The 142,005-nt window shown below is 41.5% G+C and overlaps 7 protein-coding genes across 15 annotated transcripts in view; 3 read left to right on the forward strand and 4 right to left on the reverse strand.

The window, feature by feature from the left end:
- Nt5dc3 (5'-nucleotidase domain containing 3) overlaps positions 1–6,931 on the reverse strand; it is a 93,955-nt gene extending 87,024 nt beyond the window's left edge. For 2 of the 4 annotated variants that reach the window (XM_090328521.1, XM_090328519.1), the window contains exons 1-2: positions 6,845–6,931; positions 1–876 (exon numbers count right to left, since the gene is read on the reverse strand). The exon at positions 1–876 is cut by the window's left edge and continues 131 nt beyond it. In XM_090328521.1, coding sequence (XP_090184647.1) covers positions 1–665 — 665 coding nt within the window. In that variant the 5' untranslated portion in view covers positions 666–876; positions 6,845–6,931. Of the gene's footprint in view, positions 1,124–6,516; positions 6,798–6,844 lie in introns of those variants that run through there. The other 2 variants (XM_090328520.1, XM_090328525.1) reach the window with 2 other exon arrangements.
- Positions 6,932–7,418: 487 nt separating this feature from the next.
- Positions 7,419–21,635, forward strand: Hsp90b1 (heat shock protein 90 beta family member 1). Its single transcript, XM_090328526.1, has 18 exons — positions 7,419–7,593; positions 8,526–8,628; positions 9,344–9,485; positions 10,018–10,134; positions 11,406–11,737; positions 13,055–13,166; positions 13,349–13,468; positions 14,621–14,737; positions 16,172–16,309; positions 16,396–16,473; positions 16,580–16,645; positions 17,040–17,309; positions 17,521–17,766; positions 18,512–18,648; positions 20,234–20,312; positions 20,402–20,557; positions 20,804–20,926; positions 21,353–21,635. Exons 1-18 carry the CDS (start codon positions 7,545–7,547, stop codon positions 21,380–21,382), a joined length of 2,415 nt encoding a protein of 804 aa, XP_090184652.1. The 5' UTR covers positions 7,419–7,544; the 3' UTR covers positions 21,383–21,635.
- A 3,206-nt stretch (positions 21,636–24,841) lies between these two features.
- Uqcc6 (ubiquinol-cytochrome c reductase complex assembly factor 6) lies at positions 24,842–30,589 on the reverse strand. The gene is made up of 3 exons (XM_090328531.1): positions 30,513–30,589; positions 30,167–30,284; positions 24,842–26,479 (listed from the first exon to the last, which is right to left on the reverse strand). The coding sequence occupies exons 2-3, from the start codon at positions 30,272–30,274 to the stop codon at positions 26,384–26,386; spliced, it is 204 nt and encodes a 67-aa protein (XP_090184657.1). The 5' UTR covers positions 30,275–30,284; positions 30,513–30,589; the 3' UTR covers positions 24,842–26,383.
- A 1,558-nt stretch (positions 30,590–32,147) lies between these two features.
- On the forward strand, positions 32,148–46,207 carry Tdg (thymine DNA glycosylase). Its single transcript, XM_090328527.1, has 10 exons — positions 32,148–32,419; positions 34,485–34,627; positions 38,408–38,667; positions 39,564–39,633; positions 41,344–41,479; positions 41,694–41,776; positions 41,856–41,950; positions 43,558–43,729; positions 44,050–44,172; positions 44,560–46,207. Exons 1-10 carry the CDS (start codon positions 32,397–32,399, stop codon positions 44,703–44,705), a joined length of 1,251 nt encoding a protein of 416 aa, XP_090184653.1. The 5' UTR covers positions 32,148–32,396; the 3' UTR covers positions 44,706–46,207.
- A 101-nt stretch (positions 46,208–46,308) lies between these two features.
- Positions 46,309–79,271, reverse strand: Glt8d2 (glycosyltransferase 8 domain containing 2). 3 transcript variants are annotated; one of them, XM_090328529.1, is made up of 11 exons: positions 79,109–79,271; positions 69,461–69,611; positions 65,640–65,685; positions 63,860–63,952; positions 61,039–61,210; positions 60,111–60,228; positions 58,619–58,703; positions 57,688–57,800; positions 53,897–54,063; positions 52,364–52,476; positions 46,309–48,081 (listed from the first exon to the last, which is right to left on the reverse strand). In XM_090328529.1, exons 3-11 carry the CDS (start codon positions 65,656–65,658, stop codon positions 47,912–47,914), a joined length of 1,050 nt encoding a protein of 349 aa, XP_090184655.1. In that variant the 5' UTR covers positions 65,659–65,685; positions 69,461–69,611; positions 79,109–79,271; the 3' UTR covers positions 46,309–47,911. The 3 variants fall into 3 exon arrangements, with proteins under 3 accessions (XP_090184655.1, XP_090184654.1, XP_090184656.1); XM_090328528.1 differs by having other exon boundaries at positions 69,461–69,810; XM_090328530.1 differs by lacking the exon at positions 69,461–69,611.
- Positions 79,272–79,406: 135 nt separating this feature from the next.
- On the forward strand, positions 79,407–111,727 carry Hcfc2 (host cell factor C2). Of its 2 annotated transcripts, none has more exons than XM_090328532.1 (15): positions 79,407–79,584; positions 81,332–81,480; positions 82,699–82,859; positions 85,264–85,472; positions 86,865–86,949; positions 88,890–88,999; positions 89,105–89,293; positions 92,877–93,044; positions 95,198–95,250; positions 97,417–97,588; positions 101,720–101,923; positions 102,897–102,970; positions 104,687–104,824; positions 107,036–107,221; positions 108,865–111,727. In XM_090328532.1, exons 1-15 carry the CDS (start codon positions 79,422–79,424, stop codon positions 109,177–109,179), a joined length of 2,376 nt encoding a protein of 791 aa, XP_090184658.1. In that variant the 5' UTR covers positions 79,407–79,421; the 3' UTR covers positions 109,180–111,727. The 2 variants fall into 2 exon arrangements, with proteins under 2 accessions (XP_090184658.1, XP_090184659.1); XM_090328533.1 differs by lacking the exon at positions 79,407–79,584 and adding an exon at positions 80,358–80,558.
- A 12,282-nt stretch (positions 111,728–124,009) lies between these two features.
- Nfyb (nuclear transcription factor Y subunit beta) lies at positions 124,010–140,562 on the reverse strand. Of its 3 annotated transcripts, none has more exons than XM_090328534.1 (8): positions 140,436–140,562; positions 137,647–137,718; positions 131,233–131,326; positions 129,081–129,211; positions 128,033–128,230; positions 125,747–125,828; positions 124,939–125,018; positions 124,010–124,777 (listed from the first exon to the last, which is right to left on the reverse strand). In XM_090328534.1, exons 2-8 carry the CDS (start codon positions 137,650–137,652, stop codon positions 124,745–124,747), a joined length of 624 nt encoding a protein of 207 aa, XP_090184660.1. In that variant the 5' UTR covers positions 137,653–137,718; positions 140,436–140,562; the 3' UTR covers positions 124,010–124,744. The 3 variants fall into 3 exon arrangements, with proteins under 3 accessions (XP_090184660.1, XP_090184661.1, XP_090184663.1); XM_090328535.1 differs by lacking the exon at positions 140,436–140,562 and adding an exon at positions 139,734–139,837; XM_090328537.1 differs by lacking the exon at positions 140,436–140,562 and adding an exon at positions 139,254–139,563.
- Between the last annotated feature and the right edge of the window lie 1,443 nt (positions 140,563–142,005).

The following is a 142,005-nucleotide window of genomic DNA, read 5'->3' on the forward strand; positions in this document are numbered from 1 at the left end:
GCCTTCAGCTTTCCAATCTTCAATTTTTCCTCTTCATCTACCAGAGGAACTGAAGCCAGTCTCTCTTCCTCCTCCTCTTCCTCCTCCTCCTCTTCTTCCTCCACCTCTTCAAAAGACCTCAGCAGTGTGGTCCCAGTCCGGAAGTAAAAATACTGAAACTGAGATTCCCTCCGGAAGGCTGCTTGGATAATTTCAAACTCTATAAGACTACAGTTGGGAGTCTCCAGAACCCATGGATAACCATTTTTTGCAGCTACATAAAGATTCTGTTCTTCTCCAGATAAACTTGCTAAGTCTGTTGCTTTGGAGAACAGGAAAGGTGTATACTCAGAGAGGAATTCTCCGTATGTCTGCCCCAGTAGGCAAATGAAAAAGGGAAAGCAGTTGTTTACATAGTCAAGACAGAGCTTCAGGTGCTGGGAGTGAAGACAAGAATACTGTCGGAACAGGTTATCTGGGAAAGGTTTCATGGACTTCACAGCTGACCACCTCAGGTCCACAGCTTTGAAGTATGTGCCCCGGGAATTGCAGAGTTCATTGAGCTGAGGGAAGACATGGTTTGCCAAAAAGTCTCTCTCTTCTTGAAAATCATTCATTGTTGAGCAGATATACGGACAAATGGGTTTATGATACTTTAAACCCAATCGGGAGTCATATCTCTCCATATTCTCATTTACCTTCTGGTTCACTTTCCTTGGCACAAAGAAGATAACACACTTCAGATAGAATGAGTTCCACAAACCTCCACTGCTTCCAAGTCTTCCTGACAATTATTTGCTCTGAATAGACAGAAATACTCCACCGAAATTATTTTTCTTACATTGTCATTTGAGCATTAGAGATGCCAGCCACTTCAGATCACAGTTGAAGAGCAATCTAGTTTTAAGTGAAAATTGAAAAAGGAAAAACATACTCATTTTGGGATTATGGGCATTCTATGTATCCGGTGTTTGGCTTTTGCTGAAGAACTAAGAACCACAAAATTAGTGGGTACTGGACACAAGTCTTTCCTTCTTCTCCCATCCTCCCAGTCCACAATCGCAGGTCTTGCGGCCCATGGCTCCTTCTACTCCCATAAAAATGTAGGAATCAGGCATGCTGATTTGAGATACAGGAAAAGGAAGGGGGTGGATCTAGAAAAGGATCTGTATATATAGGACAATAAGCCAAAGAAGACTCAAGAGTGTGACCAGAAGCAAGAATGACAGCAGTTCTAAAGTTGAGTGCACAAAAAACAAATTCAAGTAATTAGACTGTCCAAGACCAAGAAGACAGCTGGCAGCTGAAAGGAAGTCAAGGTTCTAAGCACCTGATGGATTACAGTAATTTTTTTAAGTCAAATTGTGCAGGTTCACACAACCTTCCATTCTCCTACATGGGCTAGAATTGAATTCTGATGAGCTCATGGGAAAGTATATACCCTCCAACACTGACACAGCTATGCTTGCAAGAGCTGTTAAAAAACTAAAAACCAACTATGAAAACTACCTAGTTGATGAGAGTTCTTTTTCCTTGACAAATTATTTCCACAGCCAATGTTTTTGTTTTTGTTTTTGTTTTTTGGCCAGTCCTGGGCTTGAGTTCAGGGCCTGAGCATTGTCCTTGGACTTTCTCAAGGCTAGAGCTCTGCCACTTGAGCCTCGGCACCACTTCCAGCTTTTTTTCTATGTATGTGGTACCGAGGAATTGAACCTGAGTCTTCGTGCATGCAAGGCAAGCACTCTACCACTAGGCCAAACTCCCGGCCCCCCCAATGTTATTTTTAAGTTCTGTTTATTGCTTTCATTGGTAGGCAAACATGTTACAAGCATAGAGTACTTTTCTTAATAAGATCTCCTGATAATATAACACAATATTTTTAAAAATAATACAGTACTTTAAGTGTTAATCATTTTGGCCAGATGCTTGTAGTTCAAGCCTGTAATCCTAGCTGTTCAAGAGGCTGAGATACGAAGGTCATGATTTGAAGCCTGCATGGGGAGAAAAGTGCATTCATGAAACTATTATTTCCAATTAACCAGCAAAAAGCCAATAGTGAAGATGTGGTGGAAGTGGTAGAACACCAGCCCTGAGCAGAAAAAACAAGTGAAAGCTTGAGGCTCTGAGATCAAACCCTAGTACTAGCATTTTAAAAAAGGCAGGGGGAGGGAGGGAGTTTGGCTTAGTGGCAGAATACTTGCCTAGCATGCATGAAGACCTGGGTTCAATTCCTCAGTCCCATATACATAGAAAAAGCTAGAAATGGCACTGTGGCTCAAGTAGTGGATCTCTAGCCTTGAGAAAGTCCAAGGATAGTGCTCAGGCCCTGAGTTCAAGGCCCAGGATTGGCAAAAAAAAAAAAAAAAAAAAAAGAGGGAAAGGGGTGGTGGTCCAGGAGTATGGCCTAGTGGTAGAGTGCTTGCCTCGCATGTATAAAGCCCTGGGTTTGATTCCTTGGTACCACATACACAGAAAAGGCCAGAAGTTATGCTGTGGCTCAAGTAGTACAGTGCTAGCCTTGAGAAAGCTCAAGGACAGTGACCAGGCCCTGAGTTTAAGTTCCAGGATTGCAAAAAAACAAAAACAAAAACAAAACAAAAGCCATTGACCCTTTTGGATTGAATACTGTCCTACTAAACAGGTAAAGGAACAAGAGACTGAGAAAAGAATTGCCGTTCAAGGCCAGTCAAGGCACCAAAGTCCTCAAGACAGATGGCCACACCCATGCAAATATCATCCCTAGTGGGCACGGTGAGGCTCACCTGTAACCCTTGCACCTGGTAAGCCGAGACAGGAGGATACTGATGAATTCAAGGTAGCTTAAGCTGCATAATAAGTTCTAGGTCAGCTTTCATAACAGTTTTCATTTAAATACTAGAAGCCTCAGCACTCAATGTTTGCCACTCTTATTAGTATATATATGAATGTTAACATTACCTCTACTGCAAATGTTTGACTTGGTACTTGGTGATAAAGCAGCCTCAGACTATCAAGTTATGTAATCAAAGACACAAGAACATCTATAAACTGGTCAGAAGTTCCACTGCCTTTTTCAGGAATCCCTTCAATCTTTTCCTTTTTGGAAATTCAGTTTCACTTGTGTTCTGCTAAGATCCAAAGTCATGTGGTATTTAATCGATCTGCTTTTCTATAGCAGACTCTAGGGAGATGTTCATTTTTAATTATTAGAACATAAAATATAACTTATAAGAGGTGGATTTACTTTATGTCCCCTTGGAACATGTAAGATCCACAGTACTTGTGGGGCTCTGGTGACTTACACCTGTAACCCTAACTACTCAAGAGACTGAGGAGCACTGAGTACCGAGGATCACTGTCCAAGCCAGCTCAGGCAGGGAAGTTGGTGAGACCCTCGTCTCCAATTAACCAACGAAAATCTGGAAGTGAAGCTCTTGCTCCAGTGGTTGAGCACTACCCTGGAGCAAAAAAGCTCTGAGAAAGCATCCAGGCCTGGAGTTTAAGCTCTAGGACTCACACACACCCAGACACCACCCAGACACGCAGACACATATACATACACCGAGATACACAGCACTCACAGATTTTAGAAGATATGATGCATTATTCTTTGTAACATGTTATATTCCTTAAGACAAGGCACAGTCATTTCTCAAGCAAATGTGATATGTGTTGGGACAAGAAAACTTTGACCAGAAAACTGGTCAAAAAGAGAATATAATGTAAACTACAGTTGTGACTATGTACAATATTTGGAAATATATCTATAGCACCATTGCTCCAAATCAGGTTGTAGCCTAGAAACACTGGGTATCATCCAAACTGATTAGAAAACAACCTAACAGTTAAGATGAGAAAATAAATTCTAGTTATTTAATGTCTTAGCTTAAATGTGACTTCTCTGTGTAACTCTATGTCTATCGTCATGTTTCACTATATAAGTCCACTTGAAGTAGCCCAGTCCTCCTGCCAGAATTGGAAAGGCTGGTTAAGATGCCTGGGCAACTATTTAAAGATACCAGATAATTACTCAGGCAACAGAATATGAAAAGACAAAGCCTTAGAGAGTTATAGAAAAGTGAATACTACATTCTATCTTTGTTGCTTTTCCCCTCAAAGTATTCCCTGCTTCTTTTTCTCCTTCTCCTTCTCCTTCTTTTTCCTTTGAACTCAGGGTATGGCTTGCTACACTTAAGCCTTACTTCCAGCCCAAGTACTTGCTTTATTCTTTGTATGCCAGTCCTGGGGCTCGAACTCAGGGAATTCAGGACCTATGCCTGATCCTTGAGCTTTTTTTATTTTTATTTTTATTTTTATTTTTTTCCCTCAAGGCTAGTGCTCTACCACTTGAGTTACAGCTCTACTTTAGCTTGTTCTGGTAGACAATTGGAGATAGTTTCATGGGCTTTCCTGCCTGGGTAGGCTTCACACCTCATTTCTCAGATCTCAGCCTCCGAAGTAGTTAGAATTACAATTGTGAGCCACAGGTGCTCAGCTATTTGCTGATTCTTAAGCTGCCTAGAGCCCAGTATTTTTAGAAAGGGCTGATAAGCTACTCAAAGCTCAAAACCTCCTAGTGCCAGTGCTAGACAGATAAAAATTGGAGTTTGTGGCCTACGAAGTCCAGTGCCTTTAACTACCACTAATCTCAAAACCAAGAGCATTCTCATCAGCCCCAAAAATGTTCACTGGTAATCCTCTGCAGAGTCTTTGAGATCCTCACTTCAGTTTAAATCTGCACTTGCACTTAAGATGCAATCCACTGTTGATATTTCTCAGGTTCTCTATGCACAGACCCATCTATATTGCTCATGTCTGTATTTCCAGCTGTTGCAGGAGACCTGACACATACCAGGTCCACAACATGGGTTAAATTAGTAAAGGAATGAATGGATGAACTAACCAAGTAACCTTGGTACTTGTCAGTACTTCCTGATCCCACCTGCATTCTTCCCTTGGACTCCCACTGCTGGATGATAGCTGCCTAAAACAAGTTACCATTGCCTCTAACTGCATTCCTTCACCTATCTTGGTGTTGCTTTGAAGTTTAACAGAAGGGAGGGTGCTATCTAGTGGCATTAGATATGCTCAAAGAGGAAATGAAACAGTAAAAATGGCCATTTTGAATAATGTCAGTGGAAATACAGTGTGAGAGAAAACTAAAATCAGGAAGAGAATCTGGGAAAAGTCAGAAGAGGTTAACAGCAACAACAAAAGAAACTAATAAAAGACTAGCCAAATTCCTACTTTTCTGCAGGGTGCCCAGGCAGAGATCTTGTCTATTATTATCATTATTGTTGTTATTTTATAAATTTTATTTTATTGCCAAGGTGATGTATAACAGAGATCTTATAAGGGCCAGCTGGTCTTGTGTTTGTCATACCTCAATAGTTCCCATCATCTACTGAAACTTCTAGCCACAAGCAGCCACTCTATTACTCTATTTTGGAAGGCTGATTCATTCTCAGTTCTCTCCAGGTGCAGCACAAACGAATCACCACCTGCCAGTTAAGATGGCTTTTGCAGCTTAGTGCTGATATCTCATTCCTGTAATGCTAGTTACTCAAGAGCATGAGATCTGAGGATTGAAGATGGAAACCAGATCTGGCAGGAATAGCCATGAGACTCTTAATCTCCAGTTAACAACCAAAAGCCAGAAAGGGGACTGTGACTCAGGTGGTAGAGCACCAGCTTTGAGTGAAAAATCTAAAGGTCAGTGCTCAAGCCCTGAGTCCAAGCCCCAGGACCAACACACACACACACACACACACACACACACACACACATTAGAGAACAAGGTGAAGGTCAAATGCACAAATGGGAAGAAATACCTTTTTCTAAAAGCAAGAAACAAGAGGTAACACATACAAAACTGTAACTGAAATCTCTGAACTTAACACCCCGAGATCAACTGTGAAGAATAGCAAAACTAAATGTACGCATAGAAGCACAAAACCTGCTTAAGTTACTCTTTGCTTACTAATAACACATGTAGATAAATCGGGCAGATGTAAATTAGGCACTACACCACAGTATGTAAACGCTAACCACAAAATCAAGATAGGCAAACCCTACCTACAGGAAGTTGTAAAGGACGGTGACACGGTCCCTGAAAAGCTTGTCTTCAGGAATTTGGATAACTATCTGAAATCATTTCCCTAGAAGAGACATTATCGTGTGTGTGTGTGTGTGTGTTAAAGACACAGGCAAGAGCGAAAGAGCGGGCGTTCATAAAACCTAGGGCCAGGGCTATGACTGGCCAGGACGCCAATATTTCCAAAGGCTCTTGCCCAAGAAAGCCACCAGCCTTGTTGTGGGCTTTCTGGAGGCGGGCGGGGCATGACTACGAAGTGACAAAGCCGCAAGGCTGACCCGGCCCGCAGTCCGCAGGGTGTGCTTTGAGGGTTGGCGGGGGTGCCTCTCCTTTCCCCACGACCCCCTTCGGGCCCCCCCCGGAGGGCCTGGGGGCGCCGGGCCGCCCTCGTGGTGGTCCGTCGGGGAGCTGTTCGCCAGTTTCCTCGCGGTGGGCACCGCCACCGCCCCCTCGGCGCCGCAAACCTGGGAGGCGCAGGGATTCCCGCCGCGGAACGCGCTCGGCGCCCCAAGCCCAGGCTCCAGGCGCCCTAAGTGACGCACAAGAAGCCGGATTCGGAAAGCTCCGGGAGACCATGGCCCAGGAGTGCGGCTTGGCGTACGCTTCCCAATGCCCGTGCACAGTGGAGAGCCTTGTAGTTAGCCTCCACGAGCAATCAGAACCCCGTGCAAACCCTACATCACGCAGCGTGGAGTTCCCGCGGAGACTCGTAGAGGAACAAGAAAAAGCCAAACTACGCAACTGGTCCAGAGGCCAAAGACTACAATTCCCAGTATTCAATAGGGCGCGTACCGAGTGGCATGCCGGGAACTGTAGTTGTTCGCCACACAAAAGCACTCTGGGTTCCGGAGGACTTTTGACTTCTCATGTTTCTCTTTTCCCAAAAGTACCGCCAACATAACGCGAATGTAGCTCTCGGGGTTGTCCTAGACGTAGGCAGAAAAAAATGACATATAAAATAAATTTTTTTAACCGCGTTGCCATGGCTACCGTTTCCCCTGGTCACGGAATCAACCGCGCTCTAGGACCCGGAAGTAGTTCCGCCATGACCTCTGCTAAAGGGTGGATGTGTGGTGCGTTTACGTTCATTGGACGGTCTCCCTTAGAGGCCAAGGCTTTCCAGGAGAATGGGTGGCCCCGAGTGCGAGGGGCCCGCGGAGACATCTGATTGGCGAAGAGCCGCTACATTTGACCAATCGGAAGGAGCCACGCTTCGGGCATCGGGTACCGCACCTGGACAGTTCCGATTGGCGGGCTCCGGTCCCCCCCACGCGTCTCCATTGGGTGCACAGGGTGCGTGGTGCGGCCCCATTGGTGGGTTCGTGTTTCCCGTCCCCCGCCCTCGAGAAGTGGGGGTGAAAAGCGGACCGACCTGATCGGGAGGTGTAGTGGGCGGACCGCGCGGCTTGAGGTGTGAGGATCCGATCCTGGGTGGGGGGGCGGAGGAGGCTCCTGCGATCCTAAAGGACTTGAGACTCTCCGGCCGCGCGCCATGAGGGCCCTGTGGGTGCTGGGCCTCTGCTGCGTCCTGCTGACCTTCGGTGAGTGAGCCTGGAGGAGAGAACATCCCCCCACCACCCCTGCCTCCAACGCGGCCGCTTCTCGAAGGTTCTGGGGGCGTTGCTGAGCGTGAGCCGTGGGCCGTGGAGGGGGGGGAGGGTCGTACCAGGGCCTGCGGTGGGTCCCGAAGACCATCGCCTTTCCTCGAAAGAAGCTTAGGAGGTTCCACTGACTCCCTCCTTCCTCTGGAAAGAAAAAGAGGAGCGAGTCCCGTGCGGCTCTGAACGGCAGATCGCCCCGAGGTCCCAGCCGACGGGGTGGGGCCTCCCTGGAGCCCTCGCTCCCAGGGGAGCCTGGAGAGCCCCCACACACGCACCCGGGGGACTTCCCGTCGTCGCTGCCACCTCTGGCCGCCCGAGCCGGAGGACCCCCGCCCCGCCGCCTTCGCCTCCCCGCGAGCGCGTTTCCGTTCTTGCATGCGGGTGGGGGGGGGGCGGGTTGTACCCGGGGTGACGGCAGATTTGGCCGCGTCTGGGTTTGGGGAACGGATTATGAACCTTTTCTCAGGCCCGTGTGGGCCTCGTTTCAGTTCCTTTCGCTAGAAGTTGCCCAAATTGTGTTTGTATTCTGATAACGAAGGCCCACGTATTGGCTGGGTCAGTTCGGACGCCCTGCCTTCCTGACATGGCTGTGCGCAACACGTGTGGGTGTCGATGGGGCTCCAGTGACAGTTTGCTAAGTGTTATTTATAAAGGATGAGGGTGGGGGAGGGCAGTGTTGAGGCGTGATGGCTGCACTCCCCCTCCCCCCACCTTTCAGAATCTCCTTGGGACCCCCCCCAGCATCCAAACTAATTGCTGATTTGGGCTCAGTGTGTGTCTTTACCGATTGAATTTTGCAACCGCCACCTTTGCCCCGTTTGGTCATTTTCTGGCTGTTTTAAAGAGTTTTCCGGTGTTAAATGCTCCTCCAGGGTCTGTCCGAGCTGACGATGAAGTCGATGTGGATGGAACAGTGGAGGAGGACCTGGGTAAAAGCAGAGAAGGCTCAAGGACAGACGATGAAGTGGTACAGAGGTCTGTGTCCATTTGAAAAATACAGAGGAATGGGGCTGCATACAATAGCTGCTTCTTTTATAGTTGGGTCTCCCAGGGTTCAGATTAAGTATATCTGCCATGTAAATACAACTTTAAGATTGAACACAGAGAATGTAAGGGGTAACAAGGTGATAGGTTCTCTACTCAAAAAGTATCTTTTGATTCTTAGCCTTAAGAATGACCAAAAAAATTGAGTGAGGACTATGTATTAGCTCAGTGGTAAAGCACATGAGGCCTAGAGGGGGAATAAAAGGGATGAAACCTATGGAAAACGATTTTGATAATTGTATTGCCTAATATTAGTGCTGCAATCTTTCAAAAACTAGTTTTGTGTGAAAGAATTTTTGCTACTGGAGCAGTATTTTAAATTTTGACCTCATAAGACATAGGGACAGTTTGGGGGTCCTTATCATGAAGCATGCTTGAGAACAACTTTGCTCCCTACTAGAAGAAAGTTGTTTTTTTTTTTTGTTTTTGGGTTTTGTTTTGATAATTGTAAGAGCCTACCATTTCCAACTCAGTTTCAAAGGTAGCAACTGTGATAAATGACAATAAGCCGATATATCAGTGATACCTTACATTTTAACCTTTATCACTGCAGATAATATCCAGAGGCCACTGGAGTACTCATTACATACAGATCCTGTAGTTTTTAAGGGAACTAAGAATTTGCTTTTCTAACTGATTTCTTTAGAGAGGAAGAAGCCATTCAGTTGGATGGATTAAATGCATCACAAATTAGAGAACTTAGAGAAAAATCTGAAAAGTTTGCCTTCCAAGCTGAAGTTAACAGGATGATGAAACTTATCATCAATTCACTGTATAAAAATAAAGAGGTAAGCAATAAGTGGTAGGTAGGATATTTTGTTTCAGTATTGTGGAATTTTTTTTTTTTCTTTCCATAGTAACTCAAGTCAGTAAAAGCTCATGGTAATTCTAATAGTTAACATACATGAGAATTCATTAGTATCTATGTATGGGGGGAGACTTCTATTCCTTTCACTTTCAAATATGCTAAATAAATAGTTGAGAATCTTGCTCTCTTATGTTGCACACATAAAGATGACTGGTAACAGCCACCAGTGTTAGCATCCAATGCAAGCATCCCTGAGAGTTGTTACAGCCCTTGGTGCAAGGAACTACACTTCTAATAGAGCTGTTCTTGCAACATGAAAAGGTTCATTCAAAGACAGCTTTTTTGTATGGTGGGTCACACCTGTAATCCAGCTATTTCGAAGGGATGGAGAGGAGGTTCAAAGTCCAAGGCTGGGAGATAAAGAGTGGCTTTTAAAGTGAGTTTGGCCTGATATTCAACATGATACAGTTTCTTGACTAGTCTTAAATATATTCTGTCTGGATTTCATTTAGATTTTCCTGAGAGAATTGATTTCTAATGCTTCTGATGCTTTGGATAAGATAAGGCTAATATCACTAACTGATGAAAATGCACTTTCTGGAAACGAAGAACTAACTGTGAAAATTAAGGTAAACTTCTCTTAAAAGAAATGGGAGCCAGGCATAGTGGCTCATGCCTGTAATCCTAGCTACTCAGGAGGCTGAGATCTGAGGATCAAGGTTCGAAGCCAGCCAAGTTTATGAGACTGTTTATCTCAGTTAACCACTAGAAAACCAAAAGAAGTGCTGTGACTTAAGGGATAGGGTGGTAGCCTTGAGCTGAAGAGCTCAGGGATAGTGCCCAAGCCTAGAGTTCAAGCCCCAAGACCAGGAAAAAAAAGAGAGAGAGAGAGAGATGGGGAATCCGTATTAGGCAAGATAGGATAAGCTGTGCTTCAGTGACAAGTAGCCCAGTAGTCACAGTGGCTTAATGCCTCAGAAGTCAGCAGACTGGCCTTTAGGTCAAGTCTTTGCCTGATTTTATAAAGTTTTTGGGTTTGGTTTGATTTGTTTTATTTTTTTGCCAGTCTTGGGCCTTGATCTCAGGGCCTGAGCATTGTCCTTGGGCTTTCTCAAGGCTAGAGCTCTGCCACTTGAGCCTCAGCACCACTTCCAGCTTTTTTTCTATGTATGTGGTACCGAGGAATGGAACCCGGGTCTTTGTGCATGCTAGGTAAGCACTCTACCACTAGGCCAAACTCCCAGCCCTGATTTTGTAAGATTTAAAACAGCTATACCCATTTGTGTGTTTATGTCTCCAAAGGAAATAATAATTGTGATTGTGACTTCATGGCTTATAAAGCCTAAAATGTTTTATTATTGGGCTCCTCAGGAAAAGTTGTCCAGGGCCTGGCATAAGTCATCATGCCACTGGCTTCCTATGGCCATCTGAAGTATCTCTCTGTTGCTGTGGTACAGAGGGTCACACTAATTAAAGGCTCAGCCTGTTTATACATCACTTCCACTTTCCATTCATTGGCTGGAACCAATCACAAAGCTTCAGTCCTACCATATTCCTAGATAGCTAGGGCTATTTGCTGAAGAAAGAACACACAACAGATTTCAAAGTTTCCTGTAAAACCCCCCCCCCAAAAAAAAAAGCAAAACAAAGTTTTATTTTTCTCAACTATGTTCTGAAGCGTTTATTCAGGGATGTAACTTGGTAGAGTGCTTTCCTAGCAATTACAATGCCCACCATTACTTGTTTTAAAGAAGTTCTTATGCCATAAGATGCCGTACATGGATGGGGATGTATCTTTTTGCAATTTTTATGCCGGAATGGATGTGGCCTGAGGTGGTGGTTTTTCTGCATAGGATAACATTAAGTGATTATGACTCTTTGGTTTTTGTCTTGCTTTTAGTGTGACAAGGAGAAAAATCTGCTGCATGTCACAGACACTGGAGTAGGAATGACCAGAGAGGAGTTGGTTAAAAACCTTGGTACCATAGCCAAATCTGGGACAAGCGAGTTTCTGAACAAAATGACTGAGGCCCAAGACAGTGGCCAGTCAACTTCTGAACTGATTGGCCAGTTTGGTGTTGGCTTCTATTCTGCCTTCCTTGTAGCAGATAAAGTTATTGTCACATCAAAACACAACAATGACACCCAGCACATCTGGGAATCAGACTCCAATGAATTTTCTGTAATTGCTGACCCAAGAGGAAACACCCTTGGACGGGGAACAACAATAACGTGAGTATTACTGATTGCCAACAAGCATTAGTGGTTACAAGTCAGTCACTGGTGGCTCATGCCTATAATCCTAGCTACTCAGGAGGCTGGGATCTGAGGATTGTGGTTCATGGCCAGCCCAGGCAGGAAAGACTGTGAGAGTCCCATCTCCAGTTAACAACCAGGAAAAAAAAAAAAACTGAGAGTAGCCCTGTGGCTCAAGTGGTAGAGAGGGCTAGCCTTGAGCTGAACAGTCCCAAGTCCAGAGTTCAAGCCCCACAACTGACAGAGAGAGGGGAGAGAGAGAGAGAGGGAGAATATTAATGGTCACAGGAGAATCTTGATTCTCAAGTTGTGGCCTTGTGATCAAATGGCTAGACTCTGATTTCCTTACCCACAAAATGAAGATACTGAGCTGGGCCCAGGTTCCACATGCCTGTAATCCTAACATCTCAGGAGACGGATCTGAAGATCTGATCCTTGGATCTCAGCCGCCTCCACAATGCTGGGATTATAGACATGCACCATGGCATTCAGCCAGCAATGGATGAAACTATGATTCTACCAATTCTTTTACTTGTATAGCTACATACTATATACTTGGGAGTGTATTATAACTTGGAGATTTTCAGAAGGGGCAGGTGGAAAGTAAGCATTTTGTAACCATGGAAGTGTTCTGTATATGTGCTGTTTAGTGGCAGCCACATGTGGTTGTAGGAATGTGGACTGTGACTGCAGTTATAGCTTTATCTTCAATCACATGTGCCTGGTGAGTTACATAGTGGTTGAATGATTCCAGACTAGCAGGATGTGAGCTAAGACACTATTGATTCCATTTTTTGCCAGTCGATCTCACTTTGAGAAATGAAAACCCAGTGTATTCAGGAGATTTGAAATATTTCCATTTTTGCTTAAAACTAATGATATTTTCCACTTGAGGAGTGGCAAAGAAGATCTTTTGTCCATTGTGGGGCTTGAACTCAGGGCCTGGGCACTGTCCCTGGGCTTTTTTGCTCAGTACCTAGCTAGTAGAGAAGATTTCTTTGCTGTCCACACATGTGGACAACTTGGCTTCTTTGCTCCTGGTTGATACTCTGCCACCTGAGCCACATCTCCATTTCTGGCTTTTTGCTGGTTAACTGGAGATAAGAGTCTCTTGGATTTGTCTGCCTGGGTTGACTTTGAACTGTAGTCCTCAAATCTCAGCCTTCTGAATGACTAAGGAAAATTCTGTGAGTATGGGCACATCTTGGATTTCATAGACCAGCTGACTATTATCATTATTAAGGTATTTAGACAAATGTATAACCATATCTTAATAGCTTGTTTTTCTTGCAGCCTTGTCTTAAAAGAAGAAGCTTCAGATTACCTTGAACTGGATACAATTAAAAATCTTGTGAAAAAATACTCACAGTTCATAAACTTCCCAATTTATGTATGGAGCAGCAAGGTAAATCTACATTTGTAAAATTTAAGTGTGTCACCTTGTCACACAGTCACATGTTTAGCACTAAGGATACAGGTTAGATATGGCATTCAGTTGAGACTCTGGGGTTTGAGCTGTTTTTATTCTCTGTAGACAGAATCAGAATTGCTAAGCAAATTAACCATAATTATACTGTGCTTCAACAGACAGAAACTGTTGAAGAGCCCATGGAAGAGGAAGAAGCAGCAAAGGAAGACAAAGAGGAAGCTGATGATGAAGCTGCAGTGGAGGAAGAAGAAGAGGAGAAGAAGCCAAAAACTAAAAAAGTAAGGGGTCTCCAGGAGCCACATTTCAAGAGAGCAGCAGTGAATGTTCTAGTTCTGTCAACCTGGCTTTTGGGTTGTCTGTGTACAGTGTGTTCTCTGGAGTGCTAAAGTAGCCGATAGCAATCTTTGTGAGTACCATCTACCTCCACAGGAATTGTAGGATGTGTGGCCATTCCACACTCAGCTTGAAATCCTCAAAGCTTTTGGCACTCACCCTTGTCTTTTTTGTTGCTTTTCTGCTGGATCTGGAGCTTGGGTATTCATTGTCCCTGAGCTTTTGTGCTCATGGCTAGTGCACTACCACTTGAATGACCCACAGCTCCCATTCCAGCTTGTTGGTGATTGAGATAAGAGTTTCACAGACTTTCCTGGCCAGGCTGCCTTCAAACCTTAATTTTCACACAGGTCTCAGCTCTCTGAGTAGCAAGGATTACCAAGAGTAAGCTACCAGCACCCAGCCACTTTTGTCTTTTAAAAGGAGAGAAAATGGCTTTAAAAAAAAAAAATATATATATATATATATATCTAACAATCAAAGTTTGAAACTAGCCCAGAAGACAAATCCAAGACTCTCTTATCTCTCCTTAACCACCAAAAAGCTAGAAGTGTGGCTCAAATGGAAGAGTATTAGCCTTCAAGCCCTAGCACCGGCACCAAAAACAAAAAAAATTGAATTTTATATGCAATAGGAATGTATAATTTCAAAATACATTTTCTTTGTGGGGCATGGTGTAATTCTGGCTCTTAGGAGGCCTAAACAGAAGGATCTCAAGTTAAGGCTACCTTATACTACCATTTTCCTTTTAACTCTGCTTAGGAATTGATTGAATCCAGCACCTCCCGAATGCTAAACAGTCCTCTACTATACATGGACCTAAGTCCTCAGCCCTCCAAAGGATAATTTAAAAGGAGTTTTTATCTAGTTAATTAGCCTTTATCAGTTTTAATGCTGACTAATTGCCCTTCTATACTAAATATTGGCCATGAATATTGAGAGGAAGACTTTGCTTTTAAACCCAATAACTAGGAACCGTACTAGACAATGTAAATAAATCCCTGGGAATTTTATATGCTCTCTTGAAATAAACAAATTAGAATTACTTCTAGGTTGACAAATGGTAACAGACTTAACAAAATGTTGTTTAACTCCAGGTTGAAAAAACTGTGTGGGATTGGGAACTTATGAATGACATCAAACCAATATGGCAGAGACCATCTAAAGAAGTTGAAGAAGATGAGTACAAAGCTTTCTACAAATCATTTTCAAAGGTAAATACTATGTTAGAATTCTCTAGCTTCAGTTATTGATGAGTAGACAAAATTCTTTTAGTTCAACTATGGTGACTTTTTCACAAAAACAAGATTTAAGAAACACCTAAGAAACACTTCTATAAGCATATCAAGTCAGAATATTCTATTGATTAATCATAATTGAAATCACATTTATATTTCACTTGCATTTTTGAGATTACTATCTCACTAGGGACAATTTTCGAGAGAAATTAGCTTCTAGAAAAATGTTGTTGGCTGGGTGAATAACCTAGTGGTAGAGTGCTTGCCTCGCATACATGAAGCCCTGGGTTCAGTTCCTTAGTACCACATACACAGAAGTAGCCATAAGTTTCACTGTGGCTCCAGTGGCAAAGCACTAGCCTTGAGCAAAAAGTGTCCAAGGACAGTGCCAGAGCCCTGAGTTCAAGCCCCAGGACTGGCAAAAAAAAAAAAAGTTGATGGTTTCACTGAGGCTGAATTGCTAGCTTTTAATTTGATAATGAAATATTAGAAAATCTGAAAATGTTTTAATACATTTTTATCACTCAAATTGCCTTTATAATCCTGAATGTTATACTTTTTTTTTTGCCAGTCCTGGGGATTTGAACTAGGGCCTGAGCACTGTCCTTGGGCTTTCTCAAGGCTAGAGCCCTACCACTTGAGCCACAGCACCACTTCCAGCTTTTTCTATGTATGTGGTACCAAGGAATTGAATCTGGATCTTTGTGCATGCTAGGCAAGCACCCTGCAAGTAGGCCAATCTCCTGCCCGAGTTATATATATATAGTTTTTTTTTTTAAAGAGACAATTGAAATCAATTTTGAGTATGCTTTATTTAACCCAATCTGAAATAATGTTACTCAACCCAATCTGAAATGTTACATCAGTAGCTAAATAACTTTTGCAAGTTGAGTCATTTTGTATCCTTTTTTCTCTTAGTTTATACTATTTCTTCAAAATATATTTTGCACATAGCAACATTGGTGAGGCCAGACTACTTATTCCCTTCAGTTCACCATAGCTGCAGTAGGATTCTGATGCTGCATTCCTCTGTTACCTAGGCTGCAAAACAGAGGTCAGCAGTACGCTAATGAGCTGCTGTGCTCAGTCAATTGTTGTTGCTTTTCCTTTCCTGCACTTTGTGAGGGACTTTTTTTTTTCCTGCCAGTCCCAGGGCTTGAACTCAGGATCTGAGCTCTGTCTTTGGGCTTTCCTTAAGGCTAGTGCTCTACCACTTGAGCCACAGCACCACTGCTCACTTTTTTCTATGTATGTGGTACTGAGGAATTGAACCCGGGTCTTCGTGCATGCTAGGCAAGCATTCTACCACTAGGCCAAACTCCCGGCCCGGGACTTTCTTTTTAAGGAAATGCAGCACCTAGTAAATTGGTTAGTCTTCACATTGCTTTTTCATGTGCCTTTTCAATGCAGGAAAGCGATGACCCCATGGCTTATATCCACTTCACTGCTGAAGGGGAAGTGACCTTCAAGTCAATTTTATTTGTGCCTACGTCTGCTCCACGTGGTCTATTTGATGAATATGGATCTAAGAAGAGCGATTACATCAAAGTGAGTTTTAAAGTGGTGTAATTTGAATTTAAAGAAGAACATGTGAGCATGCATGAAGTAACTAACTGTTATTGTGCTCTTGTTAGCTGTACGTGCGCCGTGTGTTCATCACTGATGACTTCCATGACATGATGCCCAAGTACCTAAACTTTGTCAAGGGTGTTGTGAGTATCCTAAGATTGGAGCAGGGGCCTGTGATCGATGGGGTCCTTTTTTCTTTGCCTTGGCTTTCTTTGTTTTTATTGCTCACTGAACGTTTGCCACGTGCAGGTGGACTCAGATGATCTCCCCCTGAACGTTTCCCGAGAAACTCTGCAGCAGCATAAACTACTCAAGGTGAGGGTCACAAGGGAGGAGACAGGCTCTGTGGAGAGGCTTGCAAAAGAGCCTTGACTGTGGGAAGTTGAAAGACCCCTTCCCCTGGTCGACAGTTACCATTTATTTTGTCCTAAGAATCTTTCAAACTTTTCCTTAAGTCTTTCTCCCCCAGTACCTTCGTAATTAGAAGACTCTCTTTAGAAGTGTGTGAAAATTATGTATTTTGTACTCACACTGTAATTTTAGCTCTGTGGGCCATGGGGTGCCCCGTGATTCCCTGCCCCTTGAAAGGCAGTAATGGTGATGCCCTCCCTGCCTGCCAGGTAGCTAGTTCTATCCACTGCTACCCTGGTCCCTTGTATTCCCAGAGGTTTCGGGTGGATTCTTAGTGTTATTCTTTGCTTTTCTTTAGGTAATTAGGAAGAAGCTTGTCCGTAAGACTCTGGACATGATCAAGAAGATTGCTGATGAGAAATATAATGATACTTTTTGGAAAGAGTTTGGTACCAACATCAAGCTTGGTGTGATTGAAGACCACTCAAATAGAACCCGTCTTGCTAAACTTCTTAGATTCCAGTCTTCTCATCATGCAACTGATATTACTAGTCTAGACCAGTATGTGGAAAGAATGAAGGAAAAACAAGACAAAATCTATTTCATGGCTGGGTCCAGCAGAAAAGAGGTAAGTTGAGATCCATCTGTCTAGTGGGTAGCTGGGGCTTTTGAAAGGGAAAAGAGAAAAAGCAGACTATTGTTAACGTCAGCTGCTGACCAGCAAGTCGTCTCCTAATTCTTTCAAGTGGGGTTGTTCATGCTCTACACAGAAAGCTGGGGCATGGGGAGTAGGAAAGGCCAGGCTTGGAAGACTTAGGTTATTTCTCTTGGTTCTCTAGGCTGAGTCTTCTCCATTTGTTGAGCGACTCCTGAAAAAGGGCTATGAAGTTATTTACCTCACAGAACCTGTGGATGAGTACTGCATTCAGGCCCTTCCTGAGTTTGATGGGAAGAGGTTTCAGAACGTTGCCAAGGAAGGAGTGAAGTTTGATGAAAGTGAGAAAACAAAGGAGAGTCGTGAAGCAACTGAGAAGGAATTTGAACCTTTGCTCAACTGGATGAAAGATAAAGCTCTTAAGGACAAGGTATTTTTCTGGGAATCATAAATTATGGAATTTTTAAGCCCTGCCTTTAGAATGTGTGGTTTTCAAACAAATTAATCTGCAACTGGTGATGACCATTGAAAATGTTGTAAAGAGGCGTGGCACACGCCCATCGTAGTAGTCAGGAGCCTGAGGCGGGTGGTCTCAAGTTTAAGGCCTACCTAGGCACTTGTCAAGACCCAGCCTCGTAAAGGAAAAGGTGGCTAGGTGTGGAGCTCCACGGAAAGCACTTGCATAGCATCTTGAGGCCCTGGATTGAATTCTCAGTGGTAATGACATTTGGGGAGGAAATTTTTAAAAGTTGCTCTTGCCAGGCACTGGTGGTTCATACCTGAAATCCTAAGTACTCAGGAGACTGAGACCTGAGGATTGTAGTTCAGAGCCATATTAGGCAAGAAAGTCCCTGAAACTTTTATCTCCAATTAATCACAGAAAAAGCCAGAAGTAGCTCTGTGGCTCACAGAGCGCTATCATTGGGCAAAAGAGCTTCAAATATTTACTTTCTAATGGAATGCAAGCTGTTTCTATGACCTATCTTTATTTTTGAGACAGTGTCTTTAGTTAGCTCATGACGCCTCCACCTTGCTATCTTCCTGCCTCTGACTCCTTTCAGGGATTGCAGGGCCTGTTACAGGTTTAAATGAATGGTAAAGTCTTAGGAAGTTCAAATATGATTACTAAATGAACCTTACTTGTCGACACTTAACATTTGCTTTTCCATCCTAAGATTGAGAAGGCTGTGATTTCACAGCGCCTGACAGAGTCTCCCTGTGCTCTTGTGGCGAGCCAGTACGGATGGTCTGGCAACATGGAGAGGATCATGAAGGCACAGGCATACCAAACCGGCAAGGACATCTCAACAAAGTAAGCAGCTGGGAAAAGTCGTGCCCAGATGTCGCCCTTGTCCAACCTGCCTTTAGCCTGCCTTGTCAGAGAATGCTTGCTTCTGTACAAAAACAGATGTGCTGGGCACAGGAGGCTGAAATCACAGTTCAAACCCAGCCCAGGCAGGAAAATCCTGAGTCTTATCTCTAGTTAACCACCAGAACACTGGAAGTGGTGCTGTGGCTTAAATTAGTAGAGCACTAGTCTTTAGCAAGGGAAGCTCAAGTATAGCACCCAAGCCCTAAGTTCAAGCCCCATGACTGACAAAACAAAAACAAAGACAGATATTTTATGTGTCTACTGAATACTTGATAGAAAGCAGTTTATAGACATTCCTCCTACATTAGATTGGAAATGGTGTTACACATACTATCTATACTTTTGCACTATAAAAATAGTGTCACATAGCCAAGTTCATGTGACTCGTATCTATAATCAGTTTAAGAGGCTAAGATCTGAGTATCACGGTTCAAAGCCAGCTTGGGCAGAAAAATTCAGCCAAGTCCTAAAGTTGGGAGGTCTGGCTCAGCTGGTAGCATGGTAATGAGCCAAGTAAAAAAAGATGAGCTATAGCACAAAGCCTGGGCTTCAAGTCCTAGGACTGGCACCAAAAAAGAATGGTACCATATATATATATATATATATATATATATATATATATATATATATATATATATATACACACAAGTACACTGTTCTATGCTAATCTTCCATCCACTTAAAACAATATAATAGCTATTCAGAACATGTCTCAGTTTCAGCAGCCATTTAATTAGCAGGGTTCAAGCAAAGGTTCAGGCACTCACTGTCTATTCACTGCTGGTTACCAGTGGGCATGGCATCTATTGTGACTTTCAGTCAGGATGACTAGAATCAGTTGGGATGAATTAAGCCTGACATAGTTAATGGATATACCAGCCTCTGAGCTTTAGAGGCTACAGGAGAGAATGTGGTCATAGCTAATAATAAAATGCTAATGATTAGCATTTTCATGGGCAACATCTCTCACCCAGAGCAGTAAAAGTAAAGTAAGGGAATGGGCAAAGGAATGCGTAGGGGAATGGGACAGTCATCAGTAAAATCCCTTCAGTTCCCCTTTTTACCTAACCATGCCCAGCCCCCTTTAAAGGACAGTAATTACTAAGCCTGATTTTTTTTCTTGTAATTAATAGAGGGGTTACATTATATTCACCAGATAGAGGATGCATTACTTCATAAACATTGATTCCCTTTCTCCTGTCTTGGTCCCCATTTCCCTCCCCTTAACCCCGCCCTTCATCTTGTTTTCCCCCCTTCCCTATCCTGTTTCAAATAACCAAATAAACATATATACAATATATCAGATAACAAGGTAAGATACTATAATAATATGAGATGACCAAGGGACATCAAAAGAGATGAGAGATAACATAGTACATTAAGGACAATAATCACTTATTATATGGTTTTTGTTTCTATAGACAGCCTGATTTTTGCAGAAGTTAACTGTTATCTATAGTTAAGAGTAGAGGAAATGTAGGGCCCTAAAGTGTGTGTTTTATTGCCCATTTTTGTCCGTTAACAGTTACTATGCCAGTCAGAAGAAAACATTTGAAATAAATCCCAGGCATCCATTGATCAGAGATATGCTTCGACGAATTAAGGTAACACAGAGACCACACACTGGCCTTGTCTTTTGAACGGGAGTATTTCCTATTACCGGATAATGAGTGAAACTTTGCTTCTACCACAGGAAGATGAAGATGACAAAACAGTCTTGGATCTTGCTGTGGTTTTGTTTGAAACGGCAACTCTCCGGTCAGGGTATCTTCTACCAGACACTAAAGCCTATGGAGATAGGATAGAAAGGATGCTTCGCCTCAGTTTGAACATTGACCCTGAAGCCAAGGTTTGTCCTCCACTCTCCCATATAGGTCTTCTTTAAGATTTCAGTATATTTGTCACTTGAGTTTACCTAATTTCTAGTCTTGGAAAAAGCATTGAATGTCTTATTCCCCATTTTGTCAAGCACGTTAGAACGTGCCCTTGTAGATCCTCTTCCCTTTTGCCTGCCTCCTTTGTCCTCTTGACTGTATCTCAACTAGAAATGGGGGTAAACTGAAGGCATTAATGGGCTTGTGGATGTGGCCTCTAGGTGGAAGAAGAGCCAGAAGAAGAACCAGAAGACACAGCAGAAGATGTGGAGCAGGACTCGGAGCAGGATGAAGAAGAAGAGATGGATGCAGGAACGGACGAAGAAGAACAAGAAACAGCAGAGGTAGGAGGGAGCAAGAGTGGGGCCCACACCTATATTTTTAAAAAGTTAGGCTTGTGTGACTTAGTAGAAGGCAGACTAGACTAGTACTTCTTACAGAAATAGTCAGGAATAGGAATTTCAAATCAGTTTTCAAAAGCTTAAACAGACCATGTTTTCTCTGATCTTTGCTTGAAATATTTTACACATATTGGTACATTTCTTTTTGTCTACTATAGCAGCACTAGCTGCTGTAAATTCTGATTACACACGTTTGAGGAGCCATTGCACGGCGTTTTGGGTTCTGTCTTACTCTGCAGATAGGCAATGTCTGTAATACTGGAAATGGCTGATCCCACTGAAATGGGGTTTTGTTTTTTAATGTGTTACTCTTCTGTAAGTTTGGGGTTTCTAATTGTGTTTAATATATTTCTGTTTTTGTTTTCACAGAAATCAACAGCTGAAAAAGATGAACTGTAAATGATACCACGGACCCTGTGTGGAGAGGGAATGTGAAATGTTTAAGTCATTTCTTTTGAGAGAGACTTGTTCTGGATCCCCACCCCCCACCCCAAGCCTTCCTCACCCCCTGCACTGTAAAATGTTGGAAGAAGTGGGTTTTTTAGTTGAATTTTTTTTAACATTCCTCATGAATGTAAATTTGTACTATTTAACTGACTATTCTTGGTGTAAAATCTTGTCATGTGTATAAAAATAAAAAAGATCCCAAATACCTGTGTTTTACCTGTGTCTTTATAGTATGTAGCGTCTGTGTATGTGTACTGATACTGTGGCTTGAACTTGGTTTTATGCACTTGCTTAAGTTCTTCAATATACCACTAGAGCCACACCTCCACTTCTAGCTTTTAGCTGGTTAACTGGAGAAAAATCTTGTGAACTCCTACCTAAGCTGGTTTTAGAACCAAGATACTTAAATTTCAATCAGCTAGGATACTAGATTTCAAGCTCTGGTGGCTCAAGTGATAGATCCCTAGGGTAGAACACTTGTCTAGCCTATATAGTCTTAGGTTTGATCCCCAGTGCCAGAAAGCCTAAAGTCTTTCCTGCTTCTATGAACAGTAGCTCAGTCTTGGACAAACCTGCTTCCTTCCACTATAAATTTCCATTGTCAACTAACATTGCTAGAAACTCAAGCTAAAGCTATCAGGTTGTATGAAATTAATGACTTCAACTTGCTCTTCGGTCTTAAAATTACAAAATCAAAATTGCCACCATTACCAGCTAAAAAGTATCACTCCCTCAGCTTGGTAAAAATCCTACAAAATCTGCTTAACTTGACCTAATGTAATTACCAAACAGACTGCCACTGGCCTATTTTTGACTTTTAAAAATTAGAAACAGCTTTACTAAGGAACAATCCTTAATAAACCAATAGGAAAAGTTTAATTACCAGCTAAAATACTCAAGGATATTTAAAAGGTAAAGGACTTGGTTATAGGGGAAAGGACAAGGGCAAGCACATGCTACCAGTGTAAGCACAGACATGGGACTGGTGTGGAGGGGGAGCTGAGCTGCAATGCAAGTCTAAAGAGTGATCCTAACCCTCAGGTGGAGGGTCTACAACTAAGTAGGTCCATCAGAGAACGCCTTCCTGCTATGCTGTGGGGGGAATAACCACACCTCGCCCATTTCTGGCCCACTTCTGTCGGGCACTGACATATATATATATGGCTTTGACAAAGTGCTTAGTAGCTGAGGCAATCATTGCACAAGCTGACAAAGCTACTGCTGGCTGTGCTCCTCCCACTGGGGTGAATCTTTCCTTGGGAAATCTAGCACATTTCCACACCCACCAGTGTATTCTCACAAGAGAGGGTAACTTAAAAGAGGGAAGAAAGCTCGTGATAAAACTCTAAGAACCAGCATTTCCTGAAATAAATATGGCAGAAGGACCAAGCAAGTAGCAGAGTATCAGTCTAGTAAATGCAAAACCCTGAGTCTGAGCCACTGCACTGGGGGAAAAAAAGGCATCTGGGCCAGGAGCTTGGCCTAGTGGTAGAGTGCTTGCCTAGCATGCCCAAAGACCCAGGTTCAATTCCTTGGTACCACATACAGAAAAAAAAAAAGGAAATGGTGGAGTGCTAGCTTTGAGGAAAGCCCGAGGACAGTGCTCAGGCCCTGAGATCAAGCCCAAGACTAGCAAAAAAAAAAAAAAAAAAAAAAAGTGGCATCTATATTACAAGCTTCATTTCCTAAAAAAATTTTTTTCACAACTGGCTATTTGGTGGTTTATGCCTGCAAATCTAGCTACTCAAGAAGCTGAGCTCTGAGGATTATTGTTCAATTCCAGCACGGCCAGAAAAGTCTCTGTAACTCTTATTAACCAACAAAAAAGCCAAAGATGTGGTTCAAGTGGCTGAACACCATCCTTAAGCAAAAAAGCCAAGTGAGGGCTTAAGGCCCTGAGCTCAAGCCCCAGTACACACACACACACACACACAAACTGAAACACTTTTTCAAGAAAAAGAAGAAATTCAATTGTCATTATTACCTTAATATAAAACTTAATATAAAACTTATCCAGGGCCGGGAGTTTGGCCTAGTGGTAGAGTGTTTGCTTAGCATGCACAAAGACCAGGGTTTGATTCCTCGGTACCACATACATAGTAAAAGCTGGAAGTGGTGCTGTGGCTCAAGTGGCAGGATTCTAACCTTGAGAAAACCCTGAACTCAAGCCCACGACTGGCCAAAAAAAAAAAGTTTGAGTCTTATCTCCAATTAACCACCAGAAAACTGGAAGTGGCACTGGGTCAAGGGGTAGGGTAGTAGCTTTGAGCTGAAAAGCTCAGGGACAGCGCCCAGGCCCAGAGTTCAAGTCCCACAACAGACAAAAAAATTAAAAATAGCAGTCTCAACTGAAAAATCTTCACCCTCAGGCTGTTGGTAGAATGTGCTAAGGTACAAAATGACAGAATAAAAAAAAAAAAAATGGGGGGGCAGTCTTTGGGCTTGAATTTAGGGCCTAGGCTGTGTCCCAGAGCCTCTCTACTCAAGACTGGCACTCTACCACTTAAGCCACAGCCCCACTTCCAGCTTTTTCTGTGTATGAACCCAAGGGTTCAAGCATGCCAGGCAAGCGCTCTACCATTAAGCCACATTCTCAGCCCCATAATCAAATCTTTTAAGACTTCAATACTAATAGCCAAGACCCATATCTGACAGTAACTTGCCACTGGCAAAGAATTCTTGGTCTAGACAATTTTAGTTTTGGCAGTCGTGGGGCTTGAACTCTGGGCCAGGATGCTGTCTCTGAGCTCTTCAGCTCAGTGCTACTGCCCTACCCCTGGGCCTGGCCTTTGAGCTCTTCAGATCAGGGCTATAACCCTACCCATTGAGGCACAGCCCTACTTTCAATTTTCTAGTGGTTAATTGGAGATAAGAGTCTCATGGTCTTTAGTGCCTAGGCTGGCTTTGAGCCGAGATCTTTAGATCTCAGCCTCCTGAGTAGCTAGGATTATAGGCATGAGCCACCACACCTGGCCTTCGACATTATCTTTAAAGATGCAGAATTATTTTGTTCTCTTTTCTTCCTTTTACTCTTTTCCTGCTGCCTTTTGTTTGGGGATTTTCTTGGTTTGCTTTTTTCTACAACTTGAGCCACAATACCACTACCAGCTTTTTTGGTGGTTGACAAGATGAGTCCCTCAGACTTTCCTGCCCAGGCTGTCTTCAAACCATGATCCTCAGATCTCAGCCTCCTAAGTAGCTAGGATTATAGGTGTGACTCACCAATGCCCAGTGCTTCAGTTTTCAGATACAGGGTCTGGGCTTCATAGCACAGGTTGGCCTAGATGTCTTGATCTTCCTGCCTCTACCTCCTGAGTGCTAAAATTATAGGTGGGTGTCAGGATGCCCAACTGGTTAAAATGTTTGTTAGGTTCCTAATGTGGTTATAACAAAGTAACACAACTAGATGACTTTAAACAACAGAAATTTATTCTCACAGTTCTGGATGCCAGGTATTTGACTCTTGGTAGAATCCTTTCCTGTGCTTTCCTCCTCCGGCTTCTGGTGGGATCTTCTGCTCCTGAGGTCCCTCAGCTTGCAGCTTCATTCCTTGTCTCTCACTCCACTGTCACAGTGTTCCTGCTGGGTCTGTCTTCTCATGTCATCTCCTCTTCTTCTAGGCCTACCCTAATGACTTCGTTAATCTGGTTATTGTAAAGATGATTTCCAAATAAGGTCACATTCACAAACATTGAACCTATAACAATACTCATTCAAATTTTTAGGTTGTTTTTACATGTATTTTGTTTTCTATTTTACTGTTTTGTGCAGGGACTTGAACTCAAGGCCTTTAGCTTTATTGCTCAAACCTTATGTTCTACCACTTCAGCCACACTTCCATTTCCAGTTTTAGTGGTTAATTTGGAGGTAAGAGTCTCACTAACTTTCCTGCCTGGGCTGGCTTTGAACAGTAATCTTCAGATCTGTTTCCTGATTAGCCTCCTCAGCCACCAGTGGCTGAAAAATTAAAGCCGGGTGCAGTGGCCTGTAATCCTCTCAGGAGGCTGAGTTGTAAGGATCACAGTTCAAAGCCAACCCAGGCACTAAAGAACTAAAGAACATGAGATTTATCTCCAATTAACCATTAGAAAATGGGAAATGGGGCTGAGGCTCAAGGTGTAGGGCGGTAGCCTTGAGTTGAAAAGCTCAGGGACAGTGCCCAGGCCCAGGGTTCAGGGTTCAAGCCCCATGACCCACAAAAAAAAACAAAAACAAAAACTGGCTTTTCAAATCTGCAGTTTCTCCAATTTTGCAGCCATTTTGATAGCTCACATCATAGTATTATATTATGGACACAACTCCAAGACAACATTTGACTTAATGAAGTTAAATACAAGTACTTCCAATATTTAGAGAAATATTAACTTGGGTTCCATATACATTCATTGTCAATATTGATTTTACCTTGTTTAAGTTAATAATTCCCATCTGCCATTATACTCGATCTAATTTAGAGAAAAGCCCAAACTAAAATGGCAGGAAACATGGCAAATCCTCTTTCTTACATGATATACAATACCAACTATCTTTCCACACGCAAGAGGCTGAAAATAGGCAGTTTGGCATTTTAGTCAAACCATAATGAAAAGTTCACCTTATCAGTGAATATCAACAAAGCACCAATTCTGCTATTAGCATAGTATTAGGTGCTTAACCACAAGTAGTTTAACAAAATAATGTTTAATACATATTTAAAACTTTTCATTCACAGCTTTTTTTTTTTCTTTTGCCAGTCCCGGGGCTTGAACACAGGGCCTGAGCACTGTCCTTTGACTTTCTCAAGGCTAGCACTCTAGCCCTTGAGCCACATCACCATTTCCAGCTTTTCCTATGTATGTGGTACTGAGGAATTGAACCCAGAGCTTCATGCCGCTAGGCAAGCACTTTACCACTATTGTCAAACTCCCAGCCCCTCATTGACAGAATTCTTGGTATCACTATGTTCCGAAGTTTTTACTGCTCTGCAACCAGAGGTTTGTGTTGTCTCTCTTTCAGTCCCAAAAGCTCTGTTTTGAGATCTCCAGGCTTGGGTGGAATTTCAGGTACTGTCTACAAAAACAAAACAAAACACAGATAAACAGTGCTTTCTTAACCCATACTTCAGTGCGTTCCGAAGGATTTTTAAAGTTAAAAAAAATAAACTCCCCTACTTGTTACTCAAAAACGACAACAACAAACTATGAGAACTTCTGGTTGATCTAAATCCCTTTCTAGCCTTGTGTGTGTGACTCTGCCGCCCTGGCAATGCCCTGGATCCCCAGAACACAAAGAGGGAAGTCTGCACTGACTGTCAGGTGGTCTTACCAACTTTCCACATCTGAAAACTCATTCCTGAGCTAGCTGCTGACTCCCTACCAGGCACCTAGCACAGAATACAGCTATTTAAAATCTATTCACTTATTTAAAAAAAAGACTGGCACAGTGCCTATAATCCTAGCTACTCAGGAGGCTGAGATCTAAGGATCAAAGTTTCAAAGCCAGGCTGAGACAAAGGAACCTGAGATTCTTATCTCCAATTAACCTCTAGAAAATATAAGTGGGGCTTGGCTCAAGGGTAGGGCAGTAGCCTTGAGCTGAAGAGCTCAGGGACAGCACCCCATGACTCACTAAAAAGAAAAAAAAAAGTGCCTCCTATGTGCCATGCACAAAACAATGAGAAAAAAGATACAAAATGTGGGGTCTGGACAAAATTAGCCAAGAAAAACAAAAGGTGTTTTGTTTTGTTGATAATCACTTGAGACATTCTTCATTTAACATGTCCAATTTAGAGCTGGGTGTGACTCTGGTAGTCTTGGCCCAGTATGTGTTTTGTTGGTTCTGTAATTCTAAACACCACAAATGGTTTTTAGTATAGTATATTCAGAGTTGTGAGTCTGCCATAATAAATTTCAGAACATTTTCACCTCCCTCAAAAGAAATTCCATACGTATTAATAGTGACTCCTCCTCTGGTTCCATAGGAATCCTGTTTTGTCAATACAGATCTGCCCATTCTGTCCATTTCATAAAAAGGTATTATACAACATGGTCCTTTGTGACCAGGTCCTTTCATATAGCACACTACTTTCAAGGTTCATCTCATGTTGTAACAAGTTCTTCCTTTGATTGCTAATATTCCATAGTATAGATTTACCACCTTTTACATATGCATTCAACAAGCCAGTGGACATCTGGGCTGTTTCCACCTCTTGACTCTTCTAAGTAATGCAGCTATGAACATGTACAAGGTCCAAAAGTTGGTGTGTAGATGTGTATCTTCATGATTGCTGGGTATAAACCTACAGCTACTGACACTATGCAAGGCCTTGCCAGCTATTTCCCAAAGCACTGCACCATCTTGCTTTCCCATCAGCAGAGACAAAGTTTCAGTTTCTCCATGTCCCTGGCAATACACATCCAAGACTCTTACAGCCACCATAGCAGGTACACTGTGAACTTTTTGGGTGGCATTTCACTGATGGTTAATGAAGCTGATCATCTTTTCACACATTTATTGGTCAAGCTGAGTTTTGAATAGACACAACAGAAAAGGAAGTCATGCAAGTAGGAAGGAGTGTTTCAGGCCAATAGAATCCCAAATGCAGAGAACATGGGGCATGAGTGTAACTGAATGTTTCACAGTTGTCAGTTACACTAATACAAATTGTTCAAGGGGGTTAGGAAACAAGGGCAGAGGGCATAAAGTCACCAGTGGCTTTTACACTGAAATGGGAAGACACTGGACATGAGTATGATATGAACTGATAACTCAAGTGTGAAAAGATGACAGTGGTAGCTTTGCTGAGAAGAGACTGCAGGAAAGCAGAGGAAGGCAACATGTCAGAAGGTGACTGGAATCAGAGAGGAAAGACTGTGCACTGAATTGAGTACTACAAAGAAGGTGAGAAGTAGTGAGCTATTTACATGCTTTCTTTCCTTCCTTCCCTCCTTTCTAATCTTGAAGCTTGAACTCTGTTTAGGTGATCTCCCTGAGCCTCTCTATGCTCAAGACTAGCACTCTACCACTTGAGCCATAGTGTTACTTCCAGCTTTTTCTGAGTAATTATTGGATATAAGAGCCTCATGGAGCTTGGCACTGGTGACTGACACCTGTATTCCTAGCTCCTCAGGAGGCTGAGACCTGAGGATTGAAGCTCAAAGCCAGCCCAGGCAGAAAATCCCTGTCAGACTCATACCTTCAATTTAACCATTGAAAAAAACAGAAGTGGGGCTGTGACTAAAGTGGTAGATCGTTAGCCTTGAGTACAAAGACATTTCAGGGACAAGGACCCAAGCCCTGAGTTCAAGTCCCATAACCAACAAAAAAATAAAAAAAAGTTTCATGGACTTTCCTGCCTGGGCCGACTTTGAACTGGGATCCTCAGATTTCAGCCTCCTGAAATCTGGGACTATAGAGGTAAGTCACTGGCACCTGGGTACATGTGTTTTTTTCTCCAGAATAATGCAAGGGAATCTGTTGATATCAGCAGGCAGCAGTAAGAAAGGAATTATGACTCCTGAGTTTCCACATAAGTAAAATTCCCTCCTGTGCTATTCTGATGAGCCATGCTAGACAATGAGAACAAAGTCTTCTTTTTTTAATTTGCTTTTCTCTTTCTTTCCTTCCTTCCTTCCTTCCGTGTGTGTGCTGGTACTAGGGTTTGAATTCAAGGCCTTGCACTCTTGTTCATTCAAAGCTAGCACTCTACTGCTTGAACCACATTTAGCTTTTTGCAGATAAAAGTATCAGAGAGGAGCCTAGAGTTTGGGTTAGTGGTAGAGTGCTTCCCTAGCATGCACAAAGACCCAGGTTCAATTCCTCAGTACCACATACACAGAAAAAAGCTCTACCAATGGTAGAGCTGGAGCCTTGAGAAAGTCCAAGGACAGTGCTCAGGCCCTGAGCTCAAGCCCAGACTGACAAATAAATAAATAAATGAATAAATAAATAAATAAATAAAATAAGAATGTCTCTCCCTCTGAATGCCCACATTCACACACTCTAAGTGATGAGATTCAAGTGAAGCCAGACTAATACTTTCCTATCCCGAGTTTGCATTTGATGGAGGCAAACGTAAGACAAAAATACCTTCAAATTGTGACACATGCTCTATGAAAATAAAGGACTTATGAGGAGTTAAGAATCATTTGTGCTACTTACCAGTAGCCTATGCCTGTAATCCTAGCCACTTAAGAGGCTGATATCTAAGGATTACAGTTCAAAACCAATCTGGGCTCTTATCTCCAATTAAGTACCAAAAAGCTTTCAAGTGGAAAGTGACACTCTGATTTAAAGTAGTAGAGTGCCAGCCTTGAAGAGAAGAAGCTAAGAGACAACACTCAAGCCCTGAGTTCAAACTCTGGATCAAGAACAACACATATAAAAAATTATGGGGTGCTAGCTGACCGAAAGACTCTCGTAGCTGGAGGCGATATCTGGGCAAAGATTTTAAGTTTAAAAGTCCGAAAGGAAGCCAAGATGTGGGAAAACACCCATACCAGAGAACACGAATGGCTGAGGTAGGATCAAGTTTGATGCGTTGGGAGATGCTGCAGGGAAGCAGCGTGGGGCAAGAGGGAGGCCGGTGGAGAAACGAGGGAGGGAGACAAGCCAGAGGTGGGCAGTGGCCACGCTGTGGAGGACTGAAGAGAGCAGGGGAGGCCGACACCGGGGGTCTGAGGGCAGGCAGGCTCGAGCCTGCGGTCCGCGGGGCACCCCGTGCCCACCCGGGCGAGCCGAGGGCCGTCGCGCACTCACCAGGTCGGGCCGGTAGTACCTGTGCACCACTTGGGCACCCGTGCACATGGCCAGGAGGCTGGCCGCCACCATTTTCAGGTAACTGGGCCAGGACACGCCTGCGGGCATGGTCGGAGGGCTGGCGGGGAGGGAAGAGGGGCCGGGTTAGAAGGTTCTAGGCTCACAACCCGCCGCACAGCTAGAGGAGCTCGGAGTGCTCTCCTGCCCCCCGCGCAAGGGTCGGCCTTCTCGGTTACCACGGGAGGTCACTGAGACGACGGGCGCTCGGCAGGGGCCGGGGTGCAACCTTCCGGCCTTGGTAAGTCAGGAAGGGGCGCTCCGCCAGCGGAATCGCGGCAGGCCGCACCCCGCTACCCCACTCAGGACGCGAGGGCGCCCGGCACTCGACCTCCACAAGCACACACGCTGGGGAGCCGCTCTCTCCCAGTTCCGGCGGAAGTGCGCTCCGCAGCGGGGGCGGAACCAGAGTAGGCCGGACGGAAAAGGCTGGGCGGGGGGAGACAGGCACCCCGCCGGCGGGGGATAAGCGATGCACTAAGCGCGGCGGCGGCGCGTTCACGCGAGCCGGGCGGCAGTGGGTGTCGTGGTGCGGCGTTTATGGTCACTCGGTGCCCCCCTCCCACCTTCTCGGTTCCTTGTCTGTTCCCGTGCTGCTGTCGTTGGGCTTCCCTGGAGGATGTGGTTTCCGGGTCTTATTACTGCGACATTTGTCTGTCTGCACGACTTTCACGCGTTCAGCACTTTCAGGAAGGGGTGGGACTCGAACTCTGCCGGTGTGCGTCCGGCGTTTGGGGTAGTTAAGGGCAAAGAGTCCGACTGCCCAGGCGAGCTTTGAACCGCGACCGTCAGATCTCGGCCTCCGGAGTAGCGCGAGCCCCCGGCACCGGCTCGAGACAGTTTTGTGAAGCTGGAGCGGCTCCTCTCAGGCCGGGCTCACCCGCGGGCGGAGCGACGCCGACGGGATGGAGGCCAGTGGGGCTGGGCGAGCCTGTGCGGCTTCACCCTTTCGGGGTCAGTGTCGGGAATCCCAACAACTCTTCCGACGTGCGAGACTGAGCTGTGGCCTGGGTCTAAAATATAGAACCCTACCTAGCAGGGAACCTCCTTGCTGGTCCAGGGCAAACCCCTCAGTGAAAATGTATTAGGAAGCTGCTCCTCACAAACACTTTCAGAGACCCAGCACGCTACGTGCACGTAGAAGGGAAGGGTGGCCATTTGTTTATTCACTCAGTATTCACTTATATGACGAGTTGTGGGTAGCACATACAAATGTACATTCACACGAGTTTTGCAACATTTTTAAATATTAAAAAAATGTAACGGGTACTTGCAAACTTTTGCTACATACCACGGTCCCCATACTTTTGGGGGACAAGTTGACTGAAAAGGGCAAAAATGTGTCACTTCTGCCCCCATTCTGCGCCAGTCTACCCTTGACTTCCCGGAAGTACAGAACTGGTCAATAACATCTGCGTGATCAGGAACCAAAACTACCCCTACAGGACAAAGCATCTACCGAGGGAGCACAATTCACAATTAATACAATGACGATGAGGCTTACACCCTGCAGAAGGGATCCTCTTGGAAACCAGACTGCAGAAAGTCCACAATTCCAGAATCAAAGCCGGCCAAGTTTTACATCTCACAAAGCAGTTTCACAGTCATCCACCCTCCTTTTACAGATTGGGGCAGTGACCTCGACTTCCCGGTCCTCTCACTCCAAAGTCGCCCCCCTCCCCCAATCACAGTAACAACGAATTCGGGGATCAGATCTGGAGTGTCAACGACGTGATCCAGCCGCCCACCTACTCAGACGCCATTCTTCCCCCGGAGTCAGCGCCCGGCCGGGAAACCCGCGCAGAGAAAAGCTGACGTCCGCAGAGCGCGCCGCCCCCGCCCCTCGAGGTTCCGCGGCTCCCGACAGGCTTAGCGGCGGGACTGGGAGAGCGGCGAGACGGGATTGGACGGGCCGGCGTCACGTGGCGATAACCAAGCGAAGGACCGGGCTCGGAGGGGCCGACGGCGCCGCGCGGAAGGGGTTCCTGCGGGGGGGGTGGGGGTGAGGTGAAAGCGCGGGGTGGAGCCGAGGCCAGCTGCCGTGGGTTCCGGCGACCATCGGGTCCCAGAGTCTGCTGTGGAGAGTCGCCGCGCGCCCACCGCCGTACCGCAGGGATCAGCCACCACCAGTCTGCCGGGTCGGAGGAGGAGCCCGCGCCAGCGTCCGCTGGGCATGGAAGCGCCGGACGCGGGCAGGTAACGCGGGGACGGCGCCGCCCCACGCCCCCCCCCCTCCTCCTCCTGGCCGAGGCCGGCGGTGGGTGGGGGACGGGAGGGCGGGCGCGCGCACGCGGGGTCGGTCAGCGCCGCGGCCCAGTACAAAGGCCGGCCGCGCGTGCGCACTGCAGGCCGGAACCGCCTCTCCCTGCGGCCGCACCTAGGCCTTCAGCATACCTCGCCATCCACCCCCAGCTAGCTGTAAAATACATGAGTGAGCTGCAGTCTCCGGGAAATGCTGTCTTCCGGATGCCATTCTTGTCTTCGATCGTGCTAAGAAATATTAAAAAAAAAAAAAAAAGGTCGACCTCCTGCTCGTGATCAGCTCCAGCTTTCCTGTTCAACTTTTATCTCTTACGATGGCTTCCTCCCCAGTTTCATGAAAGCAGCGTTAAGGGCCGGAGAGTAGATACTGTTGCTCTACCTAGGATACTTCTTGAACTCGGCAGAAAAATTGTCTTTGCGTTAGGACTAGGAGAGACTCTTACCTACTTTTAATTACATACATCCTGTCCTGGATACATTATAACTGAAAAGAAAGGCCAGCAGGTCTTGTAAGTGATACTTGATGAGCCTGTTGACACATGGACCTCTTAATTCTTCCAAAAATAGTGTGTGACCTGCCTGGACATTAATCATAAGCAAATTTTATATCCGTCACTTGGCTACTGAATAATTTAAGGAAGCAAGACCTATGCTCTGTTGGGGGGGGCGGGGGGGGAGGATACTGATAGATTCCTAAAGTAGTCTATTATTATAGCAAGTTTACCATATACCAGTGAATTTGGGGCTGTGCTTCCTATTGTACAGAAGAGTTACAGAGGTTGTCCATCCAGCTATTAAGTGGTAGAGTGGCAGTCTGAATACAGTCTGGCTTCACTGTGTGGCTCCCGAGCTACTTCTCTTGGTGAGCAGGATGAAGATGGGAGAAGTTTGCAATGGTGATAAACTCACTATGGGTCAATAAGCTTACAGCAGAATGTTAAGATGTTGCCAGGGTGTTAAAGTGTTGAGTTCTGAAGTTTGTCCCCAAAATGAGAAAGCTGATAGCCCTGCACAGTTTCAGGCAGATGAGGCCATATCTGGGGTATTTGGTTTTGAACAGCAAACAGTGGGCAAATTCTGAAGAAACTTGAAATCAGTGCTACATGAGGAAAGTTACATGAACTCAGAATTTTGAACTGCTTTAAATCTTTGTGCTGACAGTTTTTGTTTGTTTGTTTGTTTGTTTGTTTTGCCAGTCCTGGGCTTGATCTCAGGGCCTGAGCACTGTCCTTGGACTTTTCTCAAGGCTAGTGCTCTACCACTTGAGCCACATCACCACTTCCAGCTTTTCTCTGTATGTGGTACCTAGGAAACGAACCAGGGTTTTCGTGCATGCTAAGCAAGCACTCTACCACTAGGCTAAACTCCCAGCCCGTGACAGTTTTTTATAGCTTGTACACAGGTGAATATACACTGCCACATAGCAGTGTCAGGTTCACAGTTATAATAGTTCTGATCCTAGGCCAATTGAGCTGCTAGAGCTAAGCATTCAGATTATTTTGTATTTAACTAAAGATGATCAAGTGTCTTTAGCCATAGCGCCACTTCTAGCTTTTCTGGCAAGTTTATTGGAGATGAGAATCTCATAGACTTTCCTGCCTGGGCTGGCCTTGAACATGATCCTCCAATTTCAGCCTCCTGAGTAGCTAGGATTACAGGCATGAGCCACTGGCACCAGCCAATGTTGCAGTATTCTGAAGTGGCTGTTACTGTATGTAATTTGGGCTGGGCAGTGGTGGCTCACGCCTGTAATCCTACCTAATCAAGAGGTGAGGAGAGGATCGAGGTTCAAAGCCAGCCAAGGCTGTGAAAGTCCCTAAGACTCTTATCTCTACTTAACCATTAGAAAACTGGAAGTGGTGCTATGGCTCTAAATACTACAATCTGCCTGCAAAATATTTGGATCTTGAAGGTTTTTACTTTTTACTTTATAGCTGATCATTTCCATTGACATTGGGGTAATCACATCATTATAATTTGTATTATATTGTTTTTTCAGCTATTCCTTTGAGCAAGCTCAAGCTTTTTATTCATTTCCATTTCAACAAATGATGGCTGAAGCTCCTAGCATGGCAGTCATGACTGAGCAGCAATTGCCAGTAGAAGTTCCTGCATCAGCTCCTGCCCAGGAACCTGCACCAGGTACAGTTTACAGAATTAGATCTTGGATCACCCAGTTTAGTGAAGAGAAGGTATAGTGATAGATTTTAGTGGTAAAAATGTAATTCATGATTACTGTAGAAGGGATGACATTAATCAAGATGCATTGTACTCATACCTGACTTAAGGAATCATAATCTCTTTGTATAACTCCTTAATAATAAAAGTTTTACAAAAAACTAAAACCAGGGGGGCCGGGAGTTTGGCCTAGTGGTGGAGTGCTTGCCTAGCATGCAGGAAGACCCGGATTCGATTCCTCGGTACCACATACATAGAAAAAGCCGGAAGTGGTGCTGAGGCTCAAGTGGTAGAGTACTAGCCTTGAGAAAGTCCAAGGACAGTGCTCAAGCCTTGAGCCCAAGACCAGGACTGGCAAAAAAATAAATAAAATAAAACCAGATGCTGGTGCTTCATACCTGTAGTCCTACCTATTCAACAGTGTGAGATCTGAGGATGATGGTTCAATACCAGCCTGGGCAGGAAAGTCCATAAGACTCCAGTTAACCACCAAAAAGCCAGAAGTGGAGTTGAAACTCAGTGGTACAAAACTAGCTTTGAGCAAAAAAAATTAAGGGACAATGCCCTGATTCCAAACCCTAGGACTATCCAAAGTAAATAAATTAATTATATATACAGGTACATACGTGTGTGTGCGTGCGTGCGCGCACCCGTGTGTGTGTGTGTGTGTGTGTGTATAAAACAAAAACTCAAACCATGCTGGGTGCAGTGGCTCATGCCTGCAATCCTACTCAAGAAACTGATATCTGAGGATTGCAGTTCAAAGCCATCTGGGGCACTAAAGTCCATGAGACTCTTACCTCCAATTAACCACCAGAAAACCGGAAGTGGGGTTGTGGCTCCAGTGGTAGGGTGGTAGCCTTGAGCTGAAGAGCTTAGGGGCGGCACCCAGGCCCAGAGTTCAAGTCCTACAACCGACCAAAAACAAACAAAAACAAAAAAAAAACCTCAAACCTGTCGAGTAGACAATGGTTCATTGTATTGTTCTCTGGAAGTATTTATCTCATAAAAATTACAATCCACTTATAAGTAGTTAATATGTCTTTGGGCTTTCTTGAAGCTAGAGCTCTACCACTTGAGTCACAGTTCCAGTTTTTTCTGTGTACGTGGTACCGAGGAATCAACCCCAGGGCTTTATGCATGCTAGGCAAGCACTCTGCCACCAGGCCAAACTCCCGTCCTATATTTTGCTTTTGAATGTAGTAATGTAGTTAGTGAATAAACCTGTTAGACCTCAGCCCAATAGATGGTACAGGGAGCTCAGAATAAATGCACTGAGACATGACTGAGTTGGCACCTAACTGCTCAGGCTGCTTCCTAAAAAGAAAAATAACACCAGAGCTCTGGAACTCCAGTGGTGAGGAGACTTTACCTTATGAACAACAGAGTATAGAAGGCAGTTGACTGAAGGAGCAGCATGTGCCAAGGCATAGACTTAAAGGAACACTAAGTGGGTCAGCCCCCTTGGTTCATGCCTGTAGTCCTAGCTATTAGAGAGGTTCAGACAGTTAGGAATGCTGTTCAAGCCTTTTATTTCCAGCCTAGTCAAAAAAGTCATCAAGACTCCATTTCTAGTAACCAGCAAAAAGCTGGGCTGGAGAAGTAGCTCAATTTTTAGAGTGCTGGGGTTTTTTTTCTTTTTTTCTTTTCATCTTGTTGTGGTGGTGGTGGTGGGTTGTGGATTGTGAGTTGTGCAGCTTGAACTCTTCCCTGAGTCCCTGAGCTCTTCAACTCAAGGCTAGCACTCTGCCACTTGAGCCATAGTACCACTTCTGGTTTTTTGATGGTTAATTGGAGATAAGTCTCATGGACTTTCATGTCTGAGCTGGCCTTGAACTACAAACCACAGATCTCAGCCTCCTGAGTAGCTAGGATTACAGGCGTGAGCCACCAGCACCTAGCTAGAGTGCTGCTCTTGAGCAAGCAAAGCAAGTGAGCACAGAGCCTCTGAGTTCAAATCTTGATATAGCAAAGAAAAAAACAGTGATTCTGTATTATCACTGTCTCAAGTGAACAAAGAAATTAAAGAAGTGGTAATTGAGGCTATTTTTGCTTTTGTTTTGTTTTTTTTTTTAATTTTTGAAGTGCACATTCTATCACCAAGGAAACAAACTGTTCAGACAGTAAGCAAAGGAATAGATAAGCATTTTAAAAAAATGAGTCTGGAAATTCTGCAGAGCATGGATGGGGTGGGAAATAGGCAGGATTTGAGTGAAGGGGCAGGTTAGAGATGAAATAATTTAGAGATAAATGAGAAAGACAAGGTTAGAAAGACTACACAATTGCCTGGCCATGGGTTTTCAAAGTGGTTGGGAATGAGGAGTTTGGAAGTCATTTCATTCTTTGTCAATTTTGTTTATTATGAAGAAGTTTGTTTATATCATAGTATTGGAGGCTTAAGGTCATGACACAGCATCATCTAAACTCAGGTAAAAGCATCATGATAGATGGCATTCCCAGGCAGAAGTGCATTTGTGAAGGAGAATATGTTCCCAGACAGGAAGCCAGAGAGAGACTAAGTCCCACAGTCCCTTCAAAGGGCATATTTCAAACTATCCCCACCACTAGAAACCAGGGAACAATTAACTCTCAGAGGACAAACCCATATCATATCTATAGCATGGCAATCTCCCAGATTTCTGGAATAGGCACTTATTTGAAAGAGATTGTGGCTCCCCAAGAATAAAGAATTAGAAGTCATATAAATTTGATGAGGGTAGGGAAAAGCGGGGGTGCTAGCAATAATTTCCTCTCGTGTAGCAGAATTTGTATGAGAATATGCTCGATTTTGATCTAGGTTGCCAGGCATCTGCCTAGCTCCATTATACTGAGCTGTCTGGTCCTGTTTCAACTGTGTTTCTGAGCAGGGTGCTGTGGAACATCCCCAGCTGCAAACTAATGATGATGGATCCCCTGGCATAGGAAATAAAGAGGCAGTATGAAACAGAAGAAAAGCCTATCTCGATTCTGCCAGGCTGAAAATGCCAGATAGGAGTAGGATGAGGCAGGGAACCTAAGAAATTTGGGAAGAAGTTAAAGACGGGTAAAAAGACCAAGGCTTCTTTATGGGTAACTAGGTCAGTGGTTCTCAACCTTGGAGACATTTTCAAGAAAGACTGTTTTGTAGGTTTTGGGGTTTTTTGGTTGCTGTTTTGCTGTACTTCACTTTCCTAGTACTTTCCTTGAACTTAGGGCCTCATGTTCTCAGCTGGCTTGTTCACATCTGATACTCTGGTTAATTGGAGATAGAGTTTTGAACTTTTCTTGCTGGGCTAACTTCAGACCTTAGCCCTGCAGATCTCAGCCTCCTGAGTAGATAGGATTATAGGTCTGAACAAACAGTGCCCAGCTTATGTGTAGCTTTCTACTACTGGAAAATTGAGAAAATGGGCCTTTCCATCTTATATTTCTTTCTTCATTGTTTCATTTATTTTTTTATTTAGAATTTCTATAAAATGAAAAGATGAGTAGAGATAGATAGATGAGTACACACAGATGCTTTGTGTTGCTAGGGAGACAAAGATGCCAAGATAATTTGAAAAGTCACTGATGCATGGGTGGGTAGGGTCTACATGAACCAACTCTTAGGGATTACATTGTAGTGAACACTGACATAGGAAATGTGAGGACCTAATTTTAGGATGATAGATTAAATGAGTGTTCTTAGATTTTTAAGGAAAAGCTGATCTTTTCTTAAATGTTAAAATGTTCTGCATCTACATTCCGGAAATCATTGTGTTTCAGAGGCTCCAAAAGGAAGGAAGAGAAAAGCTCGAACAACAGAACCAAAAAAATCAGTAGAACCTAAAAAACCTGTGGAACCCAAAAAATCCGCTGAGTCAAAAAAATCGGGCAAGTCAAAAAAATCAAAAGAAAAGCAAGAAAAAATCACAGACACATTTAAAGTGAAAAGAAAAGTAGACCGGTTCAATGGTGTTTCTGAAGCTGAACTTTTGACCAAGACCCTTCCTGATATTTTAACTTTCAATCTGGACATTGTGATTGTAAGAATTTTTGTCCTTATTTGATTTAATAAAAAGCATTGGTAGATTAGCTACACTTAATAGTTGTTCTTACAAATAGAATTTTACTGGACAGACCATTCCAAAGAATCCTTCATTGGTAAACAATGTCACTCATAAAGAGGGTGTTATGTGGGATTATTTAAGAAGGTGGGTCCAAGATTGTCCTGTCCATGTCACCAGATATAGCCTTGGTCAAGCCTTTACCTTCCTTCCTCACTGGTGAAACAAGTGATAATATCTCCTACAAGGCTGCAAATAAATGAAATAAGTTCTCATGAATCATTAGATTATGCAGATACTTATGGGAACTCCAAAAATGATAGTACTGGATTTTGTCGGTAACTAATAAAAATTAGCAGGCAGACAACTGCTTGGTACCATGGAGTAAGTCACTTGTGGGCCCAGGTTAAGGTTGCACATTGAAGGCAGCCCACATCACAGAAGGTGGGGGACCTGGCGTGATGAGTCAAGCAGGATTTTGGAAACAACAGCAATATAAAATCTCCATGTAAAATACTTTGTTAGGATGAAGTAGTGATTGATAAGCAGTATTGCTTATGACTCTAGATTAAATTTGAACTTTAATAAATGTAGTCTTACCCACACAGAAAGGCTATGTTTTTCTCAGTTAGCATAATAGTTATCTTAAAAAATGGTTTTTATTCTGGTATTTTCATACCAGTCCTATTCACCACCTAAATCCTTTCTTCCCTCCACTCTGTGTCCCTTTCCCCTTCCTGAATCACCCACCTCCTGCTTTGTTGTCATTGTTTTAATCTAGATTCTGAATATGAGAGAAAGCATGTGATAATGTTTTTGTGAATCTGTAAGGTCTCCTTTTTAAGACTAAAAGATATAATTACTTTGTTTCACAGATTGGCATAAACCCAGGACTAATGGCTGCTTACAAAGGACATCATTATCCTGGGCCAGGAAACCATTTCTGTGAGTAGATAAATCTACTTTTAAGATTAGTTTACTTTTAGAGTAAATACACATTCATGTTTTATGTTTATTCTGTGTGTACGTGAACAGCAAGGGTCTGAAACCACATGTTACAGTTAACAATTACAGTGCTAATGGAGGGTTTGAGGTCATGAAAAGAGGTTGTAACTGTACTTTGTGCAACTGGGTATCAAATCCAGGGCTTTAAGCATGCCCTCTGCCAGTGAGCTATGCCCCTAACCCATACTTGTTCAGTTTGAACTGTTTCAATGATTTTTCCTACTTTCTCAAAATAATGTTTAAAAATTCTTACCTACCGGATATAGTAGCCACAAACAAGAAGTTATTTCCACAGAGAGATGAAATATATTGATCATTGAAGATCACACTGCAAAGGCATACTATTCAGCCCTCTACAGACATTTCATATCTAGCAGAAAATAATCATGAATCTCTCATACTTTTAGAGTGAGCTTTCAAACCAAAACTAACGTCTATTATATTGCTCTCTTTATATGTCATTTTACCTGTAAGTCTTCTTTAACACTATGTATTAGAACAAGGCATGCAGTATAGGGCCTCTCTAAATTATAATTGATGCTCTAAGTGTAATAATTAGAACATTTAGGGAAAATGATTGGAACTAAGAATATATTGTCTCCTTTTTTTTCCCTTCTTTTGGTGCTGGTTTTGTGGCTTGAATTCAAGCCTGGGCACTGTCCCTGAGTCTTTTTTTCCCTCACAGCTAATACTCTACCGCTTGAACCACAGCTCTACTTCCAGCTTTTTAGTGATTAATTGGAAAAAAGAGTCTCATGGATTTTTCCACAGAGCCTAACTATGTCCCCGTTATTTTAAAGAAATTTCTCAGGAAGTTCAGACTTTTTATTTTCTTTAGTGCCTTGAGTGTAACCTATTGTTCTATGTCTATTCCAAGAGCAAATGGTGACATCTCCAATAACTGAAATAAATTGTAGCCAGTAATCTTAGCTGCTCAAGAACTGAGATGAAGGTCAAGGTTCAAAGCTAGTCTGGGCAGAAAAGTCCATAAAACTCGTAGTTAACCAACAAAAAGCAAGATGTGGAGCTGTGGCTCAAGTGGTAGAGTTCTAGCCTTGCAGGAAAAAGCTAAAGGACATTGCCCAGGCCCTGAGTTCAAACCCTAGTATTGGCACAAGAAAAAGAAATGCAATATTTTAAAGATTTCCTATACTGAGTAGTTATGTATTCTCAACAGTCATTTACCTAAGGCCCATGTAAAAAGGAGGTACTAGTATCTATGAAAATTACATGTAAAGGAGCTCAGTGGTAGTGGTTTATGCCTTTAATACCTTTAGTTATTCAGGAGGCTGAGATTGAAGGATCACTGTTCAAACCCAGCACAGGCAAAAACATTTGTGAGACTCATGTCCAATTACCTACCAAAAACCTAGAAGTGAAGCTGTGGCTCAAGTTGTAAAATACTAACCTCAAGCAAAAAAAAAGCTTAGGGACAGCACCCATGCTCTGAGTCCAAGCCCTAGGACTGACCCACACCACCCCGCCCCCCGAAAAAATCCTGTAAAAGGATTTACAGTAATTGCTCAACATGGTATATGTTAAACTTTTCAAATACACTAAATGGTTTTTCTTCCCCATGAACTCTCAGGAATAGAATGTAGACCCCCTTAGCCATTATTTGCAGAAATAAACTGAACACTTCTTTCCCAGGGAAGTGCCTATTTATGTCCGGGCTAAGTGAGGTTCAGCTGAATCACATGGATGACCACACGCTGCCCGGGAAGTATGGTATTGGGTTTACCAACATGGTGGAAAGGACAACACCAGGCAGCAAAGATCTCTCCAGGTAATTGTACAACGTTTAGTTCTGTGGTTGGAACTTGGGCCATACGAGCACCCCATGTTATCTGGGAACATCAGATGGCTTGAGCTAAACCAATGGCTTAACGCTTGTATTAAACTCAAAACACATGTGGGCATCATGGGAAATTGTCTGAATTTAGCATATTATAACTACTGCTGTACTTGTTTGTTTTTTTTTTCTTTTTAATTCAATTTAGTAAAGAATTTCGTGAAGGAGGACGTATTCTAGTACAGAAATTACAGAAATATCAACCACGAATAGCAGTGTTTAATGGAAAATGTAAGAATTTCTTTATATTTTTATCTTTATCCTGTGCTAACATTAAGGGCATTATAAACATGTTTGTATTTCATTTTAGGTATTTATGAAATTTTTAGTAAAGAAGTTTTTGGAGTGAAAGTTAAGAACTTGGAATTTGGGCTTCAACCCCATAAGATCCCAGACACGGAGACTGTAAGTCCTTAAAGTTGCATTTGTAAGTCAGCTAGCAGGAATTATTTTCTAGTTCAGAATCCTTTTTCATTTACCCCATTGTAATTTATGCTATATAAAGAGGCCATATTGTATTTGGTTAAATAATGCCTTGATATCAATGTTATAATCAATGTTATAAATGGTAATGGATAACCAGTGAATTAAGATACTGCTAACTAGCATTGTATTTGAAGGGGATTTGTGTACCTATATACACACATGCTGATAGTGACCATGTGAGTCATGCGTCTAAACTCCTGGCTTTTTGCTAGTTAGACATAAGAATCTCATACTTTGCTGCCTAGGCTGACTTTGAAACATAATCAGATCTCAGCCTCCTGAGTAGCTGGGATTACAGGTAGGAGCCACTAGCACTCAGCTAACTTTATTTTTGCTGGTCCTTCTCAGGGCCTGGGTACTGTCCTTGGATGCTTTTTTTGCTCAAGGCTAGTGCTCTTCCACTTGGGTCACATCTCCACTTCTGGCTTTTTCTGTATATGTGGTACAGAAGAATCAAACCTAGGGCTTCATGCATGCTAGGCAAGCAGTCTACCACTAGGCCACGCTCCTGGCCCCTGTACCTGCATTCTTTTGTTCAAGGCCACCACTCTTCCACTTTGAACCATATTCCACTTCTTGTTTTCTTGTAGTTAGTTGGAGATAAGAGTCTCATGGACTTTCCTGCCTGGACTGGCTTTAAACCAAAATTCTCACTGGTATGAGCCACCAGTGCCCAGCTTTACTCTTGAGATGTTTCCTAGCCTTAACTTTGGTATTTCTTTAAATTGAGGCCCATAGTCGTCAACTTGTAGAACTGTACAAGTGAGTTCCTAGCTCTGCATAGATTACTATATGTTACAGAAAATCAAGTCTATGTGAATTTCCAGAGGAGGCTCAGGTATAGCTCTTAGGTATATGTGGAATATATGTGGAATAATAAATGGTCCTGAACCTTTTTTTTTTCTTTTCAGTAGTGGGTTTGAATTCAGGACTTCACATTTGCTAGGTTGTTGGTGTGTCAACAATGCCTTTGTGCTAGTTTTTTTTTTTTTTTTTTTTTTTTACCAGTCCTGGGCTTGAACTCAGGGCCTGAGCATTGTCCTTGGACTTTCTCAAGGCTAGAGCTCTACCACTTGAGCCTCAGCACCCGTGCTGGCTTTTTTCTACGTATGTGGTACTGAGGAATTGAACCCAGGTCTTTGTGCATGCTAAGCAAGCACTCTACCACTAGGCAAAACTCCCAGCCCCTGTGCTAGTTATTTTGAAGATTAAATCTAGCCAACTTTTCTGCCTAGGCTGGCCTAACCTCAATCCCCTTGATCTTAGCCTACTGAGTAACTAGGATACAGGCATGGGCCAGCAATGCTCAACTAGGAATCATACCTTGGTTGGTAGTTTTAACTCTTATAATGATCTGTGAATACAGTTATGATTCAACTTCAAATAAATACAATATTTTTGATGTTTGGATTGGTTATGTAGGTATTTATATGTGATTATGTATCATATTCCAATTTAAGATGATTGTTTCTAAACTCTTACATACATTGTAAGATTTCTGAGGCTACGCTGCTTTATGATTCCAGCTGTGCTACGTGATGCCATCATCCAGTGCACGATGTGCTCAGTTTCCCCGAGCCCAGGACAAAGTCCATTACTACATTAAGCTGAAAGACTTGAGAGATCAGTTGAAAGGCATTGAACGAAACACAGACGTTCAGGAGGTGCAGTACACATTTGACCTACAGCTTGCCCAAGGTATGTTACGGTGCCCTCCTTTAATCCGTGCTTACTCTATGCTCTAGGCAGATTGCTTTGTTCAACTCACCTTTTACCAGGGCTTTTCTGTTTATCCCAGCACTCTCAGAACACGAGGGACTGAGAAGCATTATGCCACCTAGAGTTGAGTGTAACATGTTTTTACAGTTCTTAGGGGAGTTAATTTACTGTATGCTAGTTTTTAAAATTGCTTTTTAAAATGTCTAAGTTTATAATTACTTTGAAGAATTGTTTATGAAGTTTTTTTTTCAAAATTGTTGGATGAAACCAGTTATAAATCTTTCTTCCCCTCCTCACAGAGGATGCAAAGAAGATGGCAGTGAAAGAAGAAAAGTATGACCCAGGCTATGAAGCTGCATATGGTGGCGCCTACAGTGAGAACCCGGGCATCAGTGAGCCCTGCAGCTTCTCAGATGGGCTAAGTATGTGTTTCCATATATACTTTTCAAAGAGTTTCTGTCAGGATTAGAGGAGAGGACTGTGGGAGAAAGAGATTGAAAATGGTGATATGAAATTATATAGTCGTTTATTAGGAATTTTGATTATTTGATTTTTACACAAACTTTCACTGCTCATTTTCTTAAAAAACGGACTGAAAGTAGCCCTGGTTGCATTTTCCTCCTGAAATACCAAATGAGGATTTATCAGTCCTTCATCTGAAAATAGATTCAATAGTTCTAATTGTATTCAGAAGCTTGCTCAGGATTAAAATAATTTGCCTTTATTGCACTTCAATTTTTAAAAAAAAACTCCCAATTTGATGATTGAACATTTGAAGATGACATAACTAACATTTTTTTCTTTGGTAGCAGCCAATGGGACGCAGCTACCAGGAGAATCTGTTTTTCCGGACATTCCCAATGGGCAGTGGATGACCCAGCCATTTACAGAACAGATCCCTTCCTTCAGCAGCCACTGTGGGACTCAGGAGCAGGAAGAAGGAAGTTGCACTTAAGGATGGAGCCTCTCAGCTCAGCCTCAATGCCGCAGTTTTATTGCGGCTCTCAAGACACAGAACCTCAGTTTGCTGAACTGAAGTCTTTTGTTAGTACTTTACTCTAGTGGTGTAGTTACAGTATAGTACAGTACAGTACAGACAGTTGTGTGGTAGATTCAACTGTGTGAACCTCAGTAGTTTGGGAAGAAAAGGTAGGATTTTCTATATGAGTTTTTGTATTTGACTTAACCACCATTCCAGGTTTTTTTAATATGTATGTATAATCCATTTTATGAAGAAACTTGATTTTCTTTTGGGAGTCACTTTGATCTGTAAATGCAACAGTCAATATTTATAGTTGATTATTAACTGTGCAAAGGCCTAGATGTGTCCTTTTTTCCTTTGACTGCCTAAGCAGGCCAGGCTAACATTAAGCAGCACTGCTGGGAAGGAGGCAAACCTGGGTCTCCATGCAGGAAGCTTACTATGGCATCTCCTGTAGCAGGTCTGGGGACTGAGGGTAAACTCAGGGCATCCTGGTTGTAGTCACACAGACCTCTTTGCTTTCCCAGTAGAGGGAGGAGTGAGATTGCTAAGTAGCAGAAACACAGCATGTGACCTTGCTGAGTGTCCCTACCTCACAGGACACGGAGCCCTGTCCCTGGCCACCTCACAGCTATTCCTCCCAAAGTCACAGACAGCTGCTGGCCGGGAAACTCCAGACAGTGTCACTAGTACATGTTTTATGTGAAAGGCATAAATGTGATAGGGAAGGTACTGAATCTCTTTGTCAGTATTTTTCTCATTTTACCCTCCTTGGCTTTAAGGAGACCATGGACAGTGGTGATATGGACAGTGGTAAAAGAGGAACTTAAAGGCTGAGCAACAAGATGCTGGAGTGCTCCATAATCTTATTTAAACTGGTGCTCTGTGTACATGCAATGTACTAAAACAAGGCAGATTTTCTTGTTAGGTGAAACAAGCCAACAACTCAAAATCCTTTCTGTGTATCCTTGCTAAATGAACCTTAAGGAAAGGTTGGTTAAAATTCTGTACCTTTATTTTCTAAAGCATTTTCTGTGGTGCTATAAATAGTCCAGATCTTTGGCCTGGCAGATATTAAAGCTGGGTTTACAGAAATACCATGCACAGCCACTCCTAGTCACTCTTAAATGTCAGATCCTAATTAGACCAGTGTATATCCAGAGAGCATGTTGGTTTGGCAGAATGAAATGTATGTGAGGTTTTTATGTCCTCTGCAGAAGATTCTAGAGCCTGTTCTTATATTTATAATGAGAGACTAATTGTTGTGAACCTTAACGGGTCTTTTAGCTGTTGTGATAATGGATTTTATTTGCCCTTAAGCCTAAGTCAAGCTATGTACAGGACATTCATGTTATTTAAATGGTGCACTGTATTGCTGTTTACATGGACATTTTGTGCAAGTGCTTTGAAGTGCCTTGCATCAGGGATTAGGAGCAATTATTTTTTCATCAGACTATGGAAAGCATGTAATTTAGGTATTGTTTTAGTATATAACTATTGTAGCTTTACAATGGGTTTTCTTTTTAGACTGGGGAAAATACCCTTTAAATTATGATAAACGCTTCTGGAAAATGGGTGTGAGGATTTTTCAAGCATATAATTATGATGCTTTTCATCAAACATGACAAAAGAAGAATAAATGTTGATATATCCTATACATTGCAGTATGAGGTTTTTCATTAATATGGAAAGATTATTCATTTGCAAGACTGATAATTGTTGGGTTTCCCTTTTTTTTGTTTTGTTTTGTTTTTCACTTTTACAATAGTTAAGCTTGAGATGATTGAAATGAAAGCTTTTTTATTTTTCCTTTCCTCTTTCCCCCCACCCCCAAGGGAGCACCTATTTGAATTGAAGGGCTCAAACTTGCTAGGCAGGTGTTCTGCCCCTTGAACCACACCTCTAGCTCAGGTACAGACGCTTTTTATTTAGATCTGAGACTGGGACTCGAACTTGGTACCCGACACTTTTGCTCATTGGCTGGTACTCTATCAACTGAACCATGCCTCCAACCCTTGGGCTTTTTAATACTAAGATTTAATGAACTGTTTCTCTTTTATTTTTACATTTTGCCAGTCCTAGGGCTTGAACTCAGGGACTGAGCACTGTCATTGGGCTTTCTCAAGGCTAGAGAGAGCTCTACCACTTGAGCCACAACACCACTTCCGGCTTTTTCTATGTATATGATACTGAGGAATCGAACCTGGGCCAGAGTCCCAACCCCTGTTTCTCTTTTAAACCTGAGGTACTTGACTTTTTACTATATACCATGCAGAAAAATGTTCATGAGGAAAAATCATTAAAAATCTATATTTTATTTTTACAGGAGTCCATGTTTTCATTTTAATTAAAACAAAACAGTTGGTGCTGGCTCACACCTGTAATCCTAGCTACTCAGGAGGCTGAGATGTGAGAATCGAGGTTCAAAGCCAGCGCAGGCATTAAAGTCCAGGAGACTGTTATCTTTAATTAACCACTAGAGAACCCAGAAGTGGCACTGTGGCTCAAGGGGTAGGGCAGTAGCCTTCAGCTGAAGAGCTCAGGCACAATGCCCAGGCCCTGGGGTAGGGTGGTAGCTTTGAGCTGAAGAGCTCAGGGATAGTGCCCAGGCTCAGAGTACAAGCCCCACAACCAAACCCCCTGCCACCCCCCCAAAAAAAGTTGGTAATTTACTAAAAATTACCTGCATATATAAAAAATACTTAGAAGCTTTAAAAAAAGAACTTGTGGGTATAATGGTCATTAGTGTTAATAAGCAAATTAGTTGCTGGTATCTAGATGGATTTATTTCCACCATAATTTTGATTTTCATAGCTTCCACTTATGTTGAGTATGGGATTACTCATCTGCCACCCTGTATCCCAGCCCTCAGAGACTAAGGCAGGAAAACTAAGTTAAAAGCCAGCCTAACTGGGACACCTACCTTGGCTCTGTCTCTGTGTGTCTGTTGTCTGTGCACCTCTCTCTCCCTCACACACACACAAACAGCCATGACTAGCACTTGTACTTTAAGTAATAAATGAATGCCAACCTGGTTTAAGGTACAACTTTACACCATTTTTGTTCTCTTACATTATGGGTTATAGGTATCAAAGGAATTGTTCCTAAGGAACAATGTTATAGTAGGCTACAAAAGAATTATATTTTTATGCCAGGAATATTTTAAATGTTGGGCTATATCAGCTATTGTGATGGAGTTTAAATACCCCTGAAGGATCCGGAACAAACCAGCTTTCCCATAAGTCGTTGTGGACACTAGGAAAGTCCCAAGGCTTGTGTCTTCCATTCCAGTGGAGTAACTTTGCTTCCTGCAGAAAGTGCTCTGAGTATCTGGTATCTGGATTCCAGCCTTCATGTGTGCAGAGGAAAATAATAAGATTGTCAGAGAATACAGATTTTATGTTAAAATGATTTACAAAGTTCACGGTGAAAGTAAACCTAAGAATACTCAGTGACAGTATTGTCATTGCTCAGAATAATTTTAAGTACTTACTAAAGCACATTAAGATCATGTAAGTACTGCAGTGGTTCGTGCCTGTAATCCTTACTACTTAGGAGGCTAAGATCTATGGATCACAGTTCAAAGCCAGACCAGACAGGAAAGTGCAAGAGATGAAGACTAATTAACCACCAGTGGTTGCTAGCCTTCAAAAAAAGCTGCGGGAGGCTGGGAGTTTGGCCTAGTGATAGAGCGCTTGCCTAGCATGCACGAAGACCCCGGTTCAATTCCTCAGTACCACATACATAGAAAAAAGCCGGAAGTGGTGCTGTGGCTCAAGTGGTAGAGCTCTAGCCTTGAGAAAGTCCAAGGACAGTGCTCAGGCCCTGAGCTCAAGCCCAGGACTGGCAAAAAAAAAAGCTGAGGGATAGTACTCAGCTCCTGAGTTCAACCTCTGGACTGACCTCTGTGATGTTAACATTTCTATGATATTTGCCAGATAGAGGGTGCATTAATTCACATACATTGATACCCTTTCACATGTCTTGGTCCCCATTATCCTCCCCCCCCACTCCACCCCCCACTTCTGGCTTTTTGCTAGGCATGTGGTACCAAGAAATCGAACCCAGGTCTTCGTGCATGCTAAGCAAGCACTCTACCACTAGGCCAAACTCCCGGCCCTCAGAGAATTCAATATACTTTTTTTTTTCTTCTTTGTCGGTCTGGGACTGACGACTGTCCTTGGGCTTTCTCAAGGCTATTGGTCTGCCACTTGAGTCATACAGCACCATTGAGAAAAGATTTTTAAAATTCTTTTTTTTTTTTTTTTGCCAGTCCTGGGCTTGAGCTCAGGGCCTGAGCACTGTCCTTGGACTTTCTCAAGGCTAGAGCTCTACCACTTGAGCTACAGCACCACTTCTGGCTTTTCTATGTATGTGGTACTGAGGAACTGAACCTGGGTCTTCATGCATGCTAGGCAAGCACTTTAACCACTAGGCCAAACTCCTGGCCTTTTTCTTTTCGTTTTTTAAATTTTTGTCTGTAGTGGGGATTGAACTCTGGGCCTAGGCGCTGTCCCTGAACTCTTCAGTTCAAGGCTACCACACTACCCCTCTACCCCTTGAGCCACAGCACCACTTTTTTGGTAGTTAATTGGAAATAATAGGAGATAAAGAGTCTGATGGACTTTTTAGTGCCCAGGCTGGCTTTGAACCATGATCCCCAGATCTCAGCCTCCTGAGTAGCTAGGATTACAAGCGTGAGCCACCTCACCCAGCTAATATATATCTTTTTTAATTTATAGTTTTCTTCAAATAGTTGTACAAAGAGGTTTCAATTTATCATGTCTGTTTATGTGTAAACAAATTACTCCTTCCATCATTCTCCATCTTTTCCAGCCTGACCCTTCCCCTTAAGTGTCCATATATATATACATATATATACATATAACATATACACACACACACGCATATACATATACACATTGAAGCTCCCACTTCCTTCAGATAAGACATGTTTCAGCTTCCTGGTACTGAATTTGTTAAACTGTTCGTTGTTCAAAGAAGTTATACCATAGAAAGCCGCTCCATATACCATACTTTAGTCAATCTGGTCGTGTATGTATGTATATGACACTGTTTTCTCCAAGCCTTAATTCACTAAGGACGATTTCAGGTCAATCCATTTTTCTGCAAATGAGATAATATTTCTGGTACATGAATAAAATTCCAGTGTATTTATATACCACATCTTGATTCATTTGTCAGCTGTAGAGCATCTGGGCTGTTTTCTAGAACTGGGCTATTGGGAACAATGCTGCAGTGATTATGAACCAGGGGGTGCCTTTATTGTATCCTGACTTTCAGGCTTTCAGATAAATGCCCACAAGTGGTATCGCTTGATCCTTGGGTAGTTCTCTTTTTAATTTTGGGAGGAATCTCCATAATGCTTCCCATAGTGGTTGCACAAATACATTCCCACCAACAATGTAATAGAGTGTCTTCTTCCATCTTCACCAGCATTGGTTTTTGGTTGTTGGGTATTGTTTTTGTTCATTGGTTTTTGTTTTTGTATTCCTGATGATGGCCATTTGGAACAGAAGTGACATAGAATCTCAATACTACTGTGATTTGCAGTGCCTGAATGGCCAGGAATGTTGAGCATTTCTTCATGCATTCATTGGCCATTTGTACTTCTGAGAAGTTTTTGTTTAGCTCCTTTGTGCATTTGTTACTAGAGTATTGATTCATTTGGGATTTTAGTGTTTTTGTGCTCCTTGGGTATTTTCAGTGATTTGACCCTTGTTAGATGTGTAGCCAGCAAAAGATTTTTTCTGTAGGCTGTCTTTTAGCTTTGTGATCATATCCTTCACTGTGTGGAGCTTTCTAGATTGATGGAATCTCATTTGCCAGTTCTAATTGTTGAACTCCTATAGTTCTACTCATGAAGTTCTGTACCCCTGCTCCTTCTTGTGGTAGTTTCAAGGCTTCAGGTCTTCCATTTGAGGTATTTGATCCATTTGGAGTTGATATTAGTGACAGGGATCCAGTTTCACTCTTGTATGTGAATATCTCATTTTCCTAGACCATTTATTAAAGAGTTATCTTTTTTCCAACATAGTCTTTTGGCACCTTTGTCAAAAACCATATGTAGCTTTGTCAAAAACCATATGTAGTGGGGCTGGGAGTTTGCCCTAGTGCTAGAGTGCTTGCCTAGCATGCATGAAGACTAGGTTCAATTCCTCAGTACCACATACATAGAAAAGCTGATGTGGTGGCTCAAATGGGGGGGCTTTCCTGGGGCAGTGCCCAGGCCTTGAGTTCAGTCCCCAGGACTGGCAAAAAAAAAATCATATGTAGGTATATGAACTCATTTCTGAGAATTCTAGTGTGTCTCCTTAGTCTTCAGGTCTGTTTTTATGCTGGTACCAACCTTTTTGTAACTATGGCACTGCAATATACTTCAAAATCTGGAATTGTGATATTTCAATCTTTGCTTTTTGTGGTCAGGAATGCATTGGCTATTTGGGGCGTTTCGTGTTTCCAAATAAAATTTTGGATTTCTCTCTGAAGATGCTAAGATTTTGGTAGATGTTACATCGAATTTGTTGATCATCTTTGGCAGTATGACAATTTGTTTTTTCAGTTGTGGGACTTGAACTCTGGGCGTTGTTCCTGAGCACTTCAGCTCAAGGCTACTGCCCTACCCCTTGAGCCACTGCACCACTTTCCAGCCTGACAATTTTCATGATATTCTGCCAATCCATGAACATGGGAGATCTTTCTACTTCCTGGTGTCATCATCAATTTCTTTCTTCACGGATTTATAGTTTTTATTATCGAGTTCTTTACCTTCGTAGTTAGGTTTATTCCTCTATTTTTTGCTTGTTTCTTTGAGACCACTATAAATGACATTGTTCTAGATTCCCTCTCCATCTGTTCATTGTTAGTTTATAGAAAAGCTACTCCTTTTCTGTGTGGTCTGCTACTTTGCCAACGGTGTTTATCAGTCTTGTTTATCAGGGCCTTTCACTCAGTCTTTTTGTTCACTGCTAGGGCTCTAACTTTTTTTTTAATTTTTTATTGTAATTAGTAAAAGGATTACATGATATTTGCCAGATAGAAGGTGCATTAATTCACATACATTGATACCCTTTCACATGTCTTGGTACCTATTACCCTCCCCCCCACCCCCCTACCCGTCTTGGTTTTCCCCCCTTCCCTATCAAATTTCAAATAACCAAATACAAATAAATTCAATATATCAGATAACAAAGTGAGATACTGTAACAATATGAGATAACCAAGAGATAGCAAAGGAGAAGAGAGATAACATAGTACATTAAGGACAACAATCATTCGTTATATGGCTTTTGTTTCAATATCCTGGAGGTCCTTTCAATTAGCTTCATACTATATGGCCTTATGTATCAAGATTTTGCTCTATTGCAGATCTCTGCTAGTTAGGGCTCTACCTCTTGAGTCACATCCCTAAGTTTGGCTTAATTCTGGTTATTTGGAGATGAGAGTAAGTAGTGGATTTGTCTGCTCAGGCTGGCTTCAAACTATGATCTTCAGATCTGAGTCTCCTGAGTAGCTAGGATTATAGGCATGAGCCACTAGGCCTGGCCCACTCCAGGGAATTGGAGAGAGGAGTCAGGTAAGATACACTACATGGCTTTTCTAACACTTACCCAGGTGCCGGATGTGCCACAGAGGGTTGATGGTGGAGTGTTTCCCGTGGAACACAATAAGCATGGGTGAGGTGGCCACCCCTCCTCCCAGGGAGCTGCTGTACAGATTTTCCCTAAAAAGGGGAGGGAAAACAACATTAGACCTAGAGCTGACTGCCACCAATGCAGATTAATCAAGCTCTAATACAGCCCCTCTGGAAAAGAGGCAATACTTTCTTTTTTTTGCCAGTTTCAGGGCTTGAATTCAGGGACTGGGGACTGTTCTTAGACACATTTTGCTCAAGAATAGTGCTCTGCCACTTGAGCCACAGTACTTCTGGTTTTTTCTGTGTATGTGGTACTGAGGAATCGAACCCAGGGCTTCATGCACGTTAGGCAAGCATTCTACCACTAGGCTACGCTCCTGGCAGAGGCAATCCATTTTTCACCGTACAACAGTCAAATTCAACAGTCTCGCATCTTTCCTTCAGCTATTTATTTATTTATTTATTTATTTATTTTTGTCGGTCATGGGGCTTGAACTCAAGGGCTAAGCACTGTATCTGGGCTTTTTCACTCACAGCTAGATCTCTACAACTTTGAGCCACAGTGCAACTTCCAGTTTTCTGGTGGCTAACTGGAGATAAGAGTCTCACAGACTTTGCTGCCCAGGCTGGTGTGGAAACATGATCCTCAGATCTCAGCCTCCTGTGTAGCTAGAATTACAGTGCCCAGCCCCAGCTTTTAATTTTGAAGATTGCCTAATCTCCATAAAATTGTAAGAACACCATCAACTCTGATGTATCTCACCTAGATTCACAAAGCTAAGATTTTTGTCACTTTTGACCCTCAGGCATTTTTATAGTAGACACAAGATCAATGATCCCATATTTTTCAGAATAACTTCCCTCACAAGTTTAGGATGTGGGCAGTATTAAAGTAGCCATTTGGATACATATTGAGAAATGTGCACAGAAAATGCAGTGACATAATGGTGTCTTTGTATGTGCGTTTTTCTGTTGTCTGTTTTGAGATCATGAGATTGTGCACAGTGATCAGGAAGGCAGTCAGGAGGGATCTGGCTTGAGGCCAGCTTTAGTGAAACGTTAGCAAGACCTCCATCTCAACAAGCGAGCTGAAAATGACTGCATGCCTGTGATCCCAGCTACTTTTTCAGAAGACCAAGGCAGAGAATTGTGACCATGAGGGGGGAAAACAAAACCCAACAAAATCCTGTTGGTGCCAAACAAAACTCAAACTATAAAGAAGAAATAATTAAGATATCTGAAGATTTTCAGTGGAAAATCTTCACATTGTTGAATAACTTATTAGAAAAATGTGTAAGGAAATTCTTGTTTCATAGGTTCTCCATTGTATGGGCTATCATTCGAGGAAAGATTTTCATCATGCCCCCTTGTCTTTATTAGCAGACCCCTTGTGAGAAAACCTGCTCAAAGAGCTATCTGTGAAAACTGTAGAACCTGAGCTACAAACAGAATGGATGAAATCACACTGTTCCTGAGCCTAGAAACAGTAGTGGAGGCCGACACACACTCCATGTTTTTTTGCATCCATTTCTCCAACTGTCTGGTGATGTGCTGGTGTTTCCACTCAGTCATGTTGGCAACAATGACACCAGGATTGAAAGAGCAGGTGCTGGGGCTGATGCCAAGGTCCTTGATGGTCTTCTTCCGGTAGTCCAGATAGCCCATGTATGTGTTCTACAAAAGAATAACACGGGGGTTTTGTTTCTAGAAAATGCTCACTTTCTTGCAGCCACTGTGCAGTATATCTCTGGGAGCCACCTCCTAGCTCCCCGCCTGGTTCCCATTCATTTTCCGGCCTTGTAATGCTAAATTCTCCCATTTCAGTCCCAGGATTTGTTCCTGTATCTTCTGACTCCATGGACAGTCCTGGGCAGTCTCAGCATTCAGACTACCATTCACCCACTGCCTTGACTCTCCTCGGGCTCCAAACTCCTGCAGCAGCTGCCAACTCAATTAATGGCACATCTATCCTTCTAGCTACTTAGGCCAAAACCCAAGCTTGTTAATTCAGTCTTTATTATTCCCTGCTCATCCAAGTCTGCCAGCAAATCATGTAGATATCAGCTCCAGAAGATATCCAGAGGCCAGTTGCCGGGCTGGGCTTTGTGGTACAGCAATTACTAAGTGTACACAAGGCCCTAGGTTCCACTCCCTGCACCCCAAAAAGGAAAACAAGCAAAAAAGTAACTTCTCAGAAGCCACCTGGTCTCAGCTTCCACCACAACCTTCCCATTCCAGCGATGGTCATCTCTCAATCACACACTCCTCACCATGTTCCCAGTCCTAACCTTCCATTCAACACCACACGGCCTCCATGTCACATCCCAAAGTCTTGCCAGTGGCTTCCCTTCTCATTCAGGGTAAGAGACAGGACTAGAGTGGAGTGCAGTGCTGGCTTCATGCATAAAGCCCTGGATTTGCTCCCTCCAGAGATCCTCCCATGGCCTCCATGCCCCATACTATTTGGCATCCATTATCTCTCCACCTTCTATTCCTCTCCATGATGACCTCTCAGCTGCATTGACCAGCTTTAATATACTAGACTGCCAGCCACACCTTCCTGAAGATTTAGCACTTGCTATTGCCTCTCACTATCATGTCTTCTTTCCTCCCAAATACTTGCAAAGGTGCTTTCCTGACTCCTTTCAAACAGCACTTGGTGGAGCCTTCTCTGGTCACACTACTTAAGACACGGCCCAAGCTCCACCCCAATCCTCTGCTAGATATTTTACTTGCTTACTTTCTGTCTCCTCCCACTTGAACAAAAGCCACACAAAGGGAGGAACTGAGTTTTGTTTACTGTTTCACTAGTGCCTAAAACAGTATTGAGCACATAGTAATCACTCACCCAGGTAGACTGTCTACTTAGTGGGAGCTCTCCACCATGACACTGAAGCAATAGCAATACTGGAGTACTTTGTGTACCAGGTGTGGTTCTAAGAACTCTACATGCTTCACCTCACTAGTGGCACACAATAATGTATTTATAAATTCAGTTCTCATTGTAACTGCACAGGAAGTGCTGTCACCTCTGTGTGACCAAAGGAGCAGGTGATTCTGACCAAGTGGCTGCCTATAGAGTCTATGCCTTAAGATGCTTTAACTGCCACAGATAAAATTGTTTTCTAGATCTCTTTTTGAACAACAATCAACTCTAATAGCCCCTTGAATCTCAAAACTATGATTTGATTCTGGTATTACATATAGATTCAACTTTCCTCATTTCTATTCCTCACCCTTGAATAAAATCAAACTGTCCTCTACTGAGAGATTAAGAAAGTAATAGTGCAGTGACCAGGAGTGTGGCTTAGTGGCCTAGCATGCACAAAGCTCTGAGTTTGATTCCCCAGTAGGACACGGTCAGAAAAAGCCAGGAATGGTATTGTGGTTCAATGGTAGAGTACTAGTCTTGAGAAAGCCCAAGGACAGTGCCCACACCCTGAGTTCAAGCCCCAGAACTGGGGAAAAAAAAGCAATAGTGCAAACTCTGCAAATAGAATCCCAAGTTCTCTGAGTCTCTTTCATAGAAAAGTCAATCTCTAAGAGAATAAGATTATGAGCTACTTCACAACTGTCATTTCTGGAACATTTACAATGAGCTAGACAGTTTGTAAAAACATAACGGACCAGCTGGGCGTGGTAGCTCACATCTGTAATCCTAGCTACTCAAGAGGCTGAGATCTGAGGATGGCAGTTCAAAGCCAGCCCGGGCACTAAAGACCATGAGACTCTTATCTCCAATTAATCACTAGAAAAGGGGAAGAGGGGATGTGGCTCCAGGGGTAGGATGGTAGCCTTGAGCTGAAGAACTCAGGGACAGTGCATAGGCCCAGAGTTCAAGCCCCATGACCCACAAAAAATAAAAATAATTATAAAAAATAATGGACCTACTGCACTGTTGGTAAACCAGTATAACCATTCTGGACAGAAGTCTGGAGGTTCCTCAAACAGCTTAACAGAGACCTTTCCTAAAACACAGCCATATCACTCCTGGACATCTACCCTGTACATCATGATTCAGGATGTGATAAGAACACCTGCATATCCATGTTCATTGTTGCACTGTTCACAATAGCCAAGAAATGGAAAGAGGTCAGATGTCACACAGTAGATGAGTAAAATCCAAAAAAATGTGGAACCTATACACAATGGAATTTTACATAGCCATTACAAAGAATAAAATAATGACATTTGCATGGAAATGGATGGAACTAAAAGAAATCATATTAAGTGAGGTAAGCCAAGCTCAGAAAGACTTTACTGCGCATGTTCTCTCTGAGATGTAGAAATTTGATCTAAAATATACTATGATACGATAAATTGCACAGGACTCTAGATAGTCACACACAGTGAGATCAAAAGGGGAAACACTCAGGAGAGAAACACAAAGTCACAATGCCTAAGTCCCTCTTCATATTTATCTAAAATAATATACATACTGAAACAGCCAGAAACAAGAGACCTCCTATGTTTTTCTTCCTTTCAAAAATCATTCTAGTTTTCAGTTTTCTATCTTCTTTACCTTATTATGATATATTCAAATGTACATTATTATAAAGGTTAGGGGGAGAGGACAGAACTTGAGGGAAAAGGGTGAAAAAGTGCAGCAGTGGAGCTCACTGGACACTGATAAAAGTAACTATACGGGGCCAGGACTTTGGCCTAGTGGTAGAGTGCTTGCCTAGCATGCATGAAGGCTCAAGTTCGATTCCTTGGTACCACATACATAGAAAAAAGCCAGAAGTGATGCTGAGGCTCAAGTGGTAGAGCTCTAGCCTTGAGAAAGCCCAAGGACAGTGCTCAGGCCCTGAGCTCAAGCCCCAGGAATGGCAAAAAAAAAAAACAAACAAGGAGTAAACTATACAACTCATAGAGATGGAAGGGAGAGACTGGGAGAGAGTAAAGGAACAGAAGACACTATACGAAAGGAAATGTAGTCATTACCTGGCTCACTTAATTGTAACCTCTCTATATATCACCTCTATAATAACAATGAAGTAAATTAAATAGTAAAAATAACTACAACATTGTAAAAAACATAACAGAATAGCCAATATCAGTGCCATGACTTAGAATAGGAAAGTGGAATGTTTTTTTCAGGGTAAAGTACCTGGCCTGAACAGGTGAGAATGGATAGAAGTCGAAGAGTAAGTGGAAAGGCCAGTCATCCTTTCCCCAACTGGCAGCTCCTGCTGGCTTTCAGGTATTGTGAGAAACAAAATTAATTCCATTCATGTTGAGTTGCATGGAAGGGGAAAAAACAGGGCTAAGGGATAATTTCAGAGACACGGTGCCCACCTGAAGCCCCACAAGTTTGTTGATGTCCTGAGCAGGAGGAAAGTCACAGTCATCTGAGAAAGCTGCTGCATGGCCTACAGCCAAGGTGGTGTCATATAGTTCCTGGATATCACCTGGATTTGGAAATACCAGTAGTTAAAATACAGCATGTGTTTTAGGATAGCATAGAGCTGGAACAGATCCTGACTGTGCTTGAGGGAAGAGTACAGGTCCCCGATTTCAAATGCCTGGGTAGCTTGCTCAGAAAGAATAGCTGGCATCAGGGCCGGGAGTTTGGCCTAGTGGTAGAGTGCTTGCTTAGCATGCACCAAGACCAGGGTTTGATTCCTTGGTACCACATATAGAAAAAGTTGGAAGTGGTGCTGTGGCTCAAGTGGCAAAATGCTAGCCTTGAGCAAAAAGTGTCCAAGGACATTGCCCAGGCCTTGAGTTCAAGCCCCACAACTGGCAAAACAAACAAACAAAAAGAAATCACCCACAACTCTACTACCATCAAAATGAAAAGCCACTAGACAAATTCAGTTCAATACTGATCCAATTTGTTTTTGTAGCTCTGTAGTAACCATAGCAATCTTTGTCCTGTTTGACTATGGAAAAGATAGAGCACAATATTCAAACAACCAAACATAGGCTTCCCCTAAGTATTTCCTCAGTAAGATTCATTTTTCTACATTATAGGGACATACAAGGAGGGCTACTAAACCATTTTCTGCAGACAACCATCACAGTGTTGTCCTCAGAGAGCCAACTGGGTTAGCTTAGAAAAGTATCAACTCCTGCTTTCAAAATATTCCCAAACTTACAATGATGCTGCACTCACAGCTTGAAGAACATTCAAAGCCACTTAGCGACTAGCTACATGGGAAATGAAGAGATGGCCATTATATATCAGCAGCTCCTTTCCAAGTATTCCAGCAGTCAGTAAGTATACCTTGTACAATGACATCGTCGTCCAAATAGATGACTTTCTCATGTTGGTGAATAAGCAAAGGGAGATAAAATCGAACAAAGTTCAGCTGTGAAAACAAGGGAGATCGTGGTAGGGAAGAAGTTCAAGTCAGCTTTGACCAGGTCCTCATCTGGTGTACAGCACGTTACCTCACATGAGTTTAGAGGGCCTGGTCTATCTGGGTTCTTGGGCTGAAAGCAGAAGTGACTCTTTCAGCTCCAATCCCTACCACTCAGGCTGGGTAAACCACTAGTGAACCACAATGAGCCATCAATGTGAACCACTGTGGTAGGAGACACCAAAGCTCCCTAGTCAATCTAGGGTGTGGGCTGCCTGTTTTCCTCTACCTCCATCATTTAGATTCCTCTCAGCTAAGTCAGGTTAAAGTTGTACAGACACACAAACACATAGTTACATGTGTCACACAGTTCAACCTTTTAGCGTCTTGACACAAAAAAGCATGAACATAGTTGGTGAAGCATGGGCTAGTGGGGGGATGTTTTTTTCTTTTGTTGGTTGTGGGGTTTGACCTCTGTGCCTAGGTGCTGTCCTTGAGCTCAAGGCACACTTGAGCCCCAGCACCACTTCCGGTTTTTTGGTGGTTATTTGAAGAGGTTCACTGACGTTTATACCCGGGGTGGGGAGGGGCTGGCTTTAAATCTCGATTCTCAGATCCCAGCCTCCTGAGTGGCTAGGATTATAGGTGTGAGTCACCAGCACCTGGATTTTAGTGAAAGTTTTAAAGTTTGGGTAATGACAATGTGTTTAATCATCATCCTAACTCAACTCATATTTCAACAATAAGCATATGGAATTGGGGAATGATCATATCATACAGAGCTTAGAGTTTAGTGGATGCGAAAGGATGGATTTCAGTAATAGTCACATGTAAGAGGTGGCTGCAATTTCTGTAACTCTGTCATCAGAAACATTACTCTAGTTGTCATTGATGGCACACCTGTAATCCCAGTACAAGGGAGGCTGAGATGGAAGGACTGAGAGTCCAAGGACAGCCTAGGTCACAAAATTAGATCCTCACCCAACCAAACTTCCTATAGGACAAGGTCCCTTTTGTAAGCAGGAAAATACTTTGATTTCCAATGCTAGCAAGATCAGTGGCATCTCCTAAAAATGCTGACAGTGAGGCCTAGAATCAATCACACTGCTGTCTCTCCTTAGCTTCTGGCAGGGTCAGCTAACTGGAATGTCTATGCCAGTACATAAAACAGCCCAGGGACTGGGAGAGTTTGTTCCTCCTGGCTTCACTGCCCCCATCCAATACACAAATTCATTATATTTCTGATGCCCCATTTCTGTTTAACAGACTCATTATGCTTATGTAAGCATCTTGGATCCTTCCTTAGGCAGGTGGTCCATAAATTATGAATAAAACAGAGTTCTGCGGAGGCCTGTGTACATCTGGGAGCTACTGTTCCACAGGGAACAGTGTTACTTGCACATCACCCATACTTACAGGCTGTAAGAGCTCAGGCCTCGAAGCATCAGGTCGAATCTTTCCTTTGAGGACCACAGGGTTGAATTCCACTATTTTAAAGTTTATTTCTCTTAGTTTAGAATGCTCAATCCATTTTCTAAATAGATCACAAAAAAACTCATTAAATCTTTTTTCAGGTATAGCTATGATTAGTGGGAGGGGGGAACTACCAGCTCCCAGTAAGAGTAACAATTTTATTTTTAAAATTTTTGCCAGTCCTGGGTCTTGAACTTGGGGCCTGATCACTGTTCTTGCACTTTCTCAAGGCTAGGACTCTACCGCTTGAACCACAGCACCACTTCTGGCTTTTTCTATGTATGTGATACCAACAAATTGAACCCAGGTGTTCGTGCATGCTAGGCAAGCATTCTACCACTAGGTCAAACTCCCAGCCTGAGAGTAGTAATTTTTTTTTTTTTTTTTGCCAGTCCTGGGCTTGAGCTCAGGGCCTGAGCACTGTCCTTGGACTTTCTCAAGGCTAGAGCTCTACCACTTGAGCCTCAGCACCACTTCTGGCTTTTTTCTATGTATGTGGTACCGAGGAATCGAACCCAGGTCTTCATGCATGCTAGGCAAGCACTTTAACCACTAGGCCAAACTCCCGGCCCAAGAGTAGTAATTTTTAAAAAGAAAGACTGACAAAAGCTGCTGAAGGGCTAGGGCTCTTCCTTTCATTAGACATTGTGCAGGCAGAAGCTTTGTCTACCAAGTCAGGGAAGTTTTGCTTCATTTCTTTATCTGGACAACTCAGTTGTTAGGTGAGAGGTGAGCAGGTAAACCTCAGGGTGTCTCCTCATTCCTTTTAATACTGGTTATCAATCCCAAAAGGAAGTGAAATCTGTTTAAGGTAAGACAAGGAAGACTAAAAGGATGTGGAACAACCCCAAAGACTCAGTGCACAAATCACCGAATTCGAGGCAGGGTGCTGTGCAGCCCAACCACGTAGAAGATAATGTTGGCTTCAGTGTTGCTGTAGATGCTGTTGATGGCAGCCATGGCTGCGCCCATGCGCCCTGCGGCCGCGCAAATCACCACGGGGATCTCCTCTTCCCAGTCCTCTGGGGTCGTGGCAGCAGCATCTGGGAACGGCAAAACCGGTGACTTGGAGCAAGAAGGACTTGCGGGGCCACTTGCCTATCTTGCACATTTCTGGAGAGGGCTCGTTGTTCTTGGGCCCAGTTTCTCCCTCTCCTCTTAGAAAAAAGTGTTCCAATGACCACGGGCCCACACCAACCACTAAAACTATTTCCCCAGACTCCCTGCCACTCTGTGTGATGGGGTTCAAGTAATAAATGCAACTGCTGGGTTCACGCTTTTCAATGCACCCTTGGTATTAGAGTAGCCTTTCCATCCACATGATGGAAAAAAGGTGAGTTGGGGACATCAAAGCCATGGAATTTCTAGCTGGATGATAGTGCAATTGACATATCAGCTTTTCACTTGAAAGAAAAATTAAACTTTTAAGTCCTTATTATTTCAGAGGTCTCATCTAGAAGCCGACCCTAGAACCATACATGGGGAGGGGGGGGGGATTAAAAAAAATATAAGAACAGAAAAGCTTTGTTGGCTCAACAGTTCTCTCAATTCTTCCCTAAATTGGAATACTATCTTACCTATGACTGCTATAAACTATACTGTTTGTCATTTTTCTGCCTCATTCACTCTTAAGTTTCTCAAATGCTGACAGCAAGGGAAAGGAAATAAATGAAAGAGCATGACTAATGCACAAGATGAATAACTGAACATTCTTTCCAGCAATGAAAATAAGACATCCATGCTACCATATCATATTTTGGTGCCACAAGACAATTGGTAGGTATGAAGAATAATTATAAGAATCTATCTATAGGGCACATCTAATGTTTGCTTAAAGCTTAGTCTGTGTTTACAGACACCTTCTTGCAAAATCTCTTGTCACTCTGGCATAAGGTAGTTCTAGCTGCTACTCAATGCAAGAAACATTGATTGAAACTAATCTCTGGGTACAGTACAGACATGGGGTCCTTGGGGGAGCCTGTGATAGTTACTATTTGGAGTTACACACCCTGTCCTGCTCTGTGATTCCCTTACCCGTGGTTGGATGTATGTGCACACTGAACTGTGCACATCTTCCTTCATCCCTGTGCATCTGCTCCCAACTCAGCACTTGGTAGTTGGTGCATTGTCAATATGCTTTGGACAGATGAATGGATAGACGCATGAGTTTGTAGCCATCTCCCTCTTAGCGCTTGCCATACTACCCTTGAACAGTCTGTTTATGAGGCTGTTTCTCCACAATGCTATGAGCTCCTTATACTGCCTGACTGAATCTGGCAGTGGAAGTGCATGAGGAAAGTTTGTAGAAATGAACTGAACTGGAGCCGGGAGTTTGGCCTAGTGGTAGAGTGCTTGCCTTGCATGCACGAAGACCCAGGTTCAATTCCTCGGTACCACATACATAGAAAAGCTAGAAGTGGTGCTAAGTCTCAAGTGGTAGAGCTCTAGCCTTGAGAAAGCCCAAGGACAGTGCTCAGGCCCTGAGCTCAAGCCCAGGACTGGCAAAAAAAAAAAAAAAATGAACTGAACTGAATTGGTGAAAAGGACCAGAGAACAAGATTCTCAACAATAGCTCATGGATATTCTGAGTGGCAAAGTGAGAGAAAAGCTGAAAAGTTGGGGCAGAATCTGGCTGCTAGGTACAGGTAGAGACCTTCAGCAGGCAGCAGGCAATATGAGGATGAAAGTAGGAGGGAGGCATTTCCAGAAAAGAAGGGGCAGCTAAGAGGAAGTTACGTGCCCTGTCATACCAGCTGAAGATAAACTAAGCTGTAAATATAGCTCTCTGCCAGGAGATGTCCCTGAACAGGATGAAGGATAAACTCCTTCCTCAGGAGTTGTCTGCTGCATGGTGGATCCACTGTAACAGTGGGTGCTGCAGCCAGCCTATTTAACAGTTTGCCTGTCGGAAACTGTCTTGTGCTGAACCAAATCAGAAGCCATCATAACATGCTACCAGTTACCTGCTTCTTCCAACCAAGCCCCACTTTCCACAAGGCCACCACCTCCAATAGCTTAATCAAATTTTGAGTGATAGTGGGCTGATACATCAATAAGGCAGAGCCCTTGTCAAAGATCCAATTATTTCCCAAAGTCCCACCTCTGAAAAGTGCTTGTATTAGGTCCAAGCCTGCAATACATAAACCTTTCATGGGGGGAACTTCCTGTCTAACCCCCCAGAGAGGCTGTTTGGGCAATAATGAGAATGAACCAGTAAGGAAAGAAGAGGAAATTTTCATAAGCAAAAGGTTGAGAGGCTCCAAGAAATGGGATGCAGAGGAGTGTGGTATAAGATCGAGCCTGGGCCAGGAGTTTGGCCTAGTGGTTAAAGTGCTTGCCCAGCATGCACGAAGACCCGGGTTCGATTCCTTGATACCACATACATAGAAAAAAGCCGGAAGTGGTGCTGAGGCTCAAGTGGTAGAGCTCTAGCCTTGAGAAAGTCCAAGGACAGTGCTCAGGCCCTGAGCTCAAGCCCAGGACTGGCAAAAAAAAAAAAAAAAAAAAAAAAAAAAAAAGATCTAAGAGCCTGAGTATCACCTGGAGCCCATCAGAAATGCAAATGTTCAGGGTGCTTAAGCAGGCCCCTCTAGTGAATCCTACAAGCTAACAAACTTGTCACTTGCCCCTGAGCCCCAGGACTCAAAGGTTCTCATAAGTGTCCTTTCTTGCTGGGTTCCACGCTTGCTTACCCACTTCCCTCCTGAGCACAGCTCCTTTATGAACTTTCTTGTACACAATCCCACAGAGGGTCCCAATCAGCAGGAGAAGCAGCACTTGATTAACTGAAAGGCAAAGGGAAGCCCATCAAAGATTAATCTATGAACCTAAAGCCTAAAATTTCGATGGCAGTGGGAACATTGTGATTCCTGTCAGGACATCAGGAGGGGTTAATCTGGCATCTCTGTTTAAGCACATATACAGAGCAAAATTTTGACCTGCTACGCAGTTTTCAAGATCCACAAAGGAAGTGCATGGAAGACCCAGCCTAAAAGCCAGGCTGAAAACCTGATCATTGCATTGCAGGAGCTATCTTTGCAGCTACTGTTGTGCATAGTCAACAGTGATACAATGTTTGTTGTGAGCCAGTCCTAATTATGAATAAATGGGTTTTGGTTCCAATTCAGATTCAGCCACTTGCTCAGGATGATGTATTGAACATTCTTGCCCTAGATAAAAGGTTATAAAAGTTCAGGAGATGCAGGTAGAAGATTCACTGTCCAATCCAGCTCTGGGAAAACGTGTGAGATCCTATCTGAAAAACAAACTGAAGCAAAAGAAGGCCTGAGGGTGTGGTTCATGAGGTAGAAGGCCCTTAGTTCAAATCCTCCCCCAAAAGATAATTTATTGGTTTTATACTGGTTTATTTTTTTTACCCCAAAGCAAGTCTCTGTGTGCCTTCTCAAACTATGTTCTGAGGCTCAGTGATTCTACCCTGTGACTTCCAGTTTCTCTTTGCTTGCTGGGTTATTGGATTCAACGAAAGACAATCCCGTATCAGACTCAATGTAAACCAACACTATGGAGAAGTAGAAGAGACAAAGTTCTATACTTAGTAACAAGTTTGATCAACGTTCACATACCACAGCATTTGGGGGAGATGGCTCAACATCTTCCATTATCTGACCCCTCCAACTGTGGCTGATACCACTATCATAGATTCCCATATAAAATTAATTTTTTAAGTTAAGTATGTTCTATGAAATATTTAGAACATACACTACATTATTCTTGTGAGACTCAAATTTAACAGAAGTGCTCTGCTTTCATTTACAAAATCAGATAGCTCTACTTCGAGAGTAACAACACCAAGATCAGGTTTCTGTGTTTTCCCCAAACACTTAAGTGACTAGTCTAAAGTCAGCATACACCTAGCTTTTGATGGATCTGAATATCTGAAATGACCCTTTAAGAATAAGAATACAAAATTATAGCCTCACACCTATAATCTTAGCTACTCATGAGGCGAGGAACTGAGAATCTCCATTCAAAGCCATCTCAGGCAGGAAATTTCATGAGACTCTTATCTCCAACTAACTACTAGAAACCCAGAGTGGAACTGTGGCTCAAAGTAATAGAGCATAAGCCTTCAGCAGAAAAGCTCAAAAATAGTGCCCAGGACCTGAGTTGAAGCCCATAACTGACAAAAATGAATTAATTACAATTACTAAATTAAGTATGAATATGATATAAGTTATATTTTCAAGTTTTACAGAAATATATAATCCCAAAACACTTAACAACTTTCCATGGGAATCTTTCTGAAATGATACCAAGAACTGAAGGAGCCAGAGGAGGGGAAGAAGTAGAGGAAAAGGAAGGGAGAAGAACATGAGGGAGAAGATGAAGGATGAAGAGAGAAAAGGAGGAAGAAGAGGAGGAGGAAGGAAGAGGAGGAGAGGAGAATGTTCTTAGCCCCAAAGCTTTCTTCTGAGATATCCTTTTCACCATCTTCAAAAGCTGGAATCCTACCTTTTCGTAACAGAGCCATGTGCACCCACGTGGTAAGAACTGGGACCTGTGGGTTAAAGAATAAAGTGTCATTTAAAAGGGAGTCAACTGGGGCCAGGACTTTGGCCTAGTGGTAGAGTGCTTGCCTAGCATGCATGAAGACCCAGGTTCAATTCCTTGGTACCACATACATAGAAAAAAGCTGGAATTGGTGCTGTGGCTCTAGTGGTAGAGCACTAGCCTTGAGAAAGCCCAAGGACAGTGCTTAGGCTCTGAGTTCAAGCCCCATGACTGGCAAAAAAAAAAAGGTGGGGAATAAATTGAGAATGGCTCAAGAATTCAGGACTGTCAAATATGTTGTGAAATATACGACTACCCTTAACTGCTCTGAATCTAGAACTTTAGACAAAAAACAAACTCTTGATACCCTGACAGTAAAATTAACAAAAATACTCTTGAATGGACAGTCCAATGTTTTCCAAAGTGCTTCTTCCAGCTGGTCAAACTTTACACAGAATCCCCAAGGATCTGGGAAAACTCTTTCACTGAGATTTGACATCATATTTTCCTGAGATACAGCACGCATACCCAGGAGCTTGAGTGTGGCTCATTGGGAGCCCAGGGAAAAGTAGGATCCCACATTACTTAGGACTCTTCTGGGATCAAGTTTCGGGTGCCTTTTGATCCATGTACAGTTTTAGGTGCTAGGCATTCATCTAGCTTTTCAGGACTATTAAGTTCATTCTTGGACCGGTCTTTGTCCATGTGGCTCCTCCCCTTACTCCATGAAGGAAGGAAGCCATCTGGTCCTGAGGGAGCAAATGAGGCCAAGACTAGGGGAAGCCTAGCTCCTAAGGTTGTGCCTTCCTGGATGTCCCCATTTACTTAGGCCAATTAATTCTCCCTATCTTTAAACTGCTTTGGCATATATTTTCTTATTGATGTGCATTCGCTGTGGCCAGGATGGTATATATTTATATATATAGTTTTCAGATAATAAAGGTACTGATAGACACTGTTCAATTTGTACTCCACTTAGATTGACTATTGAAGTACAAATTCCCCTTTAATTTTACATCACCATCTTTCAGGTGGATACAGTACTATTTTTTTCCAATGTCTTCAGTCATGGGGCATGAAGGCAGGGCCTGGATGCTGTCCCTGAGCTTTTTTGCTCAAGGCTATTGCTCTAACACTTTGAGTCACAGTGACACTTCTCAGTTTCTGGTAGTTATTTGGAGATAAGAGTCTCCTGGACTTTCCTACCCAGGTTGGCTTTGAGCCATGATCCTTAGCTCTCTACTTCCTGAGTAGCTGGGATTACAAGGGTGATTCCCAGTGCCTGCTCAAATGAGGTTTAGCAATTTGTTGAAAACTACAGAGCTACTCTGTGGCAGAGCAGGGACTAGTTATGAGGGCTCTCTGACTTCAAAATCCATCAACCAGGGGTGAGTTTGGCTGCAGGTAAGAGGTTTCACTGTATGTTGAAATTTCATAGCACATAGATGAGGTTGTCACTGTTCTGATGGTGAACTAGCCGCCCGCCCCCCTCCCCCCCCCCACCCCCGGGCAGGAAAAAAAATGCTGTGATATCTTTCCCTGATAGCAAGCTGCCAACACTGAAATCTCTACCACTTGAACCATGCTTTTAGACTTTTGCTTTTTTTTTTTCTCAGTCCTGGTGCCTGAACATTCTCCTTTGGCTTTCTCAAGGCTAGAGCTCTACACTTGAACCACTTGAACCACAGCACCACTTCCAGCTTCTCTATGTATGTGGTACCAAGGAATGGAACCCAGGTCTTTGTGCATGCTAGGCAAGCACTCTACCAGTAGGCCAAACTCCCAGCCCTAGCCTTTTGCTTTTATTGTTAGTTGTTGTTTTGTTCTGTATTGTTTCTTTCAGATCATAAGCTAAGATTGCTTGGACTGGCATCAGGCTGTGATCCTCCTACCTTTATCTACTGAGTAGCTGTCCTTAACTACTGACTGCTTCTTTTTCCTCTCCTCCCCCCCCCTCTCTCTCAGCTTCCTCATGCGCAACTCTATTCTGCCTCAGTTTTAGTATCATGATATGCCTATACTTTTATCCCCAGCACAGACTCCCATCTGAACTTCAGACTCCCAGATCCAGCTGGCACTTAGTATCATTGAAGGCATCCACAGATCACAAACTGAAGTTCTGACACCTCCCACAGAGCTTCTACCTCCCACCATCTTCCCTAAACCCAGTAATGGTTGCTCCATCTTTCTAATTTCTCTGGCAAAGTAACTCAGAACATGTCTTTCCTGCTTAAAGCTCTTCATTGGGACCCATTTTCAAAGGGTAAAGTTCAAAGTTCTTTCAAGATGTTTAGAAGCAGATTACTTATGCCCTGGCAGTCAGAGCTAAACATTTTTTTTTCTCTTAGGAAGCAAATAGGAAGGACAAAGAAGACAAAAACAGATCCAGAGTAGAAAAAAAGAAGGATTTGGGGGAGGGAGGTAGGGAAGGAGGAAGGGAGCGAGCAGGGAAGGAGCGAGCAGGGTCTTGGGGAGATGATGTGTAAGGATCTGGGGAACACTTGGATGATCAGACTGTCCGAGTAAAGAATATATCAGCAGCAAGAGTGCTGCCAAGGGCGAGTGTGTGGTCACTTTTGTCACTAGAGAAATTCATCATCCCTGAGGCCTCACTATTTTGCACACCCTGTGTTATGTCCTTGACTGAAATTACATGCTTTTATTCCCACTGAAGATGAGAGCAAGTGCAAGTGCAAGTGAAGGTGCTGAGTCCAGCTCACAAGATGTCACCCTCCCTGTGAGTTCAACAGCAGCACCCATGTTTTCATTTCTGCAGTGCGCAGAGCTCTGCTCTTAGCTGTACTGGAGGAGGACTGGAAGTCTATTTACATAACCCAAAGGGTTTCTACAGAAGCGAAAAGCCAAAATATTTAGAGGAAAGGGAAAAGATATTAGATACCAAGCTACCTGGGGCCAAACAGCTGCGGCAGGATTGATACTTTCCCGCTACACATATAGATGTTTAGATTTTTTTGGGGGGGAGGCGTTGGTCGTGGGGCTTGAACTCTGGGCCTGGGCACTGTCCCTGAGCTCTTCAGATTAAGGCTAGCATTCTATCACTGTACCACTTCTAGCTTTCTAGTGGTTTATGCCTGGGCTGGCTTTGAATTAAAATCCTCAGATATCCGTCTCCTGAATAGATAGGCATACAGGCTTGAGCTACCAGTGCTCAGTTAGATGTTTAGATTCTATCTCTCTCTCTCAATTAGGTTAAATTAAGCTTTTCCAATAGATTTCTCTTGCTGATAAAGACATTTTTTTTGAATGTTGAAAAGCATTTTTTTCAAACCTAAACATCACAACTTCTATGCTTACAATAAACCTCATAGATTTCCACAACAGCTAGTTCTCTTGTTGGGGGAGGCCCTCACAACAGTTTCCTAGGACAAATTCCAAAATTATGAATCAGAATCCAATTAAGTGATTTGGGCTGAATGACAGACTTAAACATTAGCACGTATCTGGGTTCTCTGCTTATCTCTATGCTTGCAACTTCACACAAATAGCAAGTCACATATTGTGGGGAGAGAGGGAGAGTAAATTTTGGTCTGCCATTATAGTCAAGGATGGGCACACAGACCATCTTAGATTTGCTACGATGGCAATAAAAAATTTTCTTATTAGAATGATGCTCCAAATCAACAACTAAAGTGCTCTGAAGAGTTTGTATAGGTTAGAGACCTGTGACTTACTTCCTTTAGTCTGTAGCAAACAAAATGAAGGAGTGCTGCAGATTGGCAGGGTGAAGTGGAAAAACAACACGTAAAATTTTCTCTATTTACCTGATAGACGGGGAGAATAGAACTTTAGGCTCCTTGGTCCAGAAGCGATGCACACCCAGTGTAGTGCTGCCCTTCACACTGCTGCTTTTGAGGCTTTTAAGATCCTATAGGAAATCCCAAAGGCTGGAGAGCCCCAAGGCCAATATTCCGCCTGAAAGAGAACATGCCTCTCTGTCTGGCATGCACCCCTCTGCTTACGTTGACTGTGAGTGGCTCGGGTTTCTTCCACTCATAAGCAGAGCAGCTGGGAATCCAGACACTGAAGGCAGGGAGGCGGCCCCTGAGAAACCACTTCCAGATGTGTAGGGCTGGCTTCCCTCAGCCAGATTTTCTCTCCCAGCCTCTGCAATCTGAGTGCAAATATTGAAAACAAGGCTGTTTCAGAGGAAAATACTGAAAACCAGAGGATTGCAGAGTGAATTCCTACTGTACCTTGGGTCTAAGGTAAACTTTAAAAGAGACATGAAAACAGAATTCATGCCAATTTTGAGACTCTCCTGCTCACTGAAATGTCACGGTCACAAATCAAAGAACTATGGTCTCATTTTACCAAGGAAATGGCAATGTCAATAACCAAATTCTAAAGTTTTGGATACTTTGCCTGGTCATGAAGAGGAATCCCAGACAGAGCTGGAATGTAAGAAGCTGCTATATTTCTGTCATTGGTCCTCAGAAATCAGGCTTGGTACCAACACTTTGCCTGGGATTGTGGAATTTATTCTGCAGTGCCCAGTTCCCACAGGATCTAGGGATCTCCTTTTGTGCTTGGTCCTTGCTAAAGTGGCTTCTCCTTCAGAAATGCAATATTGCAAGCCACCCTGTAATTTTAAATTTCCTAGAAGCCACTTAGTATAAAATATTAACAAGTCATCATAAACTCTTTTGCAGTTTTTAAAATCTGGTATATATTTTATATTTGTGGCAAATCTCAATTTAAACACCAAACTTCATTGGAAATACTGGATACTTAGACTTCATTAAATTTACAGTTCATGAAGTAGATTCATGTATTCAGGTTGGCTCAAATGCACTTAAAATATTTCCAATAACTGAATCAAATATGTTTTTTGAAAAAAATTTCTTTATTGTTATTATAAAGTTGATGTACAGAGGGATTACAGTTACATAAGTAAGGTAATGAGTACATTTCCTTTTATACAGTGTCATCCCTTCCTCCACCCTCTCCTGGTCCCTCCCTCCCATCGCCACCTGCAAGTTGTATATGTGGTTCATTTTCAATACATATTAAGGGTTTTTTAATTTTTTATAATCAAGCAGTTGTACAAAGGAGTTATAATTCTGTAAGTCAGGTTATGAGTATAATGCTTCTTGGATAATGAGTTTTTCAATTCCAGTTAAAGTTAATAAGATGTAAAATCAGTTCTCCAGGCCATGGGTCCCCTGATAAGCATTCATAACAAAGTGGCTAGTGGCCACTGGGTTGCATAATACAGCTCCTGAGGATTTGGTGGGGATTCTCAGGCTGAAGCTTCAAAATGGGAGTATCCTGAATACCTCCCATTTGCACAGAACTTTGAATACTTCCAAAACATTTCTTTACCGTCTATTTCACTTCTTTCTCATAATTCTCTTAGGTAGATTGAGTTTTAGCTCAATGTTCAGATGAGTAAACTGAGACTCTAAGCCAGGTAAAATTCAACTTCTCAAAGCAAGTTAGTGAAGAAGCTAGGATGGGGATGAAGCTGCACTTCTCAACTATATCCATCTTGCTTATATTGCCCCACCTTTACTTCAACTATCTCCTTGAAGCATGTTGTAGACACTAGAGATTTGACTGTGACAGGAATGTTACATTACACCCACAGTCTTCACCTGGCTATCTACAGCATCCAAGGTACATGTATAGAATCATCCACAACTCTAAAGCTCTCACACAACCTAGTAGGCTTTACATTGTGCCATTCTAGTCCTTCTAGTAAGCTGTACACCATCTTAAACCACAGTGTCTCCCAGTGTTTTAACAAAGCACAGCCATGAGCAGGTACTTCTGTTTATGATAAGCCACATATATGATGGCAACACCATGGTATTGTAAAGAAGCTGAAAATTCCTATTGTATGGTATTTTACTGTACTTTTTCTAAGTTTAGATATGTAAGTACTCACCACTGTGTGACAGCTGCCTAATGTGCAGCACAGTAATATAGTGGGCAGGTTTATAGATCAGGAGCAATTGGCTAGACTATGTAGTTCAAATCTAGATGGTTATATCATCTACATTTATGTCCATATACTCTGATATATACACAATAGTGAAATTGCTTAACAATGCATCTCTCAGAACATATCCCTGGCTTGTTCATGACTGTCTTTGTATTTGTGTATTCCAAAGATCACATTTATACTTTGGTCACCTCTGAAAAGTCAAAAGGTTCAATGGTACTATAGGATATTATGTTCTAGGTACTTCTGCTCCAGTCCTGTTTACACGTACCTATGCAAAAATAAGGTCATATCTCCTGGCTCTAAGTTAGCCACTGCCCTTCCAGGACCATGTGCTATAAGGTAGAGTAGGGCCATCCCCAAGGTAGTTCTCAAAGCATTATGAAGGAAATGTCTTGGCTGACATCTGTCCAATCTAGATTCCAAAGATCGTGTCATATTTTTTTTCATATGGTCCCATATAAAAGCTATTGTGTTAGTAGATTCCAACAAGAAAGGAAGAATCAAGATTGAAATAGTTGTTTCTCTAGAATCTGTTTGTGATTCGTATTAACTTTGACATAGATACAAGTCTCTCCAGTCATTGTTCCTTGTACACTTTTTCCACAACCTTTACTGTCTGTAACTCTAGTTTCTTTTGCCTTTATTCCTGCTGTGCTACCCTCTGAGGATACAAGAAGCATGTTGATCTATGACCTATGTTACCATGTTTTGCTTTTTTTTTGGTCAGTCGTAGGGCTTGAACTTTGGGCCCTAGGCACTGTTCCTGAGCTCTTTAGCTCAAGGCTAATGGTCTACCACTTGAGCCACTGTGCCACTTCCAGTTTTCTGATTGAACATAAGAGTCTCATGAACTTTCCTGCCAGGCTGGCTTTGAACTGCAGTCCTCAGATCTCAGCCTCCTGAATAGTTAGAATTACAGGTGTGAGCCACTGGTGCTCAGCCTATTAATAGAGATTCTCCTTTATAGAAGAATTAAGAAGACGCAGGAAGTGTCTGGTAATGCTATGCAATGCTGTGACTCCAAGCCTGGGCTGTGGAAGTGCAGTTGGTATAATTACATGTTACTATAGGTCTTGCCTTCAGTTTCCTCTTCAGTTAACTAGGAAAGCCTAATAGTACTTGTGAGAGTGAAGACACTATACACAAAGTCCTCAGAGTCCCACAAGTGGAAATTGTTGTTGTTCCAAACTGTGTTTGAGATTTACTGATATTTCATTGATATAGTTGAATATTTAAGGGAATAGCTTCATGTTTAATAAGGTAATTGACAAAGATTGAATATACTCAAAGTGATTAGTATGACTTGATATGTTTCATATAATTAATTGTATACTGATTATTTTCTTTATTATTTTTTTTGCCAGTCCTGGGCTTGAGCTCAGGGCTGAGCGCTGTCCTTGGACTTTCTCAGCCTCAGCACCACTTCTGGCTTTTTTCTATGTATGTGGTACCAAGGAATCGAACCCGGGTCTTCCTGCATGTTATGCAAAGCACTCTACCACTAGGCCAAACTCCTGGCCCTATTTTCTTTACTTTTGTTCCCTTTTCTCTTTCTCTTTTCTTTTGTGTAGGCTTGAACTCAGAGCTTTAAACTTGCTCAGCTTCCTTGCTCACAGCTGATACTCTTCCCCCTGAGCCATGCCTCCACTTCAGCATTTTGCTGGTTGGTGATGAAGTCTCAGTTTTCCACACTGGCTAGCTTCGAACTTCAATCCTCCAGGTTTCCACCTCCTAAATAGCTAGGATTACACGTGTGAGCTACCAACACCCAGCATCATCTTATAACTTTAGTTGGTGCCCCTTCACCAACATCTAGCCTTTTTCCCACTGTCTAGTCCATTAACTATTATTTCACTCTCAGGTTCTATGAGGTAGACATTTTTAGATTCTATACATATGGTTGTACAGTATTTGTATTTCTGTGCCTGGTTTATGTAACTTAGCAAATTGTCTTTCATGTTCATTGACATTGTTGCTGATAGCAGGATCTCATTGTTCTTTATGTCAGGCTAACAGTAACTTTATAACTATGTGCCACCATTTCTTTATCCATTCACCCACCATCAGTCACTTAGGTGCTTTCTATATCTGAGCTATTGTGAATATGCTGCAATGAATGTGGGGGTTATGATCTCTCTTCCAGGGCTGGGGATGTGACTCAGTGAAAGAGTGCTTGCCTAACATAGTCTCTGTGTTTCATCTCCTTTACTGCAAACAAAATTCCTTTCGAGATGCTGATTTCATTTCCTTTAGGAAATACACCAGAAATAAGATTGTTGTATTATATAATAGCTTTGTTTTTATCTTTTTTAAAGCACCTTCTGCATTATTTTCCATAGTGACTGTGCTAAAAGTACTATTGTTATTGAATACAGAAGCCCCAATGCATGAACTAGGAAAAGGGATTATAACTAATTTATCTATACCTTTTAAAAAGTTTAAATGGGCTAAATGCTTCTAGAAGCTCTGCTGATGACCTAGCAGCCTTTAATTTTCTTCTATTTTTTTCTAATTGAAACACTATTTTGTTTGAGACAGGAATATCTATAGTTAAACATACCTCCCTGGATGTCTCAGAACCAGGGTGGCATGTAAGTAGAAGTCTGCTGTCAGGGATTTCCTAGAAAGCTATTGGTTTTGTTTTTTTTTTCTTCCTATAAGGAGCTGTTCAAGTGTTTTTGTTTTGTTTTGTTTTTTATTGGTGGGGTAATGTATAGAGGGGTTACAGTTACATTCACCAAGTAGTACATGCATTACTTCTCACACATTGATACCCCTTGTCATGTTTTTGTCCCCATTTCCCTCTCCCTCCCCCTCCCAATCATCTTATTCCCCCCCTTCCCTTTCCTATTTCAAATAAAATAAATTTATATACAATATACCAGGTAACAAAGTCAGATACAGTAACAATATTCAAGTGTGTTTTGTTTTTGTTTGTCCTTTCTGAAATCTAACCTTGATGGTGGAAGTGAAGCAGTAAGCCTTGAGTCTTACACTGTACTGAATATGGCCACATCAGCTTTGCAAAGAGCATGCAAGGTTGGATCAGTAATAATCCTGATGGGAGAGGACTCACTACAATTAGGTAACAGTGGAGACTTCTTTTAAAAAGGCACTGTTGGAAAAGGTGTAGTTGGTGTTAGGAAAATGTGTTTGTCATCCCTTGCTTTTTATTGGTAGTACACTGCTTCTACATATTGAAAAGAAGAGTTATCTGGAAAACAGGTTCAGGCATGCCCTTCAAGAGGAATTCCATAAGAATGAATTTTGTTATCATAGGAGGCAACAGTTCTGTGCATGTTATTGATACCGAAGTATTTCCAGGGGGACAAGATATGGAGGTGAAGATTGTGATATTGGTGATCTTGGCCCTGTGTAAGCCTACACTAATGTGCTTGTTTGTGTCTTAGTAACAGAAAAAGTTTAAAAAGCAATGCAAATAAATAGGTTATATCAGAAAGCCTAAGTGTATAGTGAACTATTCTACCTTGGTTTGCATAAGTATACTTTATGATTTTTGTACAACACCTAATAATGTGTTGCTTAGCACATATCCTCTTATTAGTGAAGACTATACATTTCATATGCATTTTAAATTTGTGGTGTCATTTGCCAACAAAATACTCATCTGAGTCATTATTACATCATGTTTATTTTATATTATTTGAAGATTTAACAATCATCATTTCTTCTTGCCAAATGGGCCTGTTTCCATTAAGTGTATTACTTTTGGGTAATGTCTCAGATAAAATTTATTAAGACTGATAAAGGTGGCTGAAAGGAAAGGATGCATTCTGTAGCGGCAAATGAATCACTACATGATGTCACTGATAAACATTTTCATTGCTTTGTTTCCTGTGGCTGGGCTCCAAGATCAAATATAAGATGGAGAAATTACAATAGTAGCCTCAATCTTTTCCTGTTCAGTGATAGGTCATCTCCTTGATGGCCTGAGATTTAGTGCAATACTCTTCCTCACAACCCGCTGAGATGTAGCAATTGCCCTTGCACAAAGTCTTGGCACTTAGGTGTCCTCTCTCCTATATGTTATAACTGCTTTTCTGACTTTGTTGTGCCAGGACCCCCTTTTGGTCACTAGGCTAGTTTATTTCTGACCTACAGCCCCATCTTGCTCTTACTACTGGCTTCTTCATACCTTGGCTGCTGCTCTAGCCAAGAGTCAGGGCTGGAGCCTTGTGATTTGCAAATGGCTCTTTCAGACACCAGCTGCTTCTTCTATCTACCTGCCAGCTCTCCTCAGAGGCTCTTATCAGACATCTGCCATAAGTCCTTGGCCTGAGTCCTTAGTTGAAATTAAGGTATTCCTTGGTGCTTTCAATTCATATTTGCCTGAAAATGCAGCACTGTCTGCAACCTCTGGCACTAGTCCTTGTGTTTACTATAGGATTTGCTCTAGGACTGACTTGAAATTCAATGCCCTAAATAGGACAAGAGGAGTAGAAACAGCAGTAACAGAACGAAGATGATGGAGCCGTGCGTGGTGGCTCACACCTGTAATCATAGCTACTCTGGAGGTTGAGATCTGAGGATTAAGGTTCAAAGCCAGCCTGGGCACAAAAGGATTTGAGACTCTTATCTCCAATTAACCTCTAGAAAATGGGAAGTGGGGTTTGGCTCAAGGGTAGGGTTGTAGCCTTGAGCTAAAGAGCTCAGGGACAACTCCCAGCCCAGGGGTAGGGAGGTAGCCTTGAGCTGAAGAGATCTGGGACAGTGCCCAAGTCAAGTTCAAGGCCCATGACCCACAAAATAAATAAAATAAAAATGAAGAAGATGATGGTGGTGACAATGGAAGCATATAATGACATAGTGAAAACAGAAAGGAAATAATCTTCCTACTAAATGCACAGCATAAGTACAGAATGGTCCTTTCTCTGCATGGCAACACCATGAGAGAATAAAGAGAAGACTTCCATGTCATCTGCCACTTCCTTAATTGTGTTAGTCATTGTTTGATTTTCTCTGGCATACACAAAATAAAAAACTGATCCATAATGTTTATAACCCTTGACCTAGGGGTACAATGAAGGCAAAATATTCTCAAGACAAAAAAGCTTGCTTTAATCTAGTCCAATAATAACCAAATTTGTAAATCCAATAGATACTTCTTCCTCTCCTTACTGAACTCTTATCTGGCTTTTGAGGGAAACAGAATGACTAGTCAGGAGGTCAAATTGACATTTCAAAGCCCCAAATGAAGCACTTTCATAAAAGTGGAAGTGGATTTAACTCAGAGTACTCAGTTCCCCTTACCTCTTAAATGTTGGCTTCTTACGATATACTGTTCTTTGCTTGTCTCTTCCCATTCTCTCTCTCTATTTTTTTCTAAGAAGTTGCTTCTGTTCCTATCTTGCTGAAACCATGACTTTGGACTTCTATCCTCCAAAACACTGAGACAATAAATTTCTACTACTGTTGCAATGTGTTCATGTGTTTTAGTACAGTGGCTTGAATTCAGGGCCTTGTACTTTTGGCTGTTTTTCCCAAGACCCTACCACTTCAGCCACATCTTTACTTTCTGCTTTTTCCTGGAACTAGAGATAACTGGAGTGAGATTTCTCTGCCTGAGCTGACTTTGACTATAAATCCTCGGATCTCAGCCTCTTGAGTAGCTAAGATTATAGGCACAAACCACCTATTCCTAGCTTCCACTGTGTTAGGACACAAGGTCTGTGGTCCTTTGATGCAGCAGTTCTAGGAAACTAACATATTCCTTAGCTAAGCAACTACCTACCATTTGCAAGCTTTTTGTTTTGAGAATATTTTGCCTTCGTTGTTTTCCTAGTCCAGGGGTTCTCAAACATCATGGATAAGTTTTTTTATTTTATTTGGTAGTACTGGGTCTTAACTTGCTAGTCAAGTATGCTACTACATGAGCTACGCACCCGGGCCTTTTGGCTTTAGTTTGCTTCAGATAAGGGTCTCACTCTTTTGCCCAAGGCCCCTTTGGACCTTGATTCTCTTACGTCCATTTGCCAAGCAGCTGAGACCACAGTTGAGGGCCACCATGCCTGGCTGTGTTTTTTTCTCTTCTATTCTTTCTAAAAGGTTTGCTACTTTTCCTATTTTTCCCTTAGTCTTTTGCTACAAGGCCATTACAGAAAAATGCATCATGTAAGCACTAAAGTCTAGAGATAAAAGAACAGTTATTTAAATGCTTTGGGTTTTATGAAAAACTCACTGATTTATCCCAACTTGTCCAGCTTTGTTTCAGATCTACAATTTTTTTAATAACAAAAACACTTATGAGCCCATGAAGACAAATATCTTATTCTTCGTTTTCCACATTCTTTTTAGACATATTATGAAACGGGGCTAATACTCCCATATGGAAAAATACAGTGAACGTTGGGGAGTAGGGGACATGTGGAGGCTTAGTATTTGCAAAGTCCTGGTTCAACTCCAGCACTGCAAAGGGAAAACAGACAGGCAGGGCAAGAGAAACTTTAAGAAGCAGAAGTTGGGAAAAAAAGAGTATAAATATGCTTTTTGGAAAAAGGTGGAGAAACTATTACTCAAAGGAAGCTTTGGTGGAGGAAGACTTAGGTAGACTTAGATTTAAGCGAGGTGGTGGAATGCGCCCACAGCACAGGAGAAAAACTGGGATGAGGGAGATGAGGGAAAAGAATTTTAGGCAAGTTACTGGACACTGTGTGGCTATTTTCTTCAGTACCTTCTTGAGAACTAAAGAAGGGATTTAAAATGCTTAATTTTTTTTTTCAAGCTGGAAATCTTGTTAATATAAATTTTATTCTGTATTTAAAATATATGGCTTGATGTTAGGGGACACAATTAGTAAAAGGTTATCGCAATGAAATTAACACCTCATTATCTCATATTTATGTGTGTGTGCGCGCGTGTGTGTGCATGTGTGGCAGGCACAGTTTAAATCCTCATTCATCACGCGTTCCACGCATACAATTTATTTGCTTAATGGAATTGTACCTCTGTGATAGGAGAATGTGAGATCTTTTTTTTTTTTTAAAGGGGGGGGGGGGAAGACTGCTTTCAGAGGGCTGTCCTCTGACATCAGAAGTCCCGGTTTGAATCCTGGCCCCAGCCCTTTCTCTCTCTTTCTCTGTCTGTGTGTGTGTGTACCTGAGCGACCTCTTTATGGCCCACGCCTCATCTCCCTCACCCCCCACGGGTGTCAGTTAACAGCGTCCACCTCACTGAACGGTTTTGGAAGACTGTGAGCTAAAGACGTGGACAGTCACTTAGGGATGGAGCCTGGATCAGCTAGCCGGCCGGTCGTGTGCTCCGACCACACAAACCCTGAAACACCTTTTTGTGGGTCACTATTCCTAAACTCCTCATTCGGACACCCCCGAATCCGCCCCGGAACCCCAGCTCCCTCCGGCTGTCCGGGCGGGCCTAGTCTGGGAACCCGGGTGGGAAGCTCGGAGTGTGCGCGACTGGCCTGACGTACGGGACGGTGCGGTACCTTCTCCCCGCAACATCCACCGGGAGGCTCTGGGCGAGGAGGGTGGACTCGGCCGGTGGGGACCGTCTCGTTACCCTAAGACCCGCGGTCGCCCGCCGTCGCACGTCCGGACTCGTCGCCCGGAGCGGGGAGCACCTCCAGGTTTTCCCAGGCCCGCAGCCAGGCCCCAGGGCGGGCGTCGTCACGTGACCTCCGCCGTGCCCGCGCGCGCACCGCTGGAGGCGGTGCCCGCCCTCCCCGGCGGTGGGGGGGCAGAGCCCGGGCACTGCAGTGCGCGCGGGGCATTGTGGGCAGAGGGGCGGGGGTTGGGAAGATGGCGGCTCCCAGCCTCCTCAACTGGAGGCGGGTTTCCTCCTTTACGGGGCCGGTCCCCCGGGCCCGGCACGGACACCGAGCCGTGGCTATCCGAGAGTTGATGATCATCTTTGGCGGGGGCAATGAGGGCATCGCGGACGAGCTGCACGTTTACAACACCGGTAGGCGCGGCGGCGGCGGCGGCAGCAGCGACGGCGACGGGTCGGGCCCCGCCTGTGGGACCGCGGAGGGGGAGGGGAGGCGAGGCGGTGGCCGCGGCCCTGACAGCTGTCACCTCCCCAGTCGCCGCTTCTTCCACCCGGCAGGCAGCGGAGAGCGTGGGTCCGGCCGCACGGCCGCGGCTCGCAGCATCTCGGAGAGCCGAGCCGTTTCCCCGGGCCCGCGGGGTGGAACGGACCGCGGAGCGGCAGCGCCCCGGGCGGGCGGCCCCCAGCACCGCCCCCTGCTCCAGCCCTGCTGGCACACCCGGGGCCGGAGACCGTTTCCAGCGCCCGGGCCTCTCCGCAGAGGGCTCGCCGCTTTCGGGGGTCGGGGGGTGGGGAAGGTCACGGGGAGGGAAGTCGGGCGCGAGACCGCTCCGCTGTCAAAAAGCAAAACCGCCCCCCCTCCCCCGAACGATCGCTCCCGGCCTCGGCCGCCTTTGCCTTCCTCCCTCCCGTCTTCAGCCGGTGAGGACGGAGCACGAGAGGCCTCCGGTACTCAGCTCCCCAACGGCCCGGCATCCGGCAGCGGCGGGCAGGATTTCCCCCAGTGGTGGCCTACTGCCAGGGAAGTGCTTCGTGGGTGACACCAGCCCCCTCTCGCTGCATGGCCGCTTCGCGTGTGCCGAGCCCTTGTGGACTGGCCCCCCACCCCCGTCCCGAGTTCCACCGCTCCGGGAGGCCCCTCTTTACCTTCATGGACTTGGAACTTCGTGTCCCCCCCCCCCCCCCAATTCGTACATCCTCCAGCCACCACGAGAAATCAGTTTCCTTAGGGGTCAGGCCAATCGCCGAATTTGGGACCTGTTTTCCTGACAAATGACGTTTCTTGGGCCAAACAACTGACTCACGATGATCATGTAAAAAGTTAACCCCCCGAGAACAGTGGAGTAGGGGAAAAACTTTTTGTCATCGCTTCCCCAGCTCCCCAGCATGTAAGGTTAAACGATTACTTGCTCTGATGTGGTGTGAATACCCTGGCTTTAGAACAAACTAGACCTAATTTGTCATTGCTTTGCTCGGCACCCTGGATCCAGCATTTAAGTTACCAAACATTTCAAGACCTCAGTTTTTCTACTTGTAGAATAGAGATGATATTTGGTAGGATTTTTTTTGGGGGGGGGGGAAGCAACGCCATTGACACTTTGGTCCCGATGATTCTGTGGTAGGCAGAGGTGGTGGTGCAGCGTACCCTGTACGTTGTAAGATGTTAGTCTACGTAATCAACGTAGTCTCCAGGTGGAGGCCCGAGGATAGCTTTCAAAAGGTCACCAGACCCTGTCTCAAAATGCAATGTAAACAGAAAGGATTGGCAGTATGGCTCCAATGGTGGAGCCCAAACCTAACATGCTGGAGTCTCTTGAGTTGAACTCCCAATGACAAGAAAGAAAAAAAAATGTTTGGTAACATCTCTGGACCTGGCCTCTACTCTCTACATGACAGTCGTCGATAGCTAAAAATCAGTGTCCCTGGGAAGCAAAATCATCTTCATGAGAACCTCTGGAATAGAGGATGCATGACAAATGATGTTTCATGGGCCAAACAACCTAATCACAATGACCATATAAAAGTTAACACCAAAAACAGTGGAGTAAGGGAAAACTTGTCACAGCTTCCCTAATACCCCAGCATGTACTTTAGAACATACTGATAGACTGTGACAACTATTATTTGTTATCATTGATTTTAATTTTATTTTGACAACTAGTTACAAATCAGTGGTTCCTACCAGCAGTTAGAGGAGACATCCCTCCAGGCTGTGCAGCACACGGATTTGTCTGTGATGGTACCAGAATATTAGTATTTGGGGGCATGGTTGAATATGGAAGATACAGCAATGAGTTATATGAGTTACAAGTAAGTATATTTAAAATTTATGGTTTTAATCTGAAATGGTCATAATAAAACTGATGGTAATTCCTCAGAAGATCACAAAAGTAGCATAGGTAAAACTTCAAGAGCTTCACATATTATAGCTTCAAAGTAAAGGTGTCCACTTAAAAATGCCAAAATTCGGGGCTAAAGGTAAAGTGCTTGCCTAGGGTTCACAAAGCCTTGGGCATCATCTAAGCAGAAAAAGCCAGAAGTGGTACTGTGGCTATCCTTGAGAAAGCCCAAAGACAGTGCCCAGGCCCTGAGTTCAAGCTAGGAAGGCAAAAAAAAAAAAAAAAAAAAGCCAAAGTTCCTAATGTAAATCACTTGTAATCAACATTACTTGTATGTCTTATGTATTTGGGTTTTTGGGTTTTGGTGCAGGGCTCCAATTTTAGCCTGTATCAAAGCACCTGGAGGATTTGTAGAAACAAATGGTTGGGTCATGCTGTCAGCACTTGTTTTTCTACCCAAGTTCCTAGCTTCTATTGCTCCTGCTACCCAGACCACACTTTGAAACTGACTTAGTGTTATTTGAATTGTTACTTTTTGCAGCAATAATGACTTTCCTCCCTCTGGAAATACCCCAAAAGAAAAGTTACAGTTTCATGTGACTTTTCTAAATTTGGTTTCCTTATTAAGCCAGATATAGCCCTTGTTGACTATTTTTAATCTGTGCATATGTTCCCAAGCCACAATTTTGTGGGTCATTGACAGATGTAGGTGTCCTAAATGTATTTATAAGTAACCCACTTCAGATGAAGAAAGACACATGAGCAGAGAATGAATTTTGGAGATGAGTTTGTTACATGAGCTTTTATTTAATTTCCTAGATTACCTAATATAAAGTAGCCAGCATAGATTACATTTTAAAGCCAGATAAAATAAATACTTAATTTTTATTGGAAAATTATTACAACTTGTAATGTTGATTATTTATTATAAACTTAATGTATCTTTCTGAAAATCTGTATATAAATTACCTGGAATTTCATTTCTCCTTTTTTTGAGTTAACATACACTTGTAATAATAAATTTGCCAAAATTAGCTAGCTGTTTACTTACCATTTGCTCTCCCAAGTAGTTTATTGAAGCCATCTGATGGGATGCATTAAAATGTTTTGTTATAATTTTGTACTTTGACAGTGTAGGACTAGGAATGCTATCCTGATTTTGTATAAGAGTATTTGTATTTCTTTTTAGGCAAGTCGTTGGTTATGGAAAAAGGTGAAGCCCCAACCTCCACCTTCTGGTTTACCACCTTGTCCTCGACTTGGACATAGTTTCTCTTTATATGGTAACAAATGCTATTTATTTGGTGGCTTGGCAAATGAAAGTGAAGACTCAAACAATAATGTACCCAGGTATGTTGACCCCTTTTATTTTATGATTTAGTTTAAGAACAACTGAATTCACTCATCTTTAACTTTTTTTCTCTATTCTTTTTTTTTTTTTTTTTTTTGCCAGTCCTGGAGCTTGAACTTCAGGGCAGGGTCACTGTCCTTGGACACTTTTTGTTCAAGGCTAGCACTCTGCCACTTGAGTCACAACACCACTTCTGGCTTTTTCTGTGTAGGTGGTTCTGGGGAATTGAACCCAGGGCTTCGTGTATGCTAGGTGAGCATGCTACCACTAGGCCATGCTCCTGGCCCTCATCTTTAATTATAAGAGAAGAAACTTAGATTTTTTTTTTTTCCCTTAAGCATAACTGTGAGGAAACTTTGGAGTATTTGTTTTCCTTAATCCTTGGAGAATGTGTTTTCAAACTGTCTTTTTAAATCAGAAATCACCTTATTTCTTAAACCAATATATTTGTTTGTCTTGGGCTATACTATGTGTTAGCTAGTGTCATAAATGATCATTACAAGTGAAACACGATTATTTGAAAATCATGTATAAAACTATGACGATGGGACTGGTAGTATGGCCTAGTGGTAAGAGGGCTTGCCTAGCCAAAGCCCTGGGTTCGATTCCTCAGTATCACATACGCAGAAAAAGCCAGGAGTGGTACTGTGGCTTAAGTGGTAGAGTGCTAGCCTTGAGAAAACCCAAAGACAGTGCCCAAGCACTGCGTTCAAGCCCCTGACTGGCAAAAAGAAAAAAGGGCCAGGAGTTTGGCCTAGTGATAGAGTGCTTGCCTATCATACATGAGATGGGGGTTCGATTCTTCGGTACCACATACATAGAAAAGCCAGAAGTGGTGCTGTGGCTCAAGTGGTAGAGCGCTAGACTTGAGGAAAAAAAATCCAATGACAGTGCCCAGGCCCTGAGTTCAGGATCCAGGACTGGAAAAAACAAACAAAAAAGACACACACAAAACCCAACAAAAAACTGTATCCATAAGATGGATGTATCAGTCTCGAGCTGTTAAAGTGGTTTATTATTCTGTATTAATTACCGACTCTCCTTTTCTTTCTTTTCTTTTTTCTTTTTATCTTTTTTGGTTGTTGGTCGTGGGGCTTGAACTGAGAGCCTGGACGTTGTCCCAAGGTTTTTTGCTCAAGGCTGGCATTCTACCACTTTGTGCTACAGCTTCACTTCCAGTATTCTGGTGGTTAATTGGAGATAAGATTTTCACAGGCTTCCCTGACTGGACTGGCACTGAACCACAATCCTCAGATCTGACCCTCCTAAGTAGCTAGGATTATAGGCATGAGTCACCAGCTCCCAGCTCTGACTTTCTTTTTTTAAAAAATATGTAGTTTCCAGTGTATGAGACTTGTTCTTTCTTATTTCTGATGATATTACAAATAGATTTGATATCCTAATTTCATTTTTTGATTATTCAATCCTTGTATATGGACTTTGTACATTGACGTTGGATCCTGTGACCTAGCTGAATTAATTTCTTTCTAATGATTTTCATTGATGTGTTTTCCTTTTATTATTGTTCCTAAGAGTTTTTTTATGTAAGCAATTGTGTTTTCTTTCAAGTGCTCCAAATATTTTTCTGGTCTTTTTAAACTTTTTAAAGCAATTTCATTTTTTTTTTTTTGCCAGTCCTGGAGCTTGAACTCAGGGCCTGAGCAACTGTCCTTGGGCTTTCTCAAGGCTAGAGCTCTACCACTTGAGCCACATCACCACTTCTGGCTTTTTCTATGTATGTGGTACCAAGGAATCGAATGAGGGTCTTTGTGCATGCTAGGTAAGCACTCTACCACTATGCCAAACTCCCAGCCCCTCATTTTTGTTTTACGAAGAATACACACACACACACGCCTATATTTATATATCCTGGCTGGTCCTGGGGCTTGAACTCAGGACCTGTGCATTGTCCCTGACCTCTTTTTTTTTTGGTGCCAGTCCTGGGCTTGAGCTCAAGGCCTGAGCCACTGTCCCTGGGCTTTCTCAAGGCTAGAGCTCTACCACTTGAGCCTCAGCACCATTTCTGCTTTTTTCTGTGGGTGTGGTACCAAGGAATCGAACTTGGGTCTTCATGCATGCTAGGCAAGCACTCTATCACCAGGCCAAACTCCTGGCCCCCCTGAGCCTCTTTGTGTTCATGGCTAGTGCTGTATCACTTGAGCCACAGTGCCATATCCGGTTGGCTAAATAATGGCAAGGTTTTTGTTTTAGATCTCTTCTTTTCACTATTAAGCCCTCAAGAATACCTAGTACAGAGTAAGCATTGAGTGGTTTGGGGGTTTGCTCTATTAATGCCTTTCTGGATTATGAATTTTTTACACTAAGCATATGTTATCTTTATGAATAGAAACAAAAAGCAAATAAAAGCTCTTTGTCACCTGAATCTTTTTCATGATGTCCTAGATATTTGAATGATTTTTATGAGTTGGAGCTACAACATGGTTCTGGTGTTGTGGGCTGGAGTATTCCAGTCACTAAAGGGATTGTGCCTTCTCCACGAGAATCCCACACTGCTATTATATATTGCAAAAAAGATTCCGGAAGTCCTAAAATGTATGTTTTTGGCGGAATGTGTGGTGCTCGCCTGGATGACCTATGGCAGCTTGACATAGGTAAGCTTGACTTGGTTCACTTTCAGCAATTGGCTATAATTAATAAGGGGAATTTAAAAATGCTTTGAACTGGGTACCAGTGGCTTACTTCTATAATTTTAGCTACTCAGGAGGCAGATAGATGAGAATTGAGGCTCAGAGCCCAGGCAAGCAGAACTACAAAACTGTTACTACAAATAACTAGCAAAATGCTGGAGGTAGAGGTATGACTCAAGTATAGAGTATTGGGCATGAGAAGGTATGAGGCCCTGAGATCAATTCTGGCACTGGCATAAAAAATTTAACTGCTTTGTGAAAATGTATTTTTGATACAGAGGTTTGAACTACTGGTGTCAGGCTTGCAAGGCAGATGTTATAATATTCAGCAACAATCTCAGCTGTGAAAAAAAAATGTTTTTTCTTGTGTTAGTGGTCCTGAGACTTGAACTCTGGGCCTGGGCTGTCCCTGAGCTTTTTTTGCTCAAGGCTAGTGCTCTACCACTGGAGCCACAGCTCTACTTCTGCTTTTTATTGTGGTCAATTGGAGATAAAAGTCTTGTGAACTTTTCTGCCTGTAATGCCTTTGAACTATGATCCTCAGATCTTAGCTTCCCAAGTAGCTAGGATTGCAAGTATGAGCCTTCAGCCAAGCTCTGAATATTTATGGTGTTACTCTAAGATAGTAGTCGGCACTTATAGTCCCAGAGACAACTAATAACATATCAGTCAAGTTGAACAAATGAATGTACAGATTACAGTAGTAACTCCTATGTTCCCCAAAAGGAATCTGTGGAAACTATAGGTGTTGCTCTGCTTGGGAAGATCCTACATGTTGCTTATTGTCTTATATAGTTGTTGGTAGTACCTTTTTTTGTTAAAAAGTGTCTGGTTGGGATAATTTTATATGGTTACCCTATCTGTGGGAAGTATAACATTAGAAATATCATTGCTAATCAATGAAAAACCCTAACAGTCCTTTCTAAAAGAATTTTAGGGATAATTGATTGGCAGGAAGTGTGCTGCCAACCTTTGACTATTGCTACACAATATGTTCTTAAAAATTTTACACCATTCACAATTGGTGGTACTCTAAGCTAACCTTTCCATTATGAATGTTAAATTCAAGTGGAGATAGATTTCAGACTGGCAGTTTATTAAGCTGGAAATGTTTGAGATAAAGTCCAAATAACCATTTGGAAACAATTTTGTTTCATTTTGATAAGTACTTTTTTTCTAATTTCTTTCTTTCTTTTTAATCACATATACAAATAGAGGACTAAGATGGAGCTCAGAGGTAGAGTGCTTGCTTCTACCTCTGCAAGACCATGGATTTCATTCCTATTACTTAAAAAGTAATTGAGATAATTTTCTATTACTGTATCAAGTTGCTAATGTACTTACTTTTACTTCCAGAAACTATGTCCTGGTCAAAACCAGAAACTAAAGGGACAGTGCCACTTCCACGAAGCCTTCATACAGCCAGTGTTATAGGAAACAAGTATGGCATTTTATCAACTTTTTTTTAAAACCCACCATAAAAAGATAGAAAGAAAAGTGCCGATGCTGATTTCTGATTGCTGAACTTAACAGTGTTTATGCTTACCAAAGCAGGAATAATTTGTGTGTTGTAGCTAACCTGTGTACCCATTTCTCATCATATTGTCTTTACCTCTTACCATGCCATGCCCAACACAGACATTATTTAAATGGAAGTAGAGCTTTGTCAGATTGACTTGTCTTTGGTAAACAGGCTTTGTACACCCATCTCACTGTTCTTTGACAAGTTCCTGGTGCTGCTTATGGCACTCAGGCACATACTGTCAGTGCTTATGCTTTGGGTGATGGTATAGGATTATGGCTAGAATGTGAACTAACTAGATTGCCTCAATATATATTCTGTTCAACCTGGGGCAAGGAAATGTAATGCTTTGTCCCGAGTTCCTAAAACATATACTAGGAATAAAAGGTAAACAGTTGCAATGAGAGTTAGTAGATTTACATGTATATTTCCTTCCTAGTAGTCTATACAGGTGAGCTAGTACCAGATTTCCTTATTTGTGCAACATTAGGCAATAATGAAGAATGCTGCTTAAGTAGAATTTAATGAAGTACTTACCAGTACAAGGACCTTACCTGGAATGTAATGCATTAGGAAATAATTTGTAATTCAGAACCTCAATAGTTTTTTTTTTTAATTTTTGCCAGTCCTGGGGCTTGAACTCAAGGCCTGGGCATTGTCCATGGATTCTTTAGGCTCAAGGCTAGCGCTCTGCCACAGCGATACTTGCAGCTTTTTTTGTGTATGTAATACCAAGGAATCGAACCAGGGCTTCCTACATGCTAGGTGAGCACTGCACCATTAGACTACGCGTCCGGCCCACTTCACTAGTTTCAAAAAAATAACCTCAAAACCAAACAAATGTCTTTACATTTAAACAAAATGTTTTAAAATATTTTAAAAGTAGAGCCCTTTTATAAAATACAGTCTTCCATTGGATGCCAAATAGGTGAAATAGATATAAAATAAAGGTGTTCTGGCTAGCACAAAGTCACATGGGCCCCAACTTGGCTCTAGTCCTTTTTTCATTAGCTGCTGAGACTGCCCTGAAGATATAGTTGAAAGATTTTGGTTTTTGAGACAGAATTTCTCTGTGCCCCTAGGCTGGCTTTAGTTGCTTGAGCTAAAGGAATTCTTTTGCTTTTAATCTTTTTTGTTATCAATGCATATAGTGACTTTGGATGTCATAGAACATTTGAATATCTTTCTGACTGAGGAACCCTTACTATATTACATATAATTACTGATTTTCAGATGTTTTATAGTTGAGATACTTGCTACTTTAACTAACTTGCTAGGGAAAAATCATTTTGAGTCATTATTGTTTTGTGGGGTCTTAAACTTTTTTTTTTCTCCCTCCCTTTTTATTTTTATTTTTTTGTCAGTCATGAGGCTTGATCTCCGGGCCCTGAGCTTTTTTACTCAAGGCTAGTACTCTACCACTTTGAGCCACAGCTCCATTTCCAGTTTTCTGGTGGTTAATTGGAGATGAGTCTCATAGGCTTTTTTGCCTGGGTTGGCTTCTAGTCCAGATCCTCAGACCTGAGTCTCCTAAGTAGCTAAGAGTAGAGGCGTGAGCCATGACTGTCTTCAGTACCTGGCTTTTTCCCTCCTTTTTAAGATGGAATCTTGCTATATTTCTCAGACTGACCCCTAGCTCAAATGATCTTGTCTCAGCCTCCCAAGTAGCTTGGACTCACAGGTGCATACTACCCCCCACCTTTAAAAATTCTAATCTTTCTAAAGAAGGCCACTTTGTTTTCTTACTCTCATTTCCTTGATAGTAATAAATGACTATGTCATAAAGATTTGAATTAACCAATAAATTTAACTTCACTCAGAACATCTTAAAGAAAAACTAAATCAATTCTGTTGTTTAGGATGTACATTTTTGGTGGATGGGTTCCACACAAGGGAGAAAATACTGAAACTTCTTCACCTCATGATTGTGAATGGAGATGTACCAGTTCATTTTCTTACCTAAATCTAGGTGAGTCTTTTAAGAGTTAATCATTGAAATAGCAATATTAATAAAGGGGTTTTGTTATCTAGTTTAAGAACAGTAAGTCAATCACAGTTGTTTCTGTCTGCTTAGATACAGCAGAGTGGACTACCCTAGTATCTGATTCCCAGGAAGATAAAAAAAATTTAAGACCAAGACCAAGAGCTGGGCACTGTGCTGTTGCAATTGGAACACGATTGTATTTCTGGAGTGGAAGAGATGGCTACAAAAAGGCACTAAATAGTCAAGTTTGCTGCAAGGATCTTTGGTATCTTGATACTGGTAGGTAAGAGGACTTAACAAATGAAATTCTGTCTTTAGGTAAATACTCAAATACTGTCTATATTTTTAAGACATTATACTTGAAAATGAATGGAAGAAATAATATATGTAGGAAAGGAAGTATAACTCCCTTTTCTTTAAATGTAGTTGGATTTAGAGATGCCTTTTCAAAGAGTAAGAAAAGGAAATTCATTGACATTACAGTGGAGAAACCTGGCAAGCATTCTGTAATCAAGTGATCTAGTGATCTCATACTTCCGGTGATGAGTCACACTGATACCATTGAAGCATATGATAAGATAATAATAAGCACATATTTTACTTCGATGGTACCTTACCTATAATCTGAAAGTGCATTCTAACTATGTGAAAATACCAGGTAGACTCAAATTGGCATTCTACACATTCTACAGAACATGTCAGCAGTGCACTCTTCCAAAGTTTCAATTGATTAAAAATAAAGAAGATGAAGAATCATCCTAAATTGAAGGAGACTTAAGGGGGACAGTGTGGCTAGGTGCTGGGTATTCTCCTCAATGGGATCCTGGAATAAAAGAGACATTAATTAAACAACTGGAGGAATCTAAAAAGTCTGAAGTTCAGTTAATACTGTTACTCGAGTGGTAATATCTTAGTGTAACATAGAGGAAGCCAGGAGACATATATACTGCACAAGAATTTTTAACATGTGGAACTTAATATCAACTTTTTTCCTTAATTGTTTTTTTTTTTCCTGGTGGTACTGGGGATTGGGCCAGGGTTTTCTGCATGCTAGGCAAATGGTCTACTACTGAGATACCCTTGCTTATACTTATTTATTTTCTATATTTTTATGTGGTGCTGGTATTTGAACTCAGGGTATCCACTTAACTAAGTGGATCCTCTACTGCTAAGTTACACTTCTACCCATCTTTTTGTATTTGTTAGTTTTGAGACAAGGTCTCCATTTCCTGCTCAGGTGGGGTCTGGACCGGGATCTGCCTGCTTACCCTTTCTACAAAGTGAGGTGACAACTGTACGTCACCGATTACAGCTACTGATCAAGAAAGAGGTCTCAGGGAGGTTTCCTAGTCTGGCCTCAAGCCACAAACCTCCCTATCTCAGCCTCCCAAGAAGCTAGGATTACAGGGGTGAAAAACTGTTATTATTAAGGTGTTTTACAGGGGGATTACCATTTCATGAGTCAGGTAATAAGTACAGTTCTTTTTGGATACTGTTGTCCCTTCCTTCACTTTCCCCAGTTTCCTTTGTTGTTTTGAAACAGGAATTTGCTAAGTTACGCAGGCTGGCTTCAATGTCACTATCGTCTGCTTTAGCCTGCCAAGTATCTGGGATTACAGGCATTCAACACTGTCCCAGGCTTTGCTTCTCCTTTTAATAAGTTAGCACAAATTATTTAACCTAAGTTTGTGCATTGGTAACATTTAGTTTGATGAGTAGAATTCTATACTTTTCTAGGTAAAATACCAGTCCTTTGTTGCATCTTCCCCTCATTTGTACTGCTTTATAAGGATTTGTTTTCAACTTTGTTAAATGGTTCTTCTGCTGTTTATTTCCATATCTCTATTATCCCATTTTCTTCTTAGACATAATAAATCCTCATTTTAGAAGTTAAGTGTTCATCTCTGTACTTCTCACCTTGTCAGTACTCCTTCCCTAACTCCATCCTCTCAACATGATAAATCTGTAATTTGGGTAAATGAGCATTTCGTGTTTATGTTACTTTATAACTGCATAAATACTATTTGCCATTGAGCATATTAGTACAGTTTTTTTCTTTTTTCTTGTGCCAGGGAATTTTTTTAAATTCAATTTAATTGTCAAGGTGATACAAAAAGGGGTTACAGTTGCATATGACAGGTAATGAATACATTTCTTGTCAAACATTCAAACATTGTTACTTTCTCCCTCATTTCTCTCCTACTTTCCCTCTTCCTCTCCCCCCCCCACCTTTTTTTTTTTTTTTTTTTGCCAGTCCTGGGCTTGGACCCAGAGCCTGACTACTGACTGTCCTTGGGCTTTCTCAAGACTACATTTCTACCACTTGAGCTACAGTACCACTTCCGTTTTTTTCTATGTATATAGTATGGAGGAATCGATCCCAGGTCTTTGTGCATGCTAGGCTAACACTATACCACTAGGTCAAATTTCCGACCCCCCTTTCTCCCTCCTACTCTCCCTCCCTCTCTGCCCCCCTCTTTCTTTTACTTTCTTTCTTTTTTTTTTTACCAGCACAAATTATACCTGTGAATGTTTTATCATGATTATCCCCTCAATCACTTTCACCTATCTCACTATCTTTTCTTAAAACAATTTCAGCAGGTTTCATTGCTCTATTTTCATACATGTAAATGGCCTACACTGACCATATTCATTTATCCTGGTCATTAGCCCTCCTCCTCCCAACTCCCCTAGTAGAGCCTCGTTTGCTTTCCTGCCATTTATTTGTTGTTGTTGTTTTAATTTTTTTAAGAGGATATTAATTGTACCAAGGTGTTTCACTGTGTTATTTCAAATACCTTGCACAAGTTTTTTATTTGCCGTGGCTGTTAGGTTTTATTTGTTTTAGATTAAATTCATTTACCCCCTAAGTCAGTTCCTACTGTTAATTGTCTAATTCTTATCTCATTTTGGTCAGATCTTTTGAGGAAGCTCTCTCTTGCCCTCTGGAATTGTCTCACAGCTATCATCCTGGAGTGGCTGTCCTTTACTTGGGCATATCTTTGGCCTCACACCTATGATGGATTCTTTGTTTCCTGGATCCCATATTTTTCCTTTTCTTAATTAATTAATTAATTAATTAATTAATTTTGTGGGTCATGGGGCTTGAACTCTGCCTGGGTGCTGTCTCTGAACTCTTCAGCTCAAGGCTATCTTTTCTAGAGGTTAATTGGAGATAAGAGTCTCAGGTGCTTTTGTGCCCCGGCTGGCTTTGAACCTTGATCCTCAGATCTCAGCCTTCTGAGTAGCTATGATTACAGGCGTGAGTCACTGTGCCGGCTTATTTATTTATTTTGTGTGGCACATCTCTATTGAAATGTACCAGGTGACTTTTTTCTTTAAGTTTTCTACCACTCAAGCCCCAGGACTGGCCAAAATAAATAAATAATAATTAAAAATCTTAGAACTTCTAAGAAAGTAAAACAGCAATAAGCAGATGGTACTTGGTTACCTATCTCCTAGGATGAAACCTTTTCTAAATCAGATGACTCAAGTATTTTGTACTATTTTATTTGTTAAGGAAATAAAATCAGGACCTCATAATCAAATGCAATCATGCTATTCATGATAAAATCTGTGGAATATGAATAGTGTAATTTGTGGCTAGAAACTGGAGGAGGAAACTGAGGAAAGCAAAGGAAGGGGTGACATTGTCCAGACAAAAGAAACATACTCTTCACCTGAGTTGTGTAACACCTTAAAAATAGCAAAAAAAAATTATTTAAAAAAATCAGTACTTCAAACTAGTTTTGTTTAATCTACTAAAATACTCATTTCTGATGATTTCAAAGCAACAGTTCACAAACGTTGTAGACAAATTATTGATACACTTGAACTATATAATGTCAATATTGTTGTTTAGAGAAACCACCAGCACCATCACAGGTACAACTGATCAAAGCAACTACCAACTCTTTCCATGTCAAGTGGGATGAAGTGCCTACAGTTGAGGGTTATCTTTTGCAATTGAATACAGACTTGCCATACCAAGCTGCTTTGTCCGATTCTTCAGCAGCACCAAATATGCCAGGTAAGAAATCATCGTGTTCAAAGACATTATTCTGTTCTTACACTTTTTGGAAACAGTGTCAGGTGCCTATAATCCCAGCTACTCAGGAGGTAGAAGATTACAGGGTAAGAAAAAAGACCCAATTTTAGCAAGTAAGTTGGTTGTGATAGTGCATGTCTGTAATCCCAGATATGTAGAAGACATAGGTAGGAGGGTTACAGTTCAAGACATACTTGGGGCAAAAACATGAGGGCCTGTTTGAAAAATGATTTTAAAAAGCTAAAAGGGCCTGGCGTGGTGGCTCATGCCAGTAATCCTCACTACTCAGGAGGCTGAGATCTGAGGATCAAGGTTCAAAGCCAGCCTGGGCACAAAAGGACCTGAGACTCTTATGGGAAGGGGGACTTGGCTCAAGGGTAGCGCAGTAGCCTAGAGCTGAAGAGCTCAGGAACAGTGCCCAGGCTAAGTTCAAACCCTATAACCCCCCACCCCACCCCCAAAAAAGGTAAAAGGACTTTAGTCACAGTAGGGGACATATTAGGGCACTTTTGCCAAAGGTAGTAGAAAGCCCTGAGTTCAAACTCCAGTACCACAAAAAATAAATAAATCTCCCACCTTCCCCCTTCCAGCATGAAATGTGGCACAAATTTGTAATCCTCAGCTACTTGGGAGATAGAAGTAGAAGGATCTTAGACTGGAGCTAGTTCAGGTTAATTTTAGGCTCTACATAAAAAGGGCTCGGAGCATGACTCAGGTGGTGGAGTACAGGCTCTGAGTTCAAAAACCAGTATTGCCAAAAATAAAAATGCCACTGGGTGCCAATGGCTCACATCTGTAGTGCTAGGTAGGTCAAGGAATCGAGACCTGGGATATTGAGGTTCAAAGCCAGTCTGGGTAGAATTATCCATCCATCTTCTGTTGACCACCAGAAAAACAGACCAGAGATGTAGCTCAGGTGGTAGAGCACCAGCTGTGAGCAAGCAAGCTGAATGAGTACAAGGCTGAATTCAGGCCTAGGAAATGGCTATATGAACGAATGAGTGAGTGAGTGTATGATTAGGCTAGGGAAGGATAGTACAAGTGCTTGTCTAGCACATTCAGGGTCCTGGGTTCAATCCTCAGTACCATGAAAATATTTTTTTAAATGGTTCTCAGAAAAGTTGGTGAGGGAGAGGTTTAACAGAGAGGGTTCATGAAGATGAATATGGTCCACATAGTTCATTTGCATGTATGGAAATAGAACTGCAACCTGTTGATTTTTTTTTTTTTGTCTGTCCTGGGACTAAAACTCAGAGCCTGAGCACTGTCTTTGAACTTTCTCAAAGCTAGAGCTCTACCACTTGAGCCACAGCGCTACTTCTATCTCTTTCTTTATATATGATACCAAGGAATCAAACCCAGCACTTTGTGCATGATAGGCAAGCACTCTACCACTAGGCTATACTCCCGGCCCATGAAATTGTTTTAAGAGGGCATAGCATGGGGAGACTTAGAGAGGGGGTGAGTTTGATCAGGATATGTGTACAGAGATATAAAAAATATATGCCTAGTACAACTAATATATGCTAAAAAAAAAAAGGAAATTACAGTATGGCAATCCACACTTGGAAAGTCAAATATGTAACTTGAACTCTGAAACTTGGTTCTCATAGCAGATCACACAAACATGTGATAGAATGTTTGGGTCTTTTTGGTGGGGAAGGGATAGAATTTTTTTCTACAGTTCCTTTTGATGCACTTTCAAAATTTGTTTTCCTTAGGTTCAGGATATTGAATTAATTAACTTTCAAAAATATTTTGCCTTTTTTTATGTTTACATCATATTTTAAATGACAAGTTTAACAAACAGTTGTCCAAGGGGGAATCTCTAATTACAATCTCTGGGACTTAGTATTTAGAACTTAATCAAAATTAGGCTAAGGGTTTGTATGTCATAGAAACATATCAATATATTTTGCCATTTTTAAATAGCACTCTAAAGTAGAAACAAATGTAATTGTACACAGTCTTCTATTAAGCAAAGTATTGAAGAAAATAAACTTGTAAAGATGTTATTTTTATTTTTTAAGATGTTATTTTTAAATGTTTACTATGTAGCTTTAAGGATATTTGGTTCAATATATTTTACTGTGTTGATGAAGAGCATATCAGTGTGAACTTTCTTATTCCTACAGGAGGCAGGATGGAACCTCACAGACAAGGCAGTAATAGCATTCTTCCTAACAGTGTAAGTTCAAATAAATGCTTATGTTTATAGTTCTTAAGGTTTTTTAGTATGACCGTATAGAACCCTGTAGAACAGGGTCCTCAGCCTTGACTATACATTACCATCATCTGTGATGCCCAGACATCATTATAGTTCTGCTTTCAAAGAAATAGGCCTATTACTTAGCTCCTATGAGCTTATAAATATGTAGCAAAGTACCAGGCTCAGTTGTTATGGCTGATGCCATCATCTTCATCCCTTATCATCAAGAACAAGTCCAGGCTATGTTGTAGACAAGTATCTTAGAGTCATAAGAAGGTATAGTCAGAAAATAGCAAAGATAAGTAAAATGAGCAGCCACCTTGGGCTATATGAGTGAAGCCAGGTCATTTGTATGATTCAATTGATATTGCTGTATTATTACTGATGCTCGAAATGATGACTTGAACTATTCAGAAGTTTGCATGTGTTCATTATTTGTGAAGACAAAGAAAAATAATACCAGGGAGATTCCTATTTAAAATGTTTAATGGTAAAGAATACTAATAGTAGGTATATGTACTAAATCTGTTTAGAAAACTCAATCATAAAGAATAAATAATACATTTGCTTAAAAGTTCCTTATAAGTGAGATTTTACTTGTAAGAGTAATCAAATCATTACCTTACATGTCTGAGCTTTATTGAAAAATTTTGATTGGAATATCAAACTCAGTAGCTTTTGAGTTCTTTCCTTACATAAGTTTTTGCTTGTAATACTAGCGAGCACTTACGAAATACTGATTATACATCAGTTATGGTTGTATATTCCCATAGTCCTTGTAATTTTGAGACTGAAGCAGGAGAACTGCTTGACCACAGAATTTAAGGTGAGCCTGGACAACATAGTAATACCCTGTTTCAAAAAAATTAGGTTAATTTGAGGCAGGTGCTGGTAGCTTAACCTATAATTCCAGCTGCTCAGGAATCTGAGAGACAAGGATTGAGGTTCATTGCTAGCTTGGGCAGGAAAGTCTGTGAGACTCTTTATTCCTAGTCAACCACCAAAAATGTGGAAATGGAGCTGTGATAGGGTGTTAGCTTTGAGTGAAAAAGCTCAGGGACAATGCCCAGGCCTTTAGTTCAAGCTCCAGGAATGGCACACAAAAAACATTGACTCATTTTTTTTCCTCATAATGTATCCTTCCTCCCTTAATCCCTACAAATTGCTTTCCTGGGTGTAATTATGCACTCCTGTAACCCCAATACTTGGAAGGCAAAGGCAGGAAGATAATGAGCTTGAGACTAACTTGAGCTATGGAGCAAGGCGCTATCTGAAAGCAAAGCAAAAAGACATCATTTGAGCATAAGAGAAAATTTTCTTAAAAACTCATAAAAATTAAAGAGTAATTCTACAGAAATTAAGAATATCCAGGCAAGAAAGTATGTGAGACTGTTCATCTCCAATTAATCACCAGCAAACTGGAAGAGCAGCTGTGACTCAAAGTGTTAGAGCGCTAGCCTTGAACAAAAAGAGCTTAGGGACAGTGCCTAGGCCTTGAGTTTAAACACCATGACCAACCAACCAACAACTAATTAACTAAATAAATAGAATGGCAGTGCACCTGTGTCTCACATCTGTAATCCTAGCTACTCAGGAGGCTGAGATCTGAGGATCTCGGTTCAAAGTCAGCTGGGGCACAAAAGACCATGAGACTCTGTTCTCCAATTAATCACAAGAAAAGGGAAAGTGGGGCTGTGGCTCCTGGGGTAGGGCGGTAGCCTTGAGCTGAAGAGCTCAGGAACAGCATCCAGCCCCAGAGTTCAAGCCCCATGACCCACAAAAAAATATAAATAAATAAATAAATAGAATTTTCTAGTGATAGTTCAGGACTGTAATCCTAGCTACTTAAGAGGCTAAGATCTGGACTAAGGACTGTGGCTCAAAGCCAGCCTGAGTAAAAATGTCTGTGAGACTCCATCTCAAAAATGATTAGCAAAAAGGAGTGATGGAGGCACTTCCTAAATGGTAGCACCCAGCTGAGCAAATGTGAGGCTCTTGAGTTCACACCCTGGTACCAGAAAAACAAAATAACCCCCCCCCAAAAAAATTACTTTTTTTATTGTTCTTGTTTTTTTTTTTACATGTACTTCTATTTCATTGAACATTGATTATGATTGCTACAATAAACGATTTTATTTCTTGTAGATCAACGATACAGTAAACAGTGCAAAACCTGAGCATACGGCCATGAAAGGAACTTCAGTGAAAAACAAACCAGATTTCAAACCGACAGATTCTAATGCCATTTTACATCCTTCGTTGGCATCTAATGCTTCTAATCACAGTAGTTTTATGGAAATGCTCAAGAAAAATGAAGGTATAAGGATGACATTTTTTTTTCCAATCCTGGAGATTGAATTCGGAGCCTCAGCACTGTCCTTGGGCTTTCTCAAGGCTAGAGCTCTACCACTTGAGCCACAGCACCATTTCTGACTTTTTCTATGTATGTGGTACCAAGGGATCAAACCTGGGTCTTTGTGCATGCTAGGCAAGCACTCTACCACCAGGCCAAACTCCTGGCCCAAGGATGACATTTTAAATAAAACTAAACTTTTCTAATATTGGAGAAATCTAGAACCACTGAAAAGTAAATGTTACATGGTTTTGATCCATTTCCTCCATATTGAAGCTAGTTAAGGTGATATAGGTACTTAACCTGAAGAGTATGATAAGTTGTGAGTGTGGACTATAAGACATTTGAGATTGTCCCATATGTTCAGTGTCCAGTGTCACTAATTCCTCTTCTTTTTTGTTTTTTGTTGATTGTGGGGCTTAAACTCTGGGCCTGGGCATTGTCCCTGACGTCTTCAGGTCAAGGCTACCACCTTACCTCTTGAGCTACAGGGCCACTTCTTGTTTTCTAGTGGTTAATTGAAGATAAGAGTCTCACACTTTATTGCCCTGGCTGGCTTTGAACTGAGATCTTCAGCTCTCAGCCTCCTGAGTAACTAGGATTACAGTCATAAGCCACTTTGCCCAGCTTATTTTTTTTAATTAAATTTAATTTTATTGTTGGGATAATATATAGAAGGGTTACAGTTACATTTGTCAGATAGTGGTTGCATTACTCCTCGCACATTGATACCCCTTTTCATGTTTTTTGTCCCTGTTTCTCTGTCTCCAGTCCTTTCTTGCTTTGTTTTCTAGCACTTATTTTTTAAAATTATGTATTAACTGTATAAAAATGTCGCTTTTGGCTTTTCCTATGTGTGTGGTTCCAAGGAATCAAACCACCCAGGGCTTCGTGCATGCTACAAGCACACTACCACTGGGCCATGCTCCTGGCCCCATCTTTATGGTCTTTTAACCTACCTTGTTTTTTCTTTTGATAACTTTCATTTTCTCTTTTCATATTTTTCTTAGTACTTGTAACTGTTTGAAGTTATTTCCTGAGCGTTCAGGTTTGTGTCTAATACTAGTCACTTGGTAACTATTTGTTTAGCAGTGAAAACTGGGTTATCTTCAGATAGTTCAGTTGTTACAACTGTTGATGAGCCAATTGCAAACGTGAGAATCCTACAATTTGGTGATCTTTATACTTGAATTTTCTGCTGCCATTTGAGATACTTTAAACGGTGCCTCTGATTTCAGTATCTGACTCTCATTCTGACTGTTCTCATCTTGTGACTATTTTCAATTTGAAAAAATGATAGATTATATAAATAATTTTCAGGGATTCAACTTTGATAGGATGAATATTTTTTTTCTATACATTTTTATGAGTATCATATGTAAAATAGTCAAGGAAGAACTTTATATAATTTCTCTCATTTTTTTGCATTATTTGCAAAAAAGGGAAGTGTTTTTATTGACTTGATAAATGACTTGGTTGAATTTTTAAAAGCTTGCTATTGGTCTTTAATTTCTCAGAATCATTTTGTATATATTTGTCTTACAAAGAAGTTCATGTTACGAAAACATACGAGCTTTGGAATTTCAGAATCTGGGGGCTGGGAGTATAGCTTAGTGGTAGAGTGCTTGCCTAACATGCACGAAGCATTCCTTGGTACCACATACCCAGAAAATGCTGGAAGTGACACTATAGCTATTGTGGCAGAGCATTATCCTTGAGCAAAAAGTGTCCTAAGACAGTGCCCAGGCCCTAAGTTCAAGCCCCAGGACTGGCAAGAAAAAAGAAAGAAAAAAATTCAGATTTTTTTTTCTGATTGTGTGGCTTGAACTTAGGATTCTAGTATTAGAGGCATGAGCCCCAGTACCCAGCTGAGATTTTAGCATTTTCTTTTTGTGGGTTGTGGGGGGCTTGAACTTTGCCTAGGCACTGTCCCTGAGCTCTTCAGCTCAAGGCTAGCACTTGAACCACTTCCTGCTTTCTGGTAGTTTATTGGAGATAAGAGTTTCACGTACGGGCCAGGAGTTTGGCCTAGTGGTACAGTGCTTGCCTAACATGCACGAAGACCCGGGTTCGATTCCTTGGTACCACATACTTAGAAAAAAGCCGGAAGTGGTGCTGAGGCTCAAGTGGTAGAGCTCTACCCTTGAGAAAGTCCAAGGACAGTGCTCAGGCCCTGAGCTTAAGCCCAGGACTGGCAAAAAAAAAAAAAAAAAAAAAGAGTTTCATATACTTTCCTTCTTGGGCTGGCTTTGAACCACGATCTTCAGATCTAAGCCTCCTGTGTAGCTAGGATTATAGGGCATGAGCCACTGATGCCCAGTGAGATTTCAGAATCTTAACTGCACTATATCCTGACTTATGAAGCAGTGTGAATAAGATTAATAAATATTAGACAAGTGGTAGAAGCAGAGTAGTATAATAGCATGTGACACATCATAGATACTCAGGTCTGTCACGAAGTGCCTACCCTGTCTCAGGTAATAGGAGTTTGACTTTTTCTCTGCAGATTAGAGTAGCTGCCAGAGTGTTTCCAAAAGTAAAGAAGCAATAAAAGATAAGAAATATTTGGAAGATTACTTAAAGAATTTTTGAGACTCCATTGAATGCATAAAGACTAAAGCAATAGGTGCCATGGAGTAGAGAAAAGACACTACTGAAGAGACTTAGAAAGTTTTATTAATTATACTGCTAACCAGTGACAAAATCAAGTTCAAGGCCTCAGCTTCTGTAGTATTTAGAGCATAAGTGCTCTCTAGTTCTACATTTCTGTTTCCAGCCACTTAGACTCAAGAACTAAGTATCCTGCTGCCCACTGGAAATCTCCACCAGTATGTTCCTTACCTGCCCTGAGGTGAACATTTTTCCAAATCTGTTCTTGTCCCTGTTCAAGCAGGTATAGGAGGCTGGGCGTGGTGCCTCACGCCTATACACCTATAATCCTAGCTACTCAGGAGGCTGAGATCTGAGGATCAAGGTTCAAAGCCAGCCTAGGTACAAAAGGGCCTGAGACACTTATCACCAATTAACCTCTAGAAAACAGTAAGTGGGGCTTGACTCAAGGGTAGGGTGGTAGCCTTGAGCTAAAGAGCTAAGGGACAATGCCCAAGCCCCAGTTTGAGCTCCATGACCCACAAAAAAAAGAAGAAGAAGAAGATGGTATAGGATATTTTTGAAAAAAGGGTTACCATTGGCCATTCTCATGTTTGACTAAAAAAACTAGGGGTTGAATATTAAACTTGATTTTATCACTCATATCATTCCTGTCTTCAGGGTTTTCAGGCTCTCAGCCCATAAATAACATCATCTTCCAAATAAACATGTATCTTCCTAGACCCACAAATACCTTCCAGTTACCATTCCCTATCACTAATTCCCCTCAGAGCAATTTCTATTTCCCTGACATCCCTCAAATTTGGTTTCCATCACATTACTCTAATGTAGTAGCTCTGGTGACCACCAATGAGTTCTGCAGGAGACTTCAATTTTCACTTCATCTTTCTTCATTGTAAATACCACCAGACATATGTGACTTTTGTGGTTGTTGGTTTAGATTAATTTTGGTACTGGTATTGAATTCAGGGCCTCTGCTAGGCAAATTCTCTACCATTTGTGTCATGATCCTAGCCCTACAGGTATTCCCTTCTGTAGCTATTTCTTTCTGTAACTCACATTCATTTATTATAAATATTAAAAAAATCTGTCAGATACTTGTTTATACTGTAGTGAAGTAAAGCAAGCAAGGACAATGCCGTGGTCAACTCTGGGTCTAGATGCTGACCCTGAGCTCCTCAGCTCAAAGTTAATACATGATCCTCAGATCTCAGCCTTGTGAGTAGCTTGGATTACAGGCATTAGCCATTGGTCCCTGGCTCTTCTTCTTTTTAAAGGTGATAGGAAAGTTTATTAGAAAGGAAATATGGCAAATAAAGAGAGCACATGGCATAGATGTGTCACAGGAAAATAGAACTTCAGCCTATCTCAGGCTTTTATGTTAGGATTTCTTAAAACTAGAAGTACCAAGGAATATATGGCAAAAACAAGACACAGTAACGATCTCCATGAGTTATACTAATACTATGTTTCCCTTTAACTCAGGTCCTCCTACTTCAACAAATGTAGGTGCACTAAGTAGTTGCCTGGACTTGAGAACAGTAATCCCTGAGACTTCCATATCCAGTACTGCTTCCAGCGCACAAACTATGGTAACCCAGCAGACCATTAAAACTGAGTCATCCAGTACAAATGGGGCACTTGTTAAAGATGAAACTTCACTAACAACATTCAGTACGAAATCTGAAGGTTTGAAATGTGTTTCACATACTGTATTTTGAACCATTTATGTATATAAATTAATCCAACTTAACAGTCTTCGGTGAGAATTACATTTCGTCTTGTATTGAAACATATGCAAGCAGATAAAACATTCATTTAAAATCATTTTATCAAGTATTCCCTTACATACGATATTTAGATTAGCACATACTTCCCCCCCCCACAGTAAAGGTCTAGACTGGGAATTAATGATTCACTCAACTTTATTGATTTCTAACTTTTAAAATTCTTGCTCTGGGCCGGAAGTTTGGCCTAGTGGTAGCGTGCTTGCCTAGCTTGCACAAAGACCTGGGTTCGATTCCTTGGTACTACATAAAAAAGCCAGTTGTGCTGTGGCTCAAGTGGCAGAGCACTAGCCTTGAGGAAAAAGCCCAAGGACAGTGCTCAGGCCCTGACTTCAAAGCCCCTGGACTGGAGAAAAAACAAAAAACCCTTGTCCTATTGCTAGAAGAATTGTATTTCAACTTTGGTAAATTTTCTCTGGAGGTCTAGCTCTTTTGAAAATGAATTTTATGAGTTAATTTAAGTGAAAAAGTCTATATTTTTTCCATCTTGCTATTTTTCTCTGAAATTTACTATTTTCACTTTTTAGCCAGTACTGAAGTTTGAACTGAAGGCCTAAGTTTGTGTGCTTAACTGGTGCTCTACCACTTAAGCCATGTTCCAGGCTGGCTTTTTGCCCGTTATTTTAGAGACAAAGTGTTGTAGACTTTGCTGTCTGTGCTAGCTTCAAACCATGATCCTCTGCATCTTAACTTTCTGAGTAGCTAGGATTACAGGTGTGAGCCACTGGTACCTGGTCGATCTTAACTATTTCCAAGTGTGTGGTTCAGTGGTATTTAGTATTTGGTAATTATACATATATGCATGTATATCTATTTGTATTTTAACATATCTAAGTGATTCTATAAAACTTAACTGATTAATTGTTCACTTTTAGTTGATGAAACATGTGCTCTGCCAGCTACCAAGATCAGCCGTGTAGAGGTGCATGCCACAGCAATGGCATTTTCTGTAAGTACATGGCCTGGTGACACTGCATGTTACAGATGAGGATCTGTTTCTCTCTGCTGAGCAACTTCTAACTTCCATAGTTCCTCAGGTTTCATTTAGTAATGAGTTGAAAATAAATTTAGAAATAAGTGGCTGAATAGGAAGACATTCATAATAAAGTACTTTGTAAAAAATTATTGATAAAAAGTGCATGTTCCAGTTTTGATAAAAATATACACAATACAAATATTCTCACTCTCACATGAAATATATTACTTTTATAATCAGCAAATATGTAAATTACTGGTCAAAAGATAGGATATATTATAAATAGAACAGGAAAACTTCACTGGCTCTTAATTCTAGCTACTTTTAACAGAATATTGAAATAACCCCTAACAGGTTATTTTATGGAAGGCCAAAGTTGATTTGCAGTGCATTGAACTTAAATGCTAGGAAAGTGCTTTACAGATACATCAAAATCATCTTAATTGAACAAATATAAGGATAATACACCTAAATCATCTTAACTAGATAATATAAAGATAATTCCTACATAAATATTTTTTGTTTTTCTTTAATGAGTCATTTCAACTTTATCACTATCAGTAAAGTAAGTTTTTATTTGGTCTCATGTTTACCTTTTTGAATCTCTAAGAATTGTCCATAGTTTTCATTTCCTTTCACTGTTTTGGATTTTGGCCAAATATTTATTTTCAGCAGTTTTTACCTTTCCAGAATGTTAAGTCCTAGTGTTCTTAGACCTTTCTCATGAAAGAATTATTAAAAGCAACTTTTCTTTTGAATCTGTTTTGTGATACATCACCCAAAATAGTATTTGTTATTTTATTTGGAGCCAGTTTTATAAAAATTTGTGAAGGAAGTTTTTTAACAACTTAAAAACAATGAAACAGTTTAAAATTATCCCTTCTTAACCTTAAAGATTCTTCTGGTTAGTTCACTTTGTCATGTGTGATAGCCTGATAAAAAAATGTGAATGATAAGCATGTACCTCTGCTGTTATATATTTAAGACAGAAATAAATAACTGAAGTGCACATTTGTTTTGAGCTTCTGGAAACAGTGTCTCATTTATAAGAAGATGGCTTAAAAAGGTTAGTTCCAGGAATAAGTATAATTCACTTATCACTAAAACTAGCTTAAGGTAGAGGAAGTGCATTTGTTTGTAAAGCAGGGTGAAACTGTTTAATCTGTTTTTAGTATATAATGAATTATATTCAAATTACATTTTAGTTTTGAAATATTTTTTCTCCTTTTAGGTTTGGAGAATCACAGGTATTTCAAGTACAAAAGATCACTGAATTTCTGGTGTTTATTTTTTGAATCTAGAAAAAGCCAGCTTGGAATGAATTTTTCTTTATTAGCTCCTTTTGGAGCGAGTTGTAATGTTTCATTCAGGATTACATTTTGTGAGAATCTCTTAAATGACTGTGCTCTATAGACAGCTGGCATTTTAACATGTCACTGGTTGGAAAGCATGCTTACGCTAGCCAGGTTGATAGTATAGAGTGTGGAGAATGCCTGTCACTCTCTGTTTGAATTGGCATCCTTCACTGTAAATTGACCTAATCTGTGAGGACTATTTACTTATGAGCTATTAATGTTGTGTTGTTTACCCATGTGTCTACTTATAGATCACTGCATGGATTTATAGACTCTTGAAATTTCTCATGGGCTCAATAAGAATATTCATTAATTTTTCTTTCTCTAAAACTAGAAAGAGACTCCCTCAAATCCAGTGGCCATGGTGAAAGCAGGAGAAAGACAGTGGTGTGATGTGGGAATTTTTAAAAATAATACAGCATTGGTGAACCAATTTTATTTACTGCCAAAAGGGAAACAAAACATTTTGAAGGTAACTATTGATATATTTGCTACACTGAGTCTTATGAACCTTCATGGCTAGGGTACATGTTAACACAGTGGTAGAGCACTGGTATAGCACATATTCAGTCCCTAGAACTATAAATAAACAGTAAGGTAACTGGGCTGAAAGCATGACTTAAATGGTAAAGTGCTTTCTTAGCAAGGCACTATGTTTTTGTGTTTTTTATTAAAGTAATCTATGAACTTTAAGATTAATTTTGTAATTGTGATTCAAATTAGATCAGTTGAATGAGTGAAAGTAGGATCTGTACATAATCTATTCTTTAGAGTTCTATACATTTAGTTATCTTGTATTCATTGTTTTCTTTTCTAGAATGTATCAGAAGCATAACATTTTAACAGTATTTTCGTGCTATTTCTGGGGCTTGAACTCAGAGCCTAGGCACTCTTACCACTTAAGTTGCAGGTCTACTTTCAGCTTTTTAGTGGTTAATAAGCATATGGACTTTCTTTTTTTTTTTTTTTTTTTTGCCAGTCCTGGGCTTGAGCTCAGGGCCTGAGCACTGTCCTTGGACTTTTTTTCAAGGCTAGAGCTCTACCACTTGAGCCTCAGCACCACTTCTGGCTTTTTTCTATGTATGTGGTACCGAGGAATCGAACCCGGGTCTTCATGCATGCTAGGCAAGCACTTTAACCACTAGGCCAAACTCCCGGCCCAGCATATGGACTTTCTTGTCCTGGCTTGGTTTTGAACCTTGATTCCTAGATCTCATTCTCCTGAGTAGATAGGATTGTAGGCATGAGTCATCATACCGGGTTGAAAATCTTACATAGGCACTGATCTGTCATAAAAATCTAATCTTGGGGCTGGGAACATGGCCTAATGGTAGAGTGCTTGCCAAAAATGCACAAAGCCCTGGTTCAATTCCTCGGTGCCACATATACAGAAAAAAACAGAAGTAGTGCTATGGCTCAAGTGGTAGAGTGATAGCTTAGAGAAAGTTCAGATCAGATGCACTGAAAGTATTGTGTGGAAGGCATCCTGAAATAGAAATAATTTCCTGCTTAGAGATGGGTCCTACACCCCATATGTGTTAAATAAGAGCTCAGATTCACAATCTGTAAAATGTTGTGACTTAATAATTAATACTGTAACTAGAATTCAGGAAGCTTCTAATAAGATATCTTATTTAAAGTATAACAGGAAAAGGATGTAACTAAAATGTAATTAACAAGGGCCAAACCACAGACCAAAGCAGGAACTTCTTAGAAAAACAATTTTCACAAGATTAACAGGAAGGAAGCCTACTACACTGATAGAAAAGATGCTTTTCTCAGCCCAGGCATTCCAAATCCCCCCAAATCCAAAACACCTCTGGTCTCAAGCATTCAAACAAGAGTTCTCTAACCTATATATCACTTATTATTAAATCCTAGTTTCTCCAATATTTCTGGTATAACTTTTTTCACCTGAGTTTTTTAGTTCTTGACAAAAACAAATTCTAAATTATCTGTTAATATTATCTCTGATAAAGACATATCTATATGTAAAAAGGCCTTAAAATAAAAAAAAGATGGGGCTGGGAGTTTGGCCTAGTGATAGAGTGCTTGCCTAGCATGTACAGAGTCCTAGGTTTGATTCCTCGGTACCACATACATAGAAAAAGAAAAGCCGAAAGTGGTGCTTAGGCTCAAGTGGTATAGCTGTAGACTTGAGAAAGTCCAAGAGCAGTGCTCAAGCCCTGAGTTCAAGCCCAGAATTAGCAAAAAGAAAAAAGAATAGTTTCAGTTATCAATAGTATGAACTAGAGAAGTCACTCATTGAACCCCTTTGAGACTCAGTTTTCTCCACGTAGAATAGAGATTAAATTCCTTGGAATATGTTACACTCTGTTGTGTTCTCTGTCTCACAGTAGTATTGTGAGATAAGTTATAGAGTTAGGTAAAAATGGTTCAAAAGATGTAATTTTATGGTTTTCCTACCTAGAGTTTATAATCTTAATTATTTAATATTTATCCAGTGTCCTGAATACAGACATGCTACTGATTTACAGGCTTACTTGGATCACTCTTGACCTCATATCTTACATTAGAAAGAGAAATACATAAAAGTGAACTGCAAGTTTAAAACATTTATTATTTAAAGGTGTTGTTTGATAAACATTAAATATTTTAAAGTTTTGAATATTAATAAATGAGTTGTACCTTTCCTTTGACTTTGGTATATGTTATATTTTAGGTAGGAAATGCAGATGTACCTGACTACAGTTTGCTTAAGAAGCAAGATCTTGTTCCAGGCACAGGATATAGATTCAGGGTTGCTGCAATTAATGGTTGTGGAATAGGTCCTTTCAGCAAAATTAGTGAATTTAAAACTTGTATTCCTGGTTTTCCGGGAGCCCCTTCTGCAGTGAGAATTTCAAAGGTGAGTTGTTAACACATGACTTAAATTATTTGAAGTTGTTTTCTTAAAAATTTTGTTAGGGTGATGTATAGAGGAATTACTTCTTGAATATTGATACTCCTTTACATCTTTTTCTCCCACTTACCCTACCCCCATTCCCTCTCAAGTTGTTATGTTCATTTCCAACATATTGTCTTGTGAATATCGTTGTTACATTGGTTGACCCTTTGTCTTATCTTGTTGTTTTTCCCCTTCCCTTCACTATTTCAAATAAACATATATACAATATACCAGGTAACAAAGTCAGATACAGTAACAGCAGGGGATAAACCATAAGGGGGAAAAAAAGAGAAAATAAATAACTTCACATAGTACATTAAAAACAGCCACAAAGGTAAATCTCTTGTTTACCTATCCTGGAGTTCATTTTGCTTAGCCTCATCCTATATAGCAATATGCACATACATAGCTTTTGAGCTACTGTGATCCTCTGCTAGAGAAATCCTAGATGTACACTAATTATTACAAATGAGGAAATCCATGGAGCCTATGTTTCTTTGGGTCTGGCTTCATGTAATATGATTTTTTCCAAGTCTTTCTATTTCCTAAAAATGGGGCAATGTCGTTCTTTTTGATGGCAGCATAGAATTCCATTGTGTACATATACCATATTTTGTCAATCCATTCATCTATTGAGGGGCATCTGGATGGGTTCCGTATCTTAGCTATGGTCAAATAATGCTGCAATGAACATGGTTGTTACTGATAGGTTTAGTGTGGCTTTGTTTATGGACATTTGGGTAAATGCCCAGCAGGATTGCTGGGTCATAATGGAACTCTATGTTAATCTTTTGATGAACCACCATACTACTTTCCAGTTACTTGAAGTTTTGTACATAAAACAAATGTTTAGAAAATCTCTTTAGCCTCTGGTAAAATGAATGATGTCCAAAGGAAATGATTAAAATATCTTAAAATAATTTGGCTTGTCACTCATATTTTTTGTTTTGTTTGTTTTAAGTCAGTTGTGGGGCTTGAACTTGGGGCTTGGACACTGTCCTTACTCAAGGACACCCCTCTACCACTTTGAGCCACAGCTCCCCTTCTAGTTTTCTAGTGGTTGATTAATTGGGAATGAGCGTCTCACAAACTTAACCTGCCCAAGCTGGCTTTGAACTGCAATTCTCATATCTAAGCCTCCTGAGTAGCTAGTATTACATGTGTGAACCACTAGTTGTTGGTCTTTTTGATCTCTTAAGTTTCAAGCTGAATTAGAGCATTTAAATCAGCAAGGCAGAGAAATCTGTTGGATTATTTTTTTTATTGTTATGGAACTGAAAGTGGATGCTGGAGAATTGTCAATTTTAGTAGAACATGCAACTGAGATTTTATTTTACCCTAAGCCCTGCCTTTCCTTAGGAAAGGAAAAGTCTGTACTTAGGAAAGACAGTGCTCTTCTGGGAAATCACAAGGAGATATTTAAGCCTTGTGTTTGTCAAGAATGGGTTTGAATTAAATACTATAACTCCAAATAATGTAAGTTCTTAACAATCATCGTAAGAGATCTATCATCTACTATAATTACATAAGTGAAAAAATACATTTAGCATAGTAAGTAATACTGGAGAAAACTTGAGAACATTTATATTTTCTCTCACTTGTAGAATGTAGAAGGAATACATCTTTCCTGGGAGCCTCCAACTTCACCTTCTGGAAATATTTTAGAATACTCAGCTTACTTGGCTATCCGCACAGCACAGATACAAGATAACCCCAGCCAGCTTGTGTTTATGAGGATTTATTGTGGTCTTAAAACATCATGTACAGTGACTGCTGGACAACTGGCAAATGCACATATTGATTATACATCCAGGCCTGCCATTGTGTTCAGGATATCAGCAAAGAATGAAAAGGGTTATGGACCAGCAACACAAGTTCGATGGCTTCAAGGTAATAATAAGAAAGCACCCTTAAGTTGAATTGTTCTTTTACTGAAGCTATTGTGTTGGCGCTTATTTATTAGTAAGTTCAGAAGATTTTTCATTTAAGAGTATTCTGTGACTGTATTTCTAGGAGTTATGTATTTGAGTTTGTAAGTTGTTCTTAAAATGTATTTGCTCAATTCTAGATCCAAATAAAAATAGAAAAGAAGCAAAGGCTCTCTGAAAATTAGTATATGGATTTTTCCTTTCCTCATGGTTGTTTTTACAAAGGAAAGCAGTAAAAGTAAGATAAAAACTAGAAGGCAGTATTACTCAGCATCTTTTTCTAAAGTCCATGTAACTCAGTCATACTAGAGTTATCAAGAGGATTCTAGTAACTGGCTGTTGTATTCTTTGCTGTCTTAAATGTTTTCTACGTTGTAAATGCCTTGTCCTTCTAGTAACTTCATTCTGTATGATAGGTGGTTCTTTACCCATTATCTTATATTGGATATATTCTGTACTAATTTTAGAAGCAACTTGATGCCTTTCTTTATTTTTAGTTAGTACAATGCTTAAGAAATTAAAAAAGAAAGGCAAGTTCAGAAAACTTGCTTTTGAATTATCATTATGTTCTAAGAATCATGGTACAAAATATAAAGTTACAGATAAATGGTACAAAATATAACTGGGCACCAGTGGCTCATGCATATAAGCCTTAGCTACTCTGGAGGCTGAGATTGTGGATTGAAGCTAGCCTGGGCAGAAATATCTACAAGACTCCATCTCCAAAATAGCCAGCAAAAAGCTGGGCTGGAGGCATGGTTCAAGTGTTAGAGTGCCAGTTGAGCAAGTGTGAGGCCCTGAGTTCAAACTCAGGTACTAGCAAAAACAAACAGAAAACCATATTATAAGATTACAAAAAGAATAAAGGATATTTTTTATTTGTCAGGCCAACATATTTGTGTATTTGCCTCTTAATTTCCTCATTAACAGGAAATAGTTAAAATAATAAACCTTTAAGGTCTCCTTTAGCACTAAAATTTTGTATCCTCATCCTGAACATTTTCATGAGTCATGCACTTCCATGAATATAATTTTGATTTTGGTGAGATTAAGACCATCATAATTTATAATTCAGAATTAAAGTTTATGTTGTCCTATTGCAGAGAGACAAAAAGCACCTTAACAGGATACAACTTTTGAAAAAGTGTTTTGAACATTTGTAAGACTTTTGTAAATGCTCTAGATATTCTATTTTTGCATTCTTTTTACCTTGAAATTGTATAAACTTTTTTTACAATGGAAATATAAGCATCAGACAGCTAATCTCAGGTTTCTTACAACCTAAAGATGCAGAAAACATTATGAGCACTCTACTACAGTAATTTCTTTTAAATCTTTAGGAATTTCATGGTTCCATGCCTATCAAATCTGGAATGAGTCCAAACAGAGCAATAATTGCAGAAAAGCTATTTTAAACTAAGAGCTACCATATCTAAAAGGGACAAGTCTGTCTTTTCTCACACCACCATAACCTCATGCAGTTTAGGTTGTCTGAGTAGCTGTGTCCTCAAACTATGTACGATATTCCCAACAAAGATGAGTTGAAGTGTGCAGAATTAAATATTATCTGTGTTCCAGTTACTAATTTAAAGTGTATAGAATATTTTAATATATAATTTTTTGTAAAGGACTGGGGATTTTATACTACAGGATTTGTAATTAATGTGTCTCACTAATTACATTTCTTTTGAAGAAAATATGCAAACTGTTAGACACATAATGAGTGGTCCTTGAACTCTAAAGATAAAAATAAATGCACTACTTTGGTGTTGTTAGAATACCTTTTTTGTGGCTATATGAATCCTTAATCTTAAAGTGTGTACTTTACAAGCGATGTTTACAAGGAGCTTCTCTGGTTTGTTATTCCAGCAACTCCCTTCGTGAGAGCTTCATTTTGCATTTGTTTAATACCTGTGCTTGGCTTTTGACGTATGCTTGCTTTTTGCACTAGTAGCATTTTAACTTACCTCATTATTATTACATTTGTAATCATGTGTATAACTTCCATCATGTGTCTGATATAGGCTAAACAAACACTTAACCAAAGTTAAAATAAATGATAAGCAATTTTGCACATATTAAATGCTAGGGTTTGTGGTGTATATACGTGTGCTTGGTAATAAAAACAATAAGAGTGGAAAGTTATGATAAGGTAATACTTCAAGTCAAATTATTTTATTCATCTATTTCCTTTGTTAGGAAAACTTTGCCTTTTAACTCTTATTCTCTGCATTAACTAACAATTTACATCTTGAAAATCTTCTCTTAATGGCAAAGAATAAGTTGATTTATAGTAGAGTAGAATATTCCTTTGAATGTGCACATTTATATCTATTAAGTCTTTTAGTTTACTATGCTTAGATGCTTCTACTGTTTCGGACAATGAGGTGAATATGACGTATTGTTCTAGCATGTAACTTCTTAGAGAAAAGAGTAGTTTTCTGTACCAGGGATTTGTTCCAGTAATAAATCATTTTGGCTTGAGAATCAGTCCAGATTCTATTTTTTAAATTTGGCCTTTTTATATTAAGCACCAGTCATATCTATATATTTTTTTGTTGTTAAAGGATTGGTAGCTGAAAGGTAGGCACCATTGGGAAAGCTCTTCAACATTAATACTAATACAACAAAAATATTAGAGCTGTGTGCTCATAAACAGAATAAATTAAGACAGTAACAGCAAGAGTACATGTACTTAGGATTTGCACATTTTGTCAGTGAAAGTCTGGTTTTTTTGTCTGGACTGCATGACAGAGGTTAATACCCTTCCCCTCCACCCCCCTGCTTTCTCTCCCTCCCTCTTTCCTCCTTTCCCCCTGACCCTCTTCCTTCCCTACTTCCTTCCTGATTCTTCCTGGTGCTGGGGATTGAATTCAGCCTCCTGCATGCTAGGCACACCAGTGGGCCACACCCACCTCCAGCCTAGGCAGATACTTTTGTCTTTTTCTCTCTCTTTCTTTTTTTTCTTTCTTTCTTTTTTTTTTTTGGCAGTCCTGGGGCTTGAACTCAGGACCTGGGTACTGTCCCTGAACCTATCTGTACTCAAGGCAAGCATTCTACCACTTGAGCCACAGCACCACTTCCAGCCTTTTCTGTGTATGTGGTACCTTGGAATTGAACCCAGGGCTGCGTGCATAAGGGCAAACACTCTACCACTAAGCCACGCTCCTGGCCCAGGGCAAATATTGTTTTATAAGAGGATTTACGTTGAGTTTCTTTCTTCCACTCTGTAAACAGCTTACATGTAACAAGTCTTTGTGACTGTCCCCTTCCTGTGCTTGGTTCACATAAATAGTAAAATTGTTTTGGATGTTTCATGATGTCATTGTACGTTTTCTAAAATACTGTATTGACTCTATTTTAACTTAGTAAACTTATTTAGCAATTAAACTATAAATAGGATACATATGAACTCAGTTTTATCTTCATTTAAGAGCTGCATTAATCTGATTGCAGGTATGAAGCATGTGTACCCCTTAGTCCAGTTCCATAAGTACAGTCATAGCAAGGGAAAACTGTTGCTCCATTATTTTAGACTCATTCTTGTAGACATATGCTCTATATTAACTAGAGATATTTTTATTGAAAAAAGGTTACAAGTGTTTGTAATATAAAGACCATTTGTGGGCCAGGAGTTTGGCCTCATGGTATAGTGCTTGCCTAGTATGCACGAAGACCTGTTTGACTCCTCGGTACCATATACATAGGAAAAAGTCAGAAGTGGTGCTGTGGCTCAAGTGGTAGAGCACCAGCCTTGAGGAAAATCCAAGGACAGTGCTCAGGCCCTGAGTTCAAGCTCCAGGACTGGCAATAAATAAATAAACCATTTGTAACATTGGTCATGAAATTATTAGCACTTGAAATTATTGTAGTCATCTGATCATTAATGAAATAGGTTGCAAAGTAGACTTGGTCTTTGGCTGTTTTAGGTGTAACTTTTGTTAAGACTGATTTTAGGCATTTTAATGTCTCATATACCAATGATATAAAAAACAAAGCACTTTTCTACTGTTAGCAATATAGACAGTATTTATTTTTAGCTGCATGAAAGAAAAATTAGTGGTAGCTGAGTAAATCAGCATGAAGGTTGATATTTCGTCAGTTTATTGAGTTAATATTGGTAGTCTCTAAATTCAGATGGACTACGTCTAAAATCCTGTTATGTTAGAGTATTGTGAATGGGAGTCATTTTCTTATTGAAACATACAGTTTATTGAACCCTTATTGTAGCTGAACTCTAATATGCTGGTATAAAAAATTTTTTTTAATTAAAAAAAAAAGGCAGCTGGACGCAGTGGCTCACACCTGTAATCCTAGCTGAGGAGGCTGAGATCTGAGGACCAAGGTTCAAAGCCAGCTTGGGTACTAAAGTCCGTGAGACTCTTATCTCCAATTAATCACAAGAAAACCAGAAGTGGCGCTGTGGCTCAAGGGGTAGAGTGGTAGCCTTGAACTGAATAGCTCAGGGACAGTGCCCAGGCCCAGAGTTTAAGCAACAGAAAAGAAAGAAAAGGCAGATGGCTTCCGAGAAATAATCTAGACTTATTGTCACGTCTTCTCTTTGCTTTTCTTATTTCCTTTTTTGCTGATCACTCTTTCTACTCCATAGAAACAACTGTAGAACAAGTCAGGGTGAGGCACTTCCTATTTTCCCAGTGCAGAGAATTCCTCCACACTCCACACAGCCTCCTCTGCACGCAGGTGTGTGATGCCAGGTGCTCATCTGTGTTTCTGCACTTTCTGCAGATCCCTTTCCACTGGATACCTTGTTTGCATGCTGGCCATCCTGAGGAGCTTCCCCAGCCTAGCCCAGCCAGAACTAACTGCTCCTTTCTGTACCCTCTGCCTTCTAAAACCTGGGCTGTTGTTTGTTTCTCTGCCCCTCCCCTTTGCTAGATGTTAGGCTTCTGAGAGCAGAAATGGGTCTTTCTACATCTTCTTGTTGGTCAGTTAGCTGCTACCTAATTATGCTGACAAGTGAGTAAATTGTCTCCTTTACTTTCCTCCATACTTCCTTTCCCTACTCTCAAGTCAGGCAGAGTAGGAGGGAGGCTTTGAAATGAAGCAGCTTTTAGAAAAATGATTAAGCCTCTGGAGGCAATACAAATACTTCTGCCTTTTCTTACCCTGCGGACTTCCTAGGTGGCTCCATTGCCTAGAAATTCTGAGGTAAATAAGGATTGAATATATAGAGGTATATTCATCTCCAGAGGCTCTGTGTGTGTGTGTGTGTGTGTGTGTGTGTGTGTGTGTGTGTGTGTGTGTGTACACACCAGTGCTGGAGCTTGAATTTAGGGCCTTACAGTTTTTTTCCTTAGTTTTTTTTCACTCAAGGCTAGAGCTCTACCACTTGCAGCACACCTCCATTTCCATCTTTTTGCTGGTTAATTGGAGGTAAGAGTCTTCTGAACTTTTCTGTCAGGGCCGACTTTGAATCTCAATCCCACGTCTCAGCCTCTTGAGTAGCTAGGATTTATAGGTGTGAGTCACGCCTGGTTGAGTAAAGTCTCTGACTCTTATCTAGAGATGACTGAACATAGGAACTACAGGAAGCTGAACATGCCTTCGTGGTTTCCTTAACTACCTGTGTGTCATCATTCCTGAGTATAAGAACTTAGGAAGGCACAAAACTGGCCTTTTGTGTCTGAGCACATACAGGTTAAAAGTAGAAGGTAGAAACTAACATTTTTTTTTTTGCCAGTCCTGGGCCTTGAACTCAGGGCCTGGGCACTGTCCTTGGGATTTCTTAAGACTAGAGCTTTATTACTTGAGCCACAGCACCATTTCTGGCTTTTTTCTATGTATGTGGTACCAAAGGAATCGAACCCAGGTCCTCATGCATGCTAGTCAAGCACTCTACCACTAGGCTAAAGTTCCAGCCGGAGGCTAGCATTTCTTTTGAAACCTGGCCCAACAAGTGTCCAGCTCTGCCCATGAAGGTTATCCATTCCTCCTCCTGTCTAATGGGGTAGAGCAGAAACTCTTGAATTAAGGCTTCCTTCCTGATTTCTCTCTTCATACTAAGAAGACAGGAAGACACAGGCATAATGCCATCCAATAAAATAAAACAACAGTAGCTAATCCCTGCCAAATTCAGGCGCTTCCCTTACCTCCACCCCCACTCCACATCCATCCACTGCTAGATTCAAAATTAGTCTGCTACCAATTGCAGTTTAGCGCCCCCTAGTGGCAGCATTCATTCCAGCTAAGTATGGGCAAATGTCTGGGTGTTTTGTTTTGTTTTGTTTTGTTTTGTTTTGGAGAGCTACTGTGTGGGTGCCCCTATGTTAGGGCCTGATGGAGAGAATGGACCAGAAGGATATACTTTCTACTTTCTGGTACATAAGGCTATCATTTGCTTCTGTGCTTGGTCTTCTCCAACACCAATTCCCAAAGGCAAGATAACTGTAGCCTGCCCCGTTTGAGTTGTAGGAAGGGAATTAAATGTTTTAAGGTCTATTTAAATCTTCAGAATTTATTTTATTTTGTCAGTTATGGGGCTTGAACTGTGGGCCTGGGTGTTGTCCATGAGCTCTTCAGCTCAAGACTACCACCCTACCCCTTGAGCCACAGTGCCACTTCCTAATTTTTCAGAATTTCTGAATCCGAAAATTTCTACCTAAAACTCTGAATCAAGGGACTATTTTAAGTAGTATGCACAAGGTCACAGACTGTGATGACATTGGCAAAGACATGATTTTAAAACTGTTGACCTTTTATCAACCACCCTGGAACTTGTTATTGACTAATATAGAAAGAATCAGTAGCAGCAGAGGCTAGTGGCTCATGCCTGCAATCCTAGCTACTCTGGAGGCTAATACCTGAGGATTGCGGTTTGAAACCAGCCCAGGCAGGAAAGTCTGTGAGACTCTTATCTCCAATAAACTAAAATCAGAAGTAGTTCAGGTGGTAGAGCTCTAGCCTTGAGAAAAAGAAGCCTAGGAACAACAGACACCCAGGCCCTGAGTTCAAGCCCTAGGACATGCACACATGAAAAGGAATCGATAGCTCTGTCTACTTTCCATACTTTTTAGAATCCCTCACCCATAAATGTATTATTAGAATGTACCAAAGGCAATTGGTACTTTTACAAGTCAACAGAACTCAAGAAGGAAAGATGGTATATTTATCAGTTTTAGGATTTGCTCCACCTATCATGTTTCATGCAAATATAGTATTTCCAGTGAGCAAAGTAATCACTTAGCCATTCATGCCAGTGACAGCCAGCTTGGACTGCAATGTGATAATACAGTGATCTCACTGTACCATGGCCCTATGGGAATTTAATTAGCTTCTGTGAGGAAAGAATCCAAACCTGATTCTTTGTTCCATATTTTCTTGTACTGTATTCTCCATTAGCATTATTGGTTGATTTGCATAGCATACCAATAGCTAAAATATGGATGTTTTGTCTTTTAGATTGAAAGTATATGTCACATGATCTTATACCTTTTAAAATATATTTATTGTGAAAAGATACATACCAAAGGATATAAATTATGTATATTCTAAAAATAAACTGCACACGTTTCAGCCTTCAGCCTAAGAACTTGAGCATTTTCAGCTACCTAGATTTCCCCATTTGGCCTCCATATATATATATATTACATGATGTGAATATTATGTGGTACTTTTTGTTAATAATCCCTGTGTTTTTACTTGTGGCTCTGTCATATTTGTCTATAACCCTAATAAAGTGTTTAGAATTACCTGTTTTTGATCATGTATGTAAATGGAATCATACTGTATATATATATTTATATATTTGTCTGTGACTCTTTTTTTGATATTTTTGAAGTTCCTTCCATGTTTATTTCATGTAACTACATTTCATGTTTTCATTGTTATGTTCAGTTGAACAATTTAACACACCTCTATTCTGTTTATGGAGATTTGGATTACTTTTAGGTTTTCTTCTTGCTATTACAATGTTGTTATAGATATTCTGCTCAATTGTAGTGGAACTCTATGTGTACAGGGGTCTTGTCACTTTTGTTTTTTTGTTATATTTGTAGTTTTTTAAGCATTACCTGACAGAGCAGGTGCTCAATAAAAACTTGAAAAATCCATATTATTTTTTAATTTAAAAATAAGCTTTATTGGACAACGAGCTACATAATTAAGAGCAAGGTTGGAACTATTCTGAAGTAGATCATATTTCTTTCTATATTCTAGATACCAGTCCACTGTCAGTTAAATGCGGTGTATGTATTTCCTTCCAGTTCATACATTTGTCTTTTATAGTTGTATTGAGTATGTAAATCAACTTGTAGAAAATTTATATCATTTCCATGTCTTCCCAGTCAAAAACATTGTACATCTACCAATTCATTACGTTTTTCTCTAATATCTCTCAGTAGATACTAATAGTTTTTTCATAAAAAAACCTTTATTAAATTTCTTTTTATGTTTTCTTTTGGGGACCAATGTTGAGGTTTGAACTGAGGGGTCTCATGCCTTTTTTATTCACAGGCGGCACTCCACCATTGAGCTATTCCTCCTGTCCAGTTTTGGTTTTTTTCCCAGTCTTGGGGCTTGCCTGGGCACTGTCCTTGGACACTTTTTGCTCAAAGCTAGCACTCTGCTACTTGAGCCACAGAGCCACTTCTAGATTTTTCTATGTGGTACCGAGGAATCAAACCCATGGCTTCATGCATTCTAGGTGAGCACTCTACCACTAAACTATGCTTCTGGCCCCAGTTTTGTTTTGTTTCTTTAATTAGTTAGAAATAAGAATCTTGTAGACTTTTCTTCTTGGGCAGGTTTTGAATTGTAATCTCAGATCTCAGCATTTTGAATAGCTAGGATTATAGGCATAAGCCACCAGTGCTTGGCTTCCAAGTTAGTTTTTTTTATATGTATTATTGCCAAAAATGGCATTTTTTCCCATTGTAATCCTTATACTTCCATTTTTTTTCTTTTTAGCTGGGTACCTATAATCCTAGCTGAGATCCGAGGATCATGGTTTAAAGCCAACCCAGGCAAGAAAGTCTATGAGATTCTTATCTCCACACAACCATCAAATAGCTAGAAATGGAGTTGTAAAGTTAAAAGCTTAGGGACAGTGTCTGTGCCGTGAGTTCAAGCCCCAGGACTAGCACCAAAAATAAAAATTTCTTCTGAACATTTTGGTACTAGCTAGGACCAGTTGAAAAGGGCTGGGATATAGTAGTGTCCTGGGTTCAATCCCTAAAAAAATAAATAAACAAAAACATAAGAAGGGATATCAATGTGTGAGAAGTAATGTATCCTCTATCTGGCAAATATAATTGTAACTCCTCTATACATTGAAATAAAAAAATTATAATAAAATAAAAAATAAATAAAAGTAAAAATGTTGAAAATAACAATGAATACCCTATTGTAACCTCATTTGAAAGGAAATTTTCACCAATTTTTTGCCTTTACTATTTCAACTTTGCTAAAAAAATGTAGTATGAGTGGATGCTTGCTTGTATGGCATGCTTTTTTGCATCTGTGTAAATGATTCGTTTTCCCTTTAATATTAGTGTTATAGTAGCTGACTTAAAATACTAAACTGACCTTTTATTCCTAGCATAAACACAACGTGCTTATAATATATTTCTGAGCTCTACTTGCCAATATATGTATTGACATACGTAAGATTTTTGTAACCAGGTATCAATATGTAGCCTTGGCTTGACTTAAATTTGTGATCCTCCTGCCTTAGTCTCCAGAGTGCTGGGATTTTATAGGAATGTGCCACCACCACACATGGCAATTTTGTGTCTTGTTTTGTGCTGGTTCTGGGGTTTGAATTTAGGGTCTGGATACTGTTCCTTAGCCCTTTTGCTCAAGGCTAAGCACTCTACCACTTGAGTCACATCTTAGTTCTAGTTCTGGTTGTTTCTAGATAGACTCCATGGACTTTCCTGCCCAACCTGGCTGTGAACCACAATCTTCAGATCTCAGCCTCTTGAGTAGATAGGATTACAGGTGTGAGTTACTGGCGTCCAGCTGGCAAGGAGTATTTTATTTAGGACTTTGGCTGTGTGTTCACCAGTGAGATCTGTTTTGTAGTATTCTGTACATATCCTCTCTGTATCTGGCTTGAGAACTAACATTATCCTAGTCCCATGAAAAACGTTTTTCAGATTTCTCAAGTATAAGACTAGAACTAGTTTTTCAAGGCCATTTTGTCATTAGGAAGATTTTAAATCACCTAGTTTTGTCAAAGGCTGTGGGAATATTAGGGCTTTTTAAAATTAGTTTTGTGTTGTTTTTTTTTGCCTGTCCTGGGGCTTGAACTCAGGGCTTGGGCACTCTCCCTGGGCTTTCTCAGCTAGAGCCCTACCACTTCTCCCACAGTATCACTTCTAGGCCTTTTTTTTTATTGTAATTAATAGAAGGGTTACATTATATTCGCCAGATAAAAGATAGAAGGTGCATTAATTCACATACATTGATACCCTTTCTCATGTCTTGGTCCCCATTTCCCTTCCCCCACCCCCACCCCTCATCTTGTTTTCCCCCCTTCCCTATCCAATTTCAACTAACCAGATACAAATATATCCAATATATCAGATAACAAAGTGAGATACTGTAAAAATATGAGATAACCAAGGGACAGCAAAAGAGATGAGAGATAGCATAGTACATTAAGGACAACAATCACTAATTATATGGCTTTTGTTTCTATATCTTAGAGGTCCTTTCATTTAGCATCATACTGTATGATTCTAGGCCTTTTCTATGTATGTGGTACAGAGGAATCAAACCAGTGTCTTTGTGCATGCTGGCCAAACACTCTACCACCAGGCCAAACTCCCAGCCTGAAATCTTTTTTTTAGAGTTCAATGCCATTTTAGTTTTAATGTCCCCTTTTCATTATTAACTTACTTGTACCCTTCTCCTAAATAGCTAGGATTACAGGTTATCTAGCTTACCTTTACTTTTGTTTGCCAGTCATGGGCTTGAGCTCAGGGCCAGAGCACTGTCCTTGGACTTTCTCAAGGTTAGAGCTCTACCACTTGAGCCTCAGCACCATTTCTGGCTTTTTTTCTATGTATGTGGTACCGAGGAATCGAACCCAGGTCTTCGTACATGCTAGGCAAGCACTCTACCACTAGGCCAAACTCCCAGCCCTACATTTTTTTTTTTTTTTTTTTTGCCAGTCCTGGGCTTGAGCTCAGGGCCTGAGCACTGTCCTTGGACTTTCTCAAGGCCAGAGCTCTACCACTTGAGCCTCAGCACCACTTCTGGCTTTTTTCTATGTATGTGGTACCAAGGAATCGAACCCAGGTCTTCATGCATGCTAGGCAAGCACTTTAACCACTAGGCCAAACTCCCGGCCCCAACCTTTACATTTTTTACTTAATAATCCTAGAGGCTTGATGTTTTGCCCACTCATTACTTTTTATTCATTTATTTATGTTTTGGCCATTCCTGGGACTTGAACTCAAGGCCTGGGTGCTGTGAGCTTTCTCAAGGCTAGTGCTCTGCCACTTTAGCCACAGAACCACTTCTGGCCTTTTCTGCACATGCAGTATGGAGGAATCAAACCCAGGGCTTTGTGCATGCTAGACAAGCATTCTTCTACTAGGCCATCCTCCCGGCCCCCCCACTAGTTATTTTTAAAATATATTCACTGTCAGAGGTACATAGTTCAGTCACTAATGTCACTGCCAGAAAAAAAAAAATATGATCTGCAAAGTTTCACTTATCTGACTAAATTTTTGTGTTGTCTTGTGCCCTGTGTACACTGGGTGGGATATACATGTCCCACTAGTTACATGGAAAGATTCTAGAAGCTACTTCTTTTGCTGAATGTGTAATTGGATTTATGAACCAAGTTCAGTATTTACTTTCCCTTATGGCTTTAAGATGCAGAGAATAACACACTAGTTTAAAATTGTCAGTTTAGAATAGTCTATCTTCTTTTGGTGATAGAACTTCTTATAACTATGTAGTGACAGTGAATGCTGTCCTCATCTTTTTTATTCTTCCTTAGATAGCAGTTTTAGATCTTTGGTATTTTTAGATCTTTTTTCTTTAGTGGTGTATTTTGAGCTTAAGGAGTTATAATCAAAAGATAATCTTTTAAATTTGAATAATTTATTTTCACGGTCTTTACCAAAGTAAGTTTATCTTTCCCCAAACTTCTCGCCTTGTCCTGTTAAATTCTCTTACTTTTCTTCCCATTTACTTGTTTTTATTTTATGTAGAATGTTTTTTTCAAAGTTTTAATTTTGGCTTATAGACTCTCATTGTTTTCTATATGATTTCTGGCTCCTTCTCTCATGTTTCTTCAAACAATTCTTAATAACACTATTGAGTTTTCTAGCGAAGGTCTTGTCGTTTTGTCATGTTCAGTGTTCCTTGAGTACACACACACACACACACACACACACACACACACACACACACAGAATTACCTTATTTTCCTTGGCAAATGAGAATAACTTGAACTGAAAATTGAAATCCTTGAAAACAATGTATTTGCTTCAGACACCTAGAGGCTGCTTTAAATGGAAACTGCCTCTTCAGTGGTGACTTTTTTTTTTGCCAGTTGTGGGGCTTGAACTCAGGGCCTGAGCACTTTTTTCAAGGCTAGAGTTCTACCCCTTGAGCCACAGCCACAGCGCCACTTCCAGCTTTTTTTCCCCTATGTATGTGGTACCAAGGAATCAAACCCCATCTTCGTGCATGCTAGGCAAGCATTCTACCACTGGCCAAACTCCAGGCCCAGTGGTGACATTTTAAAACCATTTATTTTACTTTTCTTGTGATTCAGCCCATTTGGGATTTTAACAGGAGTTATTGCAGTTAGGCTGTTTTAGAGGTGAAGTCTGCACTGGAATCTTAGCTTGCTGGGCCATGTTACAGGATGTGTAGCACTCTCTCCTTTGTTCTGTCCTGCAAGGCAGCACTTTGACATTGTGCAACTGAGCCCTCTGAGGTAGGAACATACAAAACATAACCCTTTTTTTGGGGGGGGGGGTGGGAGGGTAGACCTGGGGCTTGAATTCAGGGCCTGGGCACTGTTCTTGGACACTTTTGCTCAAGGCTAGTACTCTACCACTTCAGTCACAGTGCTACTTCCATCTTTTTCTGTGTATGTGGTACCAAGGAATCGAACCTAGGGTTTCATGCATGCTAGGTGAGCACTCTTCCATTAGGCCACACCTCCAGCCCAGAAACCATTTTCCAAAGATATGCTCTGCCTCAGAAGGATGGCTCCATCACTTCTTTTTAAACCAGTCCTGGGGCTTGAACTCACGGCCTGGGTACTGTCCTTGGACTTTCCTCTCTGGTTGACAGAAGGTACTTAAGTTATTTCTTCTCCTAAGACTTAAGGCTAGAACCTACTTCTGTCCCAGATAGTAAAGAAGGAATATCTACAAAATTACAAAAAGCATTTTGGGAGAGAAATCATAACAAATGCTTCACAGGCCAAGCACTAAGCCAGTACTATCTGTCATGTGTATGGATGGCAGTATACCCTGGACACAGGCAGATTGCCAGAGTTCTTTCCCATGTGAGGATTAAGGGCATGCAAAGCACAGCTGACCCCGTGTGACCTAGTCTAGAGTTTTAATTACCGTTACTAGCAATTTGTTAAGTTTAAAATTTTGTTTTGGTATATGCTGATTAAAATTTTTAATTTTAATTTTAATTCTTAGACATAACTCAATCTTAAAAGCAATTTTCATAAGAATGTAAATCTTAAACCAAAGACTAGGTGCTCTCATCATCTACACAGTGACGTAATACCTGAATCAACTGGAGAGTACTATATGTGTCAAATTCCTAACATTCTGCATGCCTGGTAACCCAGTAGTTTTACCTCTGAAAATTTATTTCAAGAAAAGTCGTGAATATACATAAGAAATCAGTGAATGGCTATTTATAACAACTGTGAAAAGATATAAATATGTCCAGTAAATGATTAAATAAATTATGATTCAGTCATACAACACAATAAAAATAAAACCAGTAAAAATAATGCAGAAGACTATGCATGACCTGGGAAAGATGTTCACAATATATTGTTAAGTGAAAAAAGCAGGTTACAAAACAGTGTTCACAATATGAGCTCATTTTTTATAAAAATATACATATTTAGCAAAGTAAAAGGACAAATGATATTTATCAAAATATTAACATTGGTTATTTCAACACAGAAGGATGACTGTCAAGATTTTGCTTTTAACTACCCTCTCCTTTTTATCCTATGTGTATTTTTCTGTAGTAACAATCACTTTTGAACAGCAGAAGGGAAGTGAAGGAAAACTGCCTTGGAAGAGCCCAGAGGCTCCCAAGCCGCCTCCTGGCCAAAATCGATGTTCCTGGTAAATTGCTCCTGCCTTATACATTTGAGTATGTCTCTGACATCCACTCAAACTTCCTTCCAAGAAAACTATACAATAGCCGTTTCTGACACTAAAATTAAAAACAAAAACAAACCCTCAGGTTAATTATCTCAAAAAGAATGAGAAAATACAAATCCTCACTTTAAAAAAGGAGCAGTTCAAGTATCCGTACTACTAAATTATACAAAGTTGCATTATCTAAGATTTTGTTTATTGCAAAGATGAAAACAGCACACTCAGAGGTGGAGGCTTCTTTTTCCACCATTCATTGCACTCACTTGGTTCTCTGGTTTGCTCACTCATTCATGCAAAAGTCTACCCATAATGATGTCCAATGTTCTTAAGTTCCCAGGGTTTAACAGGAAACCTGACATTTTAATTAAAAAAATAAAACGAGCAAGGACATTTTCCATCTAACTATAAAATTCCTTCTCAGGAAGGACACTGCAGTACTTGAAGATAAATGCTTTGGAAAAAAAAAAGCCAAATGAAAGGGAGAAACTGAAAATAAGGAGCTGTAATAATCATAGTAACAAAACTCAAAAATGATTCTAGTGTTAACACAAGTTCCAGGCACAATGAACAGTGTAAACACTGCTAGTGGGTACCAGGTTTTACGATCTGCTTCTCTATTCACACTTCTTCAATTATATATTTTTTTAAATGGTGCTGCTTAAGCTATGAATATTTTAACAAAAAAAAGTAATCTCAATAAATACAGCATATGCTAAAAATCTAGCTAGGCTACCATGCAAGGTATTATATGGCCAAGACAAAATCAAATTTATAATAAAGGCAACTTGCATTCAAAATGAGCTCCACCCTTCTATTTTTATTAAAAGGGCAAACATCATGAATTAACCCAGCTGCTTACTTGAATTACAAAAGTAACATGATTCAATATGAAAATAAGAAACTGTCTACAAATCTCTGACAGTAATAAATTGCAATATACAATGCATACAGGCGTCATACAGAGCAACAAACTCTCGTACAAAACAAAAATATTTTAATACCTTTAAAATCCAAATTTTCCTTTAAAATTATTCATGAAAAAGATTCTCAAGTCAGAATTAACACCTCAATTAGTCAAGCATCAGGAAGCTACATTACAGCTACTTAATGTACAAAGAGACATCTTTTCACAGTCATCTCCCCCTACTATCTCTGTTCCAGAACTGTACACTCGCTCCACTATGTACCCACTCCACCATGTCTTCAGATCAGGAAAACTGAATTTGTTGAACTCCAGAGATCTAAGATGAGAAAATTTAAAAGTACATATAGAATTAAAAAGTATAAAACAACATACACATTATAAACATTTGTAGAATAAAAATATTAAGTCTACTTGTCATCCCAGATCTGCACTCTCCACTCCCTCTGTCCACTTTAAAATACAAGGATGGCACTGTACCTGTTGATATGACGTTGTGTAAACCATGACATTCTGTTGCTGACCATCTGCAGTTATTAAACCAGCTGGTAACTGGTTAGCTAAGACAAAAGAGGAAAGTGAGTACATGTACTTTCATGATCTGGTTTAAGGTCACTAATGTTTCATTACTGATACAATTTAGGTTAAATTATAAACCCTCAAAATTTCTACTCAAAAAATAATTTCCAAGTTCAGGGACAGTGCCCCACACTTTGAGTTCAAGCCCTAGGACCCTTTCTCTCCCCCACCCCAATAAATACACACACACACACACACACACACACACACACACACACACACGCTCTAGAAAGTACTTCCTCTACCGTGCTCTTCAATAGTCTGTATCTTCACATTTCTTAAGTGATTTTTAGCAGCTCCTCATGTTTAGAAATCTGCTCATTTATGATTAGACAAGGCGTGGCTAGCAGAGGCACTCCACAAAACTAAACAGCATTTTACAGATGACAAGTTTGTCTAAACACATACAATTACAAATATCACAGATATATTTTCCCAGTGAAATAATACTGCTAGCATTGAAAAAGGAATTCTGGACTGCAAATTCATTAAGGTTTTGTGTTATAGATATAATTTTCAATATTCTGGTATCATGAATCTTCATGAAAAACTAGTGTGGAAGTTAGAACACCATAGCATGCACTGACTTCCAACATAAGAGAGTGACTACTAAGAATCATTCAGAATGGTGTCTAGTGCCGGCACTCATACAGGACACTGCAGAAATGCAGCCCGGCACCATCTGCTGACAGCACTGCTGACTACTTACTAAATGCCTCCTCTGTGAGCTCCTCACTTAGTCCGTCTGTGGCTGTGACTGCTCCACCAATGCCCTTCTCGCCTTTCATAGCCTGACAAAGGAAAGAGAACACGTAAACATCCAAGTTCAACTTTGCCAAATGAGAATATTAACTGCCTAAAACTAGAAGCTTCGTTATCATAAAAGTAAATTATATATGAAGAGGCCCAAAGTACTATTTATCATTACAAGACAATGTTATTAGTAATGATCAAGAAAACCTACCTGTGACTCTATAGACATGTTTTATTTCATAAATTAATGTTTCTATGACATACAAACCGTTAGCCTAATTTTGATTAAGTTCTAAATACTAAGTCCCAGTGATTGTAAATAGAGATTTCCTCCTCGAACATTTGTTTGTTAAACTTGTCATTTAAAATATGTTAAAATCAACGTTAATAAATTCTTTAATGAAAAAAAAAGAAAATCTGAAGCATTTATGGATAAAAAATAAGATTTTAATTCCTCAAAGGTATGACAGAACTCTTTTTACTGAAATGAAGTCTGTAAAATGTCAGTCAACTTACAGATCTATAAAGGATCCAAATTATATCTCACTGACAGACATTCTCACTCCTCAATCAACTGGAAAACAGTAATTTTGACTTCAAAATTCCTAAATTAAGAGTTTAGGACAAAAATTCAAATTGAAGTATAGAAATAAATAAGCTATGATCTCAATTCATTTCACAAAAGTAAACCCATAGGCAAAGATAACCCAGTAGGAAATGTACAAGAATTCAATCAACAATAATGGCATTAGTTATAATTTTCTCCTATTATTATTTAAAAAGCTTTTGGCTCAGTAATGTTGCTTCCTTTAAATTAATAACAAGAACAGCAAAAGGTAATTCTGAACATTCACTTGGTCCACACAGTAAGTCTTGGGTAAAGGTGAGATTAGCCTCACTTTATAGAAGAAAACAAGGCCCCAAGTACTTAAATATTCTGCCCAACATCATGGCCTGAATGCACAATCCCTTTAATTACTATTTAACTATGCGACAGACAGTAATAAAGAAAAAAGCCAGGTGCCCGTGGCTCACATCTGTAATTCTAGCTACTTGGAAAGATTGGTGGTTTGAATCTGGCCTGGATAGAAAATTCACAATGCGCTTGCTTCTTAGAGCTAGGCACAGCAGTTTGTGCCTATTATTCTCACTAGGATGAGATGCCTCAAGTAGGCAGATGGCTAACGAATGCCTAGGCAAGGAAAGGAGACACTCTCAACATAACCAGTGCAAATTGGGCTAGATGCCTGGCTTGATGGTAGATCACCCACAAAGCTAGCTTGAGGCGCTGAGTTCAAATCCCAGGAGAGCCCCCCCCCCCCCCAAAAAGAAAGGTTTTTGGAATGCCAGGTTAAATGTAGGGTCTTAAACGTGGCAGGCAAGCAACAGAGTATATCCTAGCCCTGTGTTTTACCATTTAAGTATTATAATTTAGGAAATTAAATACTACTACTAGAGAAATTTTACCTAATTTGTTACAAAATAAAAAGGGTTAGCCAAGAGCTAATAGCCCACATATATAATCCTAGCTACTTAAGAGGTTAAGATTCAGAAGATCACAGTTCAAAGCCAACCCCAGGCATGAAAAGTATAAAAAAGTTCACAACACTGTACTGCAACCAATAAACTAGGCATGGGGTACACGCTTGTTATCCCAGCTTCAAGGGAAGCTCACTAGCTGAGCTCAGTGTGTGCCTGTCATGCCCTGAAAAACAGGGAAACACATTTAGGAGGATCAGCACTCTGGGTAGTCAGAAGCTCCAGTAGTAGACTTTAATTCTGAGTAGTGCCAAAGTGTCGCTCAAGGGGCAGAGTGCTAGCCTTGAGCTGAAGAGCTCGGGGACAGTGCCCAGGTCCATAGTTCAAGCCCCATGACCGGAGGGGGAATGGGAGGAGAAGCCACACTCAAAAGACTCAATAGGACTAAGGATTTTGAGTACTGCCATTCTACCTCCCCTCTCCCATCCTCCCCCGCCAAAAAAAGCCTAAGCTGGGTGCGGTGGCTCAGAGTTGCAATCCTAGGTACTTAGGAGGCTGAGTCTGTGGATTGCAGTTCAAAGCTAGACTGGGCAAGGAGTCCAGGAGACTCTTATTTCTAATCACAAAAAGTCAGAAGTAGTAGAGGGCTAGCTAGCCTTGAGTAAAAAGAGTTCAGGGACAGCACTCAGGCCCAGAGTTCAAAATCCAGGAAAGACCAAAAAAAAAAAAAAAAGGCTGAATACTCTGAAGACCTGTTTCTTACCTCCCTGAATTTCTGAAGGTACAATTTCAGAGGCTCCACGTAACTGTCGAAGCCTAAAGTGGACATGGCGAAGAGAATATCTTCCCCGTTGATTGTCTTCCGCTTCTCTTGATGGCATCTTTCACTTGCTTCTGATGTTATAAAGCTGATGAACTCGCTTACACATTCTTGAACACATTCTTTGGCATCTTTTGCAATCTGGAGAAAATAAAAACCACAGATAAAACATAACCATCACCTTCTTGACATCTGCCAGAATAAAAGGCTACTCAGAAGAGCACTTCTAGCTGGTAACAGTTCACGTTTTGAATCCCTTACATTAACACAATGGCTGCTCACACAATCCCAACCTCCAGATTCAGAGTAACTAGTCAGTGACAACAGAGGAATTTCAACCATTCATAGGAAATAGATATAACTGCACTTAAGACTTGCGCAGAACTGAGGGTTTTTTGTTTATATATGTATGCATTTATTTTTTACCTCAAAGGATATAAAATGCCAGGTTTGAATTTGTTGAAAAATTTTCCTCAAGAAGTGCACACATACCACCTCATTATAAAAAACAATTCTTCCCTGGCAGGTCTGAGAGCCACAGTGCTACTTCTGGTTTTCTGGTGGTTAATTAGAGGTAAGTCTCATAGACTTTCTTGCCTGGACTGGCTGTGAACAGCAATCCTCAGATCTCAGCCTTCTGAGTAGCTAGGATTACAGGTGTAAGCCACCGTGCCCAGAAAGGTTTCTTTTTTTAATTTTACAGTAACTATCAGTCCAATCTAACTTAATTTTGCCTATACAGTGAATTACAACTTCACATACCCAAACCTGAGAGGTCTGACAATATGCCTACTCTTAAAAATATTCTTTACCTACTTCCAGTGAATTAAGGAGTTTATAGGGACACGGCAGAAGATAAAATGGAACATTACTGCGTAACTAAGTAGGTTAGAAATATAAAAGGCAGAACAACTGGAATCAATAGCTAACTATGGGTCCATTTATGTATTTATGTCATTTACCAAATCTAGTTACATCCGCTCTACATTACCTTTCCCGTTTGAGGTATGGCATTTTTCATTATCCTAGCCACATTTGCAATGGGAAGATAGATATCTTGTTCTCGGAAACTTTCTTTTGAACCATTCGTATCTTCATGATCATTCATGCTGTCCTCAGTATCTAAAGAAATAAAGAAATTTGGTTTAAAGACTCAATTTTTACTTCAAGGTAGAAAGGACTATGTGAAATGATCTGAAGTAAGAACTACTGTAGTTCATTTTCTACTACTTTTTGGGGTTAGGATGTCAATCTCTGCACAGCTCTCTCAGGAATGAGGCTGTTCATTAATTCCCAATGCACTGCCTCCAATCCTTTCATCTTCAGCCGTGCCCAGTAAAACCCTGCCCATCTAGCCTGCAGAGAGCTCCACTAAGTAACATCCCTTAGCACCCTGCCTTCAATAAAATGCCACAGTGATTCTCTGTGCCCTGTCCTTTTCACTTCTCATTTTTCTTACTAGATTTTTGGTCTTCGATGCCAGTGGTTAAGTTTTGTGTGTCCTATGATTTGGTACAGCACCTTCCCTGGAGGCTTCACTACCTGACTTAGTTGCAGACTGTAACCTATGGCTCTTTGAATACTGCTTGTTTGAGAGGTTGTATGTACCTCTAAAGCCAAGTTTACATAAAGTTACTATAAAATACAGTATAAAATATAGGGGCCGGTAGTTTTGCCTAGTGGTAGAATGCTTGCCTAGCACGCACAAAGACCCAAGTTCAATTCCTCGGTACCACATACTTAGAAAAAAGCTACAAGTGCTGCTGAGGCTCAAGTGGTAGAGCTCTTACCTTGAGAAAGTCCAAAAACAGTACTCAGGCCCTGAGCTGAAGCTCAGGACAAGGAGGGGGGAAAAATTGAATATATATATATATATATATATATATATATTCCTATAAAAAGGGTTAGACTAGATTTGAATATTTTGGACCCAGTTAAGTCACTAATGTAGTAGTTTTCTAAACAAAGCTACAGCAGTAAATGATTCAAGCTTTCTCACAGAGCCCAAAATTTAAATTAGATTTAAATATAACTGAAGTGTTCACAGTGCCAATAGCAACTTCTTATGACTAAGTACAGGACTTACCAAGGTTCAAAGCCAGCCCGTGCACAAAAGAACCTGAGGCTCTTATCTCCAATTAACCTCTAGAAAAAGGGAAGTGGGTCTTGGCTCAAGGGTAGGGCAGTAGTCTTGAGCTGAAGAGCTCAAGGACAGTGCTCAGGCCCAGGGATAAGGTGGGAGCCTTGAGCTGAAGAGCTCAGGGACAGCACCCAGGCCGAGTTCAAGCCCCATGACCCCCCCATGTATATATACATATACATACATATATATATATATATATATATATCATCTAAACTAAGAATCTTTTTTAAGATGTATAGCAATCCAGTCACAATTCCTTCTAAAATGTATCTTAAAATTTTTAATCAAAATGTTTCAAAAGCAAACTTATTTCTGATTGGCCATGTAATACTGGCATTCCAGTATCTGGTAAAGTCTAACTAAAAAATGAAAACAACGAAAAACAAAAATAAGTTTGTCATAAGAACCAGAAATACAAGCCAGGTGCTGGTGGCTCATGTCTGTAATCCTACCTACTCAGGAAGTTGAAATCTGAGGATTGTAGTTCGAATCTAGCCTGGGCATGAAAGTCCCTGTGAAACTCATCTTCAATAAACCAATAAACTACTCAAAGAAGCTGGAAGTGGCACTGTGGTTCAAGTAGTAGAGCACTAGCCTTGAGCACCAAGAGGCTCAGGGCCAGTACCAAGGTCCTGAGTTCAAGGCCCAAGACTGGCAAAAAAGAAAAAAACAAAAAAGAACAAGAAATATAATAGCAATTTAACCCATCCTTTGAGATAACATTTACTCAATCAACTAAGATTTTCTCAAGTGTAATACTTAAAATAGGAACTCAATAATAAGTTAGTACTTTTTTTTTTTTTAAGTATGTTTTGATACTAGAAACTTCTCCTAGGACTCATACTATTTCTAATAAAAATTAGAGTTTGTAGATTTTCAGTGGACTGTGACATGAAATTGCTAACTTTCCTGTGGAAAGTAACAGACTACCTTATGAATAAACGTCCACTTTCCAATTTGTTCCTATGCACACATTTGGTTCCAGTCGCAGCTTTCTTACCATCATGAGGCTGAATAACATAATGACTTCCTCCAATATAGTCGGCAGAAATCCCAAGTTGAGAAGCATCTGTTGTAGAACTGTCACCATCCATCTAGAAGGGAAGAAAGCCTTTCAGTGCTCCTCAGGAAAAGCTATACTAAAGCCAAAACTCAGTGCTCATAAAACTTAAAGAGGATGGGGGGCTGAGAGTTTGGCCTAGTGATAGAGTGCTTGCCTAGCATGCATGAAGACTCGGGTTCAATTCCTCACTATCACATATACATAGAAAAAGCCAGAAATGGTGCTGTGGCTCAAGTGGTACAGCTCTACTCTTGAGAAAGCCCAAGGACAGTGCTCAGGCCCTGAGTTCAAGCCCCAAGACTGGCAAAAACAACAACCAAAAAAAAAACCCTTACAGGATGGGTCCTTTACATTTTTAATAGCTTTAAGTTTTAAAGGAATCATCTCTATTTCTCCGCTTCAAACTTTTCAGTAATTTGCCAATTAGTCAATCTTAATAAGCATACAGCTAAAAGGGAAACAAGGAAATTAATGTAAACAACATGCCACTTTCTCTTCAACTGTCTAATCCTCAAATGTGTATCCAGGCTACCTTGACTTTACCTCATTCATTCCTGCAATGCCAAGCACAGCCAAAATAGGACTAGCAGTTAGTTTTTAGGACAAGGTCTAGCCAGGTAGCCCAGGCTAGCCGAAGTTCATAATCTTCCTGAAGTCTGGCTTTCCATTTTTAATAAGCCTCTGACAGCTCAGTGATCAAAAGTTTATTTCTGCCAGGTGCTGGAAGCTCATGCCTATAATCTAAGGATGGTTTGAAGCCAACCCAGGCAGGAAACTCCATGAGACCCTTATCTCCAATTAATTACAGAAAAAGCTGGAAGTGGTACTGTGGTTTAAGTGGTAGAAGGCTAGCCTTGAACAAATAGAGCTCAGGGACAGTGACCAGGGCAAGTTCAAGCCCTGGGACTGGTAAAAAAAATACTTTTTTTTTTCTTTTCCTAGCTCTTTAAATGTTCAATTCTGAAAGAAAAGAAAAAAGAAGAAAGAAAGAAAGAAAGAGGGGGCAGGGAGGAAAGGAGGGAGAAAGAGAGAGAAAGGGAGGGAGCGAAGAAGGGAGGGAAAGAGAGAGAAGTATTTGGGAACCTGTATATAAAGAAAAAAATATATATAACCACAGACAAGAATGAGAATGGCTATGATTTTTCTTTGTCTGTGGTGTGCTGGGGTTTGAATTCAGGGTCTTACACTTGCTAGGAGGTGCCTACCTCTGAACCATGCCCTAACCCTTTTTTATAATGATTGCTTTAAAAGAAGTCTGCTTGATTAAGAGTTAAAGGAATTCTAAGAGGGAAAATCTGGAAAAAGTGAACCATAAGCTCTGAACTGGCTCTATTCCATTCTACCAGCAGCAGATAGATTCTGGAAGGCATCTGCTTTGCAAATACTACTGCTCAAAACAGCACTCAACTAGCTCCAAGTGAATAGATATTAAAACTTGACATACATTTCCTGAATAAGAATATAGCAGAGATGAAATATAAATCCCATCTCCTTTCAGGCCAAACAAGAGATATTTATTAAGGCCTAGGACATACTATTGAGTTTTTATTATTATTAATTTTTCTTTTTATCTTTTTTGTCAGTCATGGGACTTGAACTCTGGGTCTGGACGCTGCACTGGAGCTCTTCAGCTCAATGCTAGCATTCTACTACTCAGAGCCATAGCACCACTTCCAGTTTTCTGGTGGTTAACTGGAGATAAGAGTCTCATGGACTTCTGTGCCTAGGCTGGTTTTATAACTCGATCTTCAAATCTCAGCCTCCTGAGTAGCTAGGGTTACAGGTGTGAGCCACCGGTGCCTGGCCTCAGTTGGAATTTTTGTTTTTTAATCTAATTCTTAAAGTACTGAGCTAATTTCAAAGTGTTCAATAACTTTTCAATAACTTCTTTTATGCATTTATTGATTTTGATATCTAATTTAATTGTAGATGTAGATATATTCCTGTCATTTGGATAGTTGTTTCAAGGAGGCAGAAAAATAGAAATCATGTGCCTTTAACAATTTATAAAAACATAGGGAACTTATTTGCTCAGTGACTTTTTAGTGGCTTAGCAGAGGTTAAGGAATCAATAAGCTGACTCTGACCCTCTATTAACTCTCTGCAACATTCCTATAATCATCTCAAAAGAAAACTGGAATCTTAAACGAATATGGCTGAATGGGAATCATTGTCCAGACATAAACTGTACTTTGATCCTGCAATGCTGAGAAGGCCTAGGGCGTACGGCCTGACACGCACACAGTGGTGGACTCACTAGCCATGGAGGGATGGTCCATGAGGTGGGCTAAACCACCTAAGGATAGTCAAGGTTTAGGACAAGAGTTTCAGAACCTACAACTAAAAACAAATCTTCATGGGGGGAGAAAAGTCAATGCAGAAATTCTTTGATAAATGAATGTCTGCAGGATATCACTCTTTTAAAAATTAGCTGATGAACAAGGTGGATTCAGATTAGCTCATAAATATAACACAAAGATGCTAAAGACCAAAAAAAAAAGTTTCAATCATGCAAGATTACCATTTAATTAATATCAATAGTCCCCTTGAAAATTTGAAGGTATTTCAGAGTTGTCAAAATTAAATGACAACTAAAAAGCTGCTACGAGAGTGCTTGGCATTCAACATACCCCAGCGGCCCCCATCATTCTCTTTGGAAGTTGCACATCTCCTGCTTATGCCTTACACGTCTTGGTTCTCCAAGTCTTAGCTTTTCTGTCACTTCACACCTTCTGTTCCTTTCCTCTATCTTTCCACCATCAAATTCGACAGACTTTAATACCAATGTTCCCCAGGATGCTGGAACCTTTCCCCCATTCTACAATCCAAAAATGAATGTTGACTTAACTGTTTTGTCAACCAATCAGCCTAACCCTTGACCCATTTTCTACGCTAGCCATTCTCCTTAAATAAGGAATGGTGGGGAAAAACTTGTTAGATCCATTTCAAAGGTTTTTCTTTCTAGGTCGGTTTAAAATTGTCTACAAAAATTCACTTAGGAAAAAGTGACTATGTAGTATTTAATGTCTATGCTATGTGTGGTCATGAGGAAGTCAATAAAATAGATAAGATCTCTGATGTCAACAGGCAGAAAGAACAAATGTTAGATAACCTTGGTAACCTTGGGGGACAGGGCATGGGGGCAGAGAGCACTGTCCACTGGTACTCATAACATACAGGCTACTTTCAATTCCTTACTACTTTTAGGTCATGAGACATCAAAAAGGATTTAACCACACAGAGCTTCTGTGTAGGGTAAGAAATAATACAAGTAAATATTCAGTAAACATGATACATAGCTATTAAATAATTACAAATAGACCAACTAATTGGTAGAATCAAGTATTGAGAAAAATAAAGAGGCTTTGCTACCACATATGGGACTTCCTTCTCAAAGGGCTAGAGAACCCATGCAATGTTATAGTAGGAAAAAGCATTTTTAACTAAGCTGAAAAATGAATACAAATCAGGCAGAGGGGGGAAAAATAGAAGCAAACAGGAATACAGTACCAGGGACTAGCATTCGCTAAATGGTGACCACATCAGTAGTGCCTTGTGGATAAGAGCAAACCAAGGGAAGCTTTAGGCCAGGAGTACAAACTAGACTTGTGTGTGCTGGTCCTGAGGCTTCAAGTCAGAGTCTAGACACTGGCTCTGAGCTTTTGTGCTCAACCCTAGTGGCCTACAATTTGAACCGCAGCTCTACTTCCAGCCTTTTTGGGGTGGTTAATTGGACATAAGAGTCTCATGGACTTTTGTTGCCCACAATCCTCAGTTCTCAGCCTCCTGAGTAGCTTAGGATTACAGGTATGAGCCACTGATGCCCAGCCAGACTTTGAAATTAGTTCAACCAATACAGAATTCTGTCCAGGGCAGAAAATGACCTGGAGGGGAGCAGGAACAAAGGCAGAAGGTTAGCAGGATTGAGGGATTTGGAACACTACTGTTAAGGACATGAACGCAGGCAAGTTGGTGATTGCTCCAGCATCTGCTCTGTCACCAGAGCTCTGGAGATCCTGAGAACTAATGGGACTAGAAAGCTTCTTACGAGGTTAGATCAATTAGACTTGATCCCTGGCTAACTAAAAGCCCCAGGTAGGATCAAGGATAATGCTGGAATTCTCCCTTGCTGTGGAGACAGATTACCTGTCACTGCAGACAGAAGTGTTGGGCAACAGAGGAACAACAGACATGGGTGGCCATGAACTTACAAAGGCACTGATTGATCTAGTTGTGACACCTACAGGCCTGGCATCGAACAGCGGAGCTGAAGTGTTGGATTTCATCCAGGCAACAAAGGGAGAAGGTAGGAGAAAAGGTTCTGATAAAGGGGAATTGGTAAACATGAACAAATGTAGGTGAAACTCATTAAATTAATTCAAATGACAGGACTATGAACCAGAAATAAGTGGTCAGCTGGCTAATGCATTACCCTAGTTTTGGTATACAAGTATTTAAACCATCCTGGTAATTCATTGTGCATTCATTGTACAATGCTGTTCTCTGTCTACATTTACTGGACCCTGCTGAAATCCCCCACCTTGCATGGAGTACTTGACAGAACACACTCCTGTTACTTTTCTCTGTAGTTCTATAGCGAATCTTTCATTTGTCCTTCTAAGATCTTCTAAAAGCACTTCAAGTGTCTTCTGAAACAGTCCCTACACACTCTGCACTGCAGCTAGGAGCACTTGCTCTCAAGTGTGGCTCCATGTACTCACCGTGTCTATGAACAAGCAGCAGCTTTGTTGGGTTTCACTCGGCTTCCTCATTTTTGAAATGAGGAAGAATGAATGTAAGAAGCTATTGTATAGAAACCACTCAGCGATGTACATAACACACAGTGACAACTCAGCACATCAGCTTAGTCCTTCCGATATAGTTGTGGTTCTCAGGCAGAGTTTTTTCTCTCTTGCACAACTTACGCTTTTATGTCTCTCTAGATCACATTTCTTTGATCTCTTTGAGGATAAGAAATCATAGATTCCTCTCTCTAGTGTATCATTACTCTCCCTTAAGCAAGCTCAGTTTTTTTCATTCTACTATACACCCCGTGTGGCTCGGTCTTCACATACCTCTCCATTTCCATTTAAAATCTGGTAAGTGCTAGTCAACGCTATCATGACGCTGAAACCACATGACAAGATGCCAGTGCTCTTCATCCCTGAGCTGCACAGTGCTGGCATTGCTGGCCCCACACGTATGCTTCCAGTCCTCTTCTCCTTGACCTCCAAAGCAATCAGCTTGCCTGGGCTATTCTCTCCCCTATCCCATAACTGAATGTTTCAACCTGCAGTTGTTTTTGCTTTCTTCCATTACATTCTTAATGAGCTCATTAAATATCGCCTCTATATTCATAAATCCCACATCTATCACCACTATTTTGCTGTCACATAAGCTACCATCCCTGCACACTTCGGCTACTGGAAAGTAAAATTCACCCGGCATTCCTGAAGCAGGCAAGGGAAACCTTGTTTGCACAGACAAAGCCCCACCCCCTACTCTTCAAGGAGGAAGGGATTATGTCATCCCCGGAGCTTCATCACAGGCTCTACCTCTGAAAACCCTGTCTTTTCTTTTCTGCTACATTACCACCCAGACCAGCTTAACCATGTGTTAAGACTAATCTAGCCACCACAACACTGTCTCACCAGCTCTGGAAGCTGTTTTAAAGGTTTCTGAAGGACTTCTGTATTGAATGCAATCCTTATTCTCACAGTTTTAACAAGCAACTTGCTTTTAACTCTTCTCTGTTGACTAGAATGCACCTTACTATTAGAATGTACCTTAATAGGGATTGCCCATGGAGTTCTTTCATTTGAAGAGTTAGGCAATCACAGAAATTGTGACATGCCTAAGGTCACAGACTGGGAGAATCACAACTCAATATCCAGCTGGGCCAAGCGGTAGCTCTTTTCCTAATTGAGAAATCTCAGCATGGACAAAACTCCTTTAACTCTTAAGCCCTAAACCAGAGTCATCCAGCCTCCAGGCTAATGCTTTGGGATGTGTCACCCTTCACTGGTCCAAATCACATCAGCCTTTAGACACAGCCAAGGCTCACCAGCTCCCTCCTCTCCTCTCCTGTTGTGCACAGGTTTGACTTAAGGCCCTACTAGCTCTACAGCCAGCATGGGACAGGCATTTTATGATGTAGCCTCAGCAGCCCTCAGGTTCCCACAGGAAGCAGTTAAGTGTGCAAGTAACTGAAAGTGAGGAAGCAGAGGGAGTGAGTCTCAAGTGAAGGGCATTTCTTGTATCAGCATCTCCCATGCAACACTTAAACTTCTGTTTCCAGCCAATTACTCCTTGTAACAAAACTTTAAAAAACAAATGGTAAAACATACTTACGGTCATGAAATCCTGTCAGAACAATGTTGTCAGTGGCACTTCGGAACAAACTGTCTAAAAAGGTGCCTCAACCTAAAAAATAAAAATAATAAACATCTATTAATAAAACGTTGGGCCAATAAGCTTTCTTTTTAGTAAATTTATTATCACCAGTCCTGGGCTCTGAACTCAGGCTCTGGGTTTTGTCCCTGAGCCTTTTTTGGTCAAGGCTAGCACTCTACCCACTTGAGCCATAATTCCACTTATGACTGGCTAGTTTGGTGGTTAATTGGAGATAAAGAGTCTTCACAGACTTTCCTGCTCTGGTTGGCTTCAAACCACAATCCTCTGATCCCAGCCTCCTCAGTAGCTAGGATTACAGGAGTGAGCCACCAGCAGTAGCTCTAGTGAATTTATTAAAGGGCATACAATGTACCTTCTAGCCTTAGTCAATGGAATGTATTTTTTTACATCCCAAAGTTTGAATTGGAAGATTTTAGAGAAATTACCAAAAAAAGTTAATTTCATGGAGAATGCTTATGTTGCTTTCCCAACATAACCCTGAACTTATTTCCTCATAAAGATCCATCACAACACACCATATGGTGAGAAACAACATATGAGAGAAACAACTTGCTAGACTGAAATCACATGAAATATTAATAACCAAGGCACAAATAACCTATCAGCCTAATTTTTTGAGATTATGTCTCTTAATGGTTTCAAAGTGAAATTCAGACAAAAGAGGAAAATTGTCTCTCAGACTTTAATACTTTTAAACCGAATGACTTAGATTGTGCTGGAAAGACACATGATGCATATCAGAACAAACAACCCACAGTCAAGACTTTCCCTTTTTTATAATTCTGGCTAAAATTATACTTGTCTTACTGCAATACTACATCCCTTATTTCTTTTTTTGTTTTCATTGAGGCAGGGTCTCATTTTGGAGCTCAAACCTCCTTCCAACTTCAGCCTCTTCAGTGCTGGGATTACAGTTTAGGCCACAGGCCCTAAGCCTTTATTTCTCATATGTACTTTTCCTTTTCTCCAGTTAAAAGAAAAAATATGGAGGGGAGGGGAGTGATTTCAAAACCCATCCTTTCAGTGCTGAGTTTACAAGAAGTAATGGTTTGCATTCAAGCATGAAATTTATAAATATAAAGGGGGAAAAATATATATATATATATACCCTCTGAATTGAAACTTTAAAATGCCATTAAGGGCCCAGGCAGCAAAGATTGCCTGACATCTGCTATAATCTTAAAAGTAATTTCTAATGTTTCTTAAGCATTGCTAAATCACAACTACCCAGAAAAAAAATGTTGTGTTGTACCTGAGGGAAAACAAAAAAGTCAGGCCATGCTTTGGGGGAGTGGGGGGGGGGAGGAAATCCTCAAAACACCCAAGAAAATAGGGGCTACACCTATTTATCTACCCTGCCTAGAATGGGTGGGGGTTGGATATCCACACTGCACAATTCACCCAGTTGACTGACTACTTGAAAGACCAACACAATCGCCTCATATGGTGTACATTTTCTTACAAGCAGATTAGACATAAAAGCTCAAGGTTTCAGAGAAATGCAAATCTGTATCCAAAAAAAGCAGTAGTCGCCTCGTTCCAACCTCCATTCCTTGGCATCAACAACCAGAGTCCCGCAGGGTATAATCCTTCCACGGAGCTGAGAGCGGCAGCAGCCGGGAGGAGTGAGGTCCCACGTACGGGATTCGGGGGAAACTCTGAACCCCTCTTTACTGATGCCGCTCGCGAACTCATCCGTCGACCTCACCAGCATCACTTCTGGCGGCCTGACCAGTTTTCCCCGCTCGGAGAAGCCGAGGCGGCCCCGGGTGCTGGGTGACACGAGCCGAGGACCATGCGGGAGGAGCGGGATGCCATTTTTAAAAAGGCCGCCCCGCGACCCAGCCCGGATTACGGGGTCCGGTTACGGCGCTCCGGGCGAGCCTCCCATCGGAGGGTGCTCGGCCTCTAAATTCTTTGTTCTCGGAGACGCCAGCTCCCGGAGGACCCGGCACGGCCCCCCCCACCCCCCGCCTCCTCCCGCCCGCGACGGCGAGGACCCCCGAGGCTTCCTCCCGTCCCACCTTCGGGGCCGGTCCCGGGGCCGCCAGATGGCTGCATGTCTTTACGCGCGGGCCGGACGGCGGGGCCAGCGGGAGCCGCTTCTTCCTCTCCCCCCCAGCCCCCCCGTCCTCCCCCGGGGAGGCCCCGCAGCCTCCCCGGCCCCCCGCCGGCCTGTCAACCCCGCGTGTGCCCAGCGGCCGCCCCCCGGCGCGCTTCACCCCCGCCGCCCGCCCCCCGCGCCCAACGCCCGCCCGGGCGCGGGAGACAAAGCGTCGGGGCCACCGAGGCCGGCCAGGGTCGTCCTCCGCTCGCGGATCGGCTTCCACGCTCAAAATGGAGCCGGCCCGGGGCGCCGCCGCGAGGGGCGGTCGCCGGGAGCCTCCGCAGCCTCCCGGCCCTCCGGGGCTCGCGGGAAGGCCGCCTGGCCCGCATCCCGCCGGCCCTGCGCACAAAGACCCGCGCCGCGGCCTCGCGCCGCTTCCCCGGCCGCCGCGGCCCGCAGCGGAGCGGAGCGGCCTCGCCTGCCGGCCGGGCCCGACGACGGCCCCGCTCGGCCGGGAGGGAGGGAGGACGTGCGGACGGGCGGGCGGCAGTGGTGAGGCAAGTGCCCCCGGCCGCGGCGGCGTTGGCGGCGGGGACGGCGCCGGGAGGAGACGGACATTTCATTCGAGCTAAAGAGGAGTCGGTTTAGGAGCGATCATTGGCCGAAGCGAGACACAAACCTCCAATGCAGCCCTGGTTGGCTCCCGTCTCCAATCGGCTGTTTGGTTGGACAGAAAATGGCTGCGAAGGAACCAGTCCCAGCGCGGAGCTCCGCTTCCCGGACTCGGCCTTCCCTCCCTCCGCCGCGAGCCGCTTCCCCCCAGCGTGACACCCTCCCTCCGCGCCGCCCGCGCGCGCGGGCCCCGCCCCGGCCGGGCCCCGGCCCCGCCTCGGCCCCGCCCCGGCGCCGGCTCCGCTCCGCCCCGCGGCCTCGGGCTCCGCGGGCCTGGAGCGGCTTCGCGGCCAGCCTGGGGGCAGCTTCCCCACGCCGGGGGCTGCCTGGATCCCGGTCCCGGCGCGAGCTGGAGCTCGGCGCCCACCGTCTTCCCACCGCGCTTCCTCCGGCCGGTGCAGAGCGTGGTTTCCCGGGCTCCCTCCCACGTGGATGCGGCTCACCGCCGGAGTGCCTGGAACCCTGGGCCCGAAGCGCGGCCTGCCGGGCGGGAGGGCGGGCGGCCGGCCGGGCGGGCTGGAGGGACGGCGCCCGGTCCTTTCTTGGCGCCTTCATTAGTAGCAGGAACTCAGCGCGGTCTCTCCGTCGCTCAGGTCGGCTGCTGTTTCAGGTGCAGACACAAACCCCCTCCTCTGCAGGTATAACAGGTTTGTCAGTCCACCCCCCCCTCCCCGCACTGTCCTGCTGAATTCTCTGGTGGCGTTTCCCACCCCGTCCCTTCTCCGCAGGTGGCATGGTAGTTACCACCCGAAGCGTGGCTCTTCCCAATCAGATGACTCTGAGCTGGGAGAGTGGGTGGCTGGTCTGGCATCTGGGTTCCAGGTCCCGCCTGGGTCACCCTTTCCTGGGTGAGACCCTCCCCACGTGGGCGGTGATCCAGATGTTCCTCCTTGCAAAGGGTGAACTTGCGTTGAACTTGGAAAGCTCACGCCTGTCATCCACTGAATCTGAAGATCGCGGTTCAAAGCCAGCCCAGGCCCCACAGTCCCGAGACTCTTATCGCCATTAACCACCAGAAAACCGGAGAGGTGCTGTGGCTCAAGGGGGTAGGGTGGTAGCCTTGAGCTGAAGAGCTCAGGGACAGCGCCCAGGCCCAGAGTTCAAGACCCCTCATTAAAAAAATAAATTTAAAAATAAAACTACTGGCGTGTATCCGAATCTATAAACATTTCTGGGCCAAATAAAGGCAAATGAAAGCCCTAAGTTACCAGAATATCTTAGAATAAATTATTCTAAGGACTAAGAACCACTGTAGAATCCCCCTGATTTTTACTTTCAGCTTCCCCTTTTACTGGCGGCGACTTTGGGCTGATTTTCTTTATTTTTCTGTAAGGGGGATAAACTAGCAACTAGAGTCGTTTGGAATTAATACACTCATAGACCTTAAACCCCGGAAGTCTGAGATATGAGGATCATAGTTCTGAGCCAGCAAAGGGCAGGCAAATCCTGGAAAGTTATTTCCAATTTCTGCTCTCTGGCAGAGAGCCAGAACCACAGATATGGCTCTAGTCATAGAGCTCCATCCAGTGAGGAAAAACAAAACAAGAAAACAGCCAAGTGATAATAACAAGCCTGTA

This window comes from Megascapheus bottae, chromosome 2 (assembly GCF_031878675.1).
Source record: "Megascapheus bottae isolate mThoBot1 chromosome 2, mThoBot2.hap1, whole genome shotgun sequence".
NCBI lineage: Eukaryota > Metazoa > Chordata > Mammalia > Rodentia > Geomyidae > Megascapheus > Megascapheus bottae.

Excerpts from the sequence above, each read along its gene's own strand:
- Hsp90b1 (XM_090328526.1), top strand. The coding sequence starts at position 7,545 with ATGAGGGCCCTGTGGGTGCTGGGCCTCTGCTGCGTCCTGCTGACCTTC. Across the intron at positions 9,486-10,017 it reads CACTGTATAAAAATAAAGAG|ATTTTCCTGAGAGAATTGAT; the intron begins GTAAGCAATAAG and ends GATTTCATTTAG. Across the intron at positions 18,649-20,233 it reads GGCAAGGACATCTCAACAAA|TTACTATGCCAGTCAGAAGA; the intron begins GTAAGCAGCTGG and ends GTCCGTTAACAG.
- Uqcc6 (XM_090328531.1), bottom strand. The coding sequence starts at position 30,274 with ATGCCCGCAGGCGTGTCCTGGCCCAGTTACCTGAAAATGGTGGCGGCC. Across the intron at positions 26,480-30,166 it reads GGTACTACCGGCCCGACCTG|ACAGTACCTGAAATTCCACC; the intron begins GTGAGTGCGCGA and ends TTGTTTTTGTAG.
- Tdg (XM_090328527.1), top strand. The coding sequence starts at position 32,397 with ATGGAAGCGCCGGACGCGGGCAG. Across the intron at positions 38,668-39,563 it reads TCAATCTGGACATTGTGATT|ATTGGCATAAACCCAGGACT; the intron begins GTAAGAATTTTT and ends TTTGTTTCACAG. Across the intron at positions 39,634-41,343 it reads TGGGCCAGGAAACCATTTCT|GGAAGTGCCTATTTATGTCC; the intron begins GTGAGTAGATAA and ends CTTCTTTCCCAG.
- Glt8d2 (XM_090328530.1), bottom strand. Across the intron at positions 58,704-60,110 it reads GGCCTGAGCTCTTACAGCCT|CTGAACTTTGTTCGATTTTA; the intron begins GTAAGTATGGGT and ends TTGTTTTCACAG. Across the intron at positions 54,064-57,687 it reads ACAAACTTGTGGGGCTTCAG|AACACATACATGGGCTATCT; the intron begins GTGGGCACCGTG and ends ATTCTTTTGTAG.
- Hcfc2 (XM_090328532.1), top strand. The coding sequence starts at position 79,422 with ATGGCGGCTCCCAGCCTCCTCAACTGGAGGCGGGTTTCCTCCTTTACG. Across the intron at positions 86,950-88,889 it reads GCCAGTGTTATAGGAAACAA|GATGTACATTTTTGGTGGAT; the intron begins GTATGGCATTTT and ends TCTGTTGTTTAG. Across the intron at positions 89,294-92,876 it reads TCTTTGGTATCTTGATACTG|AGAAACCACCAGCACCATCA; the intron begins GTAGGTAAGAGG and ends ATTGTTGTTTAG.
- Nfyb (XM_090328534.1), bottom strand. Across the intron at positions 129,212-131,232 it reads TGTTATTCAGCCTCATGATG|ATACTGAGGACAGCATGAAT; the intron begins GTAAGAAAGCTG and ends TTATTTCTTTAG. Across the intron at positions 128,231-129,080 it reads CCATACCTCAAACGGGAAAG|ATTGCAAAAGATGCCAAAGA; the intron begins GTAATGTAGAGC and ends TATTTTCTCCAG.